At 40.2% G+C, this 144,179-nt stretch overlaps 1 protein-coding gene and 1 pseudogene across 6 annotated transcripts; both read right to left on the bottom strand.

Annotated features, from left to right (window-relative positions):
* Positions 1-18,041: 18,041 nt before the first annotated feature.
* On the bottom strand, positions 18,042-18,594 carry LOC132597192 (large ribosomal subunit protein uL22-like; annotated as a pseudogene).
* A 39,814-nt stretch (positions 18,595-58,408) lies between these two features.
* CD86 (CD86 molecule) lies at positions 58,409-131,097 on the bottom strand. 6 transcript variants are annotated; one of them, XM_060298139.2, is made up of 7 exons: positions 130,964-131,097; positions 97,749-97,798; positions 86,535-86,870; positions 84,637-84,945; positions 81,540-81,692; positions 73,904-73,949; positions 58,409-58,514 (listed from the first exon to the last, which is right to left on the bottom strand). In XM_060298139.2, the coding sequence occupies exons 1-7, from the start codon at positions 131,014-131,016 to the stop codon at positions 58,466-58,468; spliced, it is 996 nt and encodes a 331-aa protein (XP_060154122.1). In that variant the 5' UTR covers positions 131,017-131,097; the 3' UTR covers positions 58,409-58,465. The 6 variants fall into 6 exon arrangements, with proteins under 6 accessions (XP_060154122.1, XP_030713960.1, XP_030713941.1 ...); XM_030858100.3 differs by lacking the exon at positions 58,409-58,514 and adding an exon at positions 68,178-71,095; XM_030858081.3 differs by lacking the exons at positions 58,409-58,514; positions 130,964-131,097 and adding exons at positions 68,178-71,100; positions 111,150-111,266.
* Between the last annotated feature and the right edge of the window lie 13,082 nt (positions 131,098-144,179).

Below are 144,179 nucleotides of genomic sequence, written 5' to 3'. Positions count from 1 at the left end.
CACCAGTGTGTTGGTGGAAAATAAATTAACAAGTTATTTTACGCTTCATTCGTAGTCCAACTGTCCAGCTGTGCCCTTTGCTCCCACCCGGAGGCAGAGGTAATCATAATATGGCCCACCTTACTCCTACGTGCAGGCAAGGCTCTTTATCCATTTGTTAGATGGTGCGGCATCCATATTTGAGAAAGTAGCAAAGGCAAGGATAAACCTACTTCCTCCTTTCTTCTACCCTCCCCCTTACAGGTCCAGAAAACTCTGGTTTATGTCCTTTCAGTGACACAGATTAGTCTCTTGGTGATGCATTCCACACTCCTGAGGTTAATAAATGACTCTGAAGAAAAGCAAGTCATTTATCATGGGCTTTTGTGTGACCCTCAGTCCAGTCAATGAAAAAGTACTGTGCTATGGGCACTTTCAAATAAGGAATTGGCCTTACTGCCTCGTTGCCACGTGTCCTGTTAGGGAAAATGGTCTTTTTTGGCCATTTTCATTCCAAGGACTCCTTGGCAGCCAAGAAAAATTTTACTTGGCTAAATTTTAGCCATTAGAGTCTAGACCGTAAAGCATTCCTATACAGTCCAAGTACAAAGTGAACGACAACAGAGCTTACTTGAATAGTGGTACACCTCTCCCTGTTGGGCTAGAGCTGGGACTCAGATGTGGCATTAGATGCTCCTGATGTGCCCAGCCCAGCACCCCCACCTCCCACCCACCCCACTATCTCCTGGAGGTTTATAAACATTCTGAACTAAGAGAGAATAAGAAGGTTGTGTCTCCATGCTCTTGTCTGAGACACACAAATGAGAAGCTGGAGAACTGGCTTTTCTTCCAGCTTTGAAACTGCTTGTTCACCACTCCCCTCCCATTTAAGATACCATAAAGCTACTATGGTATATTTTAGAGAGGTTCAGAAGGAAGCTTGTTTCCTTTTTTTCTCTTTTTTTAGAAGACAGCACAAAATAAAGACTTTAATGGGTAAAATGGATATGCTCCATTAAAGGATCTTCAAATGGATAGTGCAGGTAGAAAAAAAGAACAGAGTCATAAAGTCGAATCAACAAGCCTAAAAGAGCAAATGACAGACTCTGGCACAGAGACCAGAGGGACAAAGGGATAAGGAAATAGTATACAAAACAACAGAAATGCAGGCACTTCTAAAAGTCACCTTGGCGTTCTCCAGAAGAGGGGATGACACAGGATCAATGTTGAGGAGCTAAATGTGGGCAGACAATGCACTGATATAGGTCCTGGACAACAGGCAGAATCTGGTCAAGAGGAACAACCACATGGGAGAAATGAGAAAGACAACTTCAAGTGGAGGTCTTGCACCTCTTAGAAACGACAGGTGAAATAGTCAGGAGCCACCCTGAGCAAGTCATCCTAGATTATCCTTGACCTTTCCTTGCTATGGTTGTCAAAATGGCAGATAGGGAATAAGTGATTTCAGTAATTCAGACAGGTGTTTATGAAACTGGCTTAGTCCCTATTTGTAAATAGTTAGAAAAAAAGACAAAAGAGTCTACAATGCCTCATAAAGACAATACATGAGCCTCAGGGTCAGGTGATTACTAAAAGCAATGTATCGTTAGCAAGGACCAGGGGGACCTATCAGTCTCAGCCTTGGCCTAGACTTCATATGCAGTATGGTGTCCAAGTTTGTGTACCTCAGTCTCAGAGAAGGGGACCCAGACAAGCTGGCCTATGTTCAGAGAAGGAGAGCAGGACAGTGAAAGCTTGAAAATGAAGCCGTGGGGAGGAAACAATAGTGGGAACTAACCCTGAGAGTCTGCCTGGAGAAAAGAACTCTTACTTGGGACATAGTTTGGACACTCGAGATGCTAAAAGAAGTCTCAGATTTTTTTCTAGGTGGGTACGGAGAATAGGGCTGGACAGACAGGCAGAAATTCCATGGCGATAGATTTTGGTGTGATGTGAGGAAGAATTTTCTAACCTCAGAATTGTACAGCAATGCACTAGGCTTCCAACACAGCACAAGAAAAATTTCCCATTACAACAAGTAGGGCTAGTCAACAATGGAAATAATGCCTCCCAAAGTGAAAGTGAAAACATTTTCAGAAAAAGGCTAGATGATCAGGTGTAAGGGAAGCAGAGAGGACATCGTGCCAGGGTAAGTGTGGACATGAGACATGTAGGTCCAACTAGAGGAACCTGCAATTCTAAGAATAATCTTGAGTTTATATTGCACTTTTCTTTTTTTTTTTTTAAGATTTTTTTGATGGGGACCATTTTTTAAAAGTCTTTATTGAATTTGTTACAATACTGCTTCTGTTTTATGTTTTGGTTTTTTGGCCCCAAGGCATGTGGGATCTTAGCTCCCTGACCAGGGATAGAACCCGCACCCCCTGCATTGGAAGGTGAGGTCTTAACCACTGGACAGCCAGGGAAGTCCCTGCACTTTTCTTTCTTGGAACTTAAAGTGCCTTTACCTCTAGTCTCACAAGATTCAGTGAATCACAGAACAATGAAGCAACTTGCTTAAAAATTGTTTGCAGCCAATTTGGGATGAAAACCCTTCCTAGGAGCTCCCAGTTCGGGCCTCGTATGAGCCCCAGCAGTGATGCTGCCCACAGGGGCAGCACAGCCCTTCTGTGGGCCTGTCAATCAGCAGCCACCAGGCTCTGGTGGAAACAGTTTCTCTAGGAAATACTAGTGGCCACAGAGAGCTGCAGGTTAAAGCAATGGGTTTTGTTGTCGTTTGTTAGTGGGGATGACAGAAGTGGTGATTTGCAAAAGTAGATTTAATATTCTTAATTTAAAAATCATAACATTTATTTTGACATTTCAAATAACATTGAAGGAGAATGATTTAGGGACTTCTCTGGTGGTCCAGTGGCAAAGACTCTGAGCTCCCAATGCAGGGAGCCCGGGTTCGATCCCTGGTCAGGGAACTAGATCTCACATGCCGCAACTAAGAGGTCACATGCCACAACTAAAAGTCCCGCACGCCACAACTAAAGATCCCGAATGCCACAACTAAAAAAAAAAAAAAAAGATTTCACATGCCGCTACTAAAAGATCCCACATGCTGCAACGAATATCCCGTGCGCCGCAACAAAGACCCAGCACAGCCATATAAATAAATAAATAAATCTTTTTTTTTTAAAGGAGAGTGATTAAAAATATTTTTTAAGGCATAGCTTTTAAATAATTGAAAAACATTTAGTTTAAGAAGGCTTTTTTGATAGCTTTTTTAAAATGCTTGCATTTTTTCCCTTAATGTCTTAAAAATATAAAAGGTATGAAATGTGCCCTTTTAACACATAGGTACTATTTCAGTTTCTCTCTGGACGTTGGGCATAAGGCCTCACTGCCATTCACTCTGTGATCATAGCAAGAAGAATCTGGGCCCCAGTGAGCCGGTGAGATCTGATGTATCAGTCTGAGAAGCTGAGTTTTATCATTAAAATTAAGTTGAAAACATTGAAAACAAAAAACACCAAAACCCTTCCTAGGAATATAATTCTCAGTGGTTTCTATGCACTTATACCTATGAAGCTACTTGAGTTTACCCAGAGGCAAGATACTACATAAATCCAAGGCAAGCTTTTCAGATTTTATACAGTAAATATGGGGATACTGATTTTTATGTTTTAATATGTCAATAAATTGAATCAAGCAGTCCTAATGACGAATTTGTAAAATAAAATAAATGAATGAATGCAGTTACTCTGGTTGAATTTTGGCAAGTCACTCCTGCTGTCTGGGCCCTGCTGGACCAGTGAGGATCACCTCTTCAGATCTTTCCAGCTCTGACATGTTGTACACTATCAAAGCCAGAGGCAGCTTTATGACATGGTGCCCCAGAAAGCCAGCTAGTCCTTGACAGGGAGGTGGCTGGCAGCAGGTATGCAAGGGGAGTGGAGAGCTCATGCCCTTCTTATTTTTATCAGTTGCTTATTCACACTGTTGATGAGTAAAAACCCAGATTCGAAAGCACCATATGATTCCAGTTCTCTGTGTAGAGTTAGCCTTTGGCTCTCTCTGGCACCTCTGGTATTGCCTTCCCTCCAGCAGGGCAAAGCCCCAACCTCCTCTTCTTCGAGTGACTCTCCCTGTCCCACTCCTGCCACCTCGCAGGCCCTGAGCCCAAGTCAAAGCGTCTCTGGCAGGAATTGCAGCTCCTCAAGTGATGAACGTGATTTTAAGCCTTGTTTGCTTATAATACTTCCCCTTTTCTTTTCCACTTTAAGAATAAATCCAATTCATTGTGTGATGAATTGGGAGATTGGGATTGACATATATACACTAATATGTATAAAATGGATAACTAAGAAGAACCTGCTGTATAAAAAAATAAATAAAATTCTAAAAATCAAAAAAAAAAAGAATAAATCCAGTTTATCTGCTTAATAGGAAATTTGCATTAAGTTTCATTTCCTGAGGCTTGGGTTTCTGTTTTATATAGCACTTATTGTCTTACTAGGCAGAGGCCTGTCTCTATGTGGAACAGATCTTTACAAGGAACTATGGCTTAAATGGCCATCCTGTTACTTCTCCTTCCTAAAGTTACACAGGTCTCTTGTCGTTCCCCTCAGTGTCCTTTGTGGGATGCAAACTGAATGATCAGCCCTACCTGATGTATTTGCTTATTCATGGTCTCCCTTCATACTTTCCCATGAGTTCCTTCCATTGTTCATTGTCCCAAATCTCCCATTTCCTCCTGCATTTCCCTCTCCTTCCATTCTCCCATGTTTGGAGGTAGCCGTCTGTCATCCTCCAGGGGTGCTACTCATGGTAGCTGCTGTCACTCTCTTGAGTTTTCCTCCTTCCTTCTCAGGCACTTTAATAATTTTGCTTCCTTGTCTCTGTTCTGCCCAGTGTTGGGATGTTTTAAAGAGACAGTATTAGGACAGTGTTTTTCAAAGTGTGATTCCAAAACCAGCAGCATCCGCATCACCCGGGAACTTCTTAGAAATGCAAGTTCTCAGGCCCCAACTTAGACCTTTCAAGTCATAAACTCTGGGGTGGGACCCAACGATGTGTAATTCTGATACCCCACCCACTGCATTATAAGGTGGTTTTGGCTGGGGACTCAGAACTACTCAAATCCTGCCCTCAAGGTTTCAGAGGAAAATGCAAGTACAGAGAATATTGGCTGGGCTTTGCCCCCCAACCCCAATGTCAAACTCTAGTAACTGAGGGTGAACAACACGGAGGATCCTCTTTCTCCACTACGTTAGCCTAAATAATCTAGACTAAGGCAAGCAATCGTGCCCCTTTCTCCAAGGCTAACCTTGAGTTGCGCTCTTTCCAATTAAGTATGAGAAAAGTGTACTCCAAAATACACAGAAACTTGGTGCTACAGGTGCTGAAAACAACATGTAATGATAAAATGTTAAAAGCCTTCCCTTCAAAATCAGGAAGAAGACAAGGATGCCCCCTCACCACTTCTCTTTAACATTTTCCCAGAGGTTTTAGCCAGTTTAGTAACATAGTGAAAAGATATCATAAGTGTAAGGTTTAGAAAAAAAATAAAATTATCATTAATTATAGACAACATGATAACCTTAGAATCCACATTCAAATAATTAGAATAAGAGAAATGAGCAAAGTTACCAGACATATACTATATAAGTCAACTGCATTTCTATTAATCATCAGTAACAGAAATATATACTTTGTAAACAGATACTATTTATAATAGAAAAAAAGTAAGTTTCTCAAAAATAGAATGAACTAAAGATGTGTAAGAACTGTATGGAAAAATTTCAAACATTATTGAAAAACTTTTTGAAAAAATTGAAATAAATGGAGATCTCCACTGTGTTCATGGATAGTAAGACTCAATATTGTTATGATGTCATTCTCCTCAAACTGATTTATAAATTCACTGCAATCCTAATAAAAATCTCAACAGGTGTGTGTGTGTGTGTGCGCATGCGTGTGTGTACTTGACAGCAGGTGTGTGTGTTGCATGTGCACAACTTGACAAACTTCTTCAAAAATTATATGGATGAGCAACAGGCTGAGAATAGTCAATACTCCTGAAGAGGAACATGGAAGGAAGGCTCACCCTACCAGCTGCCAAAACAATACTATGCTGGAATAATCAAAACAGTTGATAATGGCAGAGAAGACAGATATTACAGAACAGAGAGCCCAGAAGCAGATTCATGCATACATGAAACCGATCGTTGACAGATGCCATCTGTACTGGTAGGAGAAAGGGCAGACTATGCAATAACAGTATTGGGACAACCGGTTAACCATGTGGGAAAGAAATGAATTGGACCTGTACTCAGATCATACACAAAAATCAATTGCAAATGGCTTGAAGGTTTAAATGTTATAGACAAAAGTTTTTAAAATTTAGGAGAAAATATAGAACGTCTTTATAACCCCGAATATGGAAAGATTTCTTAAACAAGTAAAAGAAGCACAAACAACAAAAGAACAGATGATAAATTCAACTATATTAAACTAAGAACTGCCATTCATAAAAAGACCCTATTAAGTGAAAAGATAAGCTGCAAAAAGGAAGAGGACAGTTGTAACAATATAACTGAAAAAGGAGTGGTATCCAGAATATATAGCATTCCTATTGTAAGAAAAATAGAAACCTCCCAATGGAAAAACAATGGGCAAAAGACATCAACAGACATTTCACAGAGGAAAAAATGAGTAGACAAGGAAAGAAATATATACACATTTGTAAACAAATTAAAACCACAACAATTTGGCAACAACTCAACTCTTGGCAATGACATGAATACATGAGAAGTTGCATACGCTAATGATGGAAGTTTGAATTCATAAAATCACTTTGCAAATCCATTTCACATTATCTTGTAAACATGAAGATGTCCATACCCTAAGCCCAGCCCTTCCTCCCCTAGGTAGAATGCACTAGAGATTTTTGCACATATGCCAAGGAGTCATGTACAAAAATATTTATAATGGGCTTCCCTGGTGGCGCAGTGGTTGAGAGTCCGCCTGCCGATGCAGGGGACACGGGTCCGTGCCCCGGTCCGGGAAGATCGCACATGCCGCGGAGCGGCTGGGCCCGTGAGCCATGGCTGCTGAGCCTGTGCGTCCGGAGCCTGTGCTCCGCCACAGGAGAGGCCACAACAGTGAGAGGCCTGTGTACCGCAAAAAAAAAAAAAAAAAAATATATATATATATTTATAACAACATTTTTATTTTTACAACAGCAGGAAACTGCAACTACTAGTTGCTGGTCGACAGGAGAATACATAAATTTTAGAACACTTGTACAATGAAATTCTATATAGCAGTGAAAATGAATGAGCCACAGCTATAGTCATTAACATGGATTACTCTCACAAATAAAATATTTAAAAAACTGTACATTGAAGAAGAATGCAAAGAACATGACTCCATTTGTACAAAATTCAAAACAATGCAAATTAAACAATGCATTGTTTAGGGATACATAGGTGTTTCTCACATAAGGTAATATATGTATTTAAAAAAAAACCTCTCTCATCCTACAAAACCATGCATTAAAAGTAACAGACTTAAAAGCTTTTGCACAGCAAAGGAAACCACAAACAAGACCAAAAGACAACACTCAGAATGGGAGAAAATATTTGCAAATGAAGCAACTGACAAAGGATTATTCTCCAAAATTTACAAGCAGCTCATGAAGTTCAATATCAAAAAAAAAAACCCAACCCAATACAAAAATGGGCAGAAGACCTAAATAAACATTTCTCCAAAGAAGATATACAGATTGCCAACAAACACATGAAAGAATGCTCAACATCATTAATCATTAGAGAAATGCAAATCAAAACTACAGTGAGATATCACCTCACACCAGTCAGAATGGCCATCATCAAAAAATCTACAAACAAATGCTGGAGAGGGTATGGAGAAAAGGGAACCCTCTTGCACTGTTGGTGGGAATGTAAATTGATACAGCCACTATGGAGAACAGTATGGAGGTTCCTTAAAAAACTAAACATAGAACTACCTATGACCCAGCAATCCCACTACTGGGCATATACCCTGAGAAAAACCATAATTCAAAAAGAGTTATGTACCACAATGTTCATTGCAGCTCTATTTCCAATAGCCAGGACATGGAAGCAATCTAAGTGTCCATCGACAGATGCATGGATAAAGAAGATGTGGCACATACATACAATGGAATATTACCCAGCCATAAAAAGAAATGAAATTGAGTTATTTGTAGTGAGGTGGATGGACCCACAGTCTGTCATACAGAGTGAAGTAAGTCAGAAAGAGAAAAACAAATACCATATGCTAACCCATATATATGGAATCTAAAAAAATAAAAATGGTCATGAAGAACCTAGGGGCAAGATGGAAATAAAGAGGCAGACCTACTAGAGAATGGACTTGAGGACACAGGGAGGGGGAATGGTAAGCTGGGACAAAGTGAGAGAGTGGCATGTACATATATACATTACCAAATGTAAAACCAATGGCTAGTGGGAAGCAGCCGCATAGCACAGAGAGATCAGCTCGGTGCTTTGTGACCACCTAGAGGGGTGGGATAGGGAGGGTGGGAGGGAGGGAGATGCAAGAGGGAAGAGAGACGGGGATATATGTATATGTATAGCTGATTCATTTTGTTATAAAGCAGAAACTAACACACCATTGTAAAGCAATTATACTCCAATAAAGATGTTAAAAAAAATTTAAAAAGTAACAGACTATGGACTGTTTTCCTATGGAAAAAATGAAAAAAAATGCTATATCATTTCGTAAACAGAGTATTAATAAAACCAATAAAACCCCTAATAAACACATTAGTATAATCACAACATACATTGCATTCTTAATAAATAAATAATACTGAAAATATGAGAAAAGAGGAAGATAGCTTCTTAGGGGAAGGTTTAAGAAAGGTTGAGGAAGCTGCCTTTGGACAAAACGCCTGATGATCAAGGCATGTGTAACAAGCACTTCCCACACAGGGTATTAGGCCAAAGTGAGCCAAGAGAAAAACTTGGAGTGGACGAGCTTCGGGAACAGAGGTTCACAGCTTGCTGCATTCGGCTGTGTCCGTGTACTCTGTGTCAGCTGCTGCTCCTTGGTGATGCACATTTACATGTGGGTAAAAATACTGTATAAGCAATGTGACTCCTGTGTATATTGACACAATTCCCTTATTTACTTATTGCATATGAATCAATGGGCATTACAGTAACACCAAGTTGTAGCATAATGAACTGAACATATGTATCTCATAAAACTATAAGGCAAGGGAATGTGAAATACAAATTTGGGAGTCGTTACCTCTTTGGAAAAAGGAGTAGGACTTGACTAGAGGCACATACGGGCTCCAAAGAATTAATTTTCTTAAGCTGAATTATAAGTACACAGGTATCCATTTTATTATTATTCTTTAAACTGTAATATAACTTATCTCTGATACGAATGACAGATTTCATAATAAGAAGCCAGGCAAAGGATGTTTGATGTTTTCATTGTAAACAGTAGGAAAATATAAAATAAATAATCAAAAATTGAAGTTATTTATGTAATTTACTAAGAAAAAAACTAAGATTTTTCTTTGTTTAAAAACAAAATTTGCTAACTGTAAAATACGCAAGCAATGTAGAAAAGTATAAAGAAGAAATCAAAAGAAACAGAAAATTAAAAATCATCCAAAAAGTTCATCATCAAGAGACTTCCTTTTGCTGACTCTATACAGACGTACATGTATAACTTTACAGAAATGGGATCCTCTTATACATTCCAGTCTGCAACCCAGTTTATTTATTGCTATAAATACAGAATAACCATATTCAATGACTTTATAGTAGTATATACGAGTCCAAATGTACATAGCCAATCATCTACTGCTGGGCATTTAAGATAGTTCTTATTTTTTTACTATTACAAACAACATTTCAATTAACCTAGTTTCAAATACTTCTTTAACACTTGCCAGAGATCATCTTAGGATTCATTCCCAGAGGTGGAAATTAATGCTCTGTCACGAACTCTTGTTTTGGTTAGTCAGGGATAATATATATATATCTTATAGAGGAAATGCTAATTAATGTTTTGTTTTAGTATTTTATTTTTCTGAGGTTAAACTGTTCCTTCTACAACTGATTAGGTCCTAAAGAAAAAGGCACGAGTCAGAAAACTCCACACCCCTCTCAGGACAGGGTGTGGTGGGACTTTTTTTTTTTCCATTAAAGAATTGAATTCATTCTTTTTTTTTTTGTTGGAACTTGGTTTTAAAATACCTGAAACAATGCTTCAGGGAAGGCCCAGATCAAAGGCTGAAATGATCAGACCAAGGATTACCAGCTAAATGGAGAATAGACAATAAGTCCCCTATCCATGAACGAGTTCCATTCTGAGAGCATATTCGTTTAAGTCCAACCAAGTTAGCCTAGGTACCCAACTAACACAATCAGCTATATAGTACTGTACTAGGTTTATAATACTTTTCACACAAATAATACATAAAAAGCAAACACAAAAGATAGAGAAATCATTTTTAATCTCACAGTACAGTACCTTGAAAAGTACAGTAGTACAGTACAACAGCTGGCATACGGGGGCTGGCATGGAGTGAACAGGCAAGAAGAATTACTGACTGGAGGAGGGAGAGGAGGTGGGAGATGGTAGAGCTGAAGAATCATCAGCAATAGGGGACCGAGGGCAAGCTGCAATTTCACTTCCACCTGACGTTGATGGAACGCACATTCACATTTTTGAAAGTTTGCAACTTAAAGGTTCGTATGTAGGGGACTTACTGTAAATAGATAAGAGACAGACAGGTGGGCCCGACAGAAACAGAAAAGGGGAATACAAAGGGGTTGATGAAGCAAGCAGCAGACAAATGATGAGAGTGGTGAGAGCAGAAAGAAAAGCTGAGGCAAGAATGAGGGCACTTTGCAAAGATGCCTTGAGTCCTGAAAGAAGGAGAGGCAGTGTGATGAGTGCAGGAGATCAGTGTGAGTCAATGGCACAGGCAATTGGGAGGCGACCTGGTCAGGACACCAAAGCACACTGGGCTAATGAGAAAAAACGAATGAAAACCTACACTAAAAAAAAAATAAATAAAAGAAACTGCAAAGATAAACTCAGTGTCTGGAGAAATGCTTGTTTGTTGGGGAAATTATAAATATAAAATGGGAGCACTAGTAAATGTGAACAAAGACTGCATGTTCAAAGAACATGCAGCCATTTTTCCAATTAAAAAGTAAATAAATATTAAAAAACCCTCAATGTCAATTAAAAAAGTAATTATTACATATGAAAAAAGGTTTTCATATTACATATGAAAATCTGGAAATTTTCTTCTCCAGAAGAAAATAAAAATCAGTCTTAATTCTATCTCCTTTATCTCATGACTCTTCACAGTTTTTATGTATGCTACATATCTGAAAGCCTATAGTATGTTATTTATTACATCATGAACACACTTCTATGCCACCAAATATTCTTTTTTCCAAATAATTTATAATGACTGCTTGGTATTTCACTGTTTCTATGTATCATACTTAATTTAGCCAATTCTTTTCTGTTGGACATGGAGCCTGTTTCAAATTTTTCATATTAGGAATATTGCTGCCCTGAACTTCCTTAGGGTTAAGTCTTTACACATACTAATGATTATTTCCTTAGCATAAATTCAGGCATGGAAATTGTTAGATTAAAGGACAAGAACATTTTTAAAGCTTTTAATATGTATGGCCAAATTGCCCTCCAGAAAGGGCGTACCCATTTATACTGTCACAGTGATGTATGTGAGAGCTTTTGGCAAAATCGTTACATTTTTTGAAGGATGGAAGAAAGCTCCCAGAAACTAAATTTTGACTATGAGCTTTGGAATTATGTGACATAGGTTTGTATCTAGCCTGTTCCACTTACTGGCCACAAGACCTCACGCAAGTCAACCTCCTAAACCTCAGTTTCCCCATCATATTGGGATAATACCTAACTAAAGTTTTTGACAGGATTAAACAAAACAAGGTATAAAAATGCTTGTTCGTGCCCCGGTCCGGGAAGATCCCACATGCCACGGAGCGGCTAGGCCCGTGAGCCATGGCTGCTGAGCCTGCGTGTCCGAAGCCTGTGCTCCACAACGGGAGAGGCCACAACAGTGAGAGGCCCGCGTACTGCAAAAAAAAAAAAATGCTTAGCACCATGCCTAATACGTTGGAAACACTAAAGAAACAGTAAAGGGCAGTCCTCAGAAAGACATTTTTTCCTAGGGTTTCACTCTGAAAGCATCCAAGAAAATGGAATGAGGCCCCAAGGGGAAGGAATTGAGGCCCCGGAGACACCGAAGGAGAGTATCAGGATCACCACGGAGCTGGCTCATAACCATGGGTCACAAAAAACCATCTGAATGAGAAAACTAATTGAATCTAAAATCATGTACTAGTGCAGGTGTCAGTTTAGCAGTGTAGCTCCACGAGGCGGACACAACCAATACTTTCATCTAATGGACAGGGAGGAAATGAAAGCAACACAGAAATCTCACCCTTTGGCTACGAGGCCCAGTTGCTCTGAAGACCCCTTACAAGTTTTGGGAAAATTACAGAAGGAAGCTTACAAGGCCTGAGATGTGTAAGCTATCAGAGTGGGTTGATAATACCAACCAAGCAATATCAGGAATGATGACCTCAGAAGGAGGAAGGGAGAAATGAAGGGAGGGAGAAGAGGAGGAAGAGGAGGGGAAAGGGGAAGGGAGGAGAAAGGAGAAAAGAACCAAAGTGTACAGACCAGGTGAATATGTCCCACTGTACTGGCCCTAGGAGGTTTCATTAGGGGGGAAGTAACTCCGAAGATGTACAAGTTAGGAGTGGGCAAGTGAGAACTTCTTGACATATACTTGAATGAAGACAAGGATGGAGAGTGAAACTCTTGTTTTCGTTTTTGTTTTTTTTTTGCGGTACGCGGGCCTCTCACCGTTGTGGCCTCTCCCGTTGTGAAGCACAGGCTCCGGACGCGCAGGCTCAGCGGCCATGGCTCACAGGCCCAGCCGCTCTGCGGCATGTGGGATCCTCCCGGACCGGGGCACGAACCTGCGTCCCCTGCATCGGCAGGCGGACTCTCAACCACTGCGCCACCAGGGAAGCCTGAAACTCTTGTTTTACTGGGAAGTAAAACAAAGGAAATGGGATTTGAGGAAATATGAAAGGAGGGGAGGGGTGTCTGGAAACCCTCAAGAAGAGCCAAGGGTTAAAGGGCACTGCAGGTACTTTGCTGCCCAGTGCACGACCGCATGGAAACCTTCCTTCTCATGATACTGTGGAACAACAGGGCAAACACCAGCAAACCACCCACAACTGCACTGCAGGGAAGGGGATTAAGAAGGGTTCAGCCTGGCCTATTTTTCACCTCCTCATTGATATGGCTTGATTTTACCAAATTAGGAAAGGACAAGGTAGAGACTGGGGGGATAGGAAAGGAGAAGAGTAGAAAGGGGGATAAGGGAGGCAATCAGTCCCCACCATGGCTATTCCAAGGGTGACCGAGAGATGCAAGGGATGGGCCCTTCCTTCGAGGAGTTCCAAGTCCAGTTAGGAAGACAAAATCCCTTGGTATGGAAATGCAAACACATATGATAAATGGCCAGATTATAACAAAAGATGCAGAGGGTTGTGGGCTATGGGCAGGGTACAGCTAGGAAAGCTTCCTGGCGTAGAAGGCCTGGATGGGATCTGGACAGATTCTGAGGTGAGGGGTTCCATACTGGGGAGCTAAGCAGCTGGGACAGGACTGAGAAGGCATGTCACTGGAGACTTGGTAACATGTACCACTGTGTGAAAGAGGTAGGGCAGTAAAATGGAAAGTAAATTGTTCTTCCCACTTACTGGGAGTCCTAGTACTTCAGTTTTCTCACCTCTAAAACTAGAATAATAATGCCCTCTTTTCAGGGTTGTTGAAAGGGTGAAAAAATGATATGAATAAAGCACTAACACAGTTATTGGTACATGACAAGTGCTTTGGAAAGTGATAGATAAGTTTATTATGTTACTACTGCTGGACATAAAAGCACAGCATAGAAATAAGAGGACAGGAGAATGAGAATATAAAAAGCAAGTTGAAGATTTCCAGAAATGAAAATGTTCACATTAAAAAGGGACAGGGCTTCCCTGGTGGCGCAGTGGTTGAGAGTCCGCCTGCTGATGCAGGAGACACGGGTTCAGGCCCCGGTCCGGGATATCCCACATGCCGCAGGGCGGCTGGGCCCATGAGCCATGGCCGCTGAGCCTGCGCGTCCGGAGCCTGTGCTCCGCAACGGGAGAGGCCACAGCAGTGGGAGGCCCGCGTACCGCCAAAAAAAAAAAAAAAAAGAAGGGACAACATAAGGGGTGTTAAAAATTAAGGCATAAATGTAAAATGGATAGCTAGTGGAAAGCAGCCACATAGCACAGGGAGATCAGCTCAGGGCTTTTTGATGACCTAGAGGGATGGGACAGGGAGGGTGGGAGGGAGATGCAAGAGGGAGGAGATATAGGGATATATGTATATGTATATCTGATTCACTTTGTTATAAAGCAGAAACTAACACACCAATGTAAAGCAATTATATTTCAATCAAGATGTTAAAAAATTAATTAATTAATAATAAAAAAAATTAAGGCGTGACAAGACCTGAATAGAATCTTACTGTAAGTTGAAGGGAGTTTTGCCCTAACTCATGGATTGTGCAAGAATGAACTGCTGTTGGGTTTGACCGATTGTAGATGGGTTGTGGTGTGGTGTGTCTGAAGGCTACTGAATGCAACTTACAATGCTTAATAAAAATCTTTATTCTTTTAGTATATAAAAAAAATTAAAGCGTGGACTACAGCAGGGCTACGTAATGTGTAGTCCATAGATCAGCATCACCAGCATCACCTTGGGAGCTGTAACAACGGTGACTTCTCTCCAGACCTACTTAATCAGAATTTCTGGGGGTGGAGCTCAGCAATCTGCAGTTAATAATATCCCCATCTTAAAGTATGAAAGCCCTGGACTGGAGGATGTGGAAAAGTTTCTTGGCCAAGAAATTAGCTCAAAGTAGATATACCTGATTCCAGTTAGCTTTGCCCTCAAAATTAGTCTTTTCACATGTGCAAGAGGGTTATTAATTTATAAAGAGAACCTTAGAGATTCTACAAGGAAAGTGAAACTATGAAAAAGAGTTAAGATTCAATCTTAATTATAATAGTAGAAAATAGTCACTGTAAATGGGATAAAGTTATGCTAGTTTATGTTATTCAATCATGTTCTCCTGATAATAAAGTTCTGAAAAACCTTTACGTTTTTAAAGCTTTGAGGATTTTAGAATTGTAAACCTATATCAATTCATTTAAGTCACAAAACTACCCTATTGTGATAGGTACTCTGGTCATCCCCAGTGTATAGATGAGGAAAGTGAGACGTGGAGAGGTGTCTAAGCTTAAAGGGCTAAAAACTGGCAGAGCCAGGATTTGAAGCGAGGCGGTGAGACTCCAGATCCATGCTTCTAGCTGCTAGTCTGTGCTGCTTCACCCCCACCATAAATGACTTAGCCATCCCCTGACTATTGGGCACAGTGGTTGCTTCTAGTGTTTCAGGTTCATTAATAAACACTGTGAAGAACATATTTGGGTATAAGTTTTTAACCATATTTCTGATGATTTCTTTAGGATAGAGTTCCAGAAATTGAAATCCTTGGTTAAGGGTGATCAACAATTTTAAGGCAATTGTTTTCCAGACAATATGTTAAGAGGGTAGCCACTTCCTTACTCCATATTCATTATCTTTAAAGTCTTAGTATTCTTGATCAACAAACTGGTATATCATTCTAAAAATTCTTACTTCTTTTGTCGAGTCAAAATGTTTGTATATGTTCACCAACCATGTGCTTTTCCTCATTTGAAAAGTGTTATAGCCTTTGCCCAATTTTTTGAAGCCATGGTTTTAAATTCTATGAGCTCTTTAGATATTGAAACTTTTAACCAACTGGCATACTTGCTACAATATTTTTTAGTTTATTTTCCTTTTAATTATGACTTTTTATACATAAGTATTTTAAATATTTATGTAATACAATCTATCAAAATTTTCCTTTATGATTCTCTGTTACTTTCTCACTTTGAAAGAACTTCTGCATTCTCACAAAAAATATCCTCTGCTTTCCTCCCCACACCCCAAAATAGAAACTTTCCAAACTTCAAGTTTTAACTTGAAGTTACTATTTGAGGATATTTACAGTAAGATTCATTTTTTTTCAGAGAGCTAAACAAGTTATGTGTGTTCATTTTTTTCAGGTGGATATTTTTTCAGGTGGATATTCACAAAACCTGTATAGGATCGAGAGTCAGATAGTGGGAAGAGCAGAGGGCTAGAGATAGAGTCAGGAGCATTAACCAGGTGTGTCATTTATATCATTTATAGCTGTGTTTCTCTTGCAAGTCACTCTACCTTTCAGTTTGCTGGTTTCCTCATTTGTAAAAGATGACACCTAGCCTGCCCATATCCCTTATGAGTGCTTTGTCAGTCACTTACTGCTATACCAGCCTGTGTATTAGACTTGTTCATTCCATATGCTCCTCCAACGTACCAGGCACTGTGCTGGATTCTGGGGTTTCAGTGTTAAATAAGACATGCTGTCTGTGCCTGACGACCTTGAACAATGTGTATTAGCTCAATGAGTCCTTTAACAATCAATGAGGTAGATAATATTAATAACCCCAGTTTATAGATAAGGAAAGTAGGGCCTAGAGTGATTGAACAACTTGCCCAAGGTCACACAACTGATAAGCTGTAGAGATGGGACATAAGCCCAGGTAATCTAACTACAGAGCCCAGACTTTTAACCAATGTACTGCACTGCCTCTCCTAAGATGAGGCTGAAAATTGACTGACAATGGCACAGAGCCATACTTTATTTGGAATATTTTCATTTTTAAGAGTGCAGAAAGAAAAGGTCACTTGGCCTCCTCACTCCCTTCTTCTCCTGATCACTTAGCACAGAAGGTGCCCTGTGGACGTAAGGATGAGCAGATCTGGATCCTGACCTGAAGGTGCTCAAGATCTGATGGACTTGTGGTCTGAAGAAGCTCTGAAGCTTGTGGTGGAGAACCTTGGCCTGAGGGTTCCCCTCTCACCAGTTCTTTCAGATCAGCTGGCAACCCTCCTCTCCCTGGCCACCCTATTCCGCAAGGGCTACCAGACTGGAGATCTGGGTACCACAGCTGGCGTCTCTGAGTGAATGGTGCCAACATAATGCCTGACAAGCAGTTGGAACTCAACTGATGCTTGTTGAACTAAACTATGTCAAATTATAGAACATTTAGAGAGACTCTGAGGATAGGATCATTCTTTCAACCATCAACCTCCATTATGAGGTGAAAAACAAAACTTTTTCTCTCCTAAGTACAAACAGTTCACAGTTATTAGGGGGAACAATTACAATCTCTTTGAGCCTGCTTCTTTCTTTCTACATGAAAAACAACAATTTAAACAAGAAACATGCATATTAGGAACTCCACCAACAAAGCAACATGGGTGAAAGAAGTCAAATAATTCCATTTTTCTATTTGATAGTAATTTTGCTTGTGTGTAACTGAAAGATTTGTTGAAAGAAGAATATCTAAAATTAGCTTCCTCTCTGCAGGTATCATATTACCTTTGCCCTCATCACTGATAAGCATTCCCTGAGGGTGGAGGAAAACAGGTTTCCAACCCGGTTCCCAGGGGGCGGGGGGGTGGGTGGGAGGGGGGTGATCAATCATAGATGAGAAATACATAAAAGCCAATTAATTCAGTTTACTTAACCTAAGAAACCTTCATCCTTCCTGTTTTTTCCATGTAAGGATAAACCTCAGAGACAAGCAGGGGCAAAGGATACGGGCCAAGTAAGCAGCTACCATATGCCAAGCACTGTGTTAAGCACTTTCCATATATAGTCCATTTAAACCTGACAACTACCCTTTGGAGGAAACATTACCTCAGATTTATAGATAGCAAAGGGATAGCCACCAGTGAAAACTGAGGCTCACAGAGCTTAGATATATTGCCGAAGGTCACAGAGATGGAATGTCCACTTTTTTTACTTTTATTTGCATTTTTTTTTGTGGCATTTATTCCCAGGCCATAAGTTTTTGTTTCTTCAGTTTCTTCTAGCATATCTTTTTCTTCTGTGCAACGTCCTCTTCTGGTTTAGGAACAAACTTCTTTTTCTGAAAGGATCATCTCAATGTGGCAGAGAGAGCTCATGTATGGGTTGATCCAACCATGATCTCTGTAAGTCCAGTGCCGCATCTTGGCGGCTTTGTTCACCTGGATGTGCTCAATGACCAGAGAATCTACGTCTAAGCCCTTAAGTTCAGCATTACTCTCTGCATTTTTGAGCATGTGCAGTAAAAATTCAGCACTCTTTTTGGGTCACCGACCCTGCGTCCAGCCCCACTGTCTGGCCTGGGCACACCTACCAGCTCCACCATTGTAACGACGGAATGGCACACGTTGCTTCTTTGAAGTGACATCCTTCACATACTTGGTGGCTTTTTGGATATGCATACCCTCAATGGCCTGGGCAGTTTCACGAGTGTTCTTAAAGTGAACATGAAGATTTGAACATCTTGACTTCCATGGTTTTGTGGGGTTTTCTGGGTCAGGTGAATAGTGAACCATTTTTAGAGGTCACCTCAGGCTGCTGTCCCTTAAAAGGGAAAGTCCACTTTTAATCAAATTCTAGACTGTCCACGGCAGAAACAGACCTTTTTTTCCCCTCGTTTCACATTTTGCCACCTCACTCATTGGCCCTGGCTAATTTAAGGTCTGTTCATTTCTGTGGCTTCAAGTAATTAGACAGTTGTTCAAGCAACTGAATCCAAGAGAACCACATTCAATCAGCATTTCCCAGGATCCACATTTGGGGGATACAGGCATAAAGCTCCCAGCAACTTTTCAGCAGACACTATCCATATGTCTGGATTATTTTCTGTCTTATGAATGGACAAATGTGGTTACCAAGACTACACTGTATTATAAAATAGGGACCACCTAAATCCTCTAATTCTCACTGACTTTAATAAAGGCACCTCGGCCAGAGGTTATTGGACTGTGGGAGGACACTTGAGAAAAAAAAAGGAAAAATTCAGTCATGCTAGTGTCAGGCAAGAATTGAACCAAAAGTACCAGGCATGAGTGAGGGTTATATGTGCCACATTATGACAATGGCAAATGGATGAAGTCTAACGTTCGTCCACCTTGAGCTAAAAGCCTCCCAGAAATGAGAGAGAGAGAGAGAGAGAGAGAGAAACAGAGAGACAAGATGAATGAATGAATGAAATTTGTTATGGATGAACTAGACTTTCCTGATCCTTTTTAATGTTATGAGATGGAAATTGTCAAGGGGTCTCCTAAATTAGAAAGGCAGCTTTTTTTTGGTACCAATCACTGAGTCCTCAGTATATAAGCACTTCCTAAATATCTGATCCCCAGTTCTGCTTGACACCTGGCTTCCTTTTGTTTATCCTAAGAACACTTGGATGACAGTACCAAAGGATGACAGACCAGAATCCCACTTATCACAGCTAAGGAGTAATTGAGTTCTGTGGTATTTACCTTGCAGACATCGCAAGCACTTGTCTCCTTTTCTCCATGCCCATGGCCACCATGGTTCAGGCCATCATCACCATCATCTGAACGGTTATAATCTCTTTAAATGGTTGCTCTCCTCCAAACTTACCCCCCATTAACCCAGCCATCCACATGCAGCCAGAATGACAGCGCTCCAAACAAAAATGCTCACTAAGTCACTTCCCTACGTAAAACCCTCCAGTGGCTCCCTTTGCCCCAGGATAAAAAATGAAGATAACAGCCAACAACAAGTGGGTGCATAAAGTGCCAGGTACTCCACGACTTAATTCAGTTCTTGCAGCAACTTTATGAGAGAGATACAACCTTCGTTACCATTACTTATTGAGGCTAAGTGACTTGACCAAGGCCCCACAGCTAGAAAATGGCAGAACCATGACTCATACCTGGGACTGTCTGACCTCAGAGCACATACTTTAATCACAATGTTATCGGTGTGATGGCATGCAGGTTCTGTGACCTGGCCTGCCCGCCACTCCAGCCTTATCTCTTCATAAGACCCTCTTTGCTCTTTATGCTTCAGCTCTTTGAGACACTTGCAGGTCCTTGACCTTGACACTCTGTTTCATGCGTGTCTTTGTTTGTTTGGGCACATGGATCCCTCTTCTATAATGCCTTCTCCCCTTTGTCTATCTTGTGGTATGTCTCATCTTTCAAGATTCAGCTCAAGTATTAACTCTTCCTTGAACCTTTTCTGGACCCCTCCTCTCCTTTTCTACTAGAATTGACCACTCCCCTTCCTTGTGCATCACTGTACCTTAGTTATGCTTCCATTCTAGCAACCACAATGCTTTCGTACCCTTACATAGATAAGTATGACTCTCTCCTCTTACACTTCTGGGAATTCCTTAAATGCTGGGACTGAATCTTACTAATCCATTTTACCCACAGTATCTAACAGAGTGCTAGGCATATTGAAAGTTCACTGTAAATATTGTTGAATGAATAAAAATATTTGCACATGAAATATGATGCTTGGTCAAAACTCACCATGCCACTATATTGTGAGATTTATGTTAATTTTACTTACAGCGTCAATGCCATTAGTAATTTTTTTCTTTACCTAACGACTGTATATGAAACTTTGAAGAGGTACATGCAGCTTTAGGGTAACTAAAACTAGAGCAGTGGATAGGGGTGGAGAGAAGACACTGTAGCTGACCTGCCACACCTGTTTTCACCTGGGAAAGTATTCAGTGACAACAATGAGCTATCACCATACAAGCCAAATTTGGTATGGGAGTTATGTACATATCTACCTTAGCAGTGGAAATATGGATGATTCACATTTGAACCACAATGCACACGTTTTATTGTGCGCAATAAACTAAACTGACAAGAATAAAATTAATCTAAACATTTAATTTAGAAGCAAGAACAACAATAATGGAAAACCATGACCAACTCAGGGCAGTACAAACAACGCTGTGATAACAAAGCATCCTTGCCCCAAATTCCAGAAATTCCAACTCTACATGTGTGCATATGCAGTATTGCAAACAGTAAACCTGGCTTCTTGATTACTGGCAGCCAAATGGAATTCCTAACTGATACATTCTGGTCCTACCTCAAAGCCATATACATCCCCAACATTCCCACCTACCCTTGAATCTCATCTCAAGGGAAACCTCCTTGAGAAAGCCTTCCGTGATCTCAGAGGACAGTCTGTATACACCCTCAAAGACCTTTATTTCTTTCCTTTAGAAAGCTTATCTTAGGGACTTCCCTGGTGGTGCAGTGGTTGAGAATCTGCCTTCCAACTCAGGGGACGCGGGTCTTGATCTCTGGTCAGGGAACTAGATCCCACATGCATGCCGCAACTAAGAGTTTGCATGCCACTAAGCAGGCCGTGAGCCGCAACTAAGACCTGGCGCAATCAAAATAAATAAATAAAATAAAAATGAAAAAAAGAAGGAAAGCTTAAAAAAAAAAAAAGAAAGCTTATCTTAGTTTGTAATTACATATTCAATACTCAGTTATTTTACTAATGGTGGCCTCCCCAAAGCATCTGTAAACTCCAGGAGATCAGAGACCTTGCCTGGTTTTATTCATCATTTTTCTCCCAGTGATTGGTACATAGCCAGGCATTCTGCAAACATTTTGAATGAACGAATGAATGATGAATGAGTCCTTCACGTCTTACTTACTCATTATTGCCTTGTTCTAAGAATTATACCCGATTCCTTACCAGTCTCAAGCTGGTACTCAGTGCATCCCTCTTCATTATTCCCCTACCCTACCACAAGGCTCAGTCCTTATTTTCCAATCCTCTCCTCTCCCAATCCTTCATTTAAAAAGGCTCTTAGAAGTGGCAGCTTCTAACCAACCTGAACTTCCTGAACTGTGTGGGATGCAGGTCAAGGTCATGCAACATGAAAAAATGAACACAGCAAAGGAAAATGTAGTGACTGGAGTAGCTATTAGGTTATTTTAAACAGTCTACACAACTCCTAAAAAACCCTATTAATTCAGGAAAAATAATTTAAACCACTTCTATTTTATCACATAGACTAAAGTGAGTTAATTTGCTGATTTTTTCCCCCACTTCTCAGTATGTTTTTGCCTTGCATAGAAAAAGTCTTGGAAAGTAGTTGATTGTGTTGGTTGATGGCAAGAAGTAAGCTGCATGTGTGGTCTGCTAGCCAAATTATCTAGAGGTTGTTCCTAAATGACAGGGCCCCACTTCCAGGATTCTTCTCCTCTTAAGGGTCTTGGCCTGCTCCTCTCTTTCTAATCCCCTGATCCCCTCTAACTCCTTCTTCTATATCTTCCTCTCCCGCCTTGTCTACCACAAAGGTATGTCACTGAGCCCCTTCACAAATATAAAACATCCACCCTATGAGATTCCTACTGATGAAAAATCCTATTCCTGTTACTTTGCTGGTCCTAGGTGAAGGCAGCAGAGAAAATGGGAAGTGTGACTGGCAAAGTTCTGCTTTCAGGAATAGGAACTAGTGAAGTGTTAATTTCTGGAAATCTAGAACACTTTAGGAAATTTCCTTCATTAATTTTCCTCAGTACCAGACTCTACTTAAACTGCATTTGCAAAGTCCAGTTTAAGGGAAAGAACAGGTAGTACAGAATTCATCAGGGGCTCTTTCCCAAAGCTCCTTTCTTTAAATCTCTGGGAGAGTTAAGACAAGTAAAAGAAATGTCCTCTCGGGAGTGGGCTCCCTACCCCAAGGGCCACCCGGGTGAAAGACTTTTGAAGAGAGCAGGGGTGGGACCAGCGAGTAACCCAGGAGATTAAGGGATGCAGCCAGTGGCAGTGACGTCATTTTCTTTTGGTACTTTCATTAGGCAGGAGGTGAGATAACGAATCAAAGGGAGGGGACAGAAGAAGTAGAGTTGAAAAAGATATGGGTAAAAAACAAGGAAGGTATAAATAGACACAAATACAAGTATAGGAATATCTCTAGAAGTTAAACTTGCATTGTTTGATTTTTTAAAAAATCATCTATTTAAACTATAATTTATTGATTAAAAAATAATAAAAGATTCTATCAAACTGGTACTTCTTTTTTCTCCCCAAGGAATATAGCGGCTGGTGATAAAGCCCTGGGACTGACACCTTAGTTTGGTGTCACTGAGACAAGGTCCCCAAGGCAGCTGGAGGCTTGGGCCAAGGATTCTGCTAGGGGACTCATGGCCCAGAAGGATGGGTGCTGACGCTGTAGCCTTCCATATGCACACACATTAGAAAACTGCCCGTTCTCTCATTAACACACGGAAAGGGAATACTTTCTGATTGTGTCACGGGCAGAAACAAGGCGGAGGCGCAAGACGCTACCCAGAAGCCGCGTCTTCGTGCGCACTCCCGTTCATCCGCGAGGGCGACCCACTGCCCCTTCTGAGGACCGGTGAGCCCTTGGTCCGGTAAGGTGGACCCTGACTTCCCCCACGCCCCACGCCCAGTGTCCCGAGGCCTGAGCTGCTCCAGCGTGCGCCCTTCGCTTAGCCCCCAGCCCGCGGCCCCCAGCCCCGTCACTGCCCCTCCCCTACTGGGCCCTTTCTGACCGCCCTCGCGGCCGGTGGTCCAGGTTACCTGGCGCCCCGGCCCGGGCTGCCTCACCGCGGGCAGCGCTGGCCCGTCGGCCGTGGGTTTCCACAAGGCGCGCTCAAGACGGCGCGCGGGGTCAGCTCCCGAAGCCAAGGTCACGGTCTCGGAGAGGCGCTCGTCCTCGGATATGTCCAAAGCAGCCCCCGCAGACCCTCTGGGCTGCAGCCGCTGCCCCGGCCTCGGAGCTCCGCCCCTCTCCCGCTCCCGCCCCCTCGGGGTCCCCGACTGCCGAGTCCAGCTCCCCTCGGAGCCGCTCGCGGGCTGCTCTTCAGCCCTCCACCCCGGGCAGCTCCGTTTCCCTCACCGGCTTCCCAGGTCGTGCTGAGCTGACTCCGCTGGAGCCAGGAGCCGAGGGCCACGCGTCGGGTCTGGTTCTCGGGGCGGCGGGCCCCGCGCTCGCGTCCTCTCCTGTTCTTTCCGGTGCCGCGCTGGGAGGTCCCGGACCCCAGATCCTGCTCCGGAGGTTGGAGAGACCCCCACTTTCCTCCTCCTCCTTGGAGATGGAAAGAGGCTTAAGAGGTTGGGGGCCTACGACTCCTCCAACGTTCTCTGTGCTCAGTGCTAAGAGTGGGAAACTTTTTTTTCCCCGATAAAAGGCCAGAAAGTCACCGTAAAATAAATACAAATCGCGTACCAAAATTCTTGCTCATTCTGCAAGACTCAGGTCAGGTGCTGCCTACGTTGCGAGATCTCCTCGGTGCTTGCAAACAGCTCCCTCCTTCCACTCTCTTGTGCGAAAGGGCGCTTCGGCCCTCCCTGGTTAGAGGCAGACACCTGTTGCGTGTCATTTCCTCTGCCCGACCTGACCGTGCTCTCCTTGAAGACCGCGACTCGGCCTGCCCTGCTCATCCCTGTACTCAGTCCCTGGCACGGCACCTGCCGCCTATCAGGGGATCGAATCCTTTATGAATAAGTGGAAAATTGATTTCTTTTGTAAACAGCCAGTTATTTCTTTTTATCCTCAAATAACACATACTCCTTTGGGTGAGCAATTTGCTAGTCTCTATAAAGAGCCACAAAAGTTGTTATCCTCTTTGATGCATTAATTCCATTCTTGGAGAAATTTCCGGAACAAAATAATTCTTATGTGCAGATGTTTGTAGCAGGATCTTTTATTACAGAAAACAATAAAAAAACCACAAAAAGCAAAGAAACAAAATCAAACTGTCAACAATAGGAAACTGGTAAAATAAATTATGGTAGGGTAACTTAATGAGATATTATACAATCGTTAAAATGAGAAACATCAAGGCAGGAGTGCCTCAAGATGTTTTTAGAACAAGGAGGGAGTATTTATTTACTTATAAAGCAAAAAAAAAAAAAAAAAAGGAAAATATGAAGCAATGTGATAAAGTGTTTACAAAATAATATTAAGCCAAAAGAGTAAGAAATTGCATAGTTACCATGCTTAACAACTTCAAGTGAAAAAGCAGATTTCTTCTCAGTAAAATGGGGTTAACACCTACCTTAAGGGGTTCTTGGAGCATTAAATAAGTTATTGTAGAAAAGTGCCTGATACCTAATGGGAACTCAGCAAAAAGTTTCCATTTTCCTACTCCAGAAGAACAGATACATCTTGAATCACAAATACATCCTCATCCTAGCCCAGTTCTGCTGACCTCCTTCTCTTCAAATGTAGGGTAAGAGAAGGAGTTGAACAAATGTTGAAGCACCAGGTTAAAGTGAAGGGGAGAATCTAGTTAATAAGAATAAATGCCTAGTCCTCCCTCAGGCCCAAATGCCCAGCAATACAAGTTCACAGTGGGGGATTTGGCTCAGCAGCCGTCCATATCAAAATATCTTAGAGATTTTAGTTGGCTACCAGCACAGCCTGGTCAGTGCCCAAAGGCTGAATTAATTCAGCCCAAAAGCTGAATGACACTGCAATCTTAGCCTGAATTTATATTCTTCAATCATCAACTTACAACTGGAGCAAAATATTCAAATGTCTTTAAGAAAACATCACTCTGAAGAGCTATTGTTACTTCCACTTTGAAGATGAAGAAACTGGTTAAGGTGTATAGGATTGGGCAGCTAGAAAATGGCAGAACAATGACCTGAATCTGATCAGGTTGACCACTGCCAAGCTGCTTTGCCAGTGGGTCCCAGTGTGTACATCTCCCACTAGAAGTATAGGCAGTGCTTTTGAGTGGTACACAGACAACGTTAAATAACAGTGGATCACATGGTGAAAAAAGTTATGCTTTCTTCAATTCTCTTGAACCTATGAATGTTAAGAAAGAAGTATCATTTCTGTGGTGCTTTGTCTTCACACCTCTCAACACTTGCTAATCTCCTGTTCTAACAAAGCGAGAGCCTGCCTCAGGAGCAGCACTCTTGCCAGGCAACAGTTCCTGAGTAGAATTTAACATCATCACTTTCTCTTCCTTCTGATATTATTCCTTATGCTGTTAATTTGTAATTGGTGTGAGGTTTTCACTTACAAGGTGATGTAGTTTCCATTTAAGGCAAAATTACTTGGCTAAGAAAATTGGGTAATTTGAAAGGGAGATGTTAAGGAGCTAATAGGACCAGTGATACTTAGATATGGTAAAAAAGACAAAATGTGGAGGTGGTACACAGGTGTTTGATGTTTGGGAAATACTGCCCTACACTCTGTTATGATCAGTGGGTGCAAGGTATGGTGAGGTGGGTTTCAGTTCAAAATGAATGAGAACTTTCTGACAATCAGAGCTGTCTAGGAAGATGAAAAAGGGCTGCCTTGGGGGTGTTAACCACATTTCCCTCACTCTGGGGTTGAAGCAGAGGTTAGATGCCTGTTTGTCATGAATGATGCCATGAGAGGTCAAACACCAGATAGTCTAGAAGCTTTATAGTTCCTGCGAACCAGAATCTGAGATTTTTGAAAGCAGAGCTTCCCAGGGATCTGACCACCTCAAAGACTGGATTTTGGAGTAAGTTACATTAACTTCCTTTGAGGACAAATCCCAAAGAAGAGTTCCAAGTGAGCTTTGAGCAATAGCTGCACCACTGTGCCAACTGTATAATTTATGGAGCACTTGAAAATGTTAGGATGCTTGTTTACAATTCAATTATCTACTCTCTAATTACACTTTCTTTTGAGTAGCCTGTATTCATAACCATCCCCAAGGGCCAAGAGTATGGAGTTGCTCCTTCCTTCCACACATCAGCATCTCCCAGCTCCAGGCTTTTGTGGTATCTGCTTACCCCAAAGCAGCTGCTTCTGCTGTTCACTGTAACCTGTTTTGACTGGAATAAAAATATGTGTGTGGGGAAAAAGGTAAATAGCAGTTAAAAAGTTACTTTGGTTTAGGAAATTTACTTCGCAACCATTTAGCCTAAAATTGATGATGTATAGACCACGTTCTGACTGCCTTAAAGTTCTAGAATATTTTGCACATGAACTATCTTAGAGGTCACCTAGGTCCACTGCCTCAAAGGGCAGAGATCCTCTTAGTAGCTTGTTTGGCAGGTGAGCTGGAGGGAGAAGAGCATTCAGAAGGCCCCATGAAGTAATAACTGCTTCCACTCAGATAACTGCATCAAGGGAAAGCTCATCTAACTGTCAGACAGCTCTTTGGGTTAGGAGGTTCTTTCCTGAGGCATTCATGATACCTTTCTTTCCCTCACACTCCATATCCAGTCCATCTGCAAGTCTTGCTGGCTCTGATTTCCAAATACATCCAGAATCAAACTCTTTTCTCCACCTTCACCACTACCAGTTTCTCTAAGCCAGAGTGATCTTACTCTTAGAAAACCTCCTAACTGGTCCTGCATCCACCCTTGCGGATATCTCTATAGTCTATTCTTCACACAGCAACTGGATTGATAGATTTGGAACAACTTGGATATGTAATTTCTCTGCTTAAAACCTTGTCTGTAATGGCTTCCTGTCTCTCTCAGAGTAAAACCTAGTAAAATCCATGCCCCATGGAGACCAGCATTATCTGGCCCCTCGCTATTTCTATGACGTCATCTCCTACAATCTTTGTTGGCCCCATACACACTGGTTCCTTTACTGGTTTTTGGATGTGCCCAGCATATCCTGCCTTGGGGTCTCTGCATTTACTTTTCTCAGTCTGGAGCACTCTTCTCCCTAACTTCTTTTGCTCTCAATTCTAAGTGTTACCTTTTCAGAGAGACCTTCCTTTGGGATTCCTGTCCTCTGATAGCATAGCCTCTCTTTCACCCCTCTTCATCACTGTTTATTTATCCTGCTTTACTATGTTTTAAAGATGTTGTAAAGTTTACTGATGGTTTGAGAGCAGTAAATTTGCGGGGTGTGTGTGTGATGGGGTCATAGAGGGATTAGAGCAAATCACAGCACAGAAAACAACTTAAAAATGAATATTAAATACTCTGTTCTTTAAAAACACTTAAGGAATCCAGCTACTGTGAATTTCTTGTTGGCCGTCTTTCCTCCATGGTTCCCAGTCTCCTGTTTCATTGCTGTCGGGTTTTCTCACACTCTCACTTGTAGCCCAAGTGCTCTTTTTATTCTAACCCCGCTCAGGATACTCTAAAAAACTCAAATGGGGCCTATCTCTTTTGTTCATTTTTGTTTTAATTAACTAATTTCATTTAAGTATAACATATGTTTAGAAACATGTACAGTTTGACCAGCGCGTATATCATTTTCCATCCTCTAAACCCTCCAGAGAGTAACCACTAGCCTGACTTCTAATACCATAGATTATTTATATTTATACCAATGGAATCATTCAGTAAACACTCGTTTACGTCTAGCTTCTTTCACCCAATAATTTGTGAGATTCAACCATACTGTGCAGTAGTTTGTTGCTTTTTCATTTCTGTGTCCTGTTCCAATGTGTGACCATGTCATAATTTATTGATTCATTTTACTATTGATGGGCATTTGAATTGCTCTCAGTTTTGAGCTATTATTAATAATGCTGCTGTGAAATTCTTGTATATGTCTCGGTGTACATGTGCTTGCATTTCTGTTGGGCAATATGTAGGAGTAGAATTACTTGGTTAAAAGATATGCATATGTTTAGCACTAGAAGATATTGCCAAAGAATTTTCCAGAATGGTCATACTAATTTATATTTCCACCAGTAGTAAATGAAAATTCTTACTTATCTCCTTACCAACACTTGGTGTAGTCTTTTAAAAAAAATATTACTCTTGCGTGTGTAAAGTGATGTCTCATTGTAGTTTTACTTTGCATTTCCCAGATGACCAGTGAAGTTGAGTGCCTTTTCATATGTTTATTGACTATTTAGATATTCTCTTTAATGAAGTGTCTGTTTATGTCTCTCTCCCCCTTCTCGTTTTAAAAATTGGGTTGTCTCTCTTTTTCCTTATCAATATATGTTTTTTTCTGATATGCTAGGCTTATATTTAGGGTTTTTTTGGTCAATTATTGATATTGAAAATACCTTTTCCAATTCTGTGGTTTGCCTTTTCACTCTTTTTATAAATTGAAGTATAGTTGATTTACAATATTGTGTTAGTTTCAGGTGAACAGCCTTTTCACTCTCTTGATAGTGCCTTTTCATGAACAGAAGTTCTTTTTTTTTTTTTTTGCGGTACGTGGGCCTCTCACTGTTGTGGCCTCTCCCGTTGCGGAGCACAGGCTCCGGACGCACAGGCTCAGCGGCCATGGCTCACGGGCCCAGCCGCTCCGCGGCATGTGGGATCCTCCCGGACCGGGGCACGAACCCGTGTCCCTTGCATCGGCAGGTGGACTCTCAACCACTGTGCCACCAGGGAAGCCCAGAAGTTCTTATGTTTAATGTAGTCCAGTTTATCTATATTTTCCTTTATGGTTAATGTGTTTTGGTCCTGCTTAAGAAATCTTTGCCTACACCAAGTCATGAATATATTCTCCAATGTTATCTTCTAGAAGCCTTTTTGTTTTGTCTTTTACATTAAGATCTACAATCCTACTGGAATTGATTTTTGTACGGGTCAACTTTCATTTTTTTCCCAATGAATTTCCAATTGACTTGGCACCATTTATTGAAAAGATCAACCTTTCTCTACTGTTTTGTGTGTCACCATTGCTTTGAAGTACCCATATATGTGTGGTTCTGTTTATGAACTCTCAATTGTGTCTGGTTAGTCTATTTATCTATTCTTTTGCCAAAATACCATACTGTCTTATTTATTGTGGCTTTATAGTAAGTTGTAAAATCTGGTACAGTAAGTTCTCTAACTTTATTCTTCTTTAAGATCATCTTGGCTACTCTTGGACCTTTGCATTTCCATATACCTCTTTAGAATCAGCTTGTCAACACACACACACACACACACACACACACACTCACGAATTGTTCATTGGGGTTATGTTAAATCTCTAGAACAATTTTGGAGAAAATTGACATCCTGAAAATATTTAGACTACTAATCCACAAACACAGGATATCCTTCCACTTATTTAAGTCTTCTTTAGTTTCTCTCACCAATAATTTACAGTTTTTTGTGTATGTGTCATGCACATACTTTGCTGGATTATTCCTAGGTATTTGATGCTTTTTGATGCAATTGTATTTGACATCCTTTTAAAATTGTATTCTTAATTGTTTGTTGCTGATACCTTGTTATATTTAACTTCTTAGGATACATCACCTCATCACTTGATATACTATATATTTATGTTATTGTCTATCTCTCTTCCAAAATGTAAACTATGTGAGACTAGATAATTTTGTCTATTTTGATCATTTCTTTATGCCCAGTGCCTTAACCAGTTCCTGACACATAATAGACTTCATATATATTTATTGAATTGGATTGACTTATATTGAGCTGAAATCTTCTTGCAACTCATACTTCCTTCCTCCAGAACAATACAGAATAAGTCTCCTTCTTCTTGTATACTGTGGGTTGTCATCTATCCCCCAGCACTGTTCCTTTCCCAAAGCCAAGCACTTCAGTTCTTTCAGCAGTTCCTCATGAGGCAGGTTTCAGAATTCCTTCATTATATTGTCTGCTTCCCCTTAGTACATGCTCTGGTTTGCCAATATTCCCTTTCAATCTGGGCTCCCAGAATTGATCTGATCAATGTATATGGTAAATTTAGAATATTAATTGCCTGATCTGGATCATTTTTATTTGCTGTGTCACAATATTGATGCATAGTAAGATTGTGGTCAAACAATATCCCCCAGCCTGTATTTTTGAAATAAAGTTTAATTATTTTAATATATATGAAGGAGTATTGCCAGAAGTACTTATACCCTGAAGCTAAAAAAGTTTAAGCTTCAGGGTCTTTTATTTGTATGGCCCCTGTGAATGTAGGGAGATGTTGGGAGTTGGATAAAGAGATCTAGCTCCAAGCCTGGGGTGATTTCTTTACCATGCTGATAAATATTCACTTTTGTATTTTATTTCTTTTTTTTTGTATCTATAATTTTTTTAAATTAAAGAGGCCCCTCCAAATTCTGTAGGCTTCAGGCCCCACAATTCTTGGATCTGCTCCTGCTAAATTTTAACCTAGCATTACAACTCATTGAGATCATTTTGAGTCTTGAACCTGTCATCAATCATATTATTAAACCCTTGTGTATCTAGAAAATTTGATAAGCAGGTCCTCTTATACATTATTTAAGTAACTTAAAACCTACAAACCTAGATAGGGTTAAAGACCAGGCCCTGCAGGTCTTCACTTATTTACACCTCTGGGTAAATACCATTCTCTTTATCAACTCTCTGAAGATACACTTGGTCAATCAGCTGCAGAATTGCTGGCTATATTATCATCTAGCTCTTATTTAACCATACAAGTAACATTACTATCACGAGAGACTTGTCCAACTCAAGGAATCTAATAACACCCTTCCTGTTATAATCCTAGTAATTCTGTAAAAAAAGAAATGACATTTGCGTGTTTCAACTTGTATTATTGAACTGAATGACCCTTCCTTCTAAATACTAAAAAAAACAAAAGTTTAGTTTTTAAAAAATTTTGTCTGGAATCAACACCTACCTTATTGGTCTTTTGTGTCCAGAATCCATTTGTTGCCCCTTATTTGAAAATAAGGAGAGTATTTGCCTTCTTTATCCATTCTTTACGGTTTCTCAGTGTTGCATACAGGGACTTTTAGATCATACCTTTAATGTTTTCTACCTCATTAGAATGAGGTTTTCTGGACTCTGAGGATTCAAACCCGTTCATAGGGGTTAGGTATCTTTATTATCTCTCCATCTACCTTAGACTTTCTTTCCAATGTTAATTCTCCCCTTTTCTGTTGGAAGGCCACTTTGATTGATTGAGAAGATAGAGGCAAAACAGATCTAGAATAGTTTTGCCTTTTCTGCACTGGTAAACAGCTACCTAGGCGTATGGTTGGAGGAAATTTAGTTTTCCTCTCTTTGCCCCAGTCCCAGCACAGTGTCCTCCCTGAGCTACCATCCTTTAGGAATGTTAGGATTGCTAAACTTTTCGTATTTACCAGGTTCTATTGTCCTAACCCAACTTCTTGCCAGTTTTTCATGATTCAGCACTGATAGCCTGGTTATAAATTATTTTTGAGCTAGCTATTAAATTCCTTTTCCATAGAGAGTTTTAGTCTCACTGGGAAAAAGAGACCACACTCATGCAAGTGTCAGAGAATTAAAAAAAACACAAAACCCACACAATGAAGTCTTTTGTTTAGCAGAACTGGCAAAAGTCCTGGGACAGACAGACACTACTCTTCAAATGGGTGTAATTTGCAATTTGAGATAGCTCTCTGGACCCAAGCTGTTGACCGTCACCCTTCTCCAGCTTCTATACGCATAAGAACATTCCTTCACCTTCCTAACTCCATGTACCAGTCTTGATATCATCTGTAACAACACAGGGGCCAGCTGGGCCAGTGGTAGGTGTGCTGTAGAGAACATATACCCTCTCCTGACCTCTGCTTCTCTTTCCTCCCGTTGATTCCACCTTTGCTTTTGTCTTTTCTCTCAAGTCTCCTCCTTTTCCAGCTTGGAGGAGAAGGGGGAGGAGTTGGAGCAGCTCCCAGGTACTGGAGAGAAGATGGAGCTTAGCCAAAGAAGCAATTTGCAAGTTTTCTTCATCCAATTTTATGGTGGCAACAAAGGAGAGCTAGGAGATAACTTTTTAAAAACCATTAGAGGAAAAAAAGTGAACAAAGGAAACTTGATCAAGGAACAAAAAGCAGGAAACAGAAAAACAAGACCCAACAAGAAGGCATAATAAATGGAGAACATAAAAGAACATGACTGGAATAGATCCAACACATCACTAATCATAATAAATTATTAAAAGGCAGAAAATCGCAAGGATAGTTTTAAAAGCATCCAGCTATATGCTGTTTCAAAAGACACACCAAAAATAAAATGACGTGAGGATATTTAAAATTATAGGAATAAAAATGTAACTGATAAACGCTTACAAAAACAATAGTAGTAACAGAAAAGGCTGAATTAAAAGCTAAAAGCATCAAATGGAAAAAAATTTACACTGGTAGAAAGTATGATCCATCTAGAAGATAGGACAGTTGTCAATTCTTTATGCATCTATCAAGTTAATTTTGAAATAGATCTTGTGGGTATTGTTTTACACCTTAGGTATAAAAATTAAAATGAAACAAATTTTTATGTAAGTGAAATTAAATTTTGTTTCAACTGTTCATGCTGCTAGATGGCAGAAATGTAATCTTATTTGGTTCAGGCGAATCTCAGTTAGTTCAGATTTTCCGTATTCCATTTATACTACCTGACAAATTCTTTGAGTTGAATTTGTGTTCCAGGGGACATACTTAATGCCAGGGGGGCATGATTTTCTGTCTGTTCTTAGCATCTGCTGAAATGCTTGTTCCTGATAGGTCTCTAATCATTGGCCCATGTGAATCAGTGAGGCAGTATTCTTCTTGTCCTCATTTCAAGACCTCTTCAAGTCTGACCCTCTCTTGGTTACTTCTATGCCCCTCTTGGGAAAATTTGGAAACCTCTACAACACTGTATGAAATATTTGCCTAGTCAGTGAATGCAGCCACCTCTACTCTACTGCTCCCATTCCATATTTCATGATAGAGAACTCTGAGTATTTGCCACTTCTTCAAGCTTCACTCAGGAAGCAACGTGCAGGTCCTCTATGCTCTTAGATCTTTCATCCCTGTCTGGAGTTTTTAGTGTGTCCTCTAACCAAAGTAAGTTAGCCCACAGTGGGGAGGGGAGAGGGAGCTGGTCACTTTCTCAAGGAGACACACCAGTCTCCAACTCTCTTAATTCCTTTCCAGTCTCCTGATCCTAGCCCAAGGAATACTGATCTAGTCTGAGAAAGTAAAACCTAGCTATTATAACATCAGGAATTCTTGCAAATTTGTTTTATGGCTTTGGGCTTCTAATCCATCATGATTTAGACCTTTGAAAGCCAGGCATGTGCAACTCAAAAGCTTTTGACTGATATCGGACTTTATTTTCTTCTGTTTTTGTGTAGAAGCCTTCCTCTCTCAAAGAAATGAATGATTCAAGGTCTAGTTTGAATGGGGGAAGAAACACTGGGAAAAAGACATTACCAAGAGGAAAAAGCACATCAGCTGATACACCAAAAATTATCTTGAAACATATAAAAGAATATGTATTAGAAGCACAAAGATAATTGTCAAATTGACATTCATAGAGGGAGAATTGACACTTTTTTTTAAAAAGATACATTTTTAAAGAAATTAGAAGATCAAGTAAATTAAAAAATGAGTAAGAATATATGCTATGTGAGTAGTACAATTGAGGTTAAACACACACGTGTATGCATAAAATTTTGTGGTCCATAGAGAATATTAATTCCTTTCGCTCACTTCTAGAATATATTTTTTAAATTGTCCATGTATTAGATCACAGAGAAAATCTCAACAAATTCTCCAAAGTAGACGTCATAAAAGCCACATTTCTCAATTATAATAAAATAATGAAATACACAGACATTTAAACTCTCTACAGTTGGATATTTAAAAATCTTTATTTAATTGAAGTATAGTTGATTTACAATTTTGTGTTATTTTCAGGTGTACAGCAAGGTAACTCAGTTATACATACAGTATTCAGTTATACATACATATATATCTAATTTTTTTCAGATTCTTTTCCCTTATATGTTATTACAAAATACTGAGTATAGTTCCCTGTGCTATACAGTAGGTCCTTGTTGGTTATCTATTTTATATTTATTAGTGTTTACAGTTGGATATTAACAAAAATTATTCTAAGTAACACTTAGATTAAAGAAGTAAAAACTGACATTATAGATTACTTAGCAGTAAGTAGAACATAGAAAAACCTGTTGAATTTAGCCAAAGCATTATTCAGAGAAAAATGTATAGTCTTAAATTTTCTCCTTGGGAAAAAAATAAAGACTAAACATAAAGTACCTAAACATTTAAGTCCATAAAAGGACAATAAATTGTCTAAAAGTGTAGAAGACAGGAATTAATAGATGTTAAAGACAGAAATTAATGAAATACAAACATATAAAAAAAAATCCAGTGCTTCAATTAAATCAGATACTATTTTTTCTTGGGGAAAACCAATAAAATAGATAAATGTTGTCATTCAAAAAAACAAAAAAAATCATAAAGTCATTAGAAACAAAAAAGTACACAGAACTACAATGGTTGAAAGGAAATTCATTATATCAATATATTAGACAATGTGGATAAAAATGGAAAAATTAATAGGAAATCATAAATGATCAAAATTTAATCAAGCCCTTGACTTCTGGAATGACAGAGTAAGGACTTCTGAAAATCTCCATAAAAGCAATTAATTAGAACACTGGCAAAAATGGACAGACCAAGTTTTTCAGAGCTCTGGAAATTCACTAAAGTCTTACAACAATCAGAGGAGTGTTTATTCAAGAAAATCTGCTGAAGCTTACTTGGAATGGCAAATCTTGTGGCATTTTACCTTGCCTTAATCCTATCTCCCTCTCCCCAGTTGTGTGGTAGCCTTGAAAGCCAAGAGTAATGCAGTTATGGTAGCTGTGAAAAACGCAGGCTAGAAGCTACTGAGTGAACAAAAAGAGTTGGAGCTCCCCAAAGCCCCATCCCCAGAGAAAAATCACCATTTTACCTGCCTAGAAACTTGTTTAAAAGCTCCATTCTCAGGGCTTGCCTTTATTAGACCTCACTCAGAGCTCACCGCATGCAAACTGCCCTGCCTTCTGGGTATTCCTTGGAAACAAGCAGCAGTAATTAACATCACAGCTGCCTGATGTGGCATTACCAGTGAGGCTAACAAGAAGTTGAAAAACTTGATAAAACATGGGGAATAAGATGTCCATAGGGAACTTTAAAAAGCTGTGACATATTCCTTGGACTCTAATGTGCAGGGCTGTGTGGGAAAGTTCTGAGAAGGCTCTAACTTCTCACTTCTGGCCTTGAGATTCTGTGCAAACAGGAAGTGGAGGCTAAAACACAGTTGTAAACTGCCTGTGGGAGCATTGAAGGCATATCCCAACACACAGAGCCTTTCAGCAAAGGCTGAGGCTATTGGTCCCAGGCATTTAAGGAAATCCCTGTCCAATCATTAGCTGACCACTAAACTAACTAAGCAGAGATTTCAGTGGCTGCACACCACAAAGAATATAGACTTTACAGAATTAGTCCAGGAATGTTACCAAGCAAACAAACAAACAATAAATAACAACAGACTTTGCAAGAAGGATCTGATTTCCATAATTGATACACTATGTTATTTTAAATGTCCAGCTCTCAACAAAAAAATTACGAGACATGCAAAGAAACAGGAAAGTATGGTCCATACAAAAGAAAAAAGCAGTCAATAGAAATTGTCCCTGAAGAAGCCCAGACATTGGACTTAATTAGACAAAGACTTTAAATCAGCTATTTTATATGTGGTAAGAGAACTAAAGGAATTGATGTCTAAATAATTAAAGGAAACTTTGAGAACTATATCTCATCAAATAGAGAATATCAATAAAGAAATAAATTATGAAAAGAAACAAATAGAAATTCTGTCACTGAAAGGTAAAATAATTGAAATAAAGTTTTTACTGGACGGACTCAACAGCATATTTAAACTGGCAGAAGAAAAGAATCAGCAAACTCAAAGACTGATTAATTGAAATTATTCAGTTCAAGAGAAAAAAAGAATAAAGAAAAAATAAACAGAGCCTCACAGACCTGTGGGATAATATCAGGAATATCAATATACACATTATGGGAGTCTCAGAAGGAGAGAAGAGACAGAAAAGGGCATAAAGGATTGTTTAAAGAAATAATGGTGGGAAACATCTCAAATTTGATTGAAAAAAACAACTATTAATCTGCACATTCAAGAAGCTCAATGCATCAAAGTAGAAAAACTCAGATAAACCATATCTAGACATCATAATCAAACTGGCAAAAGGCAAAGACAAAGAGAAAATAACTAGAGAAAAGCAACTCATCACATACAAGGGATCCTAAATGAGATCAACTGCTGATAGAATTCTCAGAAACTATACAGGCCTTCAGGCCCCACATGATATAAGGCAGAGGGATGGCATGTTCAAGTACTGAAAGAAAAAAATGTCTAACAAGAATTCTATAATCAGCAAAATCATACTTCAAGACCAAAAGAGAAATTAAGACATTTTCAGATGAACAAAAAGTGAGAGACTGGCCCTACAAGAAATATTAACTGTTATACTTTAGATTCAAATGAAAGGGCACCAGATGACAACTCAAATCCACTTAAAGAAATAAAGAGCATGAGTAAAGGTAATTACAGAGATAATTATAAGAGAGGATATAAATGTATTTTTGTTTGTAATACTTTTCTTCTCCTATCTAGTTTATTATTTTTTTTCTACCAAGGAAAAAAATAATTTTTTTTTCTTCTCCTATCTAATTTAAAAGATAACCACATAAAGAATAATTATAATGTTGTGTTGGTGAGCTTTGAAAGAATTTTATACACTATTGAAATTAAGTTGGTACTAATCTAAATTAGATTGTTTTAAGTTAGGGTGTTAATTGCAATCACTAAGAAAATAACTAAAAATTATATACTTAAATAAACAAAAAGGGACTTAAGGTGTTACACTAGAAAATATTTTATCTGATAAAAGGCAGTAATGGAGAAATAGAGGAACAAAAAGACCTAAGATTCACACATAAAACAAACAACAAAATGGCAGACATAAATTCTACTTTTGCAGTAATGTAAGTAAATGTAAATGGATTAAAAACCTCAATCAATAGGCAGAAATTGGCAGAATGAATTAAAAAAAACATGCTCCAACTATATACTGTAATAAGAGACACAAGATTCAAAGACACACTTAGGTTTAAAATAAAGGGATGGAAAAAGATGTACCTTGCAAACAGTATCCAAAACAGAATTGGAGCAGCTGTACTAAACCCAGACAAATATGCTTTAGGGCAAAACTTATGACTAGAGATAAAGAATGTTATTTTTTAGTGATAAATGAGTCAATCTATCAGAAAGACATAACAATTCTAAACATATATGTACATAACAAGAGAGCTGCAAGATACATGAAGCAAAGACTGATAGAATTGAAGAGAGAAATAGACAATTCAACAATAATAGTTGGAGATTTCAGTACTCTAGTTTCATCAGCTGAAACAACTAGAACAACTAGGAAGAAGATCAACAAGGAAATAGAAGACTTGAGCAACAGTATAAACCAATTAGACCTAAACAGATAACTGTTTAGAATATTCTACCCCTAAACAGCAGAATATGCAGTCTTCTCAAGTACACATGGTCATTCTCTAGGATAGATTGTGCTATAGACTAAATGTTTGTATCTCCCCCAAATTCATATATTGAAACCTAATCCCTAATGTGATGTTATTTTCAGGTGGGGCTTTTGGGAGGTGATTAGGTCATGAGTGCTGAGCCCCATAAAAGAGGCCCAGAGAGCTCCCTTGCCTCCTTCCCCATGTGAGGGCACAGAAGAAAGACATTCATCTCTAAACCAGGAAGCAAGCCCTCACTAGACACTAAATCTGCTGGTGTCTTGATATTGGAGTTCCCAGCCTGCAGAACTGTGAGAAATAAATTTCTGTTGTTTGCAAGTCATGCAGTTTATGGTGTATATATTTTTAATAGTAGCCTGTACGAACTAAGACAGACCATATGTTAGGCCGTAAAACATACTTCAATTAATTTAAAAAGATTGAAATCACACAAAGTATGTTTTCTGACCATGATGGAATGAAGTTAGAAGTTAATTACATTAAAAAATTCAGGAAATTCACAAATATGTGGAAATTAAACAGCATTACCCTTAACTAACAAATATAGCAAAGAAGAAATCATAAGGTAGATTAGAAAATTCTTTGAGATGAATAAAAATGAACAACATACCAAAATGTGTAAGATGCAGGCAAAGCAGTGCTTAGAGAGAAATGTATAGCTGTAAGCAACTCTATGGGAAAGGAAGAAAGATCCCAAATCAATAATCTAGTTTTCTACAATACCTTCCATAAGAAACAATCTGCAAAAGCAGGCAAACTAAATCTAGAGCAAGCAGAAGAAAGGAAAAAAGGACTGGAGTGGAAATAAGTGAAACAGAGGCTAGAAAACTAATAAAATCAGTAAAACAAAAATTTGATTCTTTGAAAAGATCAACAAAATTAACAAACCTTTACCTAGATTAACTAGGAAGAAGAGAGAAGACACAAATTATTAAAATAAAGAATGAAAGGGGATAATGCCTTTCTGACTTTACAGAAATAGAAAGATTATAAGAGAATATTATAAAAAATTATATGCCAACAAATTAGAAAACCCAGGTGAAATGTATAAGTTCCTCAAAAGACACCTACCAAGACTGACTCAGGAAGAAATAGAAAACTGGAATAGATCTATAATAAGTAGATATTGAATTAGTAATCAAAATTCTTCCTACAAAGAAATGTCCAGGCCCAGATGGCTTCACAGATGTATTACACCAAACATTTAAATAAGAATTAACACCAATCTTTCACCAACTCTTCCCAAATATAGAAGAGGAGAAAGAACTCCCTAACTCATTGTATAAAGTCAATGTTACTCTGATATCAAAACCATTGAAAGAAACCACACAAAAAGAAAACTACAGACCAATATCCCTTATGAACATGGAAACAAAAATTCTCAACAAAATACTAGCAAAGCAATGTTGGGTTAACATCTGAAAATCAATTATTGTAATACACCACATTAATAAAATAAAGGACAATATTCATCTCAATAGATGCAGAAAAATTATTTGACAAAACCCAACACCCTTTTATGAAGATAAAAACACTGAAAAAACTAGGAATAGAAGAGAATTTCCTTAACCTGAAAAAGGGCATTTTTGAAAAATCCACAACTATCTTCACACATAAAAGTGAAAGACTAGACGCTTTCTCCTTCAGATAAGGAACAAGACAAGTATGTCTGCTCTCACTACTTCTACTCAGTTCTGAAGGTTCTAGTAAGAATAGTTAGGCAAAAAAAAAAAAAAAAAAAAGCATTTAGATTGGAAAGAAAGAAGTAAAACCATCTTCATGACATGGTCTTCTATATAGAAAATATTAAGAAATCTACAAAAAACTATAAGACCAAATAAATGAGTCCAACAAGGTTGAAGAATACAAGATCAATATAAAAATCAAGTTACTATACACAATGAGCAAGCTGAAAATGCAATTAAGAACAAAATTCCATTTACAATAGTATTTAAAAAATGAAATACTTAGCAATAAATTTAACAAAACAAATAGAAGATCTATACTTTGAAAATGACAAAACATAGTTGAGAGAAATTTAAGAAAACCTAAATAAATAGAAAAACATATCATATTCATGAATCAGAGGAGCTAATATTATTAAGATGACAATACTCCCTAAATTGGTCTACAGATTCAATGTAATTCCTATAAGAATCTCACCTGAACTTTTGGGTAGAAATTGGTGAGTTGATTCTAAAATTCATATAGAATTGCAAGGCACTCAGAATTGTCAAAACAATCTTGAAAAAGAACAAAGTTAAGAACTCACATTTCTTGATTTCAAAGCTACTATAAAGCTACAATCATCAAGATTATGTGGTACTGCTATAAGGATAGACATATAGATCAATGGAATAGAATGGAGAGTCCAGAAATAAACCCATGAATCTATGGTTAACTGATTTTCAACAAGGGTGCCAAGACCATTCATTGAGAGAAAGAATAGTCTTGTCAATAAATGATGCTGAGAAAACAGGATGGCCACAAGCAGAAGAATGAACGTGGATCCTTACTTCAGATCACATACAAAGATTAACTTAAATAGATCATAGACCTAAATATAAGAACTAAAACCAAAAAGCTCTTAGAAAAAAACATAGGAGTAAATGGAAGACATGAAAAGATGCTCAATATCATCAGTCATTTGGGAAATGAAAATCAAACCCACAATGAATACAACTTTATTCTCACTAAGATGGCTATAATAAAAAATGGACAGTAACAAGTGTTGACAAGGAGTGGAAGAAATTAGGATTCCCATAAATTGGTGATGGGAATGTAAAATGGTATAATCACTTTGGAAAACAGTTTGGCAGTTCCTAAAAGTGTAATAAATAGAGTTATCATATCACCCAGTAATTGCAGATATATATAGGTATAAGTATATATGCCTATATCTATACCCAAGAGAAATGAAATCATACCTCCACCAAAAACTTGTACACAAATATTCATAGCAGTATTACTGTAACAGCTAAAAGTAGAAACAACCCAAAATCCATCAACTAATAAATGGATAAACAAAATGTGGTACATCCATATAACAGAATATTATTTGGCCATAAAGAGAAGTAAAGTTCTGATAACATTCTACAACATAGATGGACATTAAAATCATTATACAGGGCTTCCCTGGTGGCACAGTGGTTGAGAGTCTGCCTGCTGATGCAGGGGACGTGGGTTGGTGCCCTGGTCCAGGAAGATCCCACATGCTGTGGAGTGGCTGGGCCCGTGAGCCATGGCCGCTGAGCCTGTGCGTCCGGAGCTTGTGCTCTGCAACGGGACAGGCCACAACAGTGAGAGGCCCGCGTACCCCACACACACACAAAATAATCATTACACAAAGTGAAAGAAGACAGACACAAATGGCCATGTATGATTCAATTTAAATGAAATGTCCAGGATAGGTAAATTCACAGAGACAGAAAATAGATTAGTAGTTGCCAAGAGCTAGGGGGAGGAAAGGAATGGGGAGTGACTGTTAATGGGTATGAAGTTTCTATAAGTAATGATAAAAATCTTCTGCAATTAGACAATGGTGATCAATGCACAACTCTATTAAGACACTAAATACCAGTGAATAATGCACTTTATTTTATTTTATTTATTTTTTTACATCTTTATTGGAGTATAATTGCTTTACAATGGTGTGTTAGTTTCTGCTTTATAACAAAGTGAATCAGTTATACATATACATATGTTCCCATATCTCTTCCCTCTTGCATCTCCCTCCCTCCCACCCTCCCTATCCCACCCCTCCAGGCGGTCACAAAACACCGAGCTGATCTCCCTGTGCTATGCAGCTGCTTCCCATTAGCTATCTACCTTACGTTTGGTAGTGTATATATGTCATTGCCTCTCTCTTGCTTTGTCACAGCTTACCCACGCCCCTCCCCATATCCTGAAGTCCATTCTCTAGTAGGTCTGTGTCTTTATTCCTGTCTTACCCCTAGGTTCTTCATGGCATTGAATCTGTAGATTGCTTTGGGTAGTAGAGTCATTTTCACAATGTTGATTCTTCCAATCCAAGAACATGGTATATCTCTCCATCTATTTCTATCATCTTTAATTTCTTTCATCAGTGTCTTATAATTTTCTGCATACAGGTCTTTTATCTCCTTAGGTAGGTTTATTCCTAGATATTTTATTCTTTTTGTTGCAATGGTAAATGGGAGTGTTTTCTTGATTTCACTTTCAGATTTTTCATCATTAGTGTATAGGAATGCCAGAGATTTCTGTGCATTAATTTTGTATCCTGCTACTTTACCAAATTCATTGATTAGCTCTAGTAGTTTTCTGGTAGCATCTTTAGGATCCTCTGTGTATAGTATCACGTCATCTGTAAACAGTGACAGCTTTACTTCTTCTTTTCTGATTTGGATTCCTTTTATTTCCTTTTCTTCTCTGATTGCTGTGGCTAAAACTTCCAAAACTATGTTGAATAAGAGTGGTGAGAGTGGGCAACCTTGTCTGGTTCCTGATCGTAGTGGAAATGCTTTCAGTTTTTCACCATTGAGGACAATGTTGGCTGTGGGTTTGTCATATATGGCCTTTATTATGTTGAGGAAAGTTCCCTCTATGCCTACTTTCTGCAGGGTTTTTATCATAAATGGGTGTTGAATTTTGTCAAAAGCTTTCTCTGCATCTATTGAGATGATCATATGGTTTTTCTCCTTAAATTTGTTAATATGGTGTATCACGTTGATTGATTTTCATATATTGAAGAATCCTTGCATTCCTGGAATAAACCCCACTTGATCATGGTGTATGATCCTTTTAATGTGCTGTTGGATTCTGTTTGCTAGTATTTTGTTGAGGATTTTTGCATCTGTGTTCATCAGTGATATTGGCCTGTAGTTTTCTTTCTTTGTGACATCCTTGTCTGGTTTTGGTATCAAGGTGATGTTGGCCTCGTAGAATGAGTTTGGGTGTGTTCCTCCCTCTGCTATATTTTGGAAGAGTTTGAGAAGGATAGGTGTTAGCTCTTCTCTAAATGTTTGATAGAATTTGCCTGTGAAGCCATCTGGTCCTGGGCTTTTGTTTGTTGGAAGATTTTTAATCACAGTTTCAATTTCAGTGCTTGTGATTGGTCTGTTCATATTTTCTATTTCTTCCTGATTCAGTCTTGTCAGGTTGTGCATTTCTAAGAATTTGTCCATTTCTTCCAGGTTGTCCATTTTATTGGCATATAGTTGCTTGTAGTAATCTCTCATGATCTCTTGTATTTCTGCAGTGTCAGTTGTTACTTCTCCTTTTCCATTTCTAATTCTATTGATATGAGTCTTCTACCTTTTTTTCTTGATGAGTCTGGCTAATGGTTTATCAATTTTGTTTATCTTCTCAAAGAACCAGCTTTTAGTTTTATTGATCTTTGCTATCATTTCCTTCATTTCTTTTTCATTTATTTCTGATCTGATTTTTATGATTTCTTTCCTTCTGCTAACTTTGGGGTTTTTTTGTTCTTCTTTCTCTAATTGCTTTAGATGCAAGGTTAGGTTGTTTGTTCGAGATGTTTCCTGTTTCTTAAGGTAGGATTGTATTGCTATAAACTTCCCTCTTAGAACTGCTTTTGCTGCATCCCATAGCTTGTGGGTCGTCGTGTCTCCATTGTCATTTGTTTCTAGGTATTTTCTGATTTCCTCTTTGATTTCTTCAGTGATCACTTCGTTATTAAGTAGTGTATTGTTTAGCCTCCACGTGTTTGTATTTTTTACAGATCTTTTCCTGTAATTGATATCTAGTCTCATAGCATTGTGGTCGGAAAAGATACTTGAAACAATTTCAATTTTTTAAAATTTACCAAGGCTTGACTTGTGACCCAATATATGATCTATCCTGGAGAATGTTCCATGAGCACTTGAGAAAAATGTGTATTCTACTGGTTTTGGATGGAATGTCCTATAAATATCCATTAAGTCCATCTTGTTTAATGTATCATTTAAAGCTTGTGTTTCCTTATTTATTTTCATTTTGGATGATCTGTCCATTGGTGAAAGTGGGGTGTTAAATTCCCCTACTATGAATGTGTTACTGTCGATTTCCCCTTTTATGGCTCTTAGTATTTTCCTTATGTATTGAGGTGCTCCTATATGGGGTGCATAAATATTTACAATTGTTATATCTTCTTCTTGGATCGATTCCTTGATCATTATGTAGTGTCCTTCTTTGTCTCTTCTAATAGTCTTTATTTTAAAGTCTATTTTGTCTGATATGAGGATTGCTACTCCAGCTTTCTTTTGGTTTCCATTTGCATGAAATACCTTTTTCCATCCCCTTACTTTCAGTCTGTATGTGTCTCTAGGTCTGAAGTGGGTCTCTTGTAGACAGCAAATATATGGGTCTTGTTTTTGTATCCATTCAGCCAATCTGTTTCTTTTGGTGGGAGCATTTAGTCCATTTACGTTTAAGGTAATTATCAATATGTATGTTCCTATTCCCATTTTCTTAACTGTTTTGGGTTTGTTATTGTAGGTCTTTTCCTTCTCTTGTGTTTCTTGCCTAGAGAAGTTCCTTTAGCAGTTGTTGTAAAGCTGGTTTGGTGGTGCTGAACTCTCTCAGCTTTTGCTTGTCTGTAAAGGTTTTAATTTCTCCATCAAATCTGAATGAGATCCTTGCTGGGTAGAGAAATCTTGGTTGCAGGTTTTTCTCCTTCATCACTTTCAATATGTCCTGCCACTCCCTTCTGGCTTGCAGAGCTTTTGCTGAAAGATCAGCTGTTAATTTTATGGGGATTCCCTTGTGTGTTATTTATTGTTTTTCCCTTGCTGCTTTTAATATGTTTTCTTTGTATTTAATTGTTGACATTTTGATTAATATGTGTCTTGGCGTGTTTCTCCGTGGATTTTTCCTGTATGGGACTCTCTGTGCTTCCTGGACTTGATTAACTATTTCCTTTCCCATATTAGGGAAGTTTTCAACTATAATCTCTTCAAATATCTTCTCAGTCCCTTTCTTTTTCTCTTCTTCTTCTGGAACCCCTATAGTTCGAATGTTGGTGCGTTTAATGTTGTCCCAGAGGTCTCTGAGATTGTCCTCAGTTCTTTTCATTCTTTTTTCTTTATTCTGCTCTGCAGTAGTTATTTCCACTATCTTATCTTCCAGGTCACTTATCTGTTCTTCTGCCTCAGTTATTCTGCTATTGATCCCATCTAGAGTAGTTTTAATTTCATTTATTGTGTTGTTCATCATTGTTTGTTTCATCTTTAGTTCTCCTAGGTCCTTGTTAAATGTTTTTTGCATTTGTCCATTCTATTTCCAAGATTTTGGATCATCTTCACTATCATTATTCTGAATTCTTTTTCAGATAGACTGCCTATTTCCTCTTCATTTGTTAGGTCTGGTGGGTTTTTATCTTGCTCCTTCATCTGCTGTGTGTTTTTCTGTCTTCTCATTTTGCTTATCTTACTGTGTTTGGGGTCTCCTTTTTGCAGGCTGCAGGCTCGTAGTTCCCGTTGTTTTTGGTGTCTGTCTCCAGTGGCTAAGGTTGGTTCAGTGGGTTGTGTAGGCTTCCTGGTGGAGGGGACTAGTGCCTGTGTTCTGGTGGATGAGGCTGGATCTTGTCTTTCTGGTGGGCAGGTCCATGTCTGGTGGTGTGTTTTGGGGTATCTGTGGACTTATTATGATTTTAGGCAGCCTCTCTGCTAATGGCTGGGGTTGTGTTCCTGTCTTGCTAGTTGTTTGGCATAGGATGTCCAGCACTGTAGCTTGCTGGTCGTTGAGTGAAGCTGGGTGCTGGTGTTGAGGTGGAGATCTCTGGGAGATTTTCGCCATTTGATATTATGTGCAGCTGGGAGGTCTCTTGTGGACCAGTGTCCTGAAGTTGGCTCTCCCACCTCAGAGGCACAGCACTGACTCCTGGCTGCAGCACCAAGAGCCTTTCATCCACATGGCTCAGAATAAAAGGGAGAAAAAGTAGAAAGAAAGAATTAGTAGAAGTAGAAAGAAAGAAAGAAGGGAGGAAGGAAGGAAGGAAAATAAGATAAAGTAAAATAAAATAAGATAAAATATAATAAAGTTATTAAAATAAAAAAATAATTATTAAGAAAAAATTAAAAAAAAAAAAACGTATGGATGGAACCCTAGGACAAATGGTGGAAGCAAAGCTATACAGCATAAATCTTGCTCTCAAAGTCCACCTCCTCAGTTGGGGATGATTCGTTGTCTATTCATGTATTCCACAGACATCAAGTTGATTGTGGAGCTTTAATCCACTGCTTCTGAGGCTGCTGGGAGAGATTTCCCTTTCTCTTCTTTGTTCTCACAGCTCCTAGGGGCCCAGCTTTGGATTTGGCCCCGCCTCTGCGTGTAGGTCGCTGGAGGGCGTCTGTTCTTCGCTCAGACAGGACGGGGTTAAAGGAGCCGCTGATTCTGGGGCTCTGGCTCACTCAGGCCGGGGGGAGGGAGGGGCACGGACTGCTGGGCGAGCCTGTGGCGACAGAGGCCGGCGTGACGTTGCACCAGCCTGAGGCGCGCCGTGCGTTCTCCCGGGAGAGTTGTCCCTGGATCCCGGGACCCTGGCAGTGGCGGGCTGCACAGGCGTCCCTGAAGGGGGGTGTGGATAGTAACCTGTGCGAGCACACAGGCTTCTTGGCGGCAGCAGCAACCTTAGCGTCTCATGCCCGTCTCTGGGGTCCGCGCTTTTAGCCGCGGCTCGCGCCTGTCTCTGGAGCTCCTTTAAGCAGCGCTCTTAATCCCCTCCCCTCGCACACCAGGAAACAAAGAGGGAAGAAAAAGTCTCTTGCCTCTTCGGCAGGTCCAGACTTTCCCCCGGACTCCCTCCCGGCTAGCCGTGGCGCACTAACTCCCTGCAGGCTGTGTTCACGCTGCCAATCCCAGTCCTCTCCCGGCGCTCCGACCGAAGCCTGAGCCTCAACTCCCAGCCCCGCCCGCCCCGGCGGGTGAGCAGACAAGCCTCTCGAGCTGGTGAGTGCCGGTCGCCACCGATCCTCTGTGCGGGAATCTCTCCGCTTTGCTCTCCGCACCCCTGTTGCTGTGCTGTCCTCCGCGGCTCGGAAGCTTTCCCCCTCCGCCACCCGCAGTCTCCGCCCGCGAAGGGCCTTCCTAGTGTGTGAAACCTTTCCTCCTTCACAGCGCCCTCCCACTGGTGCAGGTCCCGCCCCTATCCTTTTGTCTCTGTTTATTCTTTTTTCTTTTGCCCTACCCAGGTACGTGGGGAGTTTCTTGCCTTTTGGGAGGTCTGAGGTCTTCTGCCAGCATTCAGTAAGTGTTCTGTAGGAGTTGTTCCACGTGTAGATGTATTTCTGGTGTATCTGTGGGGAGGAAGGTGATCTCAGCGTCTTACTCTTCCGCCATCTTCAATAATGCACTTTAAAAGGATGAACCTTATGATACATGAATTGTACCTCAATAAAGCTGTTATTAAAATTTAATCAAGACAAAGTGAAAAATTTGAAAATACCAATAAAAATAAATTGAAAAGTAGTCCAGTAAATAAATGAATGGAGAGTAATGCCATTTTATGCATAGAAAGATTTAATATTATAGCAAGGTACTATTCATCCCCAAAGTAGTATATAAATTCAGTGTAGTCTCAACAAAAATTAATTGTTTAAAAAAATGCTCTTCAGATGATTCTAAAGTTCATCTGGAAAAGTTAATATACAAGAATTACTCATAAAATTTTAAAACGGGAAAAATATCAAGGAGTAACTTGCTCTAGCAGAACAAAACCTATTATTAAGGTAATAATTAGAGAGTATAACACTAGATCCAAGGGAATTCCCTGGTGGTCCAGTGGTTAGAACTTGGCACTTTCACTGCCAGGGCCCAGGTTCAGGGAACTAAGATTCCCTCAAGCCACGTGGCCCAAAACAAAAAAAGCTAGATACAAGAAGACTATGAATTTATTATGTGATAAATGGACAATTGCTAATTGTTTTTGAAAAATAAAATCACACTTTATTCAAAACTAAATTCCATATAGATTAAATAGCTAACTACAAAAAACAAAAATATTAGAATAAATCTTCTGAGAATATTTTTATAATCTTGGATGGGTAAGACCCTTCTAAGGTAGGTAAAAAGCACAGGTGTTCAAAAGGGAAAGACAGATGGATCTGACTACATACAAATTAAAATTTTCTGTACAATAAAAAGCATTAAAAACAAAGAAGGAAGGAAATATTTGCAATATATGTAATAGGCAATATATTTTTGTAATATTTAGAGCTCTTCTACAATCAGTAAGTAAAAAATGAACAATCTAATAGAATAATGGTCAAGGTATGTGAACAGGCAATTCACAGATGAAAAAAATACAAGTGGCTGATAATATGAAAAGACAGCCCCTCTAGCAGTTGTGGAAATGTAAGTTAAAATAATAATATATCTTTGACCATCAGATTGACCAAAATAGTTTTATGATGAATTTTATAATACCCATGTTTGCAGAAATGTGGAGGAATGAGTATTTGCATACATGGTTGATGAGAGTTTAAGTGGTCTAGCCTTTTTGGAAGGTAATTTGGCATTATCTACCAAAAGTTCAAATATGCATATCTTTTGACTTAGCAATTATACCTCTAAGAATACCAATCAATCTTAAGAACATCTCCCTCCAGAGAATAAGTGGAAGTTAACAGAGAGCTTCTTTTGTGTAAAGAAAATGGGATTCCCCTAGTATTGATGGAAGTAGAAACTACTTTACCCATATTAACAAGAGTTCAAAAATTTCATGTCATCTGAACTGGTAAATTCCATTGCTGGCAATTTATCATGAGGAAGTTATCATAACTACGAAAAAGCTTTATACATAAAGATATTCATAGCATCATCCTTAATAGCTAAAATGTTGAATTTATTTAAAAGTCCAAAATAGGGAAATGTTAAGTAATCCATGGTAAAGCTGCTCAGTAGACTATTATGACACCACTGAAAATGATATTCATGAAGATAATATATTATTAACATAGAAAGTGCTACTGAGATTATATTTTGCAAAAAATAGTCAAGGTACTAGATTTTCATGAATTATCATCCCAGATGTGTTAAACAAGTACATGCCTATCACTTGGAAAGCCCCTTTCTATGTAACAGCCCCAAGGCCTTCTAGCCCCGTCTACCTGTTTTCCCTTCCCTGTCCCCTCGACTGCAGGGTTTCTCCTGTGTCTGTCTCTCTTAGTCTGTCCACACTGCAGCCAGCCTCTCTACTGTTTCCTGGCTTCTAACCTGTCTTTCAGCGTCGGTAGCTGTGGTCCTGTCTCCCCCTGCTTCACCCCACACAGGCACCACCTTTCTTCCTTTATTCCCCAACTCTTCAGGAATACAAGGTGGCTGTCTATCCTAGACTCTGATTGAGGAATTAGGGATAACAGAGAGGAATTTGAAAATAGCACTGGAAAGAGCATCAACATGAATGTACATTACTGTTGGGAGAAGTGGTTGTACTCTTCCCTTAGTGGAATTCTGGTGTCAACTATTAAAGTAGTAATGTGTTTTCTTCTCCTAGTGAATAAAAAATATGCATCTTTGAACTGAGGAAATATATGATGGTTTAGATCACACATGCCTCCTGTGGTTGATGCGGCTGCCAAGAGCTCTGTATTCTGAGATTGGAGCGAGGTTCAGTGAGAAGGATCCGCGCTGCATCTGTGGTGGCCCAGGGCTGGCCATCTTAGTAAGGTTAGTGTTAATAGTTTGTGATTAAATAGGCTTATATGCTGAACCCATTTCCACAGGTAAGACAGGAAATCAAATTCTCTCGCCTCAGATTAGGGACAGCTTGTGCTGTCCCAGAACCACATTAGACAAATTAAAACAAAACTGTGCTTTCCTGTGAAATGGTGCTGCCCTCATATCCATATGCTGGAAGAAAGATGACACATGTGGCTCCGTGCCCTGGTCAGCCATGCCCACAGGCTGTAGCCGGTAGTCAAGGACAAGGCAGGAAATGACCTTGAGCTGCTCACCACAATTTGCTGCTGGAGAGGGAAGTGGCTGGTGTCTTCAGGATATTTAAAGGGTCTGCAATCTTATTAAGCTCCTGTTAATAAGCACAACTTCCTTATTTATCAGGATAATACGGTCTGGGATTAGAGAGAGAGCCTGGTCTTTAGCTTTCAGGAAATAAACTTTTCTTTGAGTCTTACCCCACAGCCGTGAACCCAAGATTAATCATTTTACTCTTTCAGTATTGTCCTTAACTGCGATGTACCAAGCTCATATCTGAGTGTTTAATTCTATCTCAGTTCTCAATTTTTAAAATTATTGTCAGCTGATTACTAAGAAAACCATAATTAGAAATATCAAACTTCCTTTCCAAGTAGTGGTTCAGGCTACTTTGAGAAGGAAAATTCTGGCCTTATTTTTCTTTGCGGTAGAAGAAAATCTCCTTGAGTTTCAGATGATCTATTGATTGGGTCCATCAGAATTTCCATCAGAATATCTCGGATGATCCTTCCCCTTTCAGGTGGAGATGTGCAGACTGCCTCTCTACTTCTCTGAGCAAATCCCATGTCACAGACTGGTTTGGGACTGAGTGCGGTTCAGAGGGAGCTCCTTCTGGGCCCCCGTGAGCAGAGTTCCCTGCAGAGCTAAAGCTTCCATTAAACAATCAGGGAAGCAGCCAGAGGTGGTGCCCTTGCAGGCAGGCCCCGAAGCCATCCTCTGACAGTTCATGATTTGGCGTGGGGTGGTGACGAAGCAGATGACAGAATAGAGAAGATAGTTCCTGCTGCTCCACTGGGAAAGTTCAAACATGTGAGCTGACTGAAGACCACCACAGTGTGGGACGGATAGAGCTCTGGTTAGGAAAGAAAGCTCCAGATCCAGGTATGGGGCTTGGGACAGGGTTAGTGTCCAACTAACATCATACAACCTTATGTGTTGAGCAGGTGGTTGGCAAAGCCTCTGGCCAGCTTGAGATTTCCTTTTAGCTAAACTTGACTAAGAGTGTGCAATATACATTACCCAGTGCTTTTAATTTATTCACTTAAGCAAAGAATATCCATATTGCTGTCTGCTTTTGTGACTAGGTCTGCCTAGGAAGTTGGAAGGTAAATAAGTCCAGCAAGGCACTTAAGCAGGTAAATGGAGGAAGGCTCTTCTTTTCCATCCCTGAGGGCCTTATCTAGGCTCAGCTGTCTTTGAATGCCCCTGAGTCACTCTGTAGACTTATCACCAGGCCTCTGAAAGCCTCTGTGGGGTCACAGAGACCACCTACTCATTTATCTCAGAGATGCAGCCTCACTATTTCAGAGAGCCCCCAGTAATAAAAGCACGGCTAATCAAACAATAAAACCTTTATTGGGTACCTAATATGTGCAGCACTGAGCTGCGTGCTGAAAAAATTAAATATTATAAAAGTGTAATGCCTTTTATATATTAAATATTTAAAAACTCCTAGGATTCTTAATAAAACTGGGGGGTGGGAAACATAGGAGACCCATTATTATTCACATTTTATGCATGAAGAAACTGAGCCCAGGGTGAGTAAGGTTAAACAACCTGCCCAAGACCACGCAGCTGGTGGAGCAGAGATTTGATTGGAAATGCCAGGCCCTGAGTTCAGGGAAGACACTGGAAGGCACTTTCCTGTCATTTTAGGACTTCTAAGATCCTGAAACCCTGAGGCTATAATGGCTTGTTTCCCAGATGATGAACAGAGAAAATGTGGATTCATTGACTGCATGTTCTATTTTCTGTTTTTTTCATAGTCCATATATTTAGGTTTGGTTTTGTGACAAGATCTCCCCTATTATTGTGAGGGCCTCTCTCAAGGTATAGGAGGCATTTACATGCCAGTGCTTCAAACAGTACTCACAATGTACTTTTATTTACCGTACTATCTGTTTGTTCATCTAAGCACAGAGTATGTTATCTGGATCAGGTTCATCTGACAAACTCCAGAGTGATTTTTCCACCCCTACATGCTCCAAATCCCTTACGCTAGGAGTTTTATTTTTCTGTCACCTGTTTGTTGGCTCAGTTTTCTCAGAACTTTGTTTCTCAGAGCCAGAGTGACCCAGGCCATGCTGAGTCAGCAGGGCAGCCAGAGAGAGGGAAGCAGAGTCAAAGTAGAGTCTATCACTGTTAGGGAGGAATGGTGTCAGGCAAAATAATAGCCACAGGGATCAGACAATTAGAATAAATCATGATGAGAGCTGTTGTGGAGGTGAGCCAGGCACAGTGGAAGCGCTAACACTCATTCTCTCTCACAGCACCTTGTTTTTCTCTTGCATCATATTTACTACAATATGAAATGAATGTTCTTGTTTAATTACTTGTTTAATGTATGTTCTTTCCACTAGACTGTGAGCTCCATGAGAGCAGGGGTCTTGTGTGCTTTTCACCACTGTATATCCAAGGCCTAGTACTGTGCCTGGCACATGGAAAGTACTCAGTAAGTATTAATTGAATATATGAATGAATGCATGGTAACCATTACATCCCGAGAAGGACCAGGGATTATATTTCATAGTAGGTACAATGTCAAAATATTTAACAGCAAATTAAATATAGGTAAAGATATATTTAGTGAATTACAAGATAGGACAGAAAAAAATGTCTAGAGAAAAAAAACTGGGGGGAATACAAACGAACAGTTAAGAGACAAGGAGGATAGTATGGGAAGGTCTAAATCAATTCATCAGAGTTGCAGTAGGAGAGGAAAGAGAAATTCGGAGAAATAATATATGAAGAGATAATGGGTAACTCACTGAAAATGAAAAAGACACAGCAATATACCAACTTAAGAAGCTAACCAACATAAATAAAAAGAAATCCATATCTAGGCACATCATAATGAAACATCAGAAAGACAAAGACAAAGAGACTATCTTAAAAGAAGCCAGAGGGGAAAAAATACAGACTGCTTTCAAAGGTGTGACAGCTTGTCAGTTGACTTCTCAACTTAACAAGGAAAGCTAGAAGACAGTGAAGTAGTATCTTCAATGCAAATAATTGCCAAAATAGAATTTTATATCTGTCAAAAATAAGGGTAAATAAACAAGAACTGAGAGAGTTTTTCAACAGCAGAGCATCACTAAAAGAAATTCTAATGTTTGAAGTGATGGTTTGACTGGGGTGTACTTATCTCCAAACTCATTAAGTTGTATATGTTAAATATGTACAGCATTTTGTATATTAATTATATCTCAATAAAAAAATTTTATTAGAAAGAAAAAAATTCTAGAACATGTACTTCAGATAGACAGAAAATTGTCCTACAGGGAAGATCTGCAATGTAAGAAGAAATAAAGGACAGGCTTCCCTGGCAGTCCAGTGGTTAAGAATCCGTGCTTCCACTGCAGGGGGACCAGGTTTGATCCCTGGCCGGGGAGGTAAGATCCTGCATGCTGCATGGTGTGGACAAAAAAAGAAAAAAAACAAGAAATAAAAGGACAATAAACTAATAAATATGTGGGTAAATTGACTATATAAAACAATAATGACATCTTGTGGTATAAAAAAGATATTAAAATGCATCATCAAAACAATAAACGTTGGAGAGGGTGTGGAGAAAGGGGAACCCTCCTACACTGTTGGTGGGAGTGTAAATTGGTACAGCCACTATGGAGAACAGTACGGAGGTTCCTCAAAAAACTAAAAATAGAACTGCCATATGATCCAGCAGTCCCAATCCTGGGCATGTATCCAGAAAAGATGAAAACCATAATTCAAAAAGATACGTGCACCCCAGTGTTCATTGCAGCACTATTTACAATAGCCAGGACATGGAAGCAACCTAAATATCCATCAACAGAGGAATGGATAAAGAAGATGTGGTACATACATACAATGGAATATTACTCAGACATAAAAAAGAATGAAATAGTGCTATTTGCAGAGACATGGATAGACCTAGAGACTGCCATACAGAGTGAAGTAAGTCAGAAAGAGAAAAACAAATATCATATAATATTGCTTATATGTGGAATCTAGAAAAGGGGTACAGATGAACTTATTTGCAAAGCGGAAATAGAGACACAGATGTAGAGAACAAACTTATGGATACCAAGGGGGGAAGGGGGAGTGGGATGAATTGGGAGATTGGGATTGACATATATACACTACTATGTATAAGATAGATAACTAATGAGAACCTACTGTATAGCACACGGAACTCTACTCAGTGCTCCGTGGTGACCTAAATGGGAAGGAAATAAAAGAGGGGATATATGTTCACTTTGTATACAAAGTGAATGTATAACCAATTCACTTTGCTGTACAGTAGAAACGAACACAACATTGTAAAGCAACTATACTCCAGTAAAAATTAATTTAAAAAAATACATAATAAAAACAACATGTAAGTTGGAAGGGGTTTAAATGGTATTAAAAGTGTTCTGTGGGCTTTGTATTGTCCAAGAGGAGATAGTGATTAACTGTACACTTTGGTAAGTTTGGCTGTTGTAATTTCTATAGTAATCATTAAAATAATGGGAAAAAATTGTTTAATTTCACACCTAGTAGAGGAAAAAACTAGAATGTTTGGAAATAATCTAAAAGAAGGCAAGAAATGATAGAAAAATATACACTGAAAAGGTGGGACAAATAAAAATCACAAAATAAAATGATATAAACTGAAATATATCAGCAATTACAATAAATATAATAATAATTGATAAACTGCATTTATCAAAACTAAAAATAAATGTTTAGACACATCTAAAATATAAGGACACTGAGAGGTTAAAAGTGAAAGGACAGAAAAAGATACAGTATACAGATACTAACCAAGAAAAGCTGGTATGTTAATTAACATCATGCAAAAAAGACTTCAAGGCAAAAAGAATTACTGTTAATGAGAATCATTCTATAACAATAAAGGGCTCAATTCACAGGAAGACATTACAATTTAAAATTTATAATGCACCTAATTATATAGCCTCAAAATATACAAAGCAAAAATTGACAGAATTACAAAGAGAAATAGAAAAATGGACAACTATAGTGGGAGATTTTAAGTTTCTCTCAGTAATTGATAGAACAACAGTCCCCCCTAAAATTCAGTAAGGATTTAAATGATTTAATTAACATGATTAAGAGATTTTTACATAATGAACTTATATAGAACACTGCACCCAACAACTACAGAAAGTACTTCCTTTTCAAGCCCAAACGGAACATATTAAAGAATTTGACCACATGCTGAGCCATAAAGAAGTCACAACAAAACCAAAGGCTGGAAATTATGCAGATCGTGTTCTCTGACCACAATGTAATTAAGCTAAAATTGGTAAAAGCAAAAAGAAATAAAAAAACTAAAAAATCCCTAAATATTTAGATAAGAAACACATTTATAAATGACCCGTGTGAAATTTAGAAAATAGTTTGAACTGAACAATAATGAAAATGCTTCATAGCATATTTTGGGGATACAGTTAAGACAGATTTTAAAGGGAAGTTTATAGCCTTAGGTAGATCAGAAAAGAAGAACGAAAAGACAACTTATGGAATGGGAGAAAATATTTGCAAACAATGCGACTGACAAGGGGTTAATATCCAAAATATACAAACAGCTCATACAATTCAATATCAAAAAAAACAAACCACCCAATCAAAAAATGGGCCGACTTAAAAAGACATCTCTCCAAGGAAGACATACAGATGGCCAACAGGCACAGGAAAAGATGCTCAACGTTGCTAATTATTAGAGAAACGCAAATCAAAATCACAATGAGGTATTGCCTCACACCTGTCAGAATGGCTATCATCAAAAAGTCTATAAATAATAAATGCTGGAGAGGGTGTGGAGAAAAGGGTACCTTCCTACACTGTTGGTGGGAATGTAAATTGGTGCAGCCACTATGGAAAATAGTATGGAGGGTCCTTAAAAAACTAAACTAGAGCTACCATATGATCCAGGAAGCCCACTCCTGGGCATATACCCAGAAAAGATGAAAACTCTAATTTGGAAAGATACACACACCTCAATGTTCATAGCAGCACTATTTACAATAGCCAAGGCATGGAAACAACCCAGGTGCCAATCAATAGACAATTTGTTTGAGAAGATGTGAGATTATATATATGTGTGTGTGTGTGTGTGTGTATAAAATGGAATATATATAATGGACTATTACTCAGCCATAAAAAAGAATGAAATATTGCCATTTGCAGGAACATGGATGGACTTAGAGAATATCATACTAAGTGAAGTAAGCTAGGCAGAGAAAGACAAATATCATATGATATCACTTATATGTGGAATCTAAAAATTAATACAAATGAATCTATATACAGAAACAGACTCACAGACACAGAAAACACACTTATGGTTACTGAAGGAGAAAGGAGGGAGGAGATAAATTAGGAGTATGGGATTAACAGATAGAAACTACTGTACATAAAATAGATAAGCAACAAGGATTTACTCTACAGCACAGCGAACTATATTCAATATCTTACAATAACCTATAATGGAAAATAATTTGAAAAAATATATGTAACTGAATCACTTTGCTGTACACCTAAAACTAACACAATATTGTAAATCAACTATATGTCAAAAAAATAAATAAAAAATTTAAAAGATTTAAAAAAAAGAATAAGTGGATTCTCAAAATTATGCTGAGTGAAAGAAGCCAGTAACCAAGCCAATACACACTGTATGATTTCATTTATGTAAAATTCTTGAAAATCAATCTACTATCTATAAACTTATCTTTAATGACAAAAAGCAGATCAGTAATTGTCTGGGATCAAAAATGAATGAGATGAAAATTGAGGTCAAAAGCCCACCATTCCCCCCAAAGGTAGTCTTCATCCTGCCTTTGTGATAAACCTTTTCTTGTTTGATTTATGGTTTTACAGACTATGTATTCACCCTAATGAATATAGTCTAATTTGCCCAGGACTCCAAATTTTATATAGAGTTATACTGTATGGTTTTTTATGTGTGACTAATTTCTTTAAAATAATATTATGTTTCTGAGACTTATACATATAGTGTGTGTACACCTATAGCATCTTCCTTTTAAATGCTCTATGTTGTTCTATTGTATGCATATTGTATGAATATTTTATGCAGGGTCGGCTTCATGGGGCATACAACTAGGGCAGTCACACAGGGCCTCTGATGGCAGCCTATCTCCTTGCCCCCAGGAATACTGTGTTCTATGAGCCATCTCTAGGCATCTCTGAGGCCCCCCTGGCTGCTGTTCCAAACTTGCTGCCCATCACATTAACTATGACCAATACCTCTGATGTTTAAGTGCCACCCCTGGTCTCTGCTATTCCAGAATTTTGTCATCCCCATTGATACTGTAAAGCCCACTTCTGTAGAAGTGTCTTCTACTGTCAGTCCTGGCCTACAGAGAACAGATATTACTGGACTTTTGAAAATGTGTGTCCCTCTCTCACCAGCATGTTTCTCATCTCCTTGGTTAATGAAGTATCTTCCAGGCCCTGCTGAGAAACAAAGACAGTGATAGGTTTTCAGGTTTATAAGCAGGCTTATTCTAGCATTCCAACTTCCCAAAGCCCTTTGAGACTTTCCTCCACAGTTTGCATCTCTACTTCATTTGCTACGTACGTGTCATGTTTTTTTCTAATCTTCAGGCACCATTTCAGTGGTGTATTAGAACTGTCACTCAGAAGCCTTTAATAACCAGATGTTAAATCCCTTTTTTAGATTTTTATTCTTCCTCCCTTGATCCAGCACCCCCAGGATCTACTCCCAGTTCCTGCCAGTACATGTTAGCCCGGTCCTGCAGTTCTTTTGGTGTATTTTCTCTTTCTTCTCTTATCAAGCCTGTATTCCCTCAGTCAGGTTTTACAGAGTCTTGGTCGTAACTGTGCATCTCGTGGCCAGATGGAGGTGGGAACAGATCCTGAAGAGGGCAAGGATTGCCTTGAAAGTGTGGGTGCCAGATTTAGCAAATAAAAAAATAGGATACAGGAGATTAGGATACTAAAATATTATTCATTATTTATCTGAAATTCAAATTTAACTGCACATCTTGCACATTATCTGGTGACCCTACTGCCTCATTTGAGGCCTCTTTATAGCCTTTAAGCAGCGGAAGTCCTCTCTCTTCCAACAAGGGAGAGTTGGTCACTTCGGTAGGCGGAGAGGGTTCAGGCAATTCAAAGTTCTCATTAAATCCTCAGCCTGATCTTCAGCTGTGCCTCCCCTCCAGCTGTAGGATATGAGTGTCTTTTTAAACGCTGTCAAGGAAATACTCTGACTCTTTCACTGCTTAAAGTTGTTGATGAGTACAGCTGAGCCTGTGATTTTCTCTCTGCAAAGAATCAGTGGTGATTACCAACAGCTATCTGATTCCACGGTTCTTCCTTACAGTTATTATTGCTCCCATACCCCTCAACTGCCTGACACAGTAGTTCCTAAATTGGTCAACACATTGGAATCATCTGGGAGCTTCTAAAAATACTGCTGCCCCTGTCCTACCCCAAGAAATTGCTATGTCATTAGTCTTAGGTGTGGTCTTGGTTCGGAATTTTTAAGAGATTACCAGATGACTTTAATGCTAGGACATTGTACCAGTTAGTACATCCCATTGTACCTGTATCCCTCTATAGCTCATTACAGGTAAGTCTTAGTCTACTACCACAGCATCCAGGCAGTCTCAAAATCTAGTCCTCACGGTCATCCAGCTGGTGAGTAATCCAACTACAAAATCTCACACTTAGTGTCTACTTCCTAGGACCTTTTTTGGTATCAACTATCTTAGGTAGGGTTCCCTGGAGACAGGGAATCTTTTTTTTTTTTGAAAGTTATAATTCTTTATTTTTATTTATTTATTTATTTATTTATTTTTTGCGGTACGCAGGCCTCTCACTGTTGTGGCCTCTCCCATTGCGGAGAAGACAGGGAATCTTATCCAAGTAACTTGCCATGAATGCTCTTAGAAAAAGAGAGTGAGGAAGGCAGGAACAGGGCAGGAATGAAAACCAGCAGGAATGTGGTCCTAGCTAAAGACTAGCTGTAGAATCTGATCCCATGGGGAGTTCTAGAACAAAGTTCAGCTGCAGAGTTAGTCCTATCTTGAGGCAAGGGGGCTAACCTTTTGTACCGCTACATCAGTTAATCATTGGCTGAGGTCTGCTCCCAGAGGGGATGGCAGAGGGCTGGAGTGCAGCTTCTTAGCCAGGGCTAGGACTAGGGTGAGGTGAGCAGGGTAAAGTTAGAGGAGTGCCAAAATCTCAGTAATCAAGGTGAATACTATTTTAATGCAATATTTTAAATAAATCAAAATTAACCCCCAAAACTCACAACGAACAAAGTCAAATTTTAAATAAAGAGAATTAGGGGAGGAGGTTCCTATTTGGCCAAGGGCAAGTCTCAAAGAGAGGGCAGCTGTGGCTCGTTGTCAGTCAACATTCACAGCATCTGGGGGATCCATGCATATAAAAGGGGCCTGGGCGGGGCACCAGCAGCATCCGGTACACCACCTTTCCCCAGTTCCATGTATTTAAGTTTGGGTTGACTCCATTCCCCTAGCATTTTGGAGAGGGAGAAGAGGAGAATAATACTTGGACCTGTTTCATAAGGTCAAAAATCTCTGGCCATGGTGATTACTTTAGGGATGAACATGTGACCCAAACAAGCCCAATCGGCTTCCTCTCAAGGATATTTCTGCTGAAGCTAACAGAAAAGATGCTCTGGACAACATAAGTTAGAGTTGCTTGTGGATGTCTTTTCTAGCTCCACCGAAGGAATATGCCTGTAATAGGAGAAGAGATCAAGATGCAGAGAAAATCTGAGCCAAAACTGAAGCTAGAGAGAGAAAGAGAGTGACCTAAAAATATTGATTGTCCTGGACTCAGGTGAGCCAACGTTTTTCTGTTCTATGATGTTTCAATTAGGAATATATTTGTTGTATAGAACAGAAAGTAGGACTTAAGGAATAAAACCAACTTGAGGAATAAAAAGGGTGGGAGGAGAGGAGAGGGAGAGAGAGAGAGAAGGAAAAACATAACTGGAGAGCCCAGGAGTACATTTGTTTCAGGTGAGGTGGGAACAGTGCCTGCATAACATCACCAGGATCTATCTCCTGGATCTGCTTCTTAGGACTGGCTCCATCTTCAGGCTAAACATGAATCAGACAATAAGCTGAGGGACAGATACTCTGGTTTCCTCAAAATCTACTTACCTCTCTTGGCAATAGTTCCATGATTCTTGAATCAAACATCTATGCCTGGATTCTCTCTTTTTTTAGGATGAATTATTCCCTAGCATCACCAGTTCTTCCCCACCAGTTCTCTCCTCATGATCACTTATACCTGTCTTAGTGTAGGACGATTTGTGTTTAGACTGCACCTCCCCACTCTGCCCCACTACAGTAACATACTTGCTCACTGTTCTGATGCTCTCATAATTTTTTTTCTTCTCTGAATTCTCATACTATCTCATATCACTACACTTTCCTTTTGGTTCTCCCTTCTTGTCTTAAAATGAGTTCTTAAACTTCTACAAGATGATGCAGCCTTTCTTCCTTCTTCCCAAGATAATATATGTAAACTGTTTAACACAGTGCCTGGCATGTAGTGTGCTCAATAAATAGCTATGATGATGATGATGACGATGACAATGGCAGTGAGGCAGCATCGACCCCTTACCTAGTGTTGGGAAGATTTGACAATTGTTTCCAAGGCTAAACACCCTGATACGAGATCTTTTTCATATCTTACCTATATTTCCTGCTGCAAATAAACCATTTCTATCAAGTTCTTAATATAAGCAATTACTCAGGGAGAATGAAAATTCTTAAAATTCTCATTGATATGTCATCTTGTTTCTTTGAGTCTTGCTACAATATTTTTTTTCCAGCCAGAGTTTAAACCCAGGGGACACTCACCCATGTTAATATGCATGGCTGGTTTGGACACAGGAACAAGATTTATTTTTAATGTTAAAAAAGCATTCCTTCTTTTTCCTTTCTTTTTAAATTGATAACGAAAGTCTCAAATATAACTCTGAAGCTGTGACTCCAAGAGAGTTCAACAAGTAAATTGAAAACTGGAGAAAAAAAAAAAGTAAAGGACTGATTTAATTGTTTGGTTTGGCTTTTTTTTAATGGAATGGGCTTGATGTTTTCCCATCAAGTGGACACAGCTCAGCTGTTCTTACAGAGATTGTGAGACCTGAAGCCTGAGGGTAAATACTTGATGTGTGCAGTTAAAAAGTGGCAGGTGGACTGGTGGAAACAGCATGCAACTAGTTTGTGTTACCAGTTAGCAGAGTGACCATACCCTGGCCTGTTCTAATAATAAGCTTCAGGTATATGCTCTGGGTTGAAAATATGAATTTAAGGGAGGGTTTTAATTATTAGGTAACCAGGGTTCTGGGAGCAAAGAGCCCCTGCTTCCCACTCTGTGTCTCTGGGCTCTCACATCTTTGCCCTAACCCCATGTTGGGTCTATAACATAGAAAAAGTTTTTTTCACTTTGGTGACTAAATCAAAGACTATGATTGATAATACTATTTTCAGTCTGCCGGCTATGCCTGAATCATATAGTTTTTCTAATATCCAGTGTTAGGATTTCTTTCCTCCCATTAAGATTGAGTGCAGAGAACTCCCGTGGTCCATATCTTCTAAAGCAGCTCACTTAAGTTTTCATTTCCCTGTCATTTGCATCTGCTTCTGTAGTGGAGTCTACTTGATCCTGCCTTTGGTCTGATGAGCCTGGGCTCTGGGGTCCAGCCTGGAAATGTCAGGAGGCTTCTCCTAGCTCATCTCCTTAGAAATGCCAAACTTGTAGGGGTTAATTGTACCAGTTTCCTGTTTTTCCTGTACACCCCTCCCCCAACAAACCATCCTCTGCACGACTTTAAGACTAAGTCCTCCAGAATCTTAGCAGGGAGGCCCTAGCCCTTGAGAGATCCCCTTTTTCCTCTCAGTCCAGCTGCTTAGAATCTCATGGTATACTTAGTAAGGACAGAGCTCTCTGCCACCATGACAGAGAAGTAGATATTATTGCATGTCTGGAAATAATCTTGACAAAGGAAATATAAAGAGGGTCTTAGAAAGATGGCTTTGGCCTCAGTCGGTAAGGATGGAAAAGTCCCATGAGCATAACATGATTGCATGAATCATCTCAGTCCCTGGGTTTAGATGCTGAGAGACTTCTTCAAGTGAGGCTGATGCGGGAGGTATTGTAGGAGCATTTCTGGCTTTCAGCAGGGTGTGGAGGGACTTCTGTGCTGAGTGTTATATGAAAGAACCCACGCCTACCCCTATTACTCCACGATGGCTTCCTGTTCCCATCCTCCTACTTCTAATGCTCCCTCACCACTGCCAGCCCCACCTTGCTGCAACAAGGTACCCAAATTGCTTGTTTGCTGAAGCCCCTTCCCTTCCCTTCTTTAACTGTATAATCCTTGTATCTTTTGGATTGCCCCTGATTCTATGAGGTACGTAAGGAGGTATTATTAACCCTATTTTACACATAAGAAAACCTAGAATCAGAAAGATTAAGTAATTTGCCTAAGGTTACATGCCAACTATAGCAGTGTCTGGTCTACTTGACCGAAAGTCCACGCTTTTGCTGCGTTATACTCTGTCAATGCCCATTTCCCAGATGGTCTGGGTAACAGGAAGCGTGGAAAGCACCCTTGACTGAAGCTGGGGAACCTGACTTTTGGTCATAGCTCTCTTTAACGATTGGTGAATCCCTCTCCTCTGCCCTTATTTGCCACATAAAATGGAAGGGCTCTACTGGATGCTTTCTATGTTTCTTCCATTTCTAATAGACTGTTAGGACTATTTAGTGGCTCTTTACTCTGTACTCTCCATATTTAGGAAATCCATGAGTTCACAGCATTTAACCTCAGGAACAATGATTTACAATCAGATCATGGGAAGAGATGCCACTTTGCCATGTGCTGAGTAGTATCAAGCTGGCACTACTGCCAGGGTGGAGAGCTACTTTCTGAAATCAGTTTATGTGTATTTTTAAAAGGCATCTTTTCATAATAAAAACACTTAAAAGGTACTAAGCACTCTAATCTTTGTTGAGTTACACTTGCTTATGAAAAATGCTTCATTGTTCTTGTGTACATATGAATAGGGAAGAACATAATTGGTACCAGCATGAGGAAGGCTAGGTATAAGTTTCCTCTGAAAGCGTCATTAGTAGACAGCCTTGACCTAAGGCATAGCATCTGTGGTTCCCCGAACTCTGTGATTCTGATTTAGACTCTACTAAAGTAGAGTACTACTTTAGGACACTATACATACTGAGACGTATTGCCCTCGTCCACTAAAGAAAATTTATTAATCACTCTAATTGAAAGTGTAGATTAATAAGAAATAAGTTGAGCAGTGGGAAATCTTATGTGCTTCTTATAAGATGTGGAAACTACTGATTCTGATCTCTTTTTGTTTCCTTCATTATCATGCCTTTTATCCTTAATGTTTGTTAATGCACTGTCAACAGGAAAGTATTTTCTTAAGAAAGTTATAAGGAACAGATAGATAACTGCCTACATAATTAGAAGCATTTTGTTACATGCTGGCAAACAAAGTGTAGCACGGTTCAGAAATGTTGCTCTAATGGACATTTTTCCTTTTCTAGTCTAATTTAACCTTGCCACCACCCCACCCATCTCTGACTGAATCTTCACTTTCTTTCCCACCTCTCCAGACCCTGCTTCCCAATTCCTGTGGTACCTAGCCTCCGTCTCCCATGAGGCCAAGGAATATTTGACTTCTTTTAAGCTCTAGAATTATATGATTTCATGAAATGAGAGGTTTTACTTTAGTTAATAAGGATCTCTACTAAAATTGAGGGGTAGATACAGGGTAGATACCTCTACCTCCTGTATAGAGTCAAGTATGTACTCTGTGATCCTGCTTCCTGTTGGCTGGGAAGAGCTCGTCTGGTGTGAACGCTCTGAAATAATGGGTTCTGAAAGCTGAGATGATGGGGGGTTGATTATCCCGGGTGGCCAGAGGCAGCTTTTTTAAGGGAGTAAATCCAAGTCATTCTTAGAGTGGAAACTAAAGTTCTAACCTGGGAGGTGGAGCTGATTGTCAGGTCTGAGTGTTGTGGCAAGGACAGGAGGCAGCTGGGCGGTTGAGAGCTAGGATGGTTGGGGTGAAGATGGCAGGTAGAGCATGAAACTACCCAGACCAAGAAGTTTAGGACTAAGGCTGTGAACAAGAACACTTGCTTATTCAGTGGCTTGAGGTTCCCCTTGGGAAACCTGGAGCTGCTCTATATACTGGCCAGTGACCAGAGTCATGGTGCTTGGTGGGGAAAGGAAGTGTTGGGACAGGAATGAATTATTGCTGGAATGGGTATTCTTGGATCACAAGATACTGTGTCAATTGTGTGCAGCCTGGCTAGTGGTGAGGTATGTGGCCCAACAGAAGCAGTGGTATTTGAGCTGAGCTCTAATGATGAACAAGAGTCCGATAAGCAGAAAGAGATGGTGAGAAATATTCCAGAGACAGAATAGCACAAGTGAAAACAACCCAGATAATACAAGCTATATTTTGGAAACTATTAGTAGTTAAATTTGGCAGCATCATGGTTATCCAATATGAGAAGAGGGAAAAATAAGGTTGGTAAAGAGTTGAGTTAGTTTTGAGTCACATTGTTGATGACTTTGGATTTTAGGCTGAAGGCAGTCAATGGTAGAGTCCTTGAAAATTTTGAATAGTGGAGTTCCAGGTAAGAGGGTTGATTAAATACACACATCTAATTCCATTACCTCCTGAAATTCCACTAAAACTAAAGAAAAAATATTTTTTAATTTCAAGTACAAGAATAAGAAAGGAGACAACAGTTTGGAATCTGAAAAATAGACGGATGCCTGGTAACTAACTTAGGAAGGCAGGATAGCCAAATCTTTCCTGTCAGTGTAGAAACCAAGAAACAACCCAATTTGTACCCCAGAGTCATCAAAAGCCTCAGGAAATGGCAAGACTGGGAGCCAATTGACAGTGAGTGTGAGGGCCAAAATAAGGAATACTGGGTAAAAGTTGTTTGAGAAGCTGAGCTCTCTTTCCCACTCCATACCACTGGACAACTTTCCTCTCCCACCCTGGCAGAAATCTGGAGTTTTATTATCTGGAGAGGGAAAAGCAGAAAGTTTTTGAAAAGAGGGACATCTCACACATTTGAGGATGGAGTTAACCCTACTGAAAACATAGGAACAGAGTAAATTTGTACATACTGAATAAAGATTGCAGAGACTCCACCACTTGTACACACACACCCCTCTTCTCTCACTTGTCTCCCAAAATTCTGACAGCCAGACTTCTACCTTTCAGGCAAGATACTGGAAAACTACCAGCCCAACAGGAAAGACGTAAAGATGGTTTCCTGACAAAGCGCTCCTGCCATATCCCTTTACAGTAAAGCTAAAGTTAACAAGGCCATCCATAGACTCAGATCCTCCAAACAGATCTTCAGTTCTGCACTTTTAACATGAACAGGCAATCAAGGAATATTAGATATTTAAGGAATCCCCCAACATGGATGATATATACCAAATCAGGAAGAAACAACTTGGCGTATACAGAGACAATGCAGGAAAAAGAAAGCTTAACCTATCATTAATATCTTCAGAGAGTTGATAGATGATATTGCAACCATGAAGAACAAGGTTCTTCAAGGTCCTTGAAGAATAAAGAAGTATTCAGAGAACAAAAAAGAGCTCTTGGACATGAAAACATGATAGCAGAAATTAAAAAATACAACAGACAGATTGGAAAATTAAGTTGTGAAAACCTTTAAGAAATAGAACAAAGACAAAAATACAGAGAAGAGGAGAGAAAGATAAGAAAATAGGAGGATCATTCTAGGAGGTAGAACACTGGAATCCAATAATCTAGAATGAGAGATGAGAGAAACAGAGGGAAAAATAATCAATGAAACAATTCAAGAACATTTTCCTGGAGTGAAGGACATGAGTTTCCAGATAGAAAAGGCCACCTCAGTGCTAATAACAGTGGGTGAATAAGTCTTTCATTACAAAATTTAAGAACACTGGAGGTAAGAGAAGATCCTAAAAACTTCCACATAAAGATAAGGAATCAGAATATCTACCGATTTTTCAAGGGCAACACTGGAAGCTAGAGACAATGGAAATGATTTCTAGTCCAAAATTCTCTATTGAGCCAAATGATTAAGTGAGAGTAGGATAAATACATTTTCAGATACACAAAATCTCATTAAATTTAATCTCTACATACCTTTCTCAGAAAATTACTGGTGGATATGTATGTACAACCAAAGTGATTGAGTAAATAAAGACAAATACATGAAATGCAGGAAACAGGAGATCCAGTGCAGAATTTGTTCACCAGACCTAGGATCTAGCTTGTTCAGATTGGAACAGGTTTGGAAATTTGTGTCTAAAGACACTGCAGGACTCTGTATCTATATGTATTTTTTCTCCTGGTGTGAACAGGTAGCCATGGTGAAAGCCAATGGAACCTCACTTTTATAAGATCCATAATAATTCTGGCATATGGGTGAGACTGAAAACTGACACATGAAAGAAGTACGTTTTTAATTTGAAGGGTCATACTAAAGACTGGTATCTCTCTTAATTATCTTTGCAAGATCCTTAGTTTAGGCTCTTTTGGTTGCTTAGGTATAGAGTAAAAGCAAATCTGCCTGAATAAGGGGAAAACATACACACAAACACACACCCACATATAAATGTATGTGTATGTATGTATATGTATACACATACTATATATGTGTGTATATATGTATACACATGTTAAACACACATGCACACTTACCTAGAGGCATAGTGTATCTATAGAAAGATGCATAAGAAGCTGGAGATCAGTGCTGCCTCTTCATGGCTAGGGAAAAGGAATGTGAGGAAGACCTTCATTTCACTATTTATCTCCTTATTCCTTTTGATGTTTTGGACAAAATGCAGGGTAAGAGAGACAGTAGACTGGGATTATTTGGTTGGTGATTGTCATGTTCTTGGAACGAGGAAATACGGGCTTGAATGAGAAAAAAGTGGGTGGATGCTAAAGCTGGAGGAATCTTTGCCTGGCCTGGTGATGACCAGATGTGGCAGGAGGGTGGGGGTGGGCAGTGGGCGCCAAAGGAAAGGTCAGAGGGCAGTGGTCAGAGATGACTCCTTGCTTCCTAGCCTGGGTTCACAAATGTGAGGACACTGAGTAGATGAAACTGGCTTCAGAATGGCAGAGGGAGGAGGGTGGATTGCAAAAGTATAATAAGGGGAAGGAGTTAAGAGTCGGCAACCGTAGCTCACGTTTTCTCTGACCAAAAACATTCATTGGTCATATCATGTGCCTTATCATCCACAGCTTCTGGACTTATGAGATGATGCAATGGCTTCTGGAAAACTCAGTGATGGGACTTCTGGAGGCACCACCTTGGAAGGCTGAGGTAGTGTAGTGTAAGATGGAGTGTAGGCACTCAACCTGTAACCAACCAAGATGCGGCCTCTTCCATGGCCAGAAAGCACAAGGCTGGGAAATAAAGAGGTGGAAGGGATGATGATTCACAAAATTTTCCCCAGCTCTGCCACTTACTAAGTTAATGACCTTGGGTAAATCACTTTGACTTCTCTGTGCCTATGTTTCCTCATCAGCAAAATGGGCATAATGGCCCAGTACCTTCATCACAGGGTTGTTGTAAGGATTAGATGGGATAGTGAGTGTAAAGGTTTATAAGAATGCCTGGTACAAAATAAACACCAGTAATATTAGCTAGTACTGTTTCACTTTTCACCTTTCTTGGGGTTCTTCCTCTCAGACTTGGAACACAAAAGGCCTAGAGAATTTAATGTACAAAGAATGGATGTTTTCACCAGAGGACATGTTAGTGTTTTATTCAATCTTTATTTTTTAATTTATTCATTTTTTTAATTTAAATTTTATTTTTGGGCTGCATTGGGTCTTCATTGCTGCATGCAGGCTTTCTCTAGTTGCAGCAAGCAGGGGCTACTCTTTGTTGTGGTGCGCGGGCTTCTCATTGCGGTGGCTTCTCTTATTGCAGAGCACAGGCTTTAGGCACATGGGCTTCAGTAGTTGCAGCACGCGGGCCCTAGAGTCCATGGGCTTCAGTAGTTGCAGCACATGGGCTCAGTAGTTGTGGTGCACGGGCTCTAGGGCACGCGGGCTTCAGTAGTTGTGGTGCGCAGGCTCAGTAGTTATGGCACGTGGGCTTAGTTGCTCCACAGCATGTGGGATCTTCCTGGACCAGGGATCAAACCCATGTCCCCTGCATTGGCAGGCGGATTCTTAACCACTGTGCCACCAGGGAAGTCCTTTTTAAACAAATAGTTTTGAAGTACTACCTTAGGTGCCTGGGATCCACTGGTGAAGAAATTAGACACATTCCTGCCCTCACAGAGCCTGGACAGTTTTCTTTTTTCTGTAATTTCCATAATTTCCATAATGACTCTTCTCACATGCCATGTATTTATTTATTTTTAATTGAGATATAGTTGACATATAACATTGTATTACTTTCAGGTGTACAACATAATGATTTGATATAGTGTATAGTATGAAATGATCACCACAATAAGTTAACATCCATCACTACACATAATTACGAATTTTTCTTCTTGTGATGAGAACTTTTAAGGTGTACACTCTTAGCAACTTTCAAATATACAATTACATGCATTTATTTTATAATCAAAGTATTTTCAATGAATAAATTTTTATACTAAGCTTTTGTTTAACGTACATGCAAGCACACATTACATGGAATGAAACATTACAAACTGAAAAGCAAGAATCCCTTCCTTAACTTCAGATTTTCTAGTTATCCAGAGAAACAACATCCCTTACCTGACATATGTCTCAGTAACTAGATAAACATAGAATCATATGAGACACAGAGGAAAGGGAAGAGGAGAGGGTTTAGGGTGAGTCAGAGGCTTTTAGCTAGGTGACTGGAGAATGGGGCTACCTTAGAGCTGTTAAGAGGAAGGACATACATTAGGAGGATAGAGGGAGTAATATCAGACTATAAGTACTGTTAAAATAGAAGAAGAAAATTCAGACTTTTACATTATTTTAATAGAAATTTATTGAGAACTGCTCTGTATAAGAATAGATACACGTATATGTATAACTGAATCACTTTGCTATACACCTGACACTATCCCAACATTGTTAATCAACTATACTCCAATATAAAATAAAAAGTAAATTAAAAAACATGTTACAAAACAGCAAGATGCTTAGAGCCTAATGAAGGCAAGGGCAGGGCAGAGCACACAAATGGTACTATTACAAGTACCAGCATGGCTAGCATAGCCATCTATAACCCTTTAGGGTCCTTTATGTAGAATAAGAAGAACTATTATTTCTGGGGCTTTCCCAAAGTTCTCTTTAGGTTTGGACTGAGGCTTCTCCATCCCTTAGTGATGCTGCCTTAGAGCCAGAGTCTCCTAACTCATTTCTACAGGGCTAATATATTCCTCTCTTGCGCCCAGGTTTCCTGTCATTGAGAATGACGCATAGACAGTCCTCAGACACAAGTTTGCTAGCCCTGCTCCGGGCCAACCATCACCTCCTTAGGACATCTGCAGGCTAAGTCAGCCTCTGGGCAATTTGTATTCTGGTCCTTTTAATTCTGCCCCAGCTCCTTCTCTCTCAGCCATTCATTGAAAGAGCCCTAAGCCTCCTTCCATTCACCCCATTATTAAGATGATAGCTCTCCCCCGCCAGCTCTGCTTCCAGCCAGATGAAACATCACAACAACCTGGCTATCATCAAAACCCCTCCCCAACCTCCAAGGAAACTGCAGTCGGCCTTAAGTCCATTTGGACAGACTGTCCATCTGTTGCTCTTCCTATGGCTTGTCGAAGGACTGGACAGACTGAACATTCATGTGTATTTCTGTTGGTCAAGATCTTTCATTTTCTTTCCTGTTTTGAGTATTGCGATCTCTCTCTCTTCGCTCTTGAACAGTTGCCCCAGGCCATCGTCTCAGTCATTTTCTCTGAGAAGAGCAGCAGTGTTTATGGTGCACAACACTCTCCTGCTGTATCCAGCACTCTTTGCTAAGGCTCGGCAGTAGCTTCTTGGGCAGGTGGATCCTCCTCAACATTAGCAACAGCCCAGATGGTAATGGCTGCAGGACTGGTTCCTTCTCTGTCTCTAATTTCCCAGGTTTTGAGTTGGTCTGCTCATTGTTGTCAGCACACTGGGCCACCACTTTCCTTACCCTCACAGAGGGACAGGAACTCCTTAGCAGAGGGTGGACTTTTCTCAGTAATTACATTATTATAGTACATATTTCTTTATACTTCAAAATATTAATATTAACACTATAAGGCCATAAAATACATAACTCCCACCCGGACTGAAAAGGTAGTTGTTCAGTCACAGGTATACAAGATGGAATGAGGCACTACCTGAGATTCAGAGTAGATAAAAGCCACAATTCCAGGAATTGGGAGTTTTACATAAAACACAATGTATAACATTAAGAAAAGAGACTGAATCTGAAACAGGAGGTGTTAGTCTTACACAGGATTCCGAGCCAGGAACCAGTTAGGTGGGCTTGACCCACAAGTGTGCTCTGAAATGAAAAGAAACAGTTAAAATCTGCTCCTGGCATAGAGAGCAGAGCTGGCATTGTAGGGAGGCTATTTCACTTAGAGGGAATCGTGAAGCCCCCTCTATTATTAATAGTAATATTTTCTTGCCTTCTGGGAAGGCTTAGAGAGACAAGAAAAAGGTCAGTCAAAACTTGAAAAGAAAAGCATATAAAAACCGGATAGTCGTATGGCATTTACTCTTTAATTAAAAATGCATAGCACTTTTGTCGCCTGAGGCTGTCTCTGAAATGTTAATATCACACTGGGCTTCATCAGATCTTTCAGGTTCTTGGAGTTCTACTCTGGAAAAACAGAGAAAAGAATTCAGTGAGATTTCACAGTAGAGCCACTTTCTCTTTCTAGATTTCAGTGATAGGGCAGAATATAAGGGGACATTGCAATAGCAATGAGGAGAAATAAACTACTGAAGAGAGGTGGAGATGTACTGTCCATACTTCCTAAATTACTATCTTTGATTTTTGTCTGGGCCTGCCCCTGCCCTATGCTGATTCTCTGCTGCCTTCCCTCCGCAGCTCTTCCGGACCACTTCTGAACTAAGTCTGACAGGGCAGGCAAGATCTCAGCACCTGGGCTCACCATCCTGGATTCCGAGACTCACAGCGACTGGTGTATCCAGATAAGTGCTAGGCACACTGGGAGCTGTGCACCCTGGGATCATGACTTGTGTCTCTGTGACCAGGTTTTTTTTAATTAATTAGTTTATTTTTGGCTGCATTGGGTCTTCGTTGCTGCGTGCAGGCTTTCTCTAGTTGCGGTGCGCAGGGGCTACTCTTCGTTGAGATGTGTGGGCTTCTCATTGAGGTGGCTTCTCGTTGAAGAGCGCGGGCTCTAGGCGTGCAGGTTTCAGTAGTTGTGGCTCGCGGGCTCTAGAGCGCAGGCTCAGTAGTTGTGGCACACGGGCTTAGTTGCTCTGCGGCATGTGGGATCTTCCCAGACCAGGGCTCAAACCCGTGTTCCCTGCATTGGCAGGCGGATTCTTAACCACTGCGCCACCAGGGAAGACCTGTGACCAGGTTTTTGACTTAGGGTTGCTTTGACCCCATGACTGTGTGACCAGAGCCTTGATATTCTTGAGAGTCCAGTTTCTCAGGGTGGGTGGAGGTACAGACAATCTGATTGCATCATGCTGTGAAAGGATGGATCACCAGGAATCTTTGTGTATTCCTTCATGCATACATTCATTCTTTCAACAAATATTTATTTTTATAGCCAAGATATGGAAACAACCTGAGTGTTCACTGATGCATGAATGGATAAAGAAATTGTGATACACACACACATACACACACATACAGTAGACCATAAAAAAGAATGAAATCTTGCCATTTGTGACAACATGGATGGACCTCGAGGGTATTATGCTAAGTGAAATAAGTCAGACAGAGAAAGAAAAATACTATATTATTTCACTTATATGTAGAATCTAAAAATAAATGAATAATAATAACTTTAAAAAATCAGTTTATAGATACAGAGAACAGATTGATGGTTGCCAGAGGTGGGGGGGTATGGAGGTGGGAGAAATGGGTAAATTTTTTTTTAGTTTAAATAAATTGAATTTTTTTTTTTTAAAGGACCATTTTGGGTTTTTTTTTTTGGTATTTATTTATTTGTTGGCTATGCTGGGTCATTTCTGTGTGAGGGCTTTCTCTATTTGCAGCAAGCGGGGGCCACTCTTCATCGCGGTGCGCAGGCCTCTCACTATCGCGGCCTCTCTTTTTGTGGAGCACAGGCTCCAGACGCGCAGGCTCAGTAGTTGTGGCTCACGGGCCTAGTTGCTCCGCGGCATGTGGGATCCTCCCAGACCAGGGCTCGAACCCGCGTCCCCTGCATTGGCAGGCAGATTCTCAACCACTGCGCCACCAGGGAAGCCCAATAAATTGAATTTTTTAAAACAATCTGAAAACTTGAACTCTTAAAGAAAAAAAGCACCTCACCAAATTTTGCCTTCCACAGCCCTCGTATGTGAACAAAGGAAAATATAAAGAAAAGGGTATACACACTTCTCCCTATGCCATATTTAGGGTTACTTAAGTGCTGTTCTTATTTGAATTTGATTAGGTAAAGGATCTAGAAAGAAAGCCAAATAAATGAAAAATAAGTACAAATCAAACAAACAACTTAAATTATTGCTCAGCTGAAAGCAAACGTAAGAGAAACTAAAGCCCAGAATAATGTTTACTTTTCCACAAAACTCCTTTTCAACATGTTATATACTTATCAAACCATCAGAGTGTAAATTCTATAAGTCCTATCATCTTTCAACCAGTATTCACCATGAAAATTACAACTACTGAAAACTGTTAATATTATTAAAAGGCTACTTTCTATAGATCCAAACATATCTGCTGCTGCAGTTTTACAGTTTAAAAAATTTATTGAGCACCTACTATATGCCAGGCACTGTGCTAGGTTCTGGCAGCACAATGATGAGCTTCGATGATATGTTCCCTGCCCTCTATAAAGTTTGATTTAGTTAAGTTTATAGAGTTTAATAATATAATTACACCAGTATATAAGTATAACCTGGTGTTATGAAGAAAAAACACAGGAATCCACATGATACTATAACAGGCTGACACAATCTAGTTTGGGAAGGGTTTTTAAGAAAGTGCAACTTGAGTCAGGATCTGAAGAATAAGGTGAAGAAGTGGCAAAGAACATTCCAAGCACAGGGCACAGCAGATGCAAAGACACTGAGGCTAGAGGGTACATATTATCACTCCTCACTTATTTATTTATTCATTCCACACATATAGGACACCCAGGCACTGTGCCAGGTACTGCAGTTACCATGTTGAATAAGATGCAGCCCATGCTCACCACATCAGACCCTTTTGGTATTAATTTTTTACTTGACCACAACTGAACTTGCCATGACCCTTGGGCATTGTGCATAGGGCACACGCCATCCATTTATAGCTAGGGCATTTCCCTCCAAGTCCTAACTAGTCTCACTTTCCTTTTCCTCTCCATTAGTTCATGTATGCTGAGATCCCAGCATGCCTCAGACCAAGCCTAGTTAAATTATAGACTCTCTGGGGATTGTACCTCTTTCAACAATGTTGTAGGGTCAGGACTCACCTTTTCTCAGTCTGTTCACTCTCTGTCCCCTCCAGTTTGATGGTTTCTGAAAGAGACAAAAACAACTTCAGAAAATGTATTGCCCATAAATACTAAAAGAGGGAAAGTTTGAAGAGGCTCCTAAGTCCTAGGACTCAGAGAGAAATCATTGTTGCCATATATGTGGAATAGATGGTTCCTTGATGAAATTTCATGGGGACTGAGAAGGAGCTTCCTTCATCCAAAAAGTAAATGCCTTCTTTTGTTCATTGTACCTTAAGTTCTAATGTTGGGAATAGGTTTTACTTACAGCTCTATTCTTTACTGAACTAAAAATACTACTGGGAGGTATAATACATTTAGTTTTAGCAATCATTTAGTGATGGGGAAAAAAGTTTCCAATCCTTTTCTGAAAGTAAGGTTTAGAAGGAGGAGGAAAAGGAAATCTTGCAGATGTTGGTGACTAAATGGGTTAGCCAGCTGGTGCTACCAAATAATACACAAGGTTGCATGGAGAGGCAAGTGGGAAATTTCTAGTGGGCTAGACCTCCCAAAGCCTGAGTTCCTACTGGCATGGACTTACTACTGATGCAACTTTGGGTGAAAATTCCTCTATGCTGACTGTTATGACCGTGCTGTTGTCCCGCTCTGTGCCTTATAGCAGGGGTTGTTAACCCAGGGTCCATGGAGGAATTTAGGGACTGCAGCAATCCTTTCAACAACACCCCTGATGGTTTGGAACACTTCCTGTCTTTGGCAGTTCTCTTTGTGTGTGCATGTGTGTGTGTGTTTAAAAATAATCAGTTTTATTGAGGTAAAATACACAGTAAAATCCAATCATTTTCCATACAGATTTTGATGAGTTTAACAAATGTATGCAGTCATGTAACTACCACCACAACCAAGATATAGAACATTTATATAAGCCCAACGAGTTCCCTCCAGCCCCTTTTCAATCAATTCCTTCCCCCCACCCCATCCCCTGTAACCACGGATCTGCTTAATGCCACAGTAGTTTTGCTTTTTCTAGGATTTCATGTAATGTGTAGTCTTTTCGTGCCTAGTGTCTTTCATGTAGCGCAATGCTTTTGAAATTCATTCATGTTGTTTCATGTTACCAGTAGTCCATTCCTTTCTATAGCTCAGCAGTATTTCACTGTATGTATATAGCACCATTTGTTTATCCATTCACCAACTGCAAAAATTCAGGATGCCAGATTTTCAGTATTATGAAGAAAGCTGCTATGGACATTTGTGTGTGTGTGTGTCTGTGAAGACATATGTCTTTATTTCTCATGGGTAAATATCAAGGATTGCTGAGTTGTATAGTAGAGCATAAGAATTTCAGTTGCTTCACATCCTCTCCAACATCTGATATTTATCAGTCCTTTTAATTTTAGCCATGTTAGTGGGTACGGGGTGGTATCTTATTATGGTTTGAATTTGTATTTCCCCAACGACTAATGGTGTTATGACTGTGTAACTGTGCTTATGGGCCATTTGTGTATATTTTTATGTGAAGTATCTATTCAAGTCTTTTACTTTCTGCCTTTTGTTATATGGATTGTCTTCTCATTACTGAGTAGTATTATATAAGTATGTATTCTGGTTATAAGTCCTTTATTATATTTATATTTTGCAAGCATTTTGTCCCAGTCTGTGTCTTGACTTTTCATTTTCTTAAAGTCAAAGGGCAAACATTTTTAATTTTGATGAAGTTCAGTGTATCAATCTTATCTTTTTATAATACAGTTTATGCTTACCATGTCCTATCTGAGATTTGCCTAACCTAAGCTCACAAAACTTTTCTTCTATGTTTTCTTTCAAAAGTTTTTAATTTTAGCTCTTATTTTAGGTTTATGATCCACTTCAAGTTATTTTTTGGGGTGTCTAGGTTCATACTTTCCCATGTGGACATCTAACTGACCCGATACCATTTGTTGAAGACTATCCTTTCTGCATGGAATTAACTTGGCACTTTTGTCAAAATCAGTTGACAAAATCATATTTTTTGACTCTCCATTTTGTTCCATTGGTCGATATGTCTGTCCTTTCACCAGTGTCACACCTTGACTACTATAGCTATATAATAAATCTTGAAATTAGGTAGTATAAGTTCTCCATCTTTGTTGTCATGTTTCAGAATTGTTTTGGCAATTGTAGATCCTTTGCATTTCCACATAACTTTTAGAATAAACTTTTTAATGTCCACTAAGGAGCCTGCCAGGATTTTGATTGATAGTGCATTGAAACCAAAGATCAGTTTGGGAGAACTGGTATCTTAATAGTTAGTCTTCTAAACCATGGACACAGCATAACTCTCCATTTATTTAGGTCTACTTTAACTTCTGTCAGTAGTAATGTTTTTTAGTTTTCAGTATACATACAGGTCTTGTACTTGTTTTTAAAAATTAATTCCAAAGCCTTTAATATTACTTGATGCTACTATAAATGGTATTAAAAAATTCAGTGTACAATTGTTTGTTGTTAGTATGTAGAGAAACAATAGATTTTGTATATTGACCTTGTATCCTGATACTTTGCTACACTAAATCAGTTGTAATAGCTTTTAATGGATTCCTTAGGCTTTTCTACAAACATGATCATGTCATCTGCAAAATAAGGCAGTTTTACTTCTTTCTTTCCAATATGTATGCCTTTTATTTCTTTTTCTAGAGTTGTGGCACTGGTTAGGACCTCCAGTACAAGGTTGAACAGAAGCAGTGAGAGTGACATCCTTGCCTTATTCCTGATCTTAGGTGAAAGCAATCAGTCTTTTATCATTAACTATGATGCTAACTAAAGGATTTTAGTAGCTGTTCTTTGCCAAGTTGAGGAAATTCTTTTGTATTCCTACTTTTATGAGAGTTTATCTTTCTTTTTAAAAATTATGAATGGGTATTAATTTTGCCAAATGCTTTTTCTGTATCCATTGACACGTATTCTGTATCCACATGATTTCTCTTTTCAGTCTGTCAATAGGTGAGTTTTATTGCTTGGTATTTGGATGTTAAACTTACCTTATATTCCTGGAATAAACCCCACTTAATCATGATGTATAATACTTTTAATACATTGCTAGATTTCAGTTGCTAATTTTGTTGAGCATTTTGGCATCTATGTTCACAAGGGATATGTGTAGTTTTCTTTTCTTGTAATGTCTTTTTCTAGTTTTGGTATTAGGGCTCCCCCTGCCTTCAGAGTAGCCTAGAAACCGACTCCAGGCAGTAAGTTGTGGAAAATCATAGGGCTCACCTTATCTTTTCCCTTCTCTCAGGGACTATAGTTTTCTGTAGCCTGTTGTCCAATATCTGAAAACAGTTGTTGCATATATTTTGTCTGATTCTAGTTGTTTACGGCAGGAGGGCAATTCCTGTAGCAGTTAAGCCTTAATGGGAGGAAGGAAAAGTCTGTGTCTTCTATATAATTTTAAAAGAGCTTTAACTGTTAGAAAAGTCTCTTATTTCCTTCTACCTTCTTATAACCTTCATCGAGATACCCTTTAGAGCCTCAGTGAAGTATAATCTTTGCACCCTATGGCAGTTTTTAGATATTTAAAGGCAGCACTTGTGTCCTCCCCAAGGCTTTTTTTTTCCCCCCTGGCTGAGCATTCTGAGTTATTTCAGATATTTCTTTCTTTTTTAAAATACATCTTTATTGGAGTAAAATCACTTTACAATGCTGTATTCGTTTCTGTTGTACAACAAAGTGAATCAGCCATATACATGTATATATATCCCCATATCGCCTCCCTCTTGAGCCTCCCGCCCACCCTCCCTATCCCACCCATCTTGGTCATTGTAAAGCACCGAGCTGATCTCCCTGTGCTATGCAGCAGCTTCCCACTAGCTGTCTATTTTACATTTGGTAGTGTATATATGTCAATGCTACTCTCACTTCGCCCCAGCTTCCCCCACCCCACCCGCCATGTCCTCAAGTCCATTCTCTATGTCTGCGTCCATATTCCTGCCCTGCCACTAGGTTCATCAGTACCATTTCTTTTTAGATTCCATATATATGTGTTAGCATACGGTATTTGTTTTTCTCTTTCTGACTTACTTCACTCTGTATGACAGACTCGAGGTCCATCCACCTCATTACAAATAGCTCAATTTCGTTTCTTTTTATGGCTGAGTAATATTCCGTTGTATATTTGACTGATCTTCCAGATACTTTGTAAATCTAATTACATTCTATTTTTGTCAAAGTTCCTCTTAAAAATAATGGTGCTTATAGTGAATACAGTATTTCGGGATGTCTGTACACCAACACAAATAATATTATCCTTTCATACTCATGACAAAATCACCACTGTTTTTTTTTTTAAAAAAAGCTTCTTTTTTAAAATGAAAGCAGACAATAAAAAGACAGCTTCTAAACTTTTGGATTTGATTACAAATTTAGCATTTTGAAGAGTAGATATGATGGTATCACCTGGTTTCAGTTTTTAAGCCCTGTGAAACTTTCTGTTTAAATGGTGGTTAAAAATAATTTATTTTGGAAAAGGCATTTGCCCTTTAAGAAATCATTCCTGAAAGAGCTGAGACTCTTCCAAATTTGGAGGAGGGAGGCAAGTTGTAAAAATTGTAGGTTGCTAGGCACTATTACAATACAGATTTTAGTTAGACAAGAACCAAATGAGGAAGTAAAACTTCAGGAGGAGCTATTTTAGTCTTTCTCCCCAATGGGTAAGCTGAGAGGGTAACTTCTGATTGGGAAAAGACAGTAATTGAAGGTTACGATTTCTCATGCTTTAACTGCCCTATTTGACAAAACAAAAAAGGAGAAGAGAGATTAGAAACCAGCTAGAACAACCATGGCATTTCCCTTTTATTCATTTAACAGCCTAAACAGGGTAAATATGTACGGTTGAGGAATAGAAAAACTGTAACTACTGAACAATCACTGGAAAGGACTTTTGACACCAGGTTAGTTAGTTGGAGGGCTGTCTCCTCTGAGAAAAGGATTAATATTGGATTAAGAGGAAGCTGCACTGTTGGAAAAATTTCTACTCATCGGTAAGCTTGTGTCTCTGTGGATGGGTCATGACTGTTTCCATGTTTGTCTACTGGCAGAATTTAGTTCCTTGTGGACTGAGATCCCCATTTCCTTGCTGGCTTTCAGCTGGGGGCTATTTCCAGTTTCTAGAGGCCACCCACATTTCTTGGCTTACGGCCCCTTCCTCCATCTTCAAGGTCAGCAGTGGTGCGTTGAGCCTGTCTCAAGCTTTGGATCTCTCCTCCTTCCATTTCCTCTTTCTAATCCAGGTGGGAAAGATTCTGTGACTCATGTGATTAGATTGGGTCTACTTGGATAATCCAGGATAAACCCATCATTTTAAACTCAGTATTTAATCACGTATGAAAAGTCCTTTTTGCCATGTAGGATAACATGTTACAGATTCTGGGGTATATGAGGTGGATATCTTGTTGGTGGCATTATTCTGCCTATCATACAGCCAATGCCAGGGGTATCCACAAACAAGTGCAGACATTGCTAAAGTTACAAAACCCAGTTTTACAAACATCTCATATCTACGTGGCATGGTTACTTGGTACATCTCCCTCCTCCAGTAATATCAAGGCTCTTCTCTTTGACCAAACTTACTGGCACATGTGACTATCTGACCAAACAACTTTTTTTTTTTTTTGCGGTACGTGGGCCTCTCACTGTTGTGGCCTCTCCCGTTGCGGAGCACAGGCTCCGGAGGCGCAGGCTTAGCAGCCATGGCTCACGGGCCCAGCCGCTCCGCGGCATGTGGGATCTTCCCGGACCGGGGCACGAACCCGTGTCCCCTGCATCGGCAGGTGGACTCTCAACCACTGCGCCACCAGGGAAGCCCCAGACCAAACAACTTTTATCTACCAATATTCTTTATCACATTCTTGAGGGGGTCGTATATGTACTATGCTCTCTTGTGGTCTTCTGCCTTTTAATACTCATAGCTCAATTTGACCATCTCAAATGCAACAGACACCCTTACAACTCTCTCATGTGTACAGACACATCCTCTTTAACTCCCTTTATCTAGTCTCCTGAATTTTTCTGATAGCTTTTTAGGGGAAGAAACATTTTACTTGGCTTTTCTCCATCCCTTTTCTTTGTTTCGTTTGTAAGCTAATCATTCCAATGCAAAACCAAATTTAGGAGACAGCTTATTTCCAAGCAGAAGGTTGCTTCTGCACATTTAGCTAATTCTAAATGGCAATGAGATTGACAGAAAGAGAAGTTCAAAACGCTCACTTTGAAAAGTCAAAGCCTGGACAAGCATGATATATCTGTACATCTGACCCTGCACTGTGAATTTTACACTTTTGTATCATAGAAATCTCTCAGTATACCCTGTACTTTGGCAGTTTGAACGGCTCTGCTATATGCTTTGTGTTAATGTATTGAAACTGGATTAGCACTCCTAAATTTCTTGTTTTTGGAATACAGCTGGATGAAATGAATGACTGCTAATGTCATCCGTCTATTTTCTAGATGGATCTTAAAATCAGTACTCTGAAATCTTAAGATGCTGACCAGAAGCCTTACTCATCTTGTGCTTTTTACCATAAGCGAGTAAGAAGGTTTTACCTTAATTATTAGCACCAACCAAACTTTTACTGGAGGCAGTTACTGAGATAAAGTCCAAGCTTATCTTACAACTTCATCCAAACCAGCCCAAACCACAAACAGGCATGGGATTCTTATAAAGTCAGGGACCACTTTGCCCCCCACTAAACACAGGGCATTTTTACAACAGAAGTCAGCGGGGAGGCAGCTCAATGCAGTGCTGTTTAAAATAGCAAAACTATGGGAACAACCCAACTGTCCCACAATATGGACTTGGTTAAATTAATTAAGGTGTATCCACATAACGGAGTATCTTGCAGCCATTTTAAATGATGCTGTAGGATAATACTTAGTGACACTGAAAATATTCTTCCAACATTTAGTATAAAAAAGTTAGAAAACAGTACCTGTTATATTATTCAAATTGTGAAAAACAGTCCTCATAATACTGTCCCACTTATGGAAAAATAACGGGTTAATACATAGAAAAATCTGGAAGTTATACACTAAAAAGTCAGCATAATCATTTTTTCTTACTAGTAGAACTGTAGGTGATTTTTATTTTCAGTATATTTGGTAATGGATATGTACTACTTGGTAATCCATATGAGTTAATATTATTTTTTAAAGTCAGTGGGGAATAGTTCATCTAACTTACTTCTCGGTAAACCGAGACTCTTAGAGATGAGAAGGCAAATCTTATGGTCACCTAATCCTCCCCTTCTCCCACCAAACATTCCTGCTTGGACATCATCAGGTCCATAATCGTGAACATTTAGAAGTGTTTTCACCATTTTACTTCATTGAATTCTCACAGTAACCTCATGAAATAAAGTAGGTAAGGCAAGGAATCATCAGCTTTGTTTGGAAACCAGAAGTACATTTGTAAACCTTAGGTTAGAAGTGTTGCCTTTCCTGGAAATCCAGGCAACCTTATCAGCTGCTGAGTCCATATGGGCTTGAAACCCTGAGGGAACCTTTTCCTTCAAACACCTGCTGACTTTTTGCCAGCCTGGGCTCAGCCAACGAGCTCCAGAAGGCAGCTGATTGGGAAGTTAGCTGCAAAGTGGCAATCTGCAGAGGACACGCACTGACTCACCACATTCTTTAGAGGGGCCAGCCTGCGGCTTCTTCCTTTTCTTTAGTGTTAGAAAGAACACCATCCCACACACAACGACCAATGTTACAAGTAGAGCTGCAATCCAGAGGATGTGGTCTGGGACAGGGGGGCTTGGCACAGGTGGCTTTGCATCTAAAAATGAACCCAAGTTTTCAATCAGCCAGGAAGGTTGATTATAAAAGCTTTATAATTGCTGCTCTTCTCTTTGTTTGCATGCCAGAATCTCCTCAGGGCTCTCCTGCCAGAGCAGCCTGAAATCCATGTGATTTGGGCCATAGAAAATCCCAGTCTCAGGGCCTCGGCAGCTGACTGAGAACCAAGCCAGCGACTCTGACCAAGTGCCTGGACTGAGCTGCCTTGCCTTCCCTTCCCACAGACTGAGACGACAATGACCATGATCTAGAAGAGGGTCACCTTGGCCCTTGGTTCTGGAATCTGGGTAATGTACCTGTACTGAGGCTCTGAAGGTACAGTCATCTGGGCAGCATCCGGCTTCCTCAGCCCCCTATGTGGTCAGGCCCCAAGTTTTTTGGTTTTTTTTTTTTTTTTTTTTTTTTTTTTGCGGTACAGGGGCCTCTCACTGTTGTGGCCTCTCCCTGTTGTGGCCTCTCCCGTTGTGGAGCACAGCCTCCGGACGCGCAGGCTCAGCGGCCATGGCTCACGGGCCCAGCCGCTCCGTGGCATGTGGGGTCTTCCTGGACCGGGGCACGAACCCGTGTCCCCTGCATCGGCAGGCGGACTCTCAGCCACTGCACCACCAGGGAAGCACTGGGCCCCAAGTTTTGACGTTTCTCTTATAGTAATTCCTCCATCCACTATCATCTCTAAATCAGGCTCCAGACACCTGTCACCCGGACAAACATAGCAGCCTCTTTACAGGCACCCATCTCCAGCTTTGTTTGTTCTTTCCCCTGATGTCTGGGTGGACTTCCTCAAGCATGGCGTTCAGCCTCTCTCTCCTACTGGAAAACTTTTGATATGTCTTCATGCCCTGAGGATCAGGGTCAGAATCAGCTCCTGGGAAGTCAGGACTTACTTCCTTGCACAAGGACTCCTAAACTTACGGGAAGTTAAAAAACAGGCTTTGGGTGGAAAAATTAGGACTGAGTGGCCCATGTTATAGACATTTATGGGAAGAGGTCTGGTAGTTAATCTCAAATTACAGGAGAATAGGACCAGCTGACCTTCCATTAGCTTAGGGGCATTTTGTGGACCGATGCCCTGTTTCTGGGACCTTAAGAAAAGGAATTGTTGGTACTGCAGGCCACATTCAACACTTTTTGAGTCTATCCCAGTTTAATCTCACTTGAACCTGTTTGGCATACCAGTGAAGGAGGGTAATACTTGTTAACATGGAGGCTGCTACCTTTTGATACCCCAAAAGATTCCTTGACACAGGGCCTAACCTATATCTTATCTAGCCCCATTTTCCTGAGGCAGCTAGAGCTGAAACATTTCTGAACATGGCGGCAGCTAGGAAGGTTTTGGCAGCAGCTGAGAAACGGCAGAAAGGTGAGCCACGGTGAGGCTCTAGTGGTGGCGAGGCTCTGTTCCTGTGGGAGTCATGGCAGAAAGCCCCAGGGTGTGTCATGTGTGGTGATGTTGGCAGTGCCAAGAAGGTGCTAAATTTCAGGACAGCATGGGAGAGGCTTCTATCAGGCCAAGAGAGGCTACAGTGGAAGCAACCAGGACAGACAGGGTGACCTCGCCAGTTACTGAACTGTCAAGAGTCAGAGGTGTCTGATCAGAAGGAAATCAGCACCTGCACAGGGGACTGGCCCACTGGTACAGCTAAGCTGACTGGTGGGGACTGGCCCCAGGGGCTGTCCGTAAGAATGCATCAAGAGGCCAAGTTATGTTTGAACAATGAAACACCAGGAGAGGGGAGGCATTAAAGCCAGAGGATGGAGCAAGGAGCTGGATGGATGCCTTAGGAGGGGGCAAACCAAGGGGCCAGAGTTGGAGGAAGGGCCAAGGCAAACAGAAGGCAGATGGGTGGGGGGAGGGGTCAGGATCAGAGCAAGCAGTGTTGAAGGCAGTGTGGGTACAGAGTGCCTTTATTGCAGGAGAGACTCTTGCAATTACTGCTCCTCAAAAGTGGGGTCTCAAGTATGGATGTATTCTAGGGCAAAGCCAGGAATTTAAAATGGCAGGCTCCTATTAGTGTACACGGCTTAGTTTCAACCCTTTCCCAGTGGGATTGGCCCCCATACTACACTGTCAACATGCCACAAGCATTTCTGCTTCTGCATATTTCCTTGACACATGTGTGCTGATGGCCACCACTGCCTGTGCCCATGGCAGATACTGCTAATAGATTGTGGCCCTCTCACCTCCCAAGCCTGAATGCTGTTTCAGAATTTTTCAGAAGCTACCACAAGTTTGAGTACCTGTCATCTCTTTATCACACTTATTAAGCCCAGTTATTTCTGTTATGGTAATATAAGGTCCCATGTCCTTTAGGAAGCCTTCACTGACCCTCAAGGAACTTGCCTATCTCTGAATGCTTATAAATCTTATTATCAGGCACTCTTGTTTTTAAATTTAGTTGTATATTTCCATGGGATATAATTTAGATTCTAATTCAGTCCTTCTACAATCCAATTTACCATGTGTGTCCATTGTGGAGTTCTGATTCTATTAGAAGGGCAGAGAGCGTGTCTTATACCTTTTGGTTTTCTCCCCTGAAACCAACAATGTTTAGAATGGTTTTGTACTCATAACAAGTGCTATATGTATATATGAATGTGTGTGTGTGTGTGTTTTAATGAGTGGAAGAATTTTAGCCTGGAGAAATCCTGGCATCTTCTAACCTAAGCTTCAGAATCTTCTATCTAAAGGTAGCCCAAAAGACTGGGCCAGTGTCAAGGCTAAGAACGTGCTTCCTCAAGAGCGGCATAGGTTCATAGCCTCTTGGACCTTGTAGCACTCAGATGAAACAAGAGCCCTCTGTCTGGGTCTTTCCTAACAGTATGAAAATGGCCCAGTTGGAGGTTTCCTGGCAAGCAGGGGACACTGGATGATCTGCTTTACCCATCTGTGTATAATACCTGATAAAAGAAACTGTCAGGCTTACCTATATTGCAAGGTGGTGAGAAAAGCAGTGTCTTCGTTGGCTCAAGTTGCAAGACACAGAAGATGCTCACATTTGTTTCAGGAGGGATGGAAAAAGACATGCTGATAGAAATGTTGTACAGTTCTGTGATATTATTTTGAGATTTCTTCATGACAGTGTCATACTCAGTAGTAGAATTCTTAGTTTTTACCAATATGTACATCCTCTGAGGTTCTGGGTAACCTTGTGTAGATGAGCAGGTCAAATTTATGATGTTAGAATTTTCTGTTTGATTAGGAATTAGATTTATTTCTGGTTGACTGAAGTTAGCTGAATGCAGAATAGAGATACAAAAAAAAACAAATCAGTTTAAATTTAGATGTATCTAGAAGGGAACAACAAATAACTAGGTATCCTGGGAACTCACTGGGGGCACACCTGGCAGGCCTCAGGGTGTCTAAATTGTGGGCCTCAGCCCACGGTGAGAGCCACATAATGATCCCACATTTATTTTTCAGGAATGGAGTTGGGGCCACCATGCTTACTTCCCGCTGACCCCAATCAAGGATGTGCTCTCTGAGCAACAGGAGGGGCTCTCTGAGCAACAGGAGGGCTAGCTCCTTCTGCCAGCCAAATCCCTTGCTCTTCTTCTGTAGTCAGTAGGTACTGTGCAGGTTCTACATACTAATTTATAATTTAGTATATTGTTTCTAAAACTTCAGTGATTCGCATGATATTGTTACAAGTTTTGCTATATCCAACTACTCCTTAAGCGCTCTGCTTGTACGTGATGTGGCCGGTGGAAGGTAGATTGCCATGGTGTTACCTACTTTAAACCTCATTAACAATAATTAATCTGGACCTAGTAATCCCACACCTGGGTATCTACTCTAGAGAAATGAAAACTTACGTTTACACAAAAAATTTGTGCATGATTTTTTACAGCAAATCTATTCATAATAGCCCCAAACTGAAAACAACCCAATGTCTTTCCATGGGTTGAGTGGATAAACAAAATGCTACTTAGTAATAAGGAACAGATTTTTGATACGTGCAACAACTTGGATGACTCTCAAAGTCATTACGTTAAATAAAAGAAGCTGGTCGTAAAAGGTTACATACTGTGTGACTTCATTTATGTGATATTCACACAAAGATAAGACCATAAGTTGCAAAACAGGGGTTATGGGTATAGAGAGGGTATGACTATAAGGGCATAGCATGGGGAAATTTTTTTAGGGTGCTGAAAATGATTTGTATCCTGTTTATATTGCTGGTTATATAAACCTATACATAAGTTCATATTAATAGAACTGTACGCCAAAATAAAAATAATTTTACTGTATTTTAATTTTAAAAAGTCTGTAGTGACATTTAGGTTTTTCAAGGCCTGGAAAAATAAGGGAGCTGTTTTGTCAGCTTTCGGGTTGTGTGCCTTGGGTTATTTCCCTCCTGTCTACTGGGCTTATGGTTGGGCCGCAAACAAGTCATAAGCAACCTCCAGGAGGCTGAAGGGAAATCCCAAATCAGCCAGCTGTCACCCTTGGTAGGAGCTCCAGGCAAAGATTTAGTGGGTGAGAACTCTTGGACTAAAGGAGAAAATGAATGTAAAAGAGATTTGAGACCTATATGGTTCATATAAACTTAAGGGCCAAATCACCCATGGTTTTCACTTAGCCACATTACCTTGGTTTCCTTAGTTCTATCTGGTCCCCAAAGCAGATTCTTACAGATCATTCAGAAGTAAACTATAAAAAGTACGAAGGACTTTTAGTTCCCTCCTCCCAAGCCCCGCACTCCCTTCAAACGGGCTTCCCAGAATTGGCTGTCCTCTGCCTCTCTCGAGGCGGCCCTCTCCCCCACCTATTGCAGTCTCATCTGAGAAGTCCCCGGATCTGAATGCGCCATTGGCTACATACCCAGCACTGACAGGTCAGAGCTCATCTGGTAGGTGGGAATCAGTCCTTGGGGTCCTTTATGATGGATGAAACATTGATACGAGCCCTTGTCCTTGATCTGAACGTTGTGGAGTCGCAGTGTCCAACTGTCCTGGTCAAAGCTCGTGCGGCCTATATACTTGGGATGAACATTGTGAGGATTCTCTTGGCCTCTGTACAGCTCATAGAGAACCAACTTATTCTGGTCCTGCCAAAATATCACCAGGTCATCCAGGCTTAGGTTTTGCGAGTTTGGAAAGTGGCATGGCAGGTCTCCAGTCTCATTGAAAAATGCCTGACTTTCCAAGGAAGCAGCACCTAAAAGAAGGAAAGGTGGACAGTGGGGAAAGAGACACAAAAGGGAAGAAAGAAAGAAAGAAAAAAAAAACCCAGAAACTCCATTTCTCTTTATACAATACCCAGATGCTATCTTATCAGTAATGATCTTGAAGAAGTAGATATTAAACTCTGGAACTGTGCATACACATTGGCATGTGCAGAAAGGAAGGGGCTTTTGTCCTCACTCTACTGATAACTAACTGGGTGGCCTTGTGCAAACTGCAACGCCTATGAGGTTCAGTTTCCTTATCTGTTTAATGAAGGGGTTGACTAAATGTTCTAAGGTTCTTTCCAGTACTATGGTTCTGTGAATTTAAATCCGAGAACAGAGAAAATCAGCAAAGTTAGACAACTCATTCACCCATTGGTTACTTCCCTATAATCTGAATATTGATCCTCCTCACTGTAGCTGTTACAGGCTCCATTACTTCTTCACCATGACCAAAAGCTCCCTATCTCCCCTCCCTATCCCCTTATTCCTTGGCCTGCTGTGGTGAAAAGAGTTCCGATATCCCTCCTTTCATTATGCCTCGGTAGCTGGGGATCACAGTGACTAATATCTTTGAAATTCAAATAGTTCCGTTTATAGACTTTCCCTCATGACTGCTGCTCCCATGGCCAGCTCTCCCAAGGGTAAAAACAGTTTGGAAATGACACAAATGGTCAACCAAGGCCTCTATTCTGTGACCTCTCTAAGCTCTTTCGGAGATCAGAAAGAGAACTGGGCAGATTTGATGGTTGTTTTGGGATTGTGGTGGTCGAAGACCATTTAAGGTACATGAATGAAATGCTGGAAATGAATCATAAATGGGAAGGTGAGGATGTACTTTTGGAGTACTGGGGAATCCCCAGGTACCACAGACTTGCTCTGCCCAGGACGCATTGCTTTTGGAAATGTTTTCAACCCCTGGAGAATGTGCTGGGAGAGTTCAGAGAAATGCTTTCATCCCTGAGGGCATATTGGGGTTTGTGGAGGGATTTGGGTCTCCTCACTCCTTAAATGTGATTGCTTGTAGGGTTTCTGTAGGACCTATTCTGGATCACAGAATTACTTGAGACCCGGCCAAGAAATTAAGTAGTGGTGAGTGAGAAGTGCAGGGTTAGGGGAGAAATGCTGTTTCTTAGTTAATATGAAGTTAGACGCCACCTTGGGGAGGGAGTTAGGATGGGTTCTAAGTAAAGCTTCATCATTCCAGACTTCAGTAAAGGGATGTTGACATTAAGGAGGAAAGGAGAAGCAGGTTGGTGAGGGAGATGAGAGGAGTTATCTGAGGCGTTCTTTGAGGGGTGGCAGGAGAAATTAAATTGATCTGATCAATAGGGTTCTCTTCTAAGAGGGAGTAGAAGAGAAATAACAGTGACATGCACTTGGTGAAATTGAACTGTGTGCAGAGTGGCCCAGTGAGAACCATAATCAAGGGGGTGGGTGCCTGGGGTGGTCTTGAACTCTATGGGAAGGGACTCCAGGCATCAGTGAGAGTCAGCACAAGTTTGAATCACTGCCTATTGCATTACACTCACTAGAAGCCTGTGAAGCTCTTGAAAGCAGAAAGTACAGTCTGTACAAGATGCATTCCTGTATTGGAGGGAGGAGGGAAAATCTACCTGGGTACCTGGAACAGCGAAAGGGGGACCTAAAGAAGTCTTACTGTGTTCAGTAACTACTTATCAGGCACTCCTGGGGTGCTGCTACTCCTCTGCTAAACTCTGAATGATAATGTAAGGGTGTCACCTACTGTAAAAGCTTCTAGCAACTATCTCTGGGGAAACTCATGCTGGTTTTATCACTAACTTGCCATATGATATAGAGCAGATGGCCTGGTGGGGAAACCAAACACATAGTTGAAAATTCTGCCAGTTAACAGTCACCATTATGTTATTATTCAGTAGTGCCTCTGGCCTGGAAATGACTTTGCCTTTGGCTTCTTCTGTCTTCCTGACTTAGGGTTGCTTCTCTACAGAGCCTCACAGAGCCTCTTCTCCTGCCCACCCACTCTCTCCACTCACAGAGGGGTCCAAGACCCAGGCTCCCTCTCCCAAAGATTATATGGAATTTTTCTTCCACCCATGTAACTGCTCCCCTCTCACCTGCCAACCGAAAGTGTGGTCTGTGCTCTAAAGGCATCGGCATCCCCAAGGGGATGCAGAATCCCTGGCCCCACTCCAGACCTTCTGAGTCAGAATCTGCATTTTTAACAGACCTCCAGTTTGAGAAGCTGCAATAGAGTATTTCTATCTCTGCCTCCAGAGTGGAATAGAGAGATGACGGAACAAGAAAAATTTGTTTCCATCCATCCTTCCCCAAACCCTCTCTCTTCATCCTGGGGTGGAAATCACGCTGAAGTCCATTCTGAGTGGAACTGAAAGTATTTCACAACTTACTCCATAGTTCCTCGCCAACCACTGGCTTCCATGACATCACTTAGAGCTACGTATGCTAATTGCCTCTCTGATGATATGGGAAAACTTAGCTCAAAGTCCGTTTTTTCTAAGTGGCTTCAGGCCTCCCCTGTTATGACCCTAAACCTTAGGCCACCCAGCTACGGGACTTGCTGGGCTCCCCTGGAGGGTAAGCATCGAGATTCTCTCTCTTTCCTAGCACTTGAGTCATAGAAATGGTCTGGGTCTAGTTAAAACTGGTTGCTATGATGATGTTAGGAGCTAGGCACTCAAGAATCCATCTAGACACCTCCCTAATCAGCTGAAGACATTTCTTTCAAAGGATACTTGAGGACGTCATCAGCAAGAAACTGTTTGGCTGTCAGACAAAAACTATAGTCTTCTAACTTTGTGAGGTCTCTGACCCCACCTGGGACTTCAGTCTTCCCCAGCTACTACCCCGCATGCATGTCTTATGTATTCTAGGGTCATATCTGCCTCATATTACTATGCTTATCTGTACTCATGAATTTCCCTTCTTTTACTAAACTTCCTCCAGAGCTTTACTAGGCCCTATGGAAGCCTCATTCCATTGTAATAAACTCCTCTATGTCTTCAACCTCTTCATCAAATGTTTCTCCCAGGGTTGTGCTTTCATTGAAATCTGGCCCAACCCAAAGAACGTCGCATGCCTCCAGCCGCTGCTTGTTTTATCACACATCAGAGGGACCTTGAGCAGCACTCTTCCCCTTTTGAGGTGTTCTCCTCCCTCACTGCTGTTAGCTACTAATCATTTGTCACTACTTCCTTGCTCACTGAAGATTTTTGGCATTAGATGCAAGGTCTTTCTTTCCAATCAGTTATTCCTATCAAATTGGGTGACTTTGGCATGGATGAGTTTACCAACACCCTTGCCTCAAAGTTCTTTGATCTTTCCCACTTCAAAGATCTTCATCCACAGGCTATTTCAGCAGCCCCTTTCCCATGACATAATCTTAAACCTTATCACCAAGAACACCTCTGCCCCTAGAATCTTAAACCTCAATGTACCAATCTCTGTCCACAAGATATTTTCCACCAAGATTTGCTCTTGATTCTACCTACATCTGTTCTTCAACTTTATTAAGACCTCAGCTCTGTCCAGTCTAGACCCTATAATGCAGTGCTTTCCAAAAGCACTCTCTTAATAGGTAGCTAGTATGACTGAGAAACTGAATTTCCATCTTATTTAATTTTAACTAATTTAAATTTAAATAGCCACATGTGGCTGGTGGCGGTCATATTGTTTGCACAGTGATAGAATATTTTTTCAATCATTCTCTTGCAAGCAACTTCAATAAACTTGCCCCTTTGTGCAGATTTCATCCCAAGAGCAATCTACTTTTGATCTGCATATCTGTTCCTTATGACTGAATGTTTGAGCACTCCTGGAGGAAATTATGCAGTTGATCAGGCTGGTGACATTACAAATTGGTAGTCTGTAGTTCCACTTAACTTGGCCTCTGAGCTGCTCGCCCTGCTCACCACCCTCTCCCTTCCTCACAGCACTTACTTCAGCAGTACCCTCTGCTACTGCTTTTAGTTTCTCTTTCTCCTATTTTTTTAAACATGTTTATTGGAGTATAATTGCTTTACAATGGTGTATTAGTTTCTGCTGTATAACAGAGTGAATCAGCTATGCATATACATCCATCCCCATATCTCTTCCCTCTTGCATCTTCCTCCCATCCTCCCTATCCCACCCCTCTAGGTTGTCACAAAGCACAGAGCTGATCTCCCAGTTCTGAGCTGATCTCCCTGTTCTATGCTGATCTCCCTGTGCTATGTGGCTGCTTCCCACTAGCTATCTGTTTTACATTTGGTAGTGTATATATGTCCATGCCACTCTCTCACTTTGTCCCAGTTTACCCTTCCCCCTCCCCGTGTCCTCAAGTCCATTCTCTAGTAGGTCTGTGTCTTCATTCCCATCCTGCCCCTAGGTTCTTCATGACCTTTTTGTTTTGGATTGCATATATATGTGTTAGCATACGGTATTTGTGTTTCTCTTTCTGACTTACTTCACTCTGTATGACAGACTCTAGTCAACTCTCTGAAAGAGTAAGTGGAGATTGCTGCCTCCACCCCCAGCCTCTGTCCCCACCTCTGTGCTGAAACTTCCCTGGCAGATGTTGTCAGTGGCTTCCCCCCACTGCCAAACACAGAACACTTTTCAGACCTCATCATCTCTGACCACGCTGTTGAACGCCACACTGTTGGCCATCGCTCCTTCTGAAACTCTATTCTTTCCCAACCTCTGACATCCTGGTCAGTTTTCTCTCATCACTCCTTAAATGGTGACTAGGGCAGGGATGGTTCTCCAGGAGTTTTCATGGCTGATATGGTATTTCTGTTAAGATTAGCTTTGCTTTGATCTCATGCTCACCATGGATCCCACTATAGATATAAATATAATGTATATACAATTATGTATATTTATATATTATAGATATATAATGTGTATATTTTATAAAATATAGAACTATACTATATGTTATATGAAATACGATCTATTAAAATATATGGAGCATCATATAATGTAAAATGTAAAACACATCATTACATGCCAAAAAATTCAGCTCCTGTTAAGTCCAAGCCATCAGATTACACTACCCACTGCTCCCAGTATCCATCTCCTCCTAGGCACCTGGCTTCTCCATCACTTCTCTTGCCTAAGCAATTTCGGTCTCTTGCGCACAGTGCCTAGCCTCTCAGTTTCTTGTCCTCTTTTCCTCCAGTATCTTGTCGCCCACTCTACCCCAGCCATTTCTTCCCTGGACCAGACCCCAGACCCTATTGTTACCACTGCACCCCATAAAGACTCTCAATATCAAGCATCTCACCTTGTGACCACCACCTCTTATCTTTTCATTTCATTCTTTCTTCTACCACCACTCCATCAATTCTCCCACCTCACTGGGATATATTATGCATTGGAATATTTCTCACTGTATCTGCAGATACTACCCTAGGCCAAGACTCCATTACCTCTTGATTAGATAGTTGCAATTGCCTCCTAACTGATCTCCCTACTTCCACCCTTGCCCACAAATCTAATTCCTTAAGCCCAATTGATCCTTTAAAATATGTCTCAGATGGTATAACCCTCCTGTTCGAAAGCCTCTGGTGACTTCCCACCACTCTGAAAATTATATCCAAATCCTTTCCCATCACGCTGAGAACTATACCCCCAATCCTTCCCATGACCTACAAAGTCTTATGTAATCTGGCCCCTGGTACCTTTCAGACCTCTTCCCTTCACTTACTCTGCCCCAGCCATACTGGCTTCCTTGCCATTCCTCCAAAATGCCAGGCACATTCTATCTCAAGACCTCCCCCCTTCACTCTTGCTGCACAGCCAAGAAGGCATTGCAGTCTCTGAAGGGAGTTGCAGTCAAGGACTCGGCCCCGTCACTGGCCAGTCACGCTCTTTCACATATTTATATTTGTAGCCCAGGCACTTTCGTTCCTCAGTTTCTTTATTGGGGCCTTGGGCAGATGTCTTCTTCAGATGCTTCTGCTCAGGCTGCCTTATGGTAGGAGGGAAGGAGGACCTTGGAGACACTTTCCCCATGGAGAATTACTTTTCCGCAGCTGACTCAGTATTTCTACTCTTAGCCCTTTCCCCTCATCCTTCCCTTCCACCTCTCCCCAGGGTCCATAAAACTGCTGGAGCCTTTTGTCTGGGGCTCCCTCAACAGTGAGAAGAACCCCCATGTCTGTGCTGATCCACCTGATCCTTGACTGGTGTGCTGCACAGAGGGAGAAAGAAATAAAAGTGTGGAAGAACAAGTTAAGAGTCAAGGGGAGTTAGTCTGAGAAGCTCTAGTATTTTCTAGAAGAAGAGAATGCGAGGAATGGTAGAGAAACAATATTTAAAGAGATAAAGATTGTGACTATTCAAAATGGAAAAAGACGCAAGTCCTCAGATCAAAAGTGTGTTCTAAGTACCGAGTAAGATAAATGAGAATAAATCCACACCTAGATATGTTGTGGTGAAGCTGATAAACAAAAAGCATAAAATATTTTTTCAAATTTACAAAGAAGAAGAATTGAATTGAATCTTTTCATTCTTTAAAAAAATGAAGAAAGAATACCTATAAAACAATGACAGTTACAATGAAAGCTCCTTAGCAACCATAAACCAAAGAAGACAATGGGGCAATAACTTCTGAATGAGTAAAAACACACACACATTCAAATAAAGCAAATTACAGCATTTCAACCCACTGGACTAATACAATTTCAAAAATTATAAAAATGAAAAGAATTTAGAAACGTGAGAAAGTGTGTATGAAACAATATTGAATAGAACATATTCAGGGATTTGCCTATATATTGTGGTCACAACTATATATAACTAATTTTACTCTCTTGTCTGTTACACTGTAGTAAGGACCAGAGGAGTGATTTTTATGTATCTTTTTATTTTCTATATTTTTAAAGTTTTTTTTTTTTATGTAGACCATTTTTAAAGTCTTTATTGAATTTGTTACAATATTGCTTTTGTTTTATGTTTTCGTTTTTTTGGCTGTGAGGCATGTGGGATCTTAGCTCCCCGACCAGGGATCGAACCCACACCCCCTGCATTGGAAGGCAAAGTCCCAACCACTGGACCACCAGGGAAGTCCCAGAGGAGTGATTTTTAAGTAGTGGAGGGAGCTGACTACTTTTTAATGGAGACATCTATAGGGAGAATGAATGAAAGAAAGAGTGAAAATGAAACCAAGAATGGGTAAATACTCTTAGAGACTGTTGAAAGAGTTTTCATAATTTTGAGGTCCTGGAACTTGGCCCTGTGACTGGCAATGGCTATAAAGGAAGGGCTACAAGTGTTTTTGTTTCTGTAAATCTTAACAGTACCGAGGGGGCCAAAATCCCGAGTTGCATACTCTGGAAATGGTATTAAGATCTCTCACAGAGTAAAAACAAGCCACAGTCTCTCAAACTCTTGCTGCTTCCCAAAGTAGTCTGTTTGCCATTGGAGCCTCTCTGTTCCCTACAAATTTCACTCTTGCTCCCAATCAGCCCTCTACTTATTCCTATTCAGTGACCATCTTCCACTAAATTAACTTGTCTGACAGCCCATTCTCTCTGGAACCTACTAAATACTAAAATGATCCACTACTTCGGAAGTAAGATACTCCCTACTGGGGAGCAAACATCTATTTCAAAGGCCTCTGAGACAGTACCTTAACATAAAGGGGTGACTCCAATAGGAGAACTACTAGGCTCCATGACAGTTCTTTGGGAATTTGGGAATTACGTCTGAACTATCTATCTATTCACCTCTGTGATTATAGTGACAACTATCAACAGCAACAGGAAGTGGGAGTCAAAGTAATCATATAAACATAATCCTCATGCAGCCACCCATGTAGGAACCTGCAGAAACCTGGGAGGAAACAGTAGACCCTTACACAAGATACGAAATGAGGGTTTGAGCCAATTTTATGTAAATCTTAAAGTGAATGAAGACCCCCAACTATACTCCTGGTACATTCATTGAACCAGAGGTATTGTTCAAGAGAAATGAGAAGCCTTAGGACCCAGTAAACCCCCAGACAATAAGAGCAACCATAAAAAGTCAAACTAGGAAGAAACTTCCTCCTGATACGTGAGCTACTGATTTTCCAAACACCACTCTGACTCCAGCTTTAAGTGCTACTGGAGGTGCTGGGTAGCAGCCAACAGAGCTGGACAGTTAGAGGTGCCTTTGCAAGTGGCACTTCAACATTCCTTTGGCTTTATGAATACAAAGCACAAATTATAACCTAATTCTGCAAGGCCATGGCTGCCCTCTCGCCCTTTTAGGTTTTAAACTCTTGTCCAATTTTCGCCTCATGGGCCAGGGCAGCAACTATAATGTCTGATTTCCATGACTAGGGGAGGACACAAAACATACGGAGGAAAAAGGAGACACAGAATTATTTCACTGTCCTGTTTTATCTCTGCTGTCAAATGAATTATTCAGCCCTGCATTTTTGCCGTGGATTATCTGGGTCAATTGCATCTCCTTTCTCCCTTTGGATTCCTGCCTATGGGCAGGTCACTGCTTGCCAGCCCAGCAAGCAGAGATGTGCCCTGAGAAGAAAGATAAAATTCAAATAGATTCTTTTCCATTCTTTAAAAAAGAATGAAATCTGTTTTATTATTTTTAATCGTGTGTTAAGTATTGGCAATGTTATCTTCCAATCAGGTGTCACCATTTTCCTATCCCACTTAAAATTTCTACTGCCAAAAATATAACTACTATTCTCTCACCACCATAAAGCTTAAATGACTTCCGTTTGGGGGAGTTATTTTTAAAGTTTCAATATTGATAACTCTCTTTTTAGAATTTAGGAAGTATCCAGGTATCCAAGTATCTGGTACATTTTTCTTTCTTCTCTCCCAAGTCATAAAAGCTGGGCTGGTCACTGTATGAGAAGGGCCAGGGCCCGAGCTGTAGGGACAGCTAAGGTGTCAGCTGCTGGGAAGGTGGAGGATGGACCTGGTGGGGAACTTGTGAACTTGACTAAGGCACAAGCCACATTATCTATCAAAGTTGTTTGAGTCCCCAAGGGACAAATCCTAGTATTATGGAGAGTTCCCTAGCAAGAGTTAGGAGGAACAGCATAATGTCAAGGTGAAGTGAAGAGAGGCTGAATCTATACCGCTAGGTGTGAATCCAGGCTCTGCCACTTATTAGCAATGTTGTCTTAGGCAAATTACTGAACCTCTCTGGGCTTTAGTTTGCACAGCTGTAAAATGGGGAATCATATAACAAGACCTAAAGCAGAGAGTTATGGTGACGTTTGAGTTAATATTTATAAGATGCTTAGAACAGTACCTGGCACAAAGTAAGCACTACATCTCTGTATTTGTCAAATAAATAAGAAGTGGGATAGGAAGGGGTTCTTGCTGGATAATGTCCTGCAAAGCTTTGTTTTATCCCCTTTCTCTCTTGCTCTTGCTCACACATCACTTCTACCTCCCCAAGAGCTAGAGTAACAGGTCATATTGGTGCTGGGAGGTGGAAGCTGCTGTTATGACCTAAGTCAGTAAAGTGATCAGTTAGCCCATCTATAGATCAGGCAGCACATGTATAGCACAGACCCAACAAGCTCCAAGGTGCTAAACAGAAAACACATCACAAAAGGCCTGTCCCAGCCAGCATCAATCTGAGGGAGCATCTCTTCCTTGTAGCCTGACTCCTTTTACCCACAGCAGGGACAAGGACAGTGGCCAAGGGCCTGGTGTGTGGCTATCAGAAGGAGGTAAGCTCGTGGCCGGACCAGTTAGTCAGGGGCAGCCTGTGTGCCGTTGTAGCCAAACAGCAGGCTGGGCTCCCCCTCCATGTCTGCCCCACACCAGGACCAGATGCCTTCCCTCTCGGTGCTAAGGGTGGGGAAAACAAGCAGCAGGAAGGGGATGGGCCAGGAGAAACTAAAGGCACCCAGTCGCAGGATGGGTGGCAGGAACCTTGGCCAACCCCAGTTTACAGATGAAACTGAAACTCAAAGAGATCAGTAAACAGGGAAGGTCTGAGTTTTGTGAGGCCTGACACTGCTAAAATTTCTTTTGAGGGGGAAGAGCTCTTTCAGAAAAAGAATACAGAACACAAAACAAAATGCCCATGGCCACTACGGTGCCACTCAACATGGGGAGAATGTGATAGAAAAGTCGAAAAGTCGCAGTGGAAAGAGACAGTGGTCTTAACTTATTGTGGTTAAAATATCTTATTAATGAAAATTTTACTAAGGCTTAAGACACAGGACCGCACTGTTAGGGCTCCTCCTGGGGTCTCGGAGGGGCTTGGAAAGAGCTGTGCAAGTAGGAGCCCTGAAGCTTAGTCCCTCAGCTTGATGGTGAATCAGCTGATACAATTAGCTGAGGCTCACTGAAGCAGGTGGTAGCAGAGCTGGGTTTCTTGATCCTCCCAGTAATCAGTGCCAACTATGATCTATGGGCACGGGCAGGTGGGGAGGGCAGTGGATTGGGGGGGAGAGGGAAGGTAGGGAACGAGAAAAACAATGATCGCTAGTGGAAGGAGACTTCTAGAAGCCTGTCAGCCATTTCCTAAAAGTGTGAGAATGCAGAAGTGGGGACAGAGGAGCAGAAGAGTTAAGCCTCAGGCGTGTCAGAGTAGGGACCCTCCCCCAGCTCCCTGGGCACCAATGGACAGGCCAGGCTACCCTCCTCTGTGCATCCAGGACCACGGGTGTGAGACGACAGAAGGTGTAGGGCTGCATCTCAGGCTGGGCCTGCCATCAGCTGAGATACTTGTTCTCGATTGTGATACTTCCTTCTTCTCCATGAAAGTCTTTTGCATGTGGTATTGTGAACGCTGAATAGAAAGTGAGTAAAACCCATCAAATCTCAAACCCCAGCTTGGAGGTCAGGTTCATCGGGAGAGAGTGGGAGGATTCTAGGACTTTATAAAGCCCCGAGGGTGCTTACCAGACAGCAGGAGGGCCATCACAACGAGAGTGTTTCTCAGTCCCATGGTGCTAAAGTTAAAAAAGAGAGATAAAACTTGATTAGAAAATGAAACCAAAAACCAAAATATAACAAGTGGAGTTTGAAATTCACTTAGGCCCATGGGTGTGGCAGAGATCAAACAGTGTGTACACCAAAGCCATTTTCTTTTCCTCCTAACCCCACAGACACGCTCTATTTCCCAGTCCCCCCCACCCCATGTTAGGTGGGCCATGTGACTGGTTTTTGGCCAATGGAATTGTGGGCAGAAGTGACAGGTGTTACTTCCAGATACAGCAGCACTAAAGCCTCTCTCTTGCCTCCTTCCCCTGCCTTCTTGGATGCAGAGGCTCCAGAGGAGGAGTCCAAGGGCCTAGAAGATGGAAAGCCTCACTATGAAAGAAGCTGGTTTGCTGGACAAATTAATAAAACAGCTCTCAACACCCCACAGTGATCTATATTGGGCTGTGACATGAGCAAAATATAAACCTTTATTGTGTTCAGCTAATGAAATTTTGGGAGTTGTTTACTGCAGTAGCTAGCATTACTTATCTTGACCAATAAAAGGGTATGGCGGGGCAAATAGAAAGTATTTATGTTCAGAAATCAATTTTTCTTTGGCTTCCCTGTGGTTTTCAAACTTTATTGTGCACAAAAATCATCTGGAGGGCATGTCAAAGCAGTTTCCTGGGCCTTGTCCACAGAGATTCTGATTTAGTAGATTGAGTGAAACCCATGACTAACAAACTCACAGGTGACAGCGATGCTGGTCTAAGGACCCCACTTGGAGAACCACTGCACTAGAGTGTTCACTTAATCTATATGATGGAGCCAAGGAAAATGACAGGCATTGCTCTATAAACTCCATCCTCTCTTTTTAACTCTCCTGCCCTCTGTCTTTCTTCATTCACCCACTTACCCCAACTTAGACCAAAAGGGCTGTAGAGTGGCTTACAGGGAAGCACAGAATAGGAAAGATGACCAACATTACAAACAGGGGAAAAGCAAACCAAATGCAGGAATATAAAATGGAGCCGAGTACAAGGCAAATGCCAAATGCTTACCATAGAACTCTGCCCACTTTGCATGGTGTGGGTCACAAGTTTGGCTTGTAGCTTTTTTAACAGCCAAAGAGAAAAGGTAAACCTAATTGGTGAATTAATTTACAGATCTGTCCATGAGATAAAAACACACCAATGCTCAGGGGAAAGTATGCAACTATTCCTGATGCAATAGCAGAAATTTCTTTCTTAGGGGTGATTTGTCTAGAAGCCATCCCTGATGACTTTGGGCTAGGCTAGACACCCTTCCTTTCTTTTCCCATAGCACCCAGCACACAGCTTTGGGCCAAAGGTGTCTGTTTCTTCCCTTCTGGACTATAACCTTTCATTTTTAATTAAAAAAATTTTAGTAAATCATACCTGCACGTGGTACTAAATTTAAAATGTAAAGGTGATAAATAGTGGGAAGCAACTCACTCCCAACCCTGCCCCCTAGCAGTCTGATTTTCCCCCATAGTAATAACTGGAGTGACCACTGATACCTGTTAGCAGTTTCTTGCCTCTACTTGAAGTTATTTTAGGCAAAACAAAATGAAAACTTATACCCATATTTTTTTTCATTTTATTATAAAACACAACTGTTAGCATACTATAATGCAGTTTTGCACACTAACCACTCCCCTGGAGATTGTTCTATATCCGCATGTACTGAGTATCCGTATTCTAACAGTCGCATATTATTCTGGTGTATTCTATTGGATGGCAATAATTTACTTTATCAGCCCCTATCAATAGACGTTTAGGTTTTTCCAATCTTCTGCTGCAATGAAAAACCTTGATCATATGCCAAATCACATATGTGAGAGTAAGCTATCTTCCTATAAGCAGAATGCCTTGACCAAAAGGTCAAAAGGTCATTGCAATTTTAATCTTCACAGATACTGAAAAAATTGTTCTCCCCTAAAATTTTATGTTTATGCTCCCAGCAGCAAAACATGAGTGTGCTTAGTTTCATGTAGCTTTTGCCAACAAAAGCTAATTTGCGATCTTTATCAATAGGGAAGGTTAAAATGACATCTCAGTGTAATTTTTAAAAATTTTTTGTTGTCATGAAATACACATAAAATTTACCATCTTACTCATTTTTTGAGTGTGCAGTGGTATTAAACACATTCACATTATTGTGTAACTATCACCACCACCCATCTCCAGAACTTCTTTCATCTCGCCAAAATTAAACTCTGTACCCGTTAAGCACTAACTCCATACTCTCCCCCACCCCTTCGTCCCTGGCAACCACCATTCTACCTTCTGTCTCTATGAATCTGACTACTCTAGGGACCTCACATAAGTAGAATCAGACAATATTTGTCTTTTTGTATCTGGCTTATTTCACTTAGCGTAATGTATTCAAGGTTCAACCGTGTTGTAGCATATGTCAGAATTTCCTTCCTTTTTAAGGCTGAATAATATTCCATTGTATGTATATGCCACATTTTGTTTATCCATTCAACTGTTGATGGACATCTGAGCTGCTTCCTCCTTTTGGCTGTTGTGAATAATACTATGATCATGGATGTGCGAATATCTCTTTGAGACCTTGCTTTCATTTCTTTCAGGTATATACTCAAAAGGGGAATTACTAGATCATATGGTAATTCTATTTTTAATTTTGGGGGGAACTACCATATTGTTTCTCATAGCGGCTGCACCATTTTACATTCTCACTAACCATGTACGCGAGTTGCAATTCTCCACATCCTTGCCAACACTTGTTATTTTCTGTATTTTTTTCTTTAGTACCCATGCTAATGGGTGTGAGGTGGTTCTCACTGTAATTTTATTTTATTTATTTATTTTTTGCAGTACGCGGGCCTCTCACTGTTGTGGCCTCTCCCGTTGCGGAGCACAGGCTCTGGACGCTCAGGCTCAGGGGCCATGGCTCACGGGCCCAGCTGCTCCGCGGCATGTGGGATCTTCCCAGACCAGGGCACGAACCCGTGTCCCCTGCATTGGCAGGCGGACTCTCAACCACTGCGCCACCAGGAAAGCCCAATGAATCACGTTTAGTTCAAACAATTACATGAAATTGGTATGGCCCTGGGAAATCCTGGACAGATGGTCCATGTAATTCGTGCAGTGGGGAGGAGCACTGGATATGAGAAGGAAGTCAACATCGTTTCTGACTTCTCTGTTTGGAAACTCTTTCTTCCCAAGGGAGAAGCTGCCTCTCCTTTATTTCCTCTCACTGATACTGGTGTTGTTCTCTCAAACTATGCAGAATAAGCCTACCACACTTCTGTCTCAGCCCTTCATGGATTTGGGGGGTAGAGATCATGTTTGTTCTCAAAATCCTGGCCCAACAGTGACATTCCTAGTAAACTTCACTAACATTAATTTGGAGACTGCCCACCATCCTGGCCAACACTTTAGACACTTAGTTTATAAGGCCCTTTTAAAATATAGGGCTAAAACACTTGAGATTGACATGATTCTCTCTTATACGGTATAAATGCCCCATGTAAAAAATTTCTCTCACCTCTAGCCATGGAGTGTGCGTGAGGGTGGAGGCTTGACTTAGGAAGCCAGTTTTCTTCAATGTCATCGGCTCTGAGGAAGAGCAGAAATGTCACTGCTTCCTGTGCAATGAACTCTTAACCCCAACTATGAGTCACTGCTTTTTCCAGAGGGCCTGAGAAGTAGACACTCTAGGCTTTGGAGGGAGAGAGCAAAAAGGGGAATGGGAGAGGAAAGAACCTAAGAATTTACAGAGAGGATTCTCTGAGAGGAGATTTCTGTCAGCTATGAGCAGAGTAAAGTCTGTAGGTGTGTGAACTGGTCAGAAACCTAGAATGAGTAGCTTCCATTTAGCTGGAGGTTCAACTTCAGAAACCAAAGAAAAGTACCCATCAGACACTACTTTCCCTTGCTTTACATACCTGGCCATCATAGAATGTGAGTGAGAGTCAGCTGAATGACTAAGTATATTATTATGCCCCACAACAAGGTGAGATTATTTCTCCCCGTGTTACAGATGAAGAAATGGAGTTTCAGAGAGGTTAAAGAATGTTCCGAGTCACCTGGAGGTTGAGATTGAGATTGAGAGGTTGAGATCCAAGGTTGGGATTTAAACCTGCACAGCCTCCTTGCATTCTTTTTAATAAATTCTTTTGAGGTAACATTGGTTAATAACATTATATAAGGTTCATGTATACAACATTATATTTCCACTTCTGTATACACTATAGCTTGCTCACCACCAAAAATTTAGTCTCCATCCGTCACTCACTGTGTTCTTTTTAACACTGGTGTGGTTCCTTTAAAAGTTCCAGCTGGTTTCAGATGTGCTGTAGGACCCAGTGAAAGGATCCCAGTTCTACCCTCTCAGGACAACAGGAGAGCAGCACATCCCTGGGGCCAAGTGTGACGGTGGCTCCTGGAATCAGAGTGTGACACTCAGGGGGACGGGCTGGGCTGCGGGCAGGAGGGAGCCATAAGTGTTCCTGTGTATCAGGAAAAGTTCTGTCCTGAGCTGCCATTCAGTCCACAAATATTGCTTGAGCACCCACTATGTGCCCGGCGGAGGATGCTCCTCTCCATTCCAGCCCTAGACAGGTAATCAGTTTCCTGGCCTGGGCTGACCTCCAGACACATGTTACTGTGTTTCAGCTAAGCTTCACCTAGAAGAGCTCGGGGAACTACAGGTATTGGGGCAGAAAAAGGAGAGGATTAAGAAGAGCTCTTTTTCATCTCAGATCTGCAGGAGGATGTGGGATCTAGTTCAGGCCAAATGCAATATGCAGAGGTGTGTTGTAGTGGTGGCCAGCCATGGGGTGGGACAGGGGAGCACAGACATGATGACTCAGGAAGTGAGAGAAGGATTCCAAGGCAGAAGTTGGGGAGCACGAAAAAAGTTCCCTATTTCTCAACTTTGTCTAGACTATTAGTGGTGATCAGGGCACCAGGAAAAATGATGATAGGTTTGCTGGTGTCTAAGGAAGGTGTTCATTGAGACCGTCTCCTGCCAACATGTAGTGAATTTGCTTGGCGTCAGGCTTGTTCTAGAGGTTATGGGGGAGTGTAAAGATCTGCAGACCTTCGTCCCTGACCCAGCATTAAAAAGAGAAACAGAATGTCCACAAATAGCTACCATTCAAGCTCCAGGCCAGTGTGGAAGGTGGACTCATTTATCTCCTCCTGGCACATACGAGAGTCCTCGCTCCGAGCGAAGCGGGAGACGCCACAACCTCCATGGAGGGAGGAGTAGATGGGCCTCAGCCCAGTGCTCAGGCCCTGGCCCTTTGCCTTCTGCCAGCTCAAACTGTGACTAGACAAGCCAGGTGTGCTGGATGGGCACAGCCAGCCAGGTGAGAAGAGAGTGAAGGCCAGGAGGAGGACAAGTTTGCCCAGGGCTTTGGCTGGCCTCGGGGTGACGTGCTGCATGAATCACTTCTCAGGGCACCAGAAGCTCTACCTTTAGAGCAGCTGTGATAACCCCTGAGGCCCTGGGAGGAATAGGGTAGGCTTATTTCCTTTTTTACGAAGGTTCTGAACTGCAAAATAAGAAGGTTGCTGGGACTTGACTATATCTGAATTTTAACTTCTGACAGGGTGTCTCATGATATGCTTGAGAGCAATGGAGAAATATGGGATATATACTCGCACAGTTACTTGGCTGAAAAGCTGTGCCCTGATGTCATTCATTCATTTAGCAAATAGCTAGGAAGCCAGGCCTTGTGCTAGGTGCTGGGAATAGAACGATGAGCAAAACCAGAAAGGACTCCTCTTCATGTGGTTGCTTACAGTTTAGCAGAGGAGCAGGATAATGACCATACAAATAAACGTAAAATTACAATGATGACAAGTGCTACAGAAGAGAGGTTCATGGTACTCTGAGGGCCCATAATAGGTCTAGTCTAAACTTTGAAGAATGTTGTGATAGATTAAAGATGGACACATAGTCTTTGCTAATCTCCTCTCTTGAGTCTGGGCTGGGCTTAGAGGCTTGTTTGACCAATAGAGTGCACTAGAAGGGATGTTTAGGATTTCTGAGGCTAGGTCAAAAGAAGCCTTGCAGCTTCTGTCTTTCTTGGAATACTCGTGTAAGATGTCCCACTACTGAGACCACCATGCTGGAGAGGCCATGTGTAGGTGTTTGGGTCAATAAACCCAGCTGAACCCAGCCTTCCAGCCGTCTCTGCCAAGCCACCAGACATGTGAATAAAACCTTGAATCATCTAGGTCAGAGGTCAGCAAACTGCAGCGTGAAGACCAAATCAGGCTATCACCTATTTTTACAAATAAAGTTTTGTTGGACTACAGCCGTACCCATTTATTTAATTATTATCTATGACCGCTTTTGTACTACAATGGTAGAAATAGTAGCTGTGACACAGACCATATGGCCTGCAAAGCTGAAAATATTTTCTATCTGGCCTTTTATAGAAAAAAAAATACTGACCCTTGCTCTAGATCAGTACTGTCTAACAGAAATATAATGCAAGCCACATACGTAATTTGAAAATATCTAGTAGCCGCATTAAAAAATTCAAAAAGAAATAGGTGAAATTAATTTTAATAATATATTTTGTTTAATCCAATATACCTAATATTATAATCTCAACATGTGATCAATATAAAAATTATTAATGGATTTTTTTTTTTTTTGTGGTACGCGGGCCTCTCACTGTTGTGGTCTCTCCCGTTGCGGAGCACAGGCTCCGGACGCGCAGGCTCAGTGGCCATGACTCACGGGCCCAGCCGCTCTGCGGCCTGTGGGATCTTCCCGGACCGGGGCACGAACCCGTGTCCCCTGCATCGGCAGGCGGACTCTCAACCACTGTGCCACCAGGGAAGCCCTATTAATGGATATTTTACATTCTTTTTTCTGTACTAAATCTTCAAAATCTTGTGGGTATTTTATACCTACAACAAATCTCAATTAAGATGAGCTACCTTTCAAGTGGTCAGTAGCTGCATGTGGCTAGTGGCTACTGAATTGGACAGTGTACTGCCAGACTAGCCCATTCATCAGTTTAATACCGCCAAGTGACCTCAATTGATGCCATGAGGACCAGAAAAATCACTCAGAAGCCTGCCCAAATTTCTGATTCCCACATTGTGAAAGAGTAAGATATTCATTGTTGTAAGCTGCTAAGTTTGGGAGCAGTTTGTGATACATCAATAGGTAAAGAGAACAGATTGAATAGGTGCTAAGTAGGTGAAGGGTTGTGGGGGTGACTTGGAAGGATGCTAGGCAAAGGGAATAGCATGTGCAAAGGCATTGAGGGCACATGAGAGGAGGTCAATGTGGACAGAGCAGTGGAGGACAAGATTGGAGAGGTCGGCAAGGGTCAGACCATCCTCATTTTATGGGTCAGTTAAGGATTTTGGTCTTTATTCTGAGAGCAACATCAACAGCAGAGGAGTGACATAATCAGGTTTGCATTTTGAAGATGACTGGCTGCTGTGTAGCAAATGGATGGTAGGGAATCAGGGCAGAGGCCAGAAAACCAATCAGTTGGCTACTCTCGTTGTTTAAGTGAAAGAAGATGGCCTTTGGTTGTGGTGGCAAAAGTAGATAGAAGTTTATAGGTTCAAGCAGGATTATAGCCAGCAGGACATGATGATGGGTTAAATATGGGGAATGAGGACAAGGTATTGATTGATTCATTCACTCAACAACTGAGTGCCAGGAATCATTCTTGTTTAATAGACTGACACCATGGTGGGTGCTGTGGGGCTGTTTTTTCACTTTCACATATTTAGTAAAACTATGAATGAAAGCACAGAACTCATACTTCTGCTTTCAAATGTGCAGATGTGCATAAAAATGTGCACAAGAATGAGCCAGATAGCTGCTGGTCAGTTGGTAAGCTGAATTAATATTTATAAAGCCTGAAAAGAAAGTGGGATACTAGCATGCTGAATCTCAGGGTACACATGAAGATCTGCACTTAAGTGAAGTAGTTAAGTAGACAACAGAGAAGTAGCTTATCCATAGTAAATGTAAAAATCATATAAGCGTTCGCATGGCAAGGCTAACCAAAAGTTAATTCACTCTTAGTGTAGAATGTGGTCACTGTGCTCTGTGCTAATCAGACCACATCACTTGTGGTTATACTTGAATGACAATGACAAATTAGAATTTATCAAGGGATTCACCGGGGAATAGTGAAAGTATGTCAAATGAGGAACAGTTAAAAGGCCTGGGATTAACTAACTTAGAGAAGAGAAGCCTGTAAGTACCTGATGGCCCTCTGCAAATATTTAATGGCCCTCCCACAGGAAGACACATGCACTGTTGTTAAAGGGCCAGTAGTTCCAATAATTGGAAGTTACAGGGAGCCAGAGCTCAGCTTCAGATAATGAAGAACTTTGAATAGAGTGGTACAACCAAGGACTGGACTTTCTTGTGAGGTAATGAGCTCCTCATCACCAGACTTGCTCAAGCAAAAGTGGAGTAATAATGCAGAGAGACATTTTAAGAGATGCTTGAATTGGGTGGGTGGTTGAACTTCATAACTTTTAAGTTTACCTTGAAGCTTCTCATTCCATTCCCAGGAGGGAGGAAAAATAAGGGAGAAAACCTGGACACACCACCTTTCCCTGCCCCCACCCAATTCCATTCCTCTTATTTTTAGCATAGTATATGGTAGGGTGCATTTAGAGGATCCCAGAGTCTGTGGAGGGTCTGCTGAGCTGACATGTGGTCTAAGGCTTCAGAGGAGATGGAGAACAGCAAGCACTCCTATAGTCCAGAAGGGTGGGGTGAAGATGGTGATAACTGACCTGGGACTTAAAAGTAGGTCAGATTTGGTCTCAGATCTGTCCTCTGGTGACAGGAACAGAGTAAGCTAGGGGTGTTAGTGCTTGCTGGAGAGAGTCAAGTTCTGTTAGAGCAGATGAGGCTTCTACCCAGTGCTCCACCTAAGCCCACTCATTCTGATATTCCCACTCCAGAGACTTGTCAGCCTAGGCCACTGCGTAACAGAATCTTTCTCAGAGAATTTCTGTCTTCCTTTCATGTTAGCAATTGTTGATTGTCCAGACCTCGATGTGGTGGCTATCTGCCTCTGTCCTTGAAAGCCTTTGCAAGCTTCCAACAATTCTTCCCAGGACAGCCCTTCAAACAGATTCCTGAAGAAGTACCATCCTAGGCATCCAGTTAATGTGTCTCAAAAAACTGCTGCCTCCTGATGAACCACTTTTAAATGTTTGATTGAGTTTAGCTGGATAAGTATTTTAGCCATATTCTTATTTATTTTATTTTATTTTATTTTTTGCGGTACGTGGGCCTCTCACTGTTGTGGCCTCTCCCGTTGCGGAGCACAGGCTCCGGATGCGCAGGCTCAGCGGCCATGGCTCACGGGCCCAGCCGCTCCGCGGCATGTGGGATCTTCCCAGACCGGGGCACAAACTCGTGTCCCCTGCGCAGGCAGGCGGACTCTCAACCACTGCACCACCAGGGAAGCCCTTTAGCCATATTCTTGAGGTGCATGCACATGCATAAGAACAGAGGCAGAACCCTGTGTTCAATGTTTCCTACTAGTATAAAAGTCTTTGGCAACTTCCTAAGCCACAATCAAATATAGTAACGTTATGACACCTGGAAATAGGGGAAGTACCATGGTCTTTTCATAGGACAGTAAGAAAATCAGGCTGGACTGAAGAGAGGTTGATGGTTGACTCTGGACGAGTAATGGGAAATGAGTTTCTGTAAGCAGCGTAGGATAGCTTAACAAGGCCTAGAAAGTCAGATAAAGAGTTTATATTTGATTTGATAGAGAATTGGGAGTTTGGGATTAATAGTGTGGGAGCAAAAGAATTATGTAATGAAAATTTAAAAAAAATAGTCCTGTCAGTGGCCTGAGGAAGGAGGCGAGGGCTGATATCAGGGTGATCAAGAAAGCCAATGTTAAAGGCTTGTAGACCTTGAGATGAAGAGGCTGAACCAGCTTAGGGGCAGCAGGCATGACATGAAAGAAGATGGGCATGAGTGATGCCTTGATGAAAACGTGAACACTTCCTGGTGTCTGGTGGACATGGGAGGTGATTGGTACGGACACACGTCACCCATCCTGAGCTCTGCTTTCCTTGAGCTTCCCCACCAGCCACATCTCCTAGCTTAGGCTGGATCATATGTCTGACTTGGTTTCCAGTCTCTTCTTGGAGCAAATCCCTTTGGGCCCTCATTGGTGGAGAAGTTTCTTACCTAACACTGCCTTCCTTTCGTTAGCTGTCCTTTTGCTCACCCATTTGGGAGCACAGTGTTTCCACACAGATATGAGGGGAGCAGTATCAAAGATGCCTAGGTACAAAGAAGAAATGTCTAGGCAGATTCATAAGGAGCAGGGGGATGCTTTTCTTCACTCCCCAATATTGTAGGTAACTAAAGTCTTAAAATTGAGTCCATTCCCCTCACTTGCCCAGAAGAAGGAGCGTAACATGGCAATAGTAATTAGCTTTTCCAGTCTCCCAACAGCAAGTTTGTGTATGAGACAGATGCCCAGTTTTCCTAGTCGTATCTAGAATCGGACCTTTCTGAGTCAAGAAGCACTGCTTTTTCAAATTATCAATGGTTTTGGAAACCACTTTTCCCCTTTTGCCAAAAAGTTCCTATGGGTAAGTATTATGCAGAGTTTTACAAGTTCCTCTCTCTGAGTCTGTAAACATCCAGTTAGGGGCTCTGCCTGCCATGAATAAGACCCACAGAACTTACCAAAAGGCAGCCATGCCAATTCCGGCAACCTAAGGGAGCCCCTTCCTGTTCTCTCAGAACCAGAATCATGGTCAAAAAGAGAAAACCAAAGTTTCAAGGGCACAATCTTCTCCCCAATCCATGTACTAACCCTACTCTGGTACTTGGAATTCCCAAATTACTCATTCCTTGGGTAAAGGCATTTTTTGAAAGCCCCTGTTAAAATGCAAATGCTATCTGGAAAGGAGAAATGTCTTTTGTTTTTAGCTATTAAGAGTTAAGTTTGGGCTTCCCTGGTAGCGCAGTGGTTAAGAATCCACCTGCCAATGCAGGGGACACGGGTTCGATCCCTGGTCCAGGAGGATCCCACATTCCGTGGAGCAACTAAGCCTGTGTGCCACAACTACTGAAGCCCGTGCTCCGCAACAAGAGAAGCCACCACAATGAGAAGCCCGTGCACCGCAACGAAGAGTAGCCCCTGCTCCCTGCAACTAGAGAAAGCCTGCGTGCGGCAACGAAGACCCATTGTAGCCAAAAAATAAATTAATTAATTTAAAAAATAATAAAAGAGTTAAGTTCAAGTTAATTTATCTAAATAGGAAATGGAACTCGGAAAGAAATCATATTCATGAAAGGAGGGAGAACAGGGAATGGGACCTTTCCCATCTTGATGGAGAGACAGAAAGTGCTGGATACTTTTCTTCTTCTACATATATTCAAAATGGTTTCTCTCTCCCAAACCTCAGCCTAAGTATACTCTGATGTGCACCTCAGAAGGTCTCTATATCAGATTCGAGGTGAGGATAAGGGTCTAATAAAGGGTTATATGCTCAGCCTAGGGCCCTATCCGTCCTTCCTGGCCATGAAAGGTGAAGTGTCCCCACTTGCTTGGACTCTGAATGACTCCAGGAAACTCCCCACCACCTCCTCGCTTGTTTAGACATGTTTGCTCTAGTTCTGTGTCTTCACAGCTTCAATCTCCTGGCCCAGAGACCCCTAAACTCAACTCCCACCTCTATCTGATTTTTTTTAAATAAATTTATTTATTTGTTTATTTTTGGCTGCTTTGGGTCTTCGTTGCTGTGCGCAGGCTTTCTCTAGTTGCAGAGAGCGGGGGCTACTCTTTGTTGCGGCGTGCGGGCCTCTCATTGCGGTGGCTTTTCTCGTTGTGGGGCACAGGCTCAGTAGTTGTGGCTCGCGGGGTCTAGAGCGCAGGCTCAGTAGTTGTGGTGCATGGGCTTAGTTGCTCTGCGGCATGTGGGATCTTCCCGGACCAGAGCTTGAACCTGTGTTGGTGGATTCTCAGCCACTGCGCCACCAGGGAAGCCCATCTGATTTTTGAAGCATGGTATCTGAACCTTGATTCTTCTCCTAAGGAATCTAGCTTGGCTCACCCTTTCACCTTTCATGTTCTCTCCCCTCCCACCCTAGCCTCAATTTCATGAAATCCAGTCCTCACCTCCACCAGGAGGGGACATCTGTTATCTGGGGATATCAGAGGAGCCAAAATACCAAGCTCAAAGGCATAGTTATTGAACAGTGAGCACAGTCACAAAGAACCATTTCTTCTCTTCAAAGCACTGTTGCTATATGGTCATTTTTTAGTGTGACTATTTAATTAGCACTGTTTTCCCACTAGGTTAGAAGCTTCAGGAGGACAAGGACCATGTCTTTTATGCTCCCTGTTAGAAACCCGGTACCTAGGATGTAGGAAGCATTCAATAAATGTATTTAGAACACACAAATGAGCAGAGATTTGAAAAAGCTTCCATTATACACAGGATAGCTCATGTAAATAGAGTTAGTGGTATCTGTAGCAGCAAACAGAAGATATAATATAACACTGTGAACTTGTGCACATAATTAAATTGACTTATTTTAGTCTAGAGTCTGAGTCCCAAGATTGAGGTTGGGAGGAACAGGTCAACTCCTCAGTTATTACAATTTGAGAGGAGTGGGAAGTTCCCTTGGCCAAAAATTATTTTCACCTGTCTCTCCAGAGCCTTAAATAACTATTAGTGGAGGCACTATTTTAAGCCTATTTGCAAATGCAAATATGTTCATGGTATACAGAACATGATAAACCACTGCCTGGGCTCTCTTTTGACCTAGGACTATTTCTTTCCAAAGAAGCTATTGGTCTCTGGTGCCAGAAGGGGCCAATATTGGGATGGGGCACTTGGATGGGAGGAAGAAATGGGCAAAGGTTTCTGGACAGGAGAAGGGAAAGGCCAAACAAGAAAGCAGAGGCCATTTCAGAGGGTGTAAGTTTTGTCCCCGTCCTCTGGACTTTCTGCTGGCACAAGGGGCTCAGTCAGGGCTAGCATACTTGGACAGCTTCTCCTGGAGCAGAGCTACTTGTTGCCCCCAGCACTCCAAGGCCAAGAGCGACTGCCAGTTGTTTGGTGAGTGGTGGCCTCTATTTCCTGCCTGTCGCGTCTCTTAGCTTACCAAAGCAGACAAAGGGATCTGACTGGAAGAGACACGGTTCAATAATGTCCCACCTCCGACGTAGCTGGTCTGAGAATCAAGCCTAATGGTCAAAGGTTTTAAACACGTACCCCTCACCCCTTCTTACCCACTCCCTTGTTGGCTGTCAGCCCCACCTCTGAACATCTGCCCCAGATGCAGCTTGATCCCATACCATGCTCCCCCAGGCATACAAGCTTCATAAGAACATACCTGTCACAAATGCCCATCCACTGCAGCTCCCAGAGACCAGAGGCATAAGCCCAGTGGCATTCCCGAGGAACACAGAAGCAAGGTATTAAGAATAAACAAAGAGGAGCCTTTGTGAGCTCCCCATACCTCCTAACACTCCTAATAGAGAAAGAATGTCAGGGCTGAGGCTAGATCTCAAATGCAGAAAGGGGAACTGACCAGAGAGAAATAACACCACAGACAGTACAGTGTTCTCGCTGGTTCCAGATAACTTCTGCTGACAGGTGGGCATTTCCACTGATGAGAATGACTACAGATGCACTCCTGAGAGCGAGTGACTGTAAAGCCCTGAGGAAACCCCCCAAAGACAGCCCCGCCACAAACATGGCAAAGACACCTTCCCTGACAGATTGCAGAGGTCTACAGGTAAAGAGTCAGCTCAGTTCAGCAAATGTTTTACTGGGCAGCCATGTGCCAGATGCTGTGTCTGGCTCGGCCGGGTTGCAGGAGACAGTCCTCAACGAGAGAGAGCAGAGAGTCCCAGTGTTTCACCTGTCGCCTTCCCCACAGAATCATTCATTGAGTTTCACTCCATGGATCCTGTGAGAACCCAATGAGCCTACACAGCCCCTATTTTCAGATTACCCTAATCTAATCCTCATTGTCGTAGCCTAGAATGTTTCTGTTACCTTGGTTTGCTATTCCTGGAAGCCGATGGTACTCTTGAGTCTGGGGAAAAGTCACAAGAAGAAGTATGAAAGTATGTGAATTCCAAGTGGATTTTTCCAAATCCAGTGCTTAGGCAGAAATAGGCCTCACATATATAATCCTGCCCCAAACGCATAGCTTCTTTTTCTGACCCGATCAGGCCCTACAATGCCCTCTGTTCAATTTTGGGGGCAATTATGTGCCTCTGAGTCTGCAGCTCAGGAGAGAGGCAGCCCCCCTCTGAGCATGCCTCCCCACCTCTTGGAGGCTAGCTGTGCCCTGCAAGGCTGGAGAAATTAAGAGTGACAGAGTGAAAACTGCTTGATGTTGTCTGAGTGGAGGAGGTCCACCCAAGCAAGGGCATGTGGTGCAGGGGAAGTAGTGCAGGTTTGGAACTGGTGATCAGCCCAAGGGCAAAGCCTGGCTTGAGCCACTGGACCCTGGGCAAGTAATTGAACGCCTCCCAGTCTCAGTCTTCTCATCTATGAATTGTGACTAGTAATAGCTTCCTTGCCGCGTTGTTGTGAAAAACAAATGAGGTCTTGCATGTAAAGCACCCGACACAGAGCATGCTCTGCACTGTTTAGTCTTCGTTACTACTTTCCTACCTTCTTTTTGGACTTTCCAATTCTCACTTTGACCTTTCCACAAAAATCTTCCTTCTATCACTGGAAAGGTGATGATCATTCTTTCCCACTACTTCCCCTCAGCCACTCTGTGTGCATACCTTGGAAACGTCATCCTTTACTCAAATAGGCCCCACCTGGGGTTTTCCTCTGGATTTTACAGTCATATAGTTTTTAATTTGAAAGGGTCCATTTGGTTTCCTTATTGTAACACATGAAATTACCCCACCTATCAGAGCACAGGGAACTAATTCACATTCAACTTACTCTTCAACTTTTCTTCTCTTCCTTGTACTCAGCCATCAAAATATAAGATTGACTAAATTGCAAAGTCCTGCTATCAAAATATTTGGAATAGTATTTCCCAAACTTCAGTCATTCTAGGTACTCGTACCACTTCATACCCTTGTAAAATCTGTACTATTCTTTGTACAATATTTTTCTCTTAACTTACTTTAAGTAAATTTATTTTAAAAGGAATCCTTATGTCAATACTAAAAATTTTAAAAAGCAGTATCATTTGCCATAAGTAAAGGATGAGTAAAAATAACACGCCACACTGGACTTTGGGATGACAGAGACCTGTGTTCAAACCCCAGCTCCAATAGTTAATAACTGTGTGCTCTTGGGGAAGTTACTTAACTTCTCTGAGTCTTAGTTTCCTCACAGAAGTAATACTAAGTATCTTATAAGCTTGTTGTGAGGGTCAAATAGGATGACATATATACATATATATACATGGTACCTAGCACAAATTCTGGCATGTAGTAGGCCCTTTTTTAAAAAAGGGTTTTGGTTTTTGTTTTCTTTTTTCCATATCCCTTCTTTCATACATTTATTTTAGTTCTTGCTTAGAGCAGCCTCCTCCAAAGCTGTAACATAGAAGTGCAGGGAGATGAGACAGGCAGCAGAAATAAAAGATGATACAGTGTCATGGAATTCTCCTACTCTATGACTTAATTTGAGTTGCAGGGTTGTTTAAGGGACCTCAGAAGTCATTCCAGTCTCTCACTCAAGTAACGACCCCCCTCGATATCATCTCTGATAGATGGATGTCCAGTCTTTGCCTTTTCACTAATATTAGAAAACTCACTACCTGATAAAACAGTTATAAGACAAAGGTCTTTTTCAGAGAAAGACAAATACCATACCATATTGCTCATATGTGGAATCTAATTTTTAAAAACGATATAAATGAACTTATTTACAAAACAGAAACAGACTCACAGACAACAAAAACAAACTTATGGTTACCAAAGGGGAAACATGGGGGGGAGGAATAAATTGGGAACTTGGGATTAACATACACACACTACTATATATAAAATAGCTAACCAAGAAGGACCTAATGTATAGCACAGGAAACTCTACTCAATATTCTGTAATAACCTATATGGGAAAAGAATCTGAAAAAGAATGAATGTATGTATATGTATAACTGAATCGCTGTGCTGTACACTTGAAACTAACAAAACATTGTAAATCAACTATCTTCCAATAAAATTAATTTAAAAAAAGACAAAGGTCTTCTTTATAATAATCCCAAACCTCCCACTCCTTACTCCTCACCCCCATAAGTACCATCTAGTTGTCCTTGACATGTTTTCTAGAACTACCAGAATATATGTATGTGTGTGTCTATATCTGTATCTATATCTATCTAGATATAAAATCCTCCAAATAGTCAAAAGCAGATATTGCACATTTCCTTAATAGTCTCTTCTCTCAACTAAATATGGTCAGCATCCTCAACTGTTCCTCATGTGATTTGGTCTCTAGAACCCTAATCAACTTGGTGGCTCTCGTACTGGCACCCATCTCCCTGAGTTTGTCAACTGTCTCTTTGCTCACAGAATGAAAGGTGCAGTGAAAAGATCACTTTTGTTAATGAGTCAGAGATCAAATTAGCCTGTAAATAGTTGCATTGGGAGGTTGGCTGACCATGATTTTTTTCACATGTCGAGTCAGATCACCACCCTCTGGCCCCATCTTGTTTGTGTATCAGTATTTGGGGCCAGCGTTCAGCCAATCGAAATTACTCTGAATCCCACATATGTCATCCATTGTAAATTAGCCATCCCTCCAAGCCTGTGCCACTCGAAAATCTGATAAGGAGGCCTTACCAAGGGTCATCAGGGCCAAGGACAGAGAGGGTTCATCAGTGATGGCGGTCAACAGTTTCAAATGCTAAGAGGTCAAACAAAATGAAGATCAGTTCCTTGTGTTTAGTGAGGAGGAAGTTGCTGGTAACCTCAGAAACCTGCCTTCTGTGTGGGGCTGCTTCCTCCACTGCCTCACTCCCAGGTGCTGTAAGGTCTGAGGAGGCCAAGGCTACCAGGAAAGCAGCAGGAGGGGAGCGGCTTATAGATGGTGGCTGAGTGGAGGAAACAGATCCCTTCCCTATGTCCTTGCTCAGCTTTGCTCAAGAGATGTTCCTCTGGGACCACATCGTTAGGGTCCACTCTGGGAGGCAAAGCTAGAAACCTGTGGTATTTGGAAACAGCCAAACACTTAGCTGAATTTTCCAATTCCATTCGTATTTGTTGCTTTATATAAATGGCTTCCTGTGGCCAGTGGTCAAGAGGCACTCTAAAAGTATTCCAGGTGGTGGTTCTGATACTGGATAAAATAGTTTCCACAAATAATTGTAGAGAAATGATTTATTGAAATGTTAATTAGTGTTTGTCTTCTGAGCTTCCTTGACACGGAGATTTTTGCAGAGAAGAAAGCAGAAGAGATCTAAAGTCAAAGGCACTTCTGGACTTTTGTGAAAGCCCCTGGAAAAGACAATACAGGTGCCCTAGAGGGTGAGAGACAACACGGAGAGTGCCTTTGAGATGCAGAAGGGAGAGAGGGCAGAGGGGCATGGGGACCATGTGTAGTGGGAATCAAGCACCACTCTCACTGCTCCCAAAGAGACAACAACCTCAGGGGCAGTGGCTCGTGCCTAGAGAGCCAGCGCCCTTGGCTCAGGGGACCCAGCCTCAGTATGTGACCTCATTCCCCACCGTGGCATGGGGCAAAGGGCTGCCAGACTTCAAAGACCACTGGGGGCTAGAAAGTAAGGCTGCCAATGGCAACCAATACAGACTAGGACTTCTACCACTTCTTAGGCACCAGGCAAACTTCCTGAATTCTGACTGGGCCCCAAGAGGGGAAGGGCACCCCTGTATGATCAAGATGGAGTCTCCTGTCCGATTGGCAGAATGGGGGCTCAGAGTTGGGGTTAAGAAATAGGAAAAGTGATCATCTCTTACACACTTGGATTCATGGACAGAAATGCATAGCCTACACATGGTATAATCCATGCAGGGGGCCCAGGATCGGACTGTAAACACAGTTTCTGAATTTTTCTTTATTTAGAAGTGATGCAGCCTAGGGCTGGGTCCTGTTCTTATTCCCAGCCTTGTCGCACAACCTCTAATAATGCAGGATGGTCAGCCACCCAGCATCTGACTCTACTTTTAATGAAACTCTGCTGGGTCCACAAACAGGATTCCCTGACACCACCTGAGAAAGAGCATAGAACATTTGCTATGACATTTGCCTTTTACTGCTGTTGTAAAATTGTATTTTTAGAACCTTCGTCCTTAAAGCATAAACACACTAACCACTAAGAGAATGAAAAGACAAGCCACAGACTGGGAGAAATATTTGTAAAACACAAATCTGATAAAGGACTGGTGTCTAAAATGTACAAAGAACTCTTAAATCTCAAAGATAAGAAAACAAACAGCTCAATTTAAAAATGGCAAAAGATCCGATTATACAAAGTCACCAAAGATATACTGATGGCAAATAAAACATATGAAAAGATGCTCAGTTTCATATATCATTAGGGAATTGCTGATTAAAACAACAACGAGCTACTAACTACATAACTGTTAGAATGGTTACAATTCACAAAACTGACGGTACCAAGTGCTGATAAGAATGTGGGGCAAAAGGAACTCTCATTCATTGCTGGTAGGAATGCAAAATTATATAGGCGCTTTGGAACACAATCTGACAGTTTCTTATAAAACTTAACATAAGCCTACCATATGACCCAGCAGTCATGCTCCTAGGTATTTACCCAAATGATTTGAAAACTTATGTCCACACAAAAACCTACACATGAATATTTACAGCAGCTTTACTCATAATTGCCAAAACTAGAAGCAACTAAGATGCCCTTTAATAAGTGAATGGATAAACAAACCGTGATACGTCCGCACAATGGGATATTATTCAGTGATTAAAAAATGAGCTATCAAGCCACAAAAAGACATGGCAGAACTTTATATGCATATTGCTTGATGGAAGATGCCAGTTTGAAAAGCATACATACTGTATGATTCCCACTAGATGACATCCTTAAAAAGACATAAACCATGGAGACAGTAAGAAGATCAGTGGTTGCCAGGGTACTTGAGGAGGGATGAAGAGGTGGAGCACAGGGGATTTTTAGGGCAGGGAAACTACTCTGTATGATACTGTCATGGTAGATACAGGTTATTATAAATTTGTCAAAAACCATAGAACACAAAGAGGGAGACAAAGTATGGACTTTAGTTAATAATGTATCAATATTGGTTCATTAATTGTGACAAATATGCCACAGTAATGCAAGATGATAATACTAGGGGAAACTGTACAGCGTAGGGGGTATACGGGAATTCTCTGTATTATCTGCTTAATTTTTCTGTAAATCTAAAACTGTTTTAAAAATAAAATCTATTAATTAAACACACACATGCACACTCACCACATGCAATGATTCCTGGTAAAGCAACCAAATGAACGATGTGACATTTTAGAGGGCTTCTAGACTAGTGGGTAAGAAATTAGCATGAATTTCACAGTCCAGAGGTTCACTTCTCCATGTTGCACATTTATCAGATGCCATGCATAAAATGTTGCAGTGAAAAATCTGCAGTTTTGTGGTTCTGCCCTCTATTTTGACATTTTCTGCATCTTTCTGGTGCAGAGCCATAGATTTTTATGTCAATTACTTAGGTAAATTAAAGAAAAAGCCCCTGTTGTTTTCTAAGGGCCAGATCAATTTAAAAAAAAAAAAGCTTTCAGTTCCATGTTTCTGGAGGAACATTCTTAGAAATAAAATGTTTCTTTTTTCTTTGAGGAGGAGATACAATCTTGAACTACACTTAAAAAAGATTTTATATAGTTAAGTATCAGAGTCTTTTTCTCTGAGCCCAAATTCTGCAGCCTCAGTATTTATATCCTGCAAGTGGGTCGACAAGGTAGGAGAGACCCTCACCCTTACAACCTCTAGCATGGGCTCCCCTCCCGTCCTAGGCTGGCTTGTTTGGTCTCCCTAGCTGCCCCTCCTTCTATTCACTTTCTCATGATGCAAATTCACACCTATCATTCATGCATGCTAAGAAAGAGGCCATGTGTATTGTTTCTTAACTTGTATTTGATCAGCTTCTGAACACCGAAACTAGGACCCAGTGATACACTTTTGCCTAGATGTCCTCTAAGAAGTCAGAAAGGCAAGAGGCACCAACAGTTGTTTTGCAAGATTCTATCAAGTGAATACAAAACATTCTCTCAAAAATCACACGGTGGCTTAATATTCAGCAGCAAAATACGTCTATTTGGATTGAAGATTACATTAGAATGTATTGAAAAGTAGGTTAAGGAAAAAAACTGTCGAAAGGGTAAGCGTCAGGGTACATGCATTTTAGAAAAAGAAGTACTGTTGTACTGGAGATGAGGGTGGCCTTTAGATGAGCTCTTACTTTAGTGGTCTGGGTGAGTGAGGAAAGGGAGGAAGATGGAGCTGGGGGCGACAACCCCAGCATGTGAGGAGCCAACAGGGCAGAATGGGGTGGGGGTGTGCTACGACACACCCAGAATCAGGAGTTTCTGAGAAGTGTGATATCTACAGTGTGGTGAATGGAGACACTTCCTTGTTTGTCCCCATGGAACAAGGCCCTTCACTGGGGGACAGGCCCTAGGGACCAGCGGGGAACTGGACCACAGGTCAGAAACAAGGTTAAGCCAGAGAAGAACGGCAGCTCAAGGGAACCAAGGAATTCACAACTCAGTGGACAGAGACCAGGATTATACCAGCAAGATCACAACTAGAGCATCCCTCCTGCCTTGCCTGCCGGCTGAGTGCACAAACACCTCCTGGAAGGGCTGGGCAGAGCACCAAGGCTGGTGCCAGAGCATGTATGGGAACTGGTAGTAACTATAGACTCTAGTGACGTCCAAATACATACATTTTATGCTTCACCTGTGTTCCCACTGACCTTTGTATCTCAGTTAACATTTCCCATTTTTCAATAATTCTTAAAAATCCACAGATGTAATTGCACCATTTGGAATTTCTACTTTTTAATTTGCCTTCATTCACCAACAAATGCTTAACCAGCCTTGATTAAGTACAGGCCCTGAGCTGGTCCTGGGATCCAAGGTGAACAAAAGCAGAGGGTCCCTGTCCTCCCAGATCCTGCAGGTGAGTGCAGGAGACCTACGTGATCTAATAATGTCAAGGTACTTGTCACCAACTGATTTTCAACATAAACAACTTCAGTTACATATGATGTCCTAATGATCAAATACCATCTTAAAAGCATGAGGCAGATTCTAACTAGATCATGCAGGCCACAGTTAAGAAAAATTTCCCCAGGCCCTCCATCTCAAGGATAGGCTCTCTGAGAGATATTTCATATTTTAAATGGTCACAGTGTCTGCATGACCATTAGTCATGGGTGGAACAATCGAGAGAGCTCACTTGAGGGAGGCGTAGACTCAGTGATCCTTAACTAATTTAATAATTCTGTGCTCTAGCTATTCAGTAAGGTTTACAATACAATTTTACAATCCCAGGACTTTCTCTGATAGTTTACTCAAAAGATAGTTTACTCGAAAGATAGTTAACAGGTAACATAACCACATAAAATCTTTCCAAGAGGAAGGAAATATATACAGTGGCAAGTTTAAAAATTGATACAATAAATTGCCAACATTGGTGATGGAACTTTTCACAATCTAACAGTGAATATCTGATTCCAAACTTAAATCCTTTCAATCTTTAGCATTACCTGGGAACATTAAACCTCAGTTCAGAAGATTGTGATCTCTGAATTTAAAGAGGCCCCTTGCTTAAGAGTATGCACTTACGCATTCTGAGAAACTGTCATTTCTTTCACAAAGCGTTTGACATTTGCCATTTCCTTTATAACCTCGGTTAGAAGAAATAAAATGAGGTAATATTCTAAATGTAAAAGATGCTAGAAGAGTTAAGTCCATGTATTTTTTGCTGTGTGTGCAGAGGAGGGAATACAATACATAACAAAACTAACACATTTTAACAAATGGCAGTATATTTCAAATTTAGGGAAGCACAAAGACCTGAGAAAGCACCTTTTTATGCAAAATATTTATATAGGAGTATAAATAAAATGTGCACTACAAAGTAAAATAAAATAGACTGGGGCATACAGGACACAACTATTATGACTAAGCTTGTTTAAAAAAAAAAAAAAAACCACTGGATTTTTTAAAGCTTCCATTTCACAGCAGGGTTGAGGGAGGGGGTACTTCATACCCAAAGGCTCACTTCCCTGTGTCATCTTTGTAACCAAAAGCAATGCACATAAGACTTCTGTGAACCCTTAAAATATGTATTTGTCAACTTGAATTTGCAATTTTTAAAGTTGGTGGTGCAGAACCGTAGAAGTGTAATTTTTGCAGTTCCCTTCACACACCTTTATCTGGAAAATTCTAAAGGTCCACCACCCGCAGAGGTGTTGCTATATGAAAGAAATTTTCCAGTAAAACAAGATGTTGCTCTTCCTACTCTGCAGCATTGTCAGTAAAGCTTCTTTTGAAAAGTGCCTTAAATAGATTTCCACATATCTGGTTTAAGACTGAAAACAATTTCAAATAAGCCTTGCGCTGGTTAGCTACAGCTTTAAGGTGAGGAGTTGGAATTTTTAAGAAGGACAGCATTTGTAAACCAGTTCCATCTTCGTGTTTCATGGATTGAAGACAGAATATTGTATCTGTCATCACACTTGAGTTGCATTTTCACTATGCACGGCCTATTTGCATACAAACAAAAGAGATTATTTTTAAAAGAGGTTTTCTGTGTTTTTGTTTTGGTCCTTTGGGATGACTGTGGTAAGAAGGGACCAAGCCATTTTCACACCTTGGATTTCACACGTGTTTAAGTGACCCCCTCACTTCCCCTTCCTCCCCACCCACTTCCAATGTCAATGGCGGTCAATGTTAGGATCTTTGTCACCATTTGTCCGGACTATTGCAGCAGCCTCCAGGCTGGTTCCCTCTCACTATCCTTTACCCTACCATTATCTTTCATCAAAAACAATCTGATTATGAAACTTCCTTGCTTTAAAGACTTACTCCCTGTTCCTCATAGGCAGAAGTCACACTTACTTAGCAAGACACATGAGGCCCTTGACAGCCTGAATCCAAGTTTTCTCTTCTGCTTTTATCAGTCAACTCATATAACTTACCCTTGAGTCACACTTGAACTGTTCACTATTCCCTGACCCTCTCAAATCCTTTCAAGGCTTTTTTGCCTTCTTTGCCTTTGCACAGACTGTTCCTTCTGTCTGGAATGCCTTTCCTGCCTTCTCTGTCGGCAAAATGCTCCCCTTCCTTTAAGATCCAGATCATTCCACAGTTCACAGCTGAAACCTTTTTTTTGGCCATCCTCCCCTCCTCTTTTCACAATATCTATACCTTCCTTGCTCCCAAATCACATTACTTATTCTTCCATTATAGCTATTTCCTCATTGTGCTACAATCTCACTGCTCACATGGCTCTCCTGTCCCGAGTTCCACAAGGGCAAGGGACATGTTTCATTCCCCTTTGCGTTCCTGGTGCTTAGCAAAGGAACAGGTCCAGTAAATGTTATTAAAGTTAATATCTGTTAGCTGATTGCTTATAAGCTAGGTGCTCTGCTAAGTACTTTAAATCTATTACTTCATTTAATCTGCACAAAAAACATACAAAGTTTTACAAGTGAGGGAACTAAGTTGCAGAGAAGTTAGGCCACTTGCTCAGGGACACACAGCTGGCAACCTCAAGGTTTTAGTGGTATATAGAATTGAATCTGTTTAATTTCTAACTGATAATACTATGTGACTATCATTAGAATGTCAGGCATCAGCGTACTTTTTTGGTGTGGTTTGGCACTTTTTTGAGTACATGTCTCTACTCTGCCCCTTACTAATTTTGTGATGTTGAGTAACTTACTAAACCTCTCTAAACCTCAATTTCCTCATTTTTTTTCAATGGGGAAAATAATACCAAGCTCACACGGTCATCGTAAGGATCCAGGGACAACACCTATGTAAGTTCCTAGCCCTGTCCCTGCTCATCACAGCCATCACTGTTCCTTCCTTCTTGGAGCCCCGCATTTCATATTCCTCCATTAGTTCACTTAATCCTTACCCTCTGAAAAACTGAAACTATTCAACCTTCTAACAGATGAAGAAACTGAGGCTTAGAGAATTAAGTAACCTGCCCAAAGTTCTTTTAAGCAGATGTTTTTCCTAAGGCCCCCCAGAACTGAATAAGCCCCTGATATCAATAACTAAGTAGTGTTTAAAGGGATCATGCTGCCTGTATGTGTGAAAATTCAGCTGGAGGCATTAAAGAGCCTGGGTTTGAGCCTGTTTTCCTTTTTTTAACTTTTATTTTCTGGCAACCATGAACACTTAACCAGCCAGGGAATTCTCTTGGAAATAAAGTCTTGGGTGAGCCACTGAATGGGCACATTAACTTTTCTACTCCCTACTGTCTAAATTCTCCATGTTCCTTGAATTTCCACCTTCTCCACTGAGCTCTCAATCAAGTTCTCCCCTCGCTCCCAATCCACTTCCTTCCAACCCCCCGGGGGAAGATCATGGGAACACTCCCAACTCAGTCAGAAGAGAAGAAGATAAGTGGCCTCTGCCTTAGGATCTGGTTTCCATAGGGAAGTGTCTTGCTGGGTCCACACTTTCAACCCCCTTAGCTTCTGTCTCCCAGCTCTCACCTGTCTTGTTCCATCACTCACTTCTGTTATCTGAGGGTCTCAAAGGTGTTCTATGTTTGCCACTTCTGACTTAGAGTCTGTACCCTGCTACTAGATGACTTTTTACCTTGATTTCATCCTCCTTAGCAGAGCAATGAAATCCCTATTTCTAAAACCCACCAATCTAGAGGTAATCACTATGACTATTTTGACGTATTTGCTTGCTATCTTGTTTCTCTGCATTATTTTCTTTATAATTCCATAGTCTTATGTTTTTTTCTGTCATCAAGAAGTCATCATCAACTTCACTTTTAGTTTACTTAACCATTCACCTACTATGACAAATTTAGGTTGATTCTTATTTTTCATTATAGTAAATAATGGTGTAATAAACATTTTTGTGCACAAATCTGTTAACATCCCTGACTGTCTAATTATATAGATCCCTAAAGGTGAAATTATTAGAACAAGATAAATAAGTGTATTTTTATGGTAAAGAAAAATGATAGTTTATGTATCTTCTAGAATTAGAAGTATAAATTTGAATATGTTACCCATGATGACTAATGAGCAAAAACGTCTTTATAAATTAAAAGCAGATAAACAGAACTAAAATATTTGAGGTCCAAAAGGCTACAAAGGGGGTTTCAAGGACAACTTCATGAAGACACTCACTTGATTACCAATCACAGGACAGGGTTTCATTTTAATGTTTTTGGCATCCTACCTCATATAAATATATTTTAGGTGGCTTTTTTGTTTGGCTTTCACCTTATTCACTTGCATTGAGCCTGGCCTTCTCTTATCTATAATTAGGAGGTCTATTATAGCAACTTTTGAGTTACAGGTAAAAATCCATTTGCTAGAACTGAGTCAGAAAAGGCAGAGCCAAAGAAATTTAAGACTTCATTTAAAAGATAGGAAATAATAGATTTTAAAGAAAAGAATGTGAAGCCTAAAATATTTCATTTTCACAAGACTCTACATCCATTATAAATTCTTATAACCCTCATAGCATTGGTGAGTACCAGTAGCCTCATTTTACAGATGAAAGCACTGAAGTTCAGGGAGCTGGATAGCTTCCCCAAGGTGACATCACTAATAAGTACAAAATTACTTATTAACTACTTATTATTTGACACCAGCCCGATGGACTCAAAATGCTGGCACTTATCTAAGACACAATACTACCTACAGACAAACAGAAAACAGACACCTTTGTGCTCCTGGGGAACACCACACACTTCACTCATAAAAATATCACCACATTTGATATATTTACCACTAAGCTGAGCTCTTTCAGGACAGAAATCATATTTGCTCGTCTTTGGTATATTTCAAATGTGTGGCATAGTGCCTGGAACAAAGGTGCTGAATGAACTGAAAAAATTACTTAGAACATAGAGAAATAGGCAGTGGCCAAGTGTGCTTGTATCTGAATTTTTAAGTCTCTTGATACAGCGTCTTAAATTGCTTTCCAGAAAAGTTATAGCCATTCACAATCCCACAATCAGTAGTATATGAAAGAACCATTCTTCCTGTATACTCTGAGCATTAATACCCCCATCCCCTAATGAAATATAAATTATTAATTTGATAAATGAATATATCTCATTGGTGTTTACACTGGCATTTCCTTAATACTTAGTGAAGATGAAAATTTCGTCTTTTAAAATTACATTTTAAACTGTTTATTTTGAAATAATTAAAGATTCAAAGGAAGCTGAAAAAATGTGTACAGGGAGGCCCTATGTACCTTTCAACCAATTTCCCCCAATGGTAATGTCTTGTATAACACTAGTACAATGTCAAAATCAGGAAACTGACATTGGTTTAATCCACAGAGTTTATTCAGATTTCACCAGTTTTATGTTTTATGTGCACTCCTCTGTGTGTGTGTGTGTAGTTCTATGCAGTTTTATCACACGTGTAGATTCATGTAACAACTGCCATTATCAGGATACAGAACTGTTCCACCACCACAAGGCTCCCTGGTGCTATCCCTTTGTAGCCACACATACCTCTTCCTTTCCCCACCACCCCTAACTATGGCAACCACCAACTTGTTCTCATCTCCGTGATTTTGTTGTCTCAAGAATGTCATATAAATGGAATCACACAGTAGCATTTTGGGATTGGCATTTTCACTTAGCCCTGGAGATTCATTCAAGTTTCTGTGTGTACCAGTAGTTCTTTCCTTTTATTGCTGAGTAGTATTTCATGGTATATGTGTAGCACAGTTTGTTTAATCATTCACCCAAGGAAGGACATTTTTCCCCTTAGTTTTCGACCATTAAGAATAAAGCTGGTATGAGTATTCATGTACTGTTTTTTGTGTGAACATAGGTTTTCATTTCTCTGGGATAAATGCCCAAGAATGCAATTGCTGGGTTATATGGTAAATGTATGTTTAGTTTTGTAAGAAACTGCCGAACGCTTTTCCAGAGTGGCTGCACCATTTTACAGTCCTAGCAGCCACGTATGAGTGATCCAGTTTCTCTGCAACCTGCCAGCATTTAGTGTTACCATTATTTTTTACTTTAGCCATTCTGATAAGTGTACGATAATAGCTCACTATGGTTTTAACTTTCATTCCCATAATGGATAATGATGTTGAACATCTTTTCATGTGCTTACTTATCATCTGTATATCCTCTTTGGGGAAATGTTTTTATGTCTTTTGCCCATTTTGTAACTGGATTATTTGTTTAACTGTTTAATCTGATAAGTGAAAACACCTCATTGGTGTTTCTTCAATGTCTACTGAAAATGAACATTTTTTTGTTATTTGTATATTTTTAAATCACTTAATTATTAACGGCATTGGATTGCTTTTGTCACTTCATAATTGTTGTTTTCCATTCGCAATTAGATTATAAAAATTGTATGTCTGCTTTTTCTTCTGTATCCTCCATACTGCCTTAAAACTATCAGGTTCTTGATAAAGATTTATTGTTTACTCGGTTGAAAATAGTTGTAAGATGGAGGTGATGATCTAGGTTTATCTTTTGGGTACTTATTTATTTCAGGTTTTACCCCATGGTTATTTCCTGGCTGCTATTGACTAATTCATTTATTTTGCTAAATGTTCATTTAAAAAATTTTTATTAGATCTTTTAGTAGAGTCAAACCTGATTAATTTGATCCCCAATAATATAGAAGTGTGACATTTGCATTGCTTGGCCAATAATATCCTGAGGCTACAGAAGGCAAATTTTAAACTCACTTTGACTTCCAAGCTTTCTAAGACAATGCTTTAATACTTCCCTATTCCAATTCTACTATGTTTTTTCCTGCTTATTGACCTAAGTTATAATAATCCCCCAAATTCCACTCAGGCTTGTTTTTTCCTTTACATCATTAGGTTCACCACAGTCTTACAACATCCCCCTTACAACATCAGATTCATCATAGGGTTCATCTCTGAGAAGCTTTGAAAAACACATTTCTTATGGCTTAACAAAAGAGAATGGAATCTATGTCAGTACCACAAATCCAACATGTGAAATGACAGCTGCAGAAAGCACAGGAGACGCCAGGTCTGGCCGATTGACTCTAGGGTGTCTCCGTGTGGCTCTTTATGGACAGCAGAAGTGAGTTTGGTTCAGTGAAGAGGTCCCCTTTCATCACCTAATGTTTTGTGGGAGTGATCTATCTGCTGTCTCTGTTCTCAGCTCTCTAAGATCTACCCCCTCTACTCAGCTGGGCGTGTGCTCCACAAAGGTCACCACGGACCTCTGGACTGACATTTTCAGTCATTTTCCTACTTCACCTTTCTGCAGAATTTGACACCGTGACTACCCTCTACTTTTTGAAATATTTTTCTCCTTTTAGCTTAGGTGACCTAATCCTTTATTGGTTCCTCACCAACCTCTCTGAGATATTTATTCACAGTTTCTTTCTCTGGCTATTTGCACCCTCACCAAAGGATTATGTACACCCACCAAATGTATTAGTTTGTTAGGGCTGTGATAACAAAGTACCACAAACTTTGTGGTTGAAACAACCCTCCTTCTGAGGGTTTTAAGGGAAGGATCTGTTCTAGGCCTCTCTTCTTGGCTTGTAGATGGCCATCTTTTCCAAGTCTCTTCACATGGTCTTCCCTCTATGCATGATTCTGTGTCCAAATTTCCTCTTACTTTTAAGCATATCAGTCATCTTGGATTAGGGCCCATCCTAATGACTTCATTTTAGCTTGATTATCTCTGTAAAGACCCTATCTCTAAATATAGTCACATCCTGAGATACCATTAAGAAGAATGGTGGGCTTCCCTGGTGGCGCAGTGGTTGAGAGTCCACCTGCCGATGCAGGGGACACGGGTTCGTGACCCGGTCCGGGAAGATCCCACATGCCGCGGAGCGGCTGGGCCCGTGCGCCATGGCCGCTGAGCCTGCGCGTCTGGAGCCTGTGCTCCGCAACGGGAGAGGCCACAACAGTGAGAGGCCTGCATACCACAAAAAAAAGAAAAAGAAAAAAAAAAAAAAAAGAAGAATGGTATTTTCATATACTACTGATTGTGGGATTGTGAATGGCTATAACCTTTCTGGAAAGCAATTTAAGACTCTGTACCAACAGTCTTAAAACATATAAATTTTGAGGGGACACAACCAACCCTTAACCCTTAGTCCCTAGAGTAACTTTTTCTGTATCTCATGTGCTCAGTGTAGAAATTTGGTAAATATGCTTTGTCTTTCCATGAACATGTCCTCCTCTTTTTTTAAACTGAAGTACAGTTGATTTATAATATTATGTTAGTTTCAGGTGTACAGCTGTCCTTCTCTTTCTTGCATCTCTCCCCTCCCCTGGTTCCTATGACATCACTTTTCTCCTGCTCTGTTCCCATTCTCTCTAGTCCCTCCTTGGTGTCTACTGTGGACTCTTTATCCTCATCTACCTCCTTAAATGTCAAAATTTTCCAGCTTCCATCCTTGGCTTCTTCTCAATTCACCATCCCCTCTCCCTAGTGATCTCACCCACAATGAGAATTTCAACTATCACCTATACTTGTGCTGAAGCCTCTTAATGTTTTCTGCAGCCCATACCTCTTTTTTGAGCTTCACACCTGTATATCCACTTGTCTACTTGGACATCACCATCTAGCTGCTCCAAGAGATCTCAAATTCAGCATGTTAAAAAATGAATTCAACTTCTGTCCTCTTTCCCCTAGCCCAAACCCAATCCACTTGCTATATCCTCCATTTTGTGAGGATGCCACTGTACACTTAAATCTCTCCTTCCAAGCTCCATATCTGTCAAAAACCAAATCCTATCAATTCTGGTATGTAAATATCTCCTAAATGCATCCTCTCCTCTCTCACCCTACCATAACTGCCCTGGTTCTATGTCCTTAACGCCCCTCCTTGAATTAGTTTCCTATAGTCCTATTAGCCTAATAGTTTCCTAAATGAGTTCCTTGTTAACTCAGTTCTGCACTCTGCTGCCCGAGGCATTTTTAAAGCAAATTTTATCGTATTTTTGCTTGTTTATGGTTCTTCAAATGTAGGCTGTGACTTTAGGATAATCACAATGGATGCCTGGGCTTGGGGCAGGGGGGAGAGAGTGTCCTTGTTCTAACCCCTCCCAGTGTCCACCTCATCCTCTATGAGTACTACTTGCCAGGCATCTTCTCACAGCTATACCTGCAATTCCCCCATGCACCCCATTTGTCTACTTAATTACCCAGACCTTGGGTGTTTAAATTATGTTGACTTCCCATGAAGCCCACAGCTGGTGGTCTAAAAACCCTCAGGAGGGTCTCTGAGCCATCTTTTCTCTCCTGTACTAGTTCTCTGCTCCTGGCTTCATCCTTGCATCTAACTTGGCTCTTGGCTTCCCTACCCTCATCCTCCTTTCCAGCATTTGGCTTCCCACTGTGATCAGAGTCATTTCCTGGAAGTGGCTGGTCTTGTCCTTGGGCTCTGCCTGTTTCACTGTCAGCTCCCCTGGGAGCCCAGCCTAGGGTTGTCCTGACAGGCTCAGAGGGGATTGAACACTTCTGCTGGGAAAAAACTTTCCTGATTCTAATCCTAGCATTGACATCAAGTAGCTGTATCATCTTGGACAAATGACCTCCCTTCTATTTCTTAATCCTAACAGTAATAGTAATAAACAACAACAATAATAATAATCACTGAGTACTTATCGAGGCAAGGTTCTAAGTACCTTACATGGATTATCTCATTAAAATCTCACAATTATCACAATTATCCCAATTATACAGTAAAACACTAAGGATTTCAATTGTTAAGCAATTTGTCCAAGGTCACACAGCTAGAAAGTGAAAGAATCCGGGACAGAAACACTAGCACTTTGGTTCCTAACTGTGGCCACTTAACCCCTGCACTGTTCTTCCTTTCACCGTGCAGCTCACTCCAGAGCCATGAGATCCATTTGTAAAATAAGGAAATGAGCACTCTGGTCTCTTCCACATAGAATATTCTATGAAAATAGGCTTATCAGGATCTAGTGATTTATGGGTAGAGTGAGTATATTTTGAGAAGGAGTTAAGAGACAAAAAAGTTAAACATAAAGGGCCAAAGCCCTAACAGTGGAACTCCACAAATTATGAGTGATCACATACCACTAGGTAGCTGACTGCTTTTCTGAGAGAAGCCAGCTATTGGTTACTTTTTCTTAAATATCTAGTTTTATTTTTCTGCCTGCAGATGTGATCCAAGTTCAAAAGCACAAAGTAGAAAATAAAAATCATCTGTATTTCTAACATTGTATGTATAGAGGTATCATGTATAAAAGTAGTAGCAGTGTACATTCTGTTTTTTGTCTTATACAAAATACATTAAGAATTGTTCTACAATAGAGTTTTTAATGATTGCATGGTATTTCATCATGGATGTTCCATAATTAACCAACTACTTATGTTTAGATATTTAAGTTGTTTCTAAGATTTTCCCTATGAGAAACAATGGCAAGAAAAATATGCTTGCGCCCTTACAATAAATTCCTAAAAGTTGAACTACTTGGTTAAAAGGCGTATACATTTTGCTTTTGGTATGTATCACTAGATTATTGTCTAGAAAGATTATATTATCATCAACAGGTAATAAGGGTATAAATGTTCCTCCCTCCTTAGAAACACATAGGATTCTTGCTTGCTTGCTTTTCAAACAAAATATTTGCCAAGTTGATAAAAGAAAAATGACATTTCACTTTTAATTTGCATTTCTTTTATTTCAGATAAGACTAAATAGTATTGGCCATTTATATTTTAAAATTTCCTGTTCATGGTCAATTTTCAGGCACTGTGAAACAAAGAGAATCTTAACAAGAACAGTATAGACAGTGGCCTGTGGTTCTATAGACATCTGCAGGCAGTGTTAGCATAAGGTACCACTTCTGTGGTTCCACAAAATTATATATTCTGAAATTGCTCACTTCATACGTGGGTAACATTTCAAAATTTCACTGGAGGGAAAAGGAGTCTTTACTTGGAAATTAAATTCTAATCTTCTGAAATAAAAGCAGCAAAGCTGTCTACCAAACCAGTAAGCACTGGATAGACGAGGGTTACGTAGATTTTCAAAGAACAATAAGAAATAACCAGTGACCCCAGCTGCCACCATCCAAGAGAAGGGTGGATGTGACTTCTTCCAGTAAGTCACTGCCATGGGGGCCTGCCGGGACATGGAGAAACCTTGTGGTGCAGGACAAAGTGGAAAGAAACATTTTTACTCCTTATGACCAGCGTGACCTTGAGTTAATTATTTAGCTGCTTTAAGCCACAGTTATCTCATCCATAAAACACAATGATGATATCATCGGCCTGAGAGTCACTGTGAAGATTAAAATTCAGTGAAATCACACTAGTAAACTACACAGCATATCATGCATATTCAATACCTTGTAGCTAACTGAATTACTGAAATAATGGCCTCTTTGTGACTCATGATCTGGGTTCTGCATTTGCTTTTTACACCTCTTATTCCTCTTCCTTTTCCTCAGCCTCTCTCCTTCTACTTTCTCTATCTCATTCCCCACCCCCAGGCCAAACTGACCTTGGTGTCCATTGAATTTACTCCCTGTCATTTGTTATACTTGTACAGACATTTTAAAATTTCCTGATTCTTGAAATCAGTAACTGTAACATTTAAATATCTGAAAAAAATTTTCAAAAATCAAAATTAAATCACTTAAAAAACCCCCAACAACCAATAAACATTTTGACATTTCCATAATTCTCATCTTTAATTAGTAGTCAAATATCTTCGGTAGACATTTTTTAAAAGCTCTCTTGCCTTGGAGGTATGGGATCATCTTAGAGTGATGGAGCAAGAAGGTGCGAATGGCTTCAAGACTCTAGCTAATCTTCCATAGCATAGATTGCTCTTTCTCCCAGATATTCCTGCTGCATAAATACATCCTTAATACATAATTAGCATTCTTGGGCAGGAAGGACAGAAAACAGTACCATCCTCGATCTCAGCCTGACACTGAGGTCACTTAACTCATAACTGCCTTTCAAGAATAAGAATGATCACTCACCATCCGAGACCCATCTTCACTGGTTTCTGCTGTTGGGGTAACTGTCTGGGCATGACCTCGTTTGTTGTCTGTCTGTCTGTGCTAGTTGGCAGTGGGAGGAGGAGCAACCCCTCCTACACCCCTGAAAGCTTTCCTCCTCAATGACTGTATACTTTGTAACTTTCTTTATTAAAGGCTGTTCCTCTTTTTTTCTACAGATTTTGCCAACACTTGTGGAAGAAATTTAACCCTTTTCTTGCATTTGAATTTGTTGATCTAGGTCTAAATATATTTAAAAAATAATAATTCAGTGGCTTGAGTTCCAGACATGGCATTAAGATGAAGCTGACTAAAAATCCCCCCTCTTGAAACTCCCTCAAAAAGCCTAGAAAATAAGATAATAAAAAGAGAAAAAAAGAAACCCACAACACTCTGCATCTGTAAGATAGAATAAAAGAACGTTCTGTAGATTTTGGTAAGACAATAAAAAGTGTGATTTATTATGGATGTGTATTGGAAGTGGGTAGCCTCCCCCTGTGATTTCCACCACCAGGATGATGGAGGATTTCACTGAACTTCAAGGGCAAGGGGGTGACCTCCTATGAGAGCTGCACAACCAAGGGGTCAAACAAAAACTACCACTTTTATTATGTCATTTCTACTATAGCCAAAAGTTAGATTGGTCAAAGAGAGGATTCCTGAAATAGAGACCTGAAAAAAAAAAGCAGAACCCTAAAATTAAAAGATGTACTTGAGAGAGAAACATAAAATTCATCAAGTGGAATCTATTACCAGAAGAAAAGAAATTTCCACGTATGAACTAAAAAAGGCACAATTAAGGAACTCAAAGGGTTCAGATGGTCAAAAAAATGTTTTTAAGAAAATGGATTTTCATCCAGAGAAATCATTATGAGCATTTTAAATTCCAAAGACAAAGAAAACTAAAAAAAAGAGAAAAAAAATTAAAGTAGGATGACTGCAGAGAAAGTTAAACCAGCTTGGCATCTTAATCAACCCTAAATGTCAGAAAACTACAGAACAATATCCATAGTGTTTTGAGGTAGCATTCTCTGCCCAGATAAGATGCCAGTTAAGTGTGAAGTCAGTAGAAATATATTACCAAGCAGACAAAAACAACAACAACAAAAATACCACCACTAAGATAACCTTCCAAAATAAATTACTTAAATATGTGTGTTCCCAAATAATTAGAAATGAATTAAAATTGAAAGCCTAAGAATGGAAAAGCTATGATTAAAGAAAGAAATAAAACTTTGGTAAGCTTAAAAGCCAGTAAAACATACAGAGATAACACTAAAAAAAATTGTTGTAAATTAGTTTAGAAGATCAGAATGTTAAGAAAAATTATTAGAAATAGATTACCTATATTATTTTTAATGAAGTTTGAAAATAACAGGTGATAGGATTCTGGGAAGATGGCAGAGCAAGAAGCACCAGGAATCTCTCTAACTGCCTAGACAATTGCACTGGCAGAATCTGTCTGATGTAACTATTTTGGAACTCTGTAGTCTATTGAAGGCTTTCAATTTCCAAGGGAAGGCTTGGACTGTAAATTGTGGTTAATTTCAATCAATTTCAGCTCGTGGCACAGGGGAGCGGCTATGCATCTGCCACTCCCAGTTCCACTGCAGGCAATTGTGTACAAGTTCCTGGAGCATCTTGCACACAGCTTGCATGTATCAAGGTGGGCAAAACAAGACCCTGTACTCCAAATATCTGGGATGTATGTCCTGATCCCTGATTGCTGCTTCAGGTACAGAAGTGCAGACAAAGAGATGAGAAGCCGTTTTTGTTGCACCTCCCCAGCCGCCAGCTGAAGTGACTTACAGTGGATTGAAAGGACTGGTGCCCTTCCTCTTCCTTCCTTTTTCTCTTTTTCCACTCTTTGGAGCCAGACATTAAAGACTAGGAAATTCAAAAGCAACTGCATATATGGGGAAAATTAGAAAGTGGGAAAGACAAAGACTCAACAAAGACCTGAAAGGACCTTAAGTTTATACCTCAGTGTGATCCTTGGCACAGAGACAGCCTACAATGATTTAAAAAAACAAAAAGAAGAACAAAAAGCAAACAGTGGGAAAGGTGGCTAATCTGATGTCCAGAGTTACCACAGTAGATTCAAATGTCCAGCTTTCAACAAAAAAATCATATCACAATGTATATAAAGGAAAATATAAACTTCCTCTTAGAATTTTCCATTAAAAGGAAAAAATAAATCAACAGAAACTGATCTTGATAAAGACTTGATGGCACATCTACTTTAAAACAACTATCTTAAAGATGCTCAAAGAACTAAAGGAAGATGTGGAGAAAGTCAATGAAATGATGTATGAACAATATGGAAGTATCAATAAAAGAGATAGGAAACCTGAAAAGAAACCAAAAAAATTGTAGAGCTAAAAAGTACAATAACTGAAATTTTAAAATTCACTGGAAGGAGTCAAAGGAAAATTTCAGTAGGCAGAAGGAAGAATCAGTGAACGTGAAGATAAGACAAAAGAAATTGTCAAGACTGAGAAACAGGAAAAAAGATGAAGAAAAATTATCAGAGCCTAAGGTACCCATTGGACACCATGAAATCAATCAACATATTCATTGTGAGAGTCCCAGAAGGAGAAAAGAAGGAGAAAGGGGCAGAACACTTCACAAATTTGATGAAAGACATGAATATAAACATCCAGGCAGCTCAACAAACTGCAAGTAAGATGAACTCAAAGAGACCTACGCTGAGACATATTATGATGAAGTTTCTGGAAAGCTAAATACAAAGAATCTTCAGAGCATTGGTTGAGAAGGACTTGTAATATACAAGGGATTCTCAATAAGATTAGCACCACATTTCTTATCAGAAACTTTGGAGGCCATGGGCCAATATATTCTAAGTACTAAAAAAAAAAAAAAAAGAAAAACCTGTCAATCAACAACCCTATATATGGAAAACCTGTCCTTCAAATGTAAGGGAGAAATTAAGTCATTCTCAGGTAAACAGAAGCTGAGAGAGTTGTTTACTACTAGATTTTCTCTGCAAGAAATGCAGAGAAAGTCCTGTAGGGTGAAATGAAAGCAAACTAGAGAGTAACTCAAAGTTGTATGAAGAAATAAAGATCTCAGTAAAGGTTAATACACTGGCAATTCTAAAAGCGAGTATTATTGTAACTTTGATTTGTAACTCTACATTTTGTTTTCTACATAATTTAAGAGATTAATGCATTTAAAAGACTTATTAGTTTATGTTTTGGAGCACACAATGAATAAAGATGTAATTTTGTAATATCAGCAACTGAAAGAGGTGGTGACAGAGTTGTAAAGGAGCAGAGTTTTTGTTTATTATTAAAGTTAAGCAAGTATAATTCAGATTAAAATGCTACAGCTTTAGTATGTTTAATTGTAATCTCCATGGTAACCACAAAGAAAATAGATATAGAATATGTGTAAAAAGATATAAGAAAGAAATTTAAACATTTCACTGCAAAAAATTCAACTAAACACAAAGGAAGATGATAATGTAGGAAAAGAGGGACAAAAAAGTCTATAAGGAAGGTAGAAAACAAATAGCAAAATGACAAAAGTAAGTCTCTCCTTTTCAGGAAGTATTGATAGTTGGAGACTTCATTAGACCACTCTCCATAATGGATAGAACAACCAAATAGAAGGTAAGTAAGGAAACAGAGGACACAGTAGACTGACTAGATCCAACAGACATACATAGAACACTTTACCCAACAACAACAGCATACATCTTCTCAAGTACACTTAAGATATTTTCCAGGGTAGACTATATGTTAGCCCTCAAATTAACTTTCAATAGATTTTAAAGATGTCATGCAAAATATCTTCTCAGACCACAATGGGATGAAGTTAGAAATCAATAACAGAACCCAAACTGGAAAATTCACAAATTTGTGGAAATTAAACAACATATTTTTAAGCAACTGCAGGATCAAAGGGGAAATCACAAGGGATATTAGAAAATACTTAGAGATGAATGAAAACAAAAACAAAACACGAAAACTTATGGGACACAGTGAAAACTAGGACTAAGATTGATATTTATAGCTATAAACACTGATGTCAGAAAACAAGGATCTTTGTTGTAAAGCGGAGACTAACACACCATTGTAAAGCAATTATACCCCAATAAAGATGTTAAAAAAAAAAAAAAAAACAAGGATCTCAAATCAACAATGTAGGGAACTAGAAACTTTACATCTTAAGAAACTAGAAAAAGAACAAACTAATCCCAAAAATAGCAGAAGGAAGGAAATAATAAAGAATACAACAGAAATAAATGAAATAGAAAAAAATAGAGAAATCAATAAAATCAAATTTGGTACTTTTTAAAAGATCAAAAAAATTGAGAAACCTTCAGCTAGGTGGATTAAGAAAAAAGACTAAAATTACTAAAATCGGTAGTGACCAATGGGTCAAAGAAGAAATAAAACAAAGGAGTCAAAAAGAAACTTTGAACAGACAAAAATGAAAACACAAATTACCAAAACTTATGGTATGAAGCAAATGCATTTCTAAGAGGGAAGTTTATAACAATAAATGTCTAAGTTAAGAAAGAAAAGAAGTTCTTTTCTAACTAGGTGTTTTAAGAACTTATCAGTAAATTTTAAAATTGTGCTATTTTTATCATCTATTTTACTTTTACTCATGTTTTAAACACACTCCATTGTCATTTTTTGCTTTATATGATCAGTTATTTTTTTAGCACATTTAATTCTAAGAAAAAAAGATTTTATTTTCTTTCATGTATTCCATTTTGTTTATTCTATTATTTCATTAAATTTTTTGTATATACAGCCATCCCTCATTTTATTGTGCTTTGGTTTATTACACTTTGCAGATACTGCATATTTTATAAAATGAAGGTTTGCAGCAATCCAGACTTGTCAGATAATGGTTAGCATTTTTCAGCAATAAAGCATTTTTAAATTAAGGTATGTTCATTGTTTTTTAAAACATAATGCTATTGCACACTTAATAGACTACAATATAGTGGAAGCATAACTTTTATATGCACTGGGAAACCAGAAAATTTGTGTGACTCACTTTGTTAAGGTGGTTTGGAAACAAACCAGTGGTATCTCTGAGGTATGCCTGTTAATTTCTGACCAACACATATTCCTTCACCTAAAGGGTTTTCTGTTTGCTTGTTTTCTGCTTTTTGTGTTTTTTTACATTTCTTGGGGAGTATGCATACTGGCAATGAATTTTATCAACATTTATCTGAAAAAGTATTTCTCCATCATTTCTGAAGAATATTTTTGCTGAGCAAAGAATTGGAGTTGACAGGGGTTTTTTTACTTTCAGCACTTTAAATATGTCACTCCATTGTCTTCTTACTTGCATGGTTTCTTCCTACTTGCAGGGGGAGAAAAAGAATTACAGTCTGCTGTAATTCTTATCCTTGTTCTTCTGCAGGTACTTTTTTTTTTTTTCCTATTTTTAAGATTTTCTCTTTGCTTTTGGTTTTCAGCACTTTGAATATTGGTGTGGACTGAATTGTGTCCCCCCCTCAAATTTATATGTTGAAGTCCTAACCCCAATTACCATGGATGTGACTGTATTTGAAGATATGGTCTTTAAGGGGGTGATTAAGTTTAAAATGGCTGTTAAGATGGTTCCTAATCCAATCTGACTGATATCCTTATAAGAAGGGAAAGTTTGGACCCAAAAAGAGACACCATGGATGATAGTCATGGACAAAGGGATGACCACGTGAAGAGACAGAAAGAGGATGGCCATCTGCAAGCCACAAGGAGATGCCTCAGAGGAAATCAGTCCTGCCATAACTTGATCTTGAACTTGCACACTTCAGAACTGTGAGAAATAAATTTCTGTTGCTTAAGTCAACCAGTCTGTGGCATTTTGTTAGGGTAGTCTAGCAAATACAAATATTAGTGGGTTTTGGTTTTTTGTGTGTTTTTTTTGTTTTTTGGTTTGGTTTGATTTTGATATTTATCCTTCATGGTGTTCTCTGAGCTTCTTAGGTCTGTGGTTTGAGGTATGGCATTAATTTTAGAAAAATTTTGGCCATTATTTCTCCAGATATTCTCCAGATATCTCCTACAGATATTCTTTTTCTTTAGTCCTCTGGGATTCCAATTACATGTATATTATACCATTTGGTATTTTCCTTCAGCTCTTGGTTGCTCTGTTCTGTTTTTTATTCCCCCATCCTATTTTTCGTCTTATCCGTTTATATAATTTTTATTGACCTACTTTCAAGTTCCATGATTCTTTCTTTTGCTATGTGGTCTATTGATGGGCCTGTTTAAGGCATTTTTCTTCTCTGTTACTGAATTTTTAAATTGATTCTTTCTTATAGTTTACATTTCTCTGCTAAAATTATCTTCAAAATACCTTTTCCATTAGATCCTTTAACATATTAATTATAATTACTTTAAATCTCCTATAAGATAGTGCCAACATCTGTATCATATTTGTGTTTGGTTCTGATGATTGCTTTGTCTCTTCAGATTTTTATTTTTCTTGCCTTTTTGTATGCCTCTGCTATACAGATTTGTATGTTGAGGCCCTAACATCCAATGTGATAGTATTTGGAGATGAAGTCTTTGGGAGGTAATTAGATGTGGGACCCTCCTGATGGGATTAGTGCCCATATACAAAGAGACACCAGAGAGCTTGCATGCTCACTCTCTTTCTCTCTCTTACCATATGAGGACACAGAGAGAAGGCAGCCATCTGAAAGTCAGGAAGAGAGCTCTCACTGGTACCAAACCAAACTTGGGTCTGCTTGCCCAATGCACAGCAAAGCCAGTCCATTGACACTGGGTTGTGGTGCAGGAAAGTATAGCATTTATTGTAGGGTGCCAAACAAGGAGAATAGGCAGCTCATGTTTAGAATACCTGAACTCTCCAATGACTTTCAGGGAAGGGTTTTTAAACACAGTGTGAGAGAGGGTGTGCACAATCTATGCACAGTTTTTTGATTGGTTGATGATGAGGTAATAGAGTGGTGTTTCGGGGATCTCGATCATCAACATTCTGGTTCCAAACAGTCTGGGGTTTACTTGCTGGTGGTCCCCATGCAGTTAACTTTTTTCCACCTGGTGGGGTTTTTAGTATCTGCAAAACAACTTAAGGATGTGGCTCAGGATGTTATCTACAGCTCTTGAGGAGGAACTAAAGACTTGACTTTCTTGACTTTGTTTTATGGCTAAACTATTATTATTTTGTTTTGCTTGATTGTGTTTCTTTGTTTTTTCACCTTTTTCACTTCTCTGATTAAATTTGCTCTTTGGAACTCAGGGAAGGCCTAGGAAGCTAAAGCAATTTTATGAAGAAGAGATGGGGAACACAGGGGTGGAGCATGTCCCTGGGAAGGGTCCTGCTTGTTTTCATCATCAGAGTCCAACCATGCTGGCACCCTGATCTTGGACTTCCAACCTCCAGAACTGTGAGAGATAAATTTCTGCTTAAGCCACCCAGTCTATGGGATTTTGTTATGACAGCTTGAGTCAAGTAAGACAGCCTCATAAATTTTTGTTCAAAATCATATGTGTTATATAAAATAATAGATGCTGAGGTAAATATGTTTTGTGCTTAGAGATAAACATGCCTTCCTTCTGCTAGGTCCTTAGCAATGTGGGGATTTGTGTTAAGTTTGTCTGGAGTTGAGTTGGGTTTGAAGTTTGTTGTTGGTATGGTTAACCTCAGTGTACCATAGGCTTCAAATTTCTCTAATGATAACTTGTGTGGGCTATTTACTAGGGTGTTTCTCCAGATGTCTGCTCTACACCTGGCTTCATCTCTTTCTGCTTTGAGTCTTCCCTTTGAACTGCTCCCCAGAAAGAAGCTGTCTTTTGCAGCTCTCCTAGCTGTATTCCATTCTTATCTTACTTGATGCTTATCAGAGTGGTTATGGAGGAGGGGCATGGGGAAGGCAGAGTTCTCTGATTTTCTAATTGTTTCAGTTTTAGTCAGACATTGTGAACCTGCTTCCTGTGGGCCTTCACTAAATGTTCCTGTCCCTCCTCCAAATCAAGCGCTGGGCTAGAACCTATTCCTGACTTTTTCCCAGGGATGAACATGGCTTTCCTGCTTTTGTCCCCCAGTGGCAATGGGCTTCTACAAGTGCCCTAAGGATATAGTTTTTGTTTTCATTATCCCTGCAGATTAAGCCTTTTGTTCCATAAGGGAGACAGGATAGATGGGTTTGGGCAGAGTTTCTGCAGCAGTTTCTAATCTCATCTACCCATCCCTGTGAAGAAAATTTCCTCAGGATTTTCTCCAGTTTTCCTTGTGAGCTCCTGATGATGTTCTCACAGAAAAACGATGCAAGCCAGGGGCTTCACTGTATCACACTAACCTACACTCAGTCTTTACAATTAATTGTTACAATTTTCCAGCTGATTCTTGTTACTGACATGTGGCATTTGGAGGCATCTGCCCCAGGTAATCAAATGCTCGCATCCTGTTTTTCCGTATAGGAGCTTGTCTCTCCCTAAATTTTGGGTTATATTTTTGCCCTGTCATAGAAATTCTTTTAAGAGTTCTTCATTGGTTTGCAGTTTGTCCAGCATTTTCTCGTTGTTAGGGTGGGAACAACTGTCCTTATAGCTTTCTACATCTTCTGGGGTGAAACTAGAATTAACCTCTATAATTATTCATGTACAATTTCTGGGGCTCAACAAAAATGACCAGACGCACAAGTCTGCTGAATACAAGGTTAGTATACAAAATCAACTTAGTGTCTATATACCAACTGCAAATAATAGAAAATAAAATTTTTTTAAGGATACAATTTGCCATCAAACAATATCAATAGAAATAAACCTCATGAAGATGTGTGGCATTTCTACCAAAAAAAAACCCCTTAAAATTTATTAAGAGAAATTGAAAAATATAAAAATAAATAGAGATATTGGAGGGCTCAAAATATAAAAATGTTAACTCCCCCAAATTGACCTACTGATGTAAGGCAATCCCAATTAAGATCCTAGCAGATTTTTCTGGAAATTATCACACTGATTCCAAAATGTGTGTGTCAATGCAAAGAGCTAAGAATAGTCAAGTCAATCTTAAGGAAAAAATGAGGTAGAAGGACTTGCTCTAGCTGATATCAGGACTTGTTATAAAGCTCTAATTAAAAGAGTGTGGTATAGATACAAAGGTAGGCAAATAAATAGACCAATGGAAGAGAATAGAGAATCCAGAATCAGAGAGACACATGTATCAACACTTGGCTTTTGGAAGAGCTAACACTGCTGAGCAGTGGATAAAGAAATTAATTTTCAATAACTGGGCTTGGTCAATTGGATCCATATGAGAAAAAGAAACTTAACCCACCCCGTATTTCACAACTTAATTCTATGTGGGTTATAGCCCTAAATGTAAAAACCAAAATATAATCCTTCTAGGAGACAATAGAGGAGAATATCTTCATTACCCTAGGGAAGGCAAGTATTTCTTAAATAAAATACTAAAATATTAAGGACATTAAAGGAAAATATTTTAAAATTTATAAATAATAAATTATTAAATAAATAAAAAATGTTTGTTCATTAAACAATATCATTAAGAGAGCAAGAAAGCAAGTCCTACAAATTAGGAGAAGATATTTTTAACCACGGAAAGGACCATATCCAAGACACATAAGAAACTCCTAAAAATCAAGAAATTAATAGAAAAATAAGCAAAAGATTCCACCAAAGCCAAAAATAAGATATCCAAAAGTCCAAAAGGCCAATAAACATATGAAAGTTTACTAGTCATCTAATCAACTTCATTAGTCATTAGGGAAATGCAAATTAAACCACAATGCAATACCATTACACCCCTACCCATAGAGCTATACACGAAAAGACTGTCAGTTCCAAGTATTGCCAAGGATGTGGAACAATTAAAACTTTCATACACTGGTGGTGTGTGGGTAAATTTGGAAAAAATCTTTGGCATTTTCTACTAAGGTTGAACATAAGCTTCCTCTGCTCGTAATTTATTGCTGCATAATAGAAATATTGTTTCAGTGACTTAAAATAATAAATATATTTTCTCTTACTCTTTCTGTGGGTCAGGTATTTGAAAGTAGTTTAGCTGTAGGGTTTTTGGCTCAGGGTCTCTCACGAGTTTAGTCAAGATGTCAGTTCTTTGGAAGACTTCACTGCAGCTAGACAATTTCCTTCCAGGATAGCTCACTCACATGGCCACTGGAAGGAGGCCTTACTTCCTCAGTGTGTGGGCCTCTCCATAGGACTAGCTAAGTATCCTCATAATATTGCAACTGCTTTTCCCCCAGAGGAGACAAGGAAAAAACTGTAATGTCTTTTATGACCTAGTCTCGGAGGTAACACGGTATCACTTCTGTTATTTTATTCATTAGAAGTGAGTCACTAAGTCCGGCCTACACTTGAGGGTCATGGATTTAGGCTCCCCCTTTCGGAGACAGGAAGGTCAAAGACTTTATGGACGTATATTAAAATCACCACACATACCCTATGACCAAATAATTTGACCCTGAATTATAGAAGCAAAAAAGGGTGGGTGTATGGCCCCCCAAACATTTACAAGTATGTTTATAGCATCATTATTCATAATAGCCAAATTGTAGAAACAAATCAAATGTCTATCAACAATAGAATGCATAAATAAATTGTGGTATATTCTAACAATGGGAAGCTATTCAGAGATGAAAATTAGTAAACTACAGATTCATAAACTACAGGTACATGTGAAACCATAGATGAATCTCACTAATTCTTTTGCTCACTAATATTGAGCAGAAGAGACAAACTCCAAAAACTGTGCTACATTATTTCCTTTATATAAATGTTAAAAGAAGCAAAACCAATCTACAATGTAAGAAATCAAGATGGTGGTTACCTTTGAAGAGGAGAAAGGAGGGAATGACTTCGAGGGGTAATGAGGCGGAGCTTCTGAAATGCTGTTAACTGTTCTGTAACTTGCCCAGAGTGGTGGTTGCAAAGGTGTGTTTACAGTGTGATGGTTCAATGAGCCATACACCTCTTACTTGTGCAGATTTCAGCATTGTTTTATACTTCAAATTAGGAAAATTTTAAAAAGATACCAAGGAAAGAAAAGAATACTCTTCAGGCAAAGACAGAACAGGTCTTTGTGCTGAATTTGGCTTTCAACTAGCCAGTTTATAATACCTGCTCTAGACCAGGGTTGGTAAATGTGATCTTCAGCAGGCCTCAAAGCATATGGGTTACAGTAGCCTTTGGTGGTAGCATAAATCTATTCCTATAGAATTTGGAATTGTTGAATGTTGGTTCTGGAAAAGACCTTCTGGATCATTTGATCCAGTCATTTTTCAAACCAGCCTCTCTGGCAGAGGCAACCCCTTAGATATTCCACAGAACAGTTTCTCAGAACAGTTTAAAAACCACTGATCTAGTTTAACTCCCTTGTGCTACAAATAAACAGGCTTAGAGAGTGTGTGTTACTACTGTGTTATAACTGTTCAGAGTTATACAGCTATTACTTGGTGGTAATGACCTGAGATTCACTGCCATCTGAAGGTACCATATTGTGCTGCCCTGATGGAGAAGCCAAAAGGGAAAATTACACATCTCAGGATCATAGTCTTTGGAGTAGAAACTCTCCTATTGTGTCACTCAAGGTGGTGGCAAAGCAAAGTTACTAAAGAGAAGCTGACGTAGGAGATGTGTTGGAAAGCGTTTCATTTAGGGACTGCGCTAGGGAATACCCTGTTTGGTAACAAATATGTGGGGCATTCTTTTATCCAGCTCACCCTTCAACTAGCTTCTCAACTCTGCCTGCACATTAGAACCACCTGGGAACTTGAAAAAAAAATACTCCTTCCTGGGCCTCCCCATAGACTAATTGAACCAGATTCTCTGAAGTGGGCTGGAAAGAACTGGATATTCTGACCCTCATTGAGCTTTACCGAGATGTGCATGGAATGAGCTCATCATCTTAGAGGAGCTCTGAGTCTGAATAGCAAACTGGGCCTTGACACAAGAGGAAGAAACACTAGAGAGGAAAAAAAAATCCCTCTGGTGGTAGCAAAACTCCAGGCTTTCTGCCTTTGTTGCTATGACCTGAGGACATGGACCTCTTCTCTATGGCTCCAGCCTCAGGAATGCAGCCCCATCCCCCCAGCCCCCCCCCCCCACAACCCCAGTTCGTCTCTGGTTTCTCTCCTTATAATAAAATATTGAGAGAACCAGATTCTTAGGCCTTTCAATGACAAATGCGATTAAAGTACATGAGTCTCATGCTTTGGCAGAACATGGGGTCTACCCCTTTGCTCAGAATGGGCAGAACCCAACAGGACCCTTCTCTCAGGGAGGTCACCCTTAGAGATGCATTGGTTCTGTATTCCTCTGTCCAGCTAAGGGACCCTAACATCTTCCTAATCTGGGTTCTTCTCACCTTTGAACTGTAGAATGCCAGAGCTGGGAGGGACCAAGGAGGTTATCTCATGCAGTTTCCCATTTGATAGATAAAAACTTCTAGGCCCAAAGTGACTTACATAAAGTCACACTGAAAGCCAGTGGAAATGTCATGACACAAACACACTTGGTCTGATTCTACACCCAGTGCTCACTCTCTTTTTTTGTCTTGAAAGTATTTTTTAAATACCTAAGATACCAAAGATACAGAAAAGCACACAAAATAATATAATCTCACACTTATACTACCTAAATTTAACTGATTTTACCTTTTTAGCATATTTGTTTCAAATATTTAAAAAAATATAAAATATTGCAGATTCAGCTACAGTCCCTTCCAACCCATTTCTCTCCTCCCCCTCTCTCAGGAGTAACAACACTCTAATGTTGGTGAATCCCATTCCGCTGAATGTTTTTATACTTTGTTCTACATATATATGAATCTTCTGTAATACTACACGATATTATTTTGTGCCTTAACATTTGACAAAACAGTATCTTGCAACTTCTTTATTCATATAACATTATATTTGTAATGTTCATCCATGGTATAGATCTAGTTAATTCATTTTAACAGTGGCATATTATCTCATTCCATTGATAAGCCCTATCTTATTATTTCCCTCCAGTAGAAAGTTGTTTCCAAGTTTCGCACAAATTGCTTTGCAGTGAACACCCATGCACATGTATCTGTGTTCACAAGAGTTGAGAGTATCTATAGAGTGGAGACCTAGAGGGGAAATCACAAGATCCTAGGATATGTTCACCTTCAACTTTATGAGGCTTTGTAAAATTGTTCTTCCAAGTAG

The sequence above is a fragment of the Globicephala melas genome, chromosome 4 (assembly GCF_963455315.2).
Source record: "Globicephala melas chromosome 4, mGloMel1.2, whole genome shotgun sequence".
Taxonomy (NCBI): Eukaryota; Metazoa; Chordata; class Mammalia; order Artiodactyla; family Delphinidae; genus Globicephala; species Globicephala melas.
The sequence above is the reverse complement of the archived record's forward strand: the minus strand, read 5'-3'. Positions and strand labels throughout refer to the sequence as shown.

Bases quoted from the DNA above. Each gene is read 5' to 3' on its own strand.
- CD86 (XM_030858074.3), bottom strand. From the start codon at position 131,016: ATGCCCAGACAGTTACCCCAACAGCAGAAACCAGTGAAGATGGGTCTC. The intron at 97,799-130,963 runs GTGAGTGATCAT...TTTTAACTTTAG, and splicing joins GTGAAGATGGGTCTCGGATG to CACCATGGGACTGAGAAACA. The intron at 86,871-97,748 runs GTAAGCACCCTC...TCCTTCTTTTAG, and splicing joins GATGGCCCTCCTGCTGTCTG to GTGCTGCTTCCTTGGAAAGT.